The 144,179-nt window shown below is 43.1% G+C and overlaps 6 protein-coding genes across 11 annotated transcripts; 2 read left to right on the forward strand and 4 right to left on the reverse strand.

Annotated features, from left to right (window-relative positions):
- Window positions 1-23,741: 23,741 nt before the first annotated feature.
- Window positions 23,742-52,126, reverse strand: LOC121586874 (mitogen-activated protein kinase kinase kinase 5-like). Of its 2 annotated transcripts, none has more exons than XM_045226461.1 (28): window positions 51,690-52,126; window positions 51,365-51,504; window positions 49,572-49,759; window positions 49,095-49,263; window positions 47,004-47,110; window positions 46,510-46,680; window positions 45,954-46,066; window positions 45,370-45,529; window positions 43,308-43,458; window positions 42,789-42,893; window positions 42,353-42,405; window positions 41,496-41,591; window positions 40,802-40,886; window positions 40,002-40,135; window positions 39,216-39,343; window positions 31,202-31,338; window positions 30,768-30,873; window positions 30,437-30,594; window positions 30,013-30,205; window positions 29,324-29,495; window positions 28,838-29,009; window positions 28,069-28,251; window positions 27,485-27,590; window positions 26,514-26,757; window positions 26,085-26,197; window positions 25,218-25,315; window positions 24,853-24,929; window positions 23,742-24,564 (listed from the first exon to the last, which is right to left on the reverse strand). In XM_045226461.1, the coding sequence occupies exons 1-28, from the start codon at window positions 52,024-52,026 to the stop codon at window positions 24,456-24,458; spliced, it is 4,005 nt and encodes a 1,334-aa protein (XP_045082396.1). In that variant the 5' UTR covers window positions 52,027-52,126; the 3' UTR covers window positions 23,742-24,455. The 2 variants fall into 2 exon arrangements, with proteins under 2 accessions (XP_045082396.1, XP_041759824.2); XM_041903890.2 differs by having other exon boundaries at window positions 28,069-28,254.
- A 10,130-nt stretch (window positions 52,127-62,256) lies between these two features.
- Window positions 62,257-63,547, forward strand: LOC121586876. Of its 3 annotated transcripts, XM_045226669.1 has the most exons (4): window positions 62,257-62,422; window positions 62,534-62,620; window positions 62,725-62,863; window positions 62,977-63,547. In XM_045226669.1, the coding sequence occupies exons 1-4, from the start codon at window positions 62,275-62,277 to the stop codon at window positions 63,218-63,220; spliced, it is 618 nt and encodes a 205-aa protein (XP_045082604.1). In that variant the 5' UTR covers window positions 62,257-62,274; the 3' UTR covers window positions 63,221-63,547. The 3 variants fall into 3 exon arrangements, with proteins under 3 accessions (XP_045082604.1, XP_045082602.1, XP_045082603.1); XM_045226667.1 differs by having other exon boundaries at window positions 62,257-62,620; XM_045226668.1 differs by having other exon boundaries at window positions 62,257-62,620; window positions 62,995-63,547.
- Window positions 63,260-64,712, reverse strand: LOC121586875 (putative nuclease HARBI1). Its single transcript, XM_045226591.1, has 3 exons — window positions 63,760-64,712; window positions 63,549-63,649; window positions 63,260-63,288 (listed from the first exon to the last, which is right to left on the reverse strand). The coding sequence occupies exons 1-3, from the start codon at window positions 64,470-64,472 to the stop codon at window positions 63,260-63,262; spliced, it is 843 nt and encodes a 280-aa protein (XP_045082526.1). The 5' UTR covers window positions 64,473-64,712.
- A 2,108-nt stretch (window positions 64,713-66,820) lies between these two features.
- On the reverse strand, window positions 66,821-74,121 carry LOC121586877 (smad nuclear-interacting protein 1-like). The gene is made up of 4 exons (XM_041903893.2): window positions 73,828-74,121; window positions 69,317-69,440; window positions 68,545-69,161; window positions 66,821-68,089 (listed from the first exon to the last, which is right to left on the reverse strand). Exons 1-4 carry the CDS (start codon window positions 73,986-73,988, stop codon window positions 67,837-67,839), a joined length of 1,155 nt encoding a protein of 384 aa, XP_041759827.2. The 5' UTR covers window positions 73,989-74,121; the 3' UTR covers window positions 66,821-67,836.
- Window positions 74,122-74,144: 23 nt separating this feature from the next.
- On the forward strand, window positions 74,145-89,957 carry LOC121586879 (axonemal dynein light intermediate polypeptide 1). 3 transcript variants are annotated; one of them, XM_041903898.2, is made up of 8 exons: window positions 74,145-74,185; window positions 74,294-74,344; window positions 74,507-74,574; window positions 74,840-74,976; window positions 75,121-75,290; window positions 75,533-75,711; window positions 76,242-76,406; window positions 89,834-89,957. In XM_041903898.2, the coding sequence occupies exons 4-8, from the start codon at window positions 74,876-74,878 to the stop codon at window positions 89,867-89,869; spliced, it is 651 nt and encodes a 216-aa protein (XP_041759832.1). In that variant the 5' UTR covers window positions 74,145-74,185; window positions 74,294-74,344; window positions 74,507-74,574; window positions 74,840-74,875; the 3' UTR covers window positions 89,870-89,957. The 3 variants fall into 3 exon arrangements, with proteins under 3 accessions (XP_041759832.1, XP_041759830.1, XP_041759831.1); XM_041903896.2 differs by lacking the exons at window positions 74,145-74,185; window positions 74,294-74,344 and adding an exon at window positions 74,353-74,391; XM_041903897.2 differs by lacking the exons at window positions 74,145-74,185; window positions 74,294-74,344 and having other exon boundaries at window positions 74,398-74,574.
- Window positions 89,958-90,021: 64 nt separating this feature from the next.
- On the reverse strand, window positions 90,022-120,370 carry LOC121586878 (nucleolar GTP-binding protein 2). Its single transcript, XM_041903895.2, has 16 exons — window positions 120,172-120,370; window positions 119,431-119,521; window positions 119,069-119,163; window positions 118,616-118,755; window positions 111,825-112,009; window positions 110,131-110,197; window positions 108,529-108,687; window positions 103,075-103,188; window positions 102,179-102,307; window positions 97,879-97,983; window positions 96,961-97,119; window positions 93,048-93,155; window positions 92,109-92,611; window positions 91,485-91,561; window positions 90,828-90,910; window positions 90,022-90,648 (listed from the first exon to the last, which is right to left on the reverse strand). Exons 1-16 carry the CDS (start codon window positions 120,233-120,235, stop codon window positions 90,505-90,507), a joined length of 2,223 nt encoding a protein of 740 aa, XP_041759829.1. The 5' UTR covers window positions 120,236-120,370; the 3' UTR covers window positions 90,022-90,504.
- Between the last annotated feature and the right edge of the window lie 23,809 nt (window positions 120,371-144,179).

Here is a 144,179-nt window from a genome sequence, read left to right on the forward strand (position 1 = left end):
AGGCATATAATTACAACATCTATAATGGTATAATTTTCACATCATACTGTATGTATAGTCACATGTATTTAGCGTATCTTACCTGGATATGGTCGCATTAGGTTTACCATCAGAGGGAACGCTTCGTCTCCCACGAAGACATATGGGCTCAGTGTTCGGGTTCCCCGGCAAGCACTCTGGCCTTGGTAGTGGCAGCTGGCCGAACTTGCTCCCGACTATGCGCCCACGTCGATCATGGTGAAGCCCATTTTGCCATGGAGGAATAAGCAACAAAATCCTCCTTTAGGACATGCCATATGGCGTATCACGGCACACTTCTGTGACGATGGCACAAACTGTTGAGATTCCTAGCTTATAACTTACAGCAATACTTTGCTGTGTGCTGACAATCGGCAAAAGTCGAAGGGTCAGAGACGGCCTTCCTGCAGCAATTACGGGCAAGCTGTGAGTTCTCTCGCATACGCGATGTGAGGGGCAAGGCCCTGAAGCAAGTTGTCAAATCTGGCAACAGACATCCGAAAGTATTGAAAATGTCTTTCCTCGTCAATGCTTTGTATAGGTTGGACAAGAGACGTGTATTCTCCATCGTTCCCTCTTGTAGGGTTCAGGTTTTTTTATTCTCCTCCTGAGTAGTAAGAGCAGTTCAAGCTCTTGCTGTTCAAACTTTAGCAGTTGCAATTCATAGAGAGACATGTTTGCTTCTGTGGCAAAAAAGTTGTGTCGTAAAGAATAGAACACCAGAGTAGCCTAGCTAGCTAGTATTTGTAAACAGGCATATAACACCAGGTCCGGAAGTTCAAATGTCGTTGCTAGCTAGAGTCAAAAAGAGTGCTTTGGCCCCTCTTGCTTGGTAAGCTAGTCTGGCTCCCCAAGCCCCCTAGTGGATATACACTACACAAGGCCGACTTCTTCTCTGGGTGTAATGCAATGAAAAGAGTCCGCTGCCCCCAAAAAACAACATAAACCATGTAGCCGCCTTTAGACTTCATTGCATTGCACACACTTCACTGCACACAGGAAGAGGGGTCCCACCCTCCCCACTTCACTGCACACAGGAAGAGGGGTCCCACCCTCCCGTCCCACCCTCCCCTCTCTCATCCCTCGCTTATTCACTCACTGCTCAAGAAAGGGCTTGATTTGAGAGGTGCAGCTGCACTCTCTTCACCCAAACACACACGAGAGAGGGAGAGGCCCTCAAACTCAGACACATTCATAATCACTAATAGCAACAAGTACACAAGCAAGCAGGCCAGTAAGCAAGCAGAAACACACATTTGCTCATTAAATTGCTACTGATTGCTTTGAGTGGTGCAGGCCTGAGACCCAGCAGTTCATTAAGGAAATTGGGGAATAAGGGGGTAAATAAATGGCATTGTGATTTTGAAACTATCACTAAGGAAACAAATGAACAACAAACAAACAATAACCTCCCGAGTGGCACAGTGGTCTAAGGCACTGCATCGGATAAGAGTGTCTGCTAAATGACAAAAATAAATAAATAGAATGGACAATAGAAAAGCAGAGGAAATACAGATGATAGCAGACAGATCACAGGTCTTGCCATGAAATTATGAGAGCCTTTGCAGGGAGACTGAAAAACGACTTACACCACATAGAATGAAAGAAAGCCACACAAGATAACTTATCTACAGACAGATAACACTCGAAACTCGCCTGATTATTTCTTTGTACAGTTCCCTTTTGAGCATTATACTCTTTGAACATATTGGCTATGGTTGTCCTTGATGGGTAAAGATATAGGCCACAAGCACGATTGGGTAGGTTACTTTCTAAATGTAATCTGTTACAGTTACTAGTTACCTGTCCAAAATTGTAATCAGTATCGGAACTTTTGGATTACGCAAACTCAATAACTTAATCTTTCTTTCAGTTACATTTGGATTACCTAGAAGAAGACAAAAAGGTTCCAACAAACGCATTTGGTGTGCCATCATAGTCGTCTCTGACTTGTGGTCAGACTCGCTCAGGTGGAACAAACTTCAACTTGCCCCTTTTTTCAATGCTGAATTGAATGTCATTGAGAAAAGAGAAAGGTGTCATAATGTATTTTTTCACAAACATCCTTTCTGAATTTAAAAGTAATCCAAAAAGTAATTCTAATTTTTCAAAAGTATCTATAGTCCGATTACAATATTTTTTACTGGTGGTAAAAAATAGTCAGATTAAATGTAACTGATTACATGTAATCAATTACTTCCCAACCCTGGCCGGAAGATTGTTAAAAAAATGCTGCCATTTTGTAAAAAAAAAAAAATCTGAGAGCTGTGTGTGTGTGTGTGTGTGTGTGTGTGTGTGTGTGTGTGTGTGTGTGTGTGTGTGACTGAGGTCATCTGTGGCCCCTTAATGAAATAACAATAGCAGGAATGTCCAGAATGTCCCAGGAGAGAGTACGTCCAGCTAGCTCGTATAGTCTACTGAACTTGCTATCTCTGCCTGTTGCCAATGCTTTCTGAGCTGCGTGGGTAGAGTAGCATCAGGGACGCTTGGTCAAGATGGTAGTTAGCTGTCGGCCTATATGCTGGATTTCATGGTGTCAGAATTTATTTTCATGCTAACCTGAAAAGCATCAATTGCACAATTGCTGCTATACAAAACTATTGGTCAGAAATAAGTGTTTTGTTTAATAATTGTTTATTATGTGTTATAACCTGTAATACAACCCTGAAATTACTTACTAGCAACAGACACTGGTGTTTGAACAATGCCTTTGAAAATGATAAGTATAATTCCACAATAGCAGCACATTGAGCATGTTTAGACCTGACAGTTACATGCGAGCTGAGTCATCCGAACACATGAGTTTGCTTTTAAATGACAGGTCTGGACGTGCAAAAGACCCATTTTGTCCTGATATTGTTCAGATCTGGCTGCCCACCTCTGGAAGTGTTCCGGAACAATTAAGTGCAACGTGTCTCCAGTAATGTTTACTTTTATATGTTGTGAGAGGATAGCCAAAAAATCCTAGAATTCACATTCTATACTATGTGTAAGAGCATATAGTCACAGGGCTCCATACTAACATTTTCAGTTGGTGACAGGGCTAGCTTTCAGTAGCACAGGAAGTTGGCAAGCTGGCCCAGTGGAATGCGGAAGTACTGCGTGTATAGATGGCCCAGTGGAATCTGTCTGAAATACTTTAAGAAAATAGGAGATGCTAATCTGGTTAGCATCAGCCTTGACACCATTTAGAATGCTAACCATTTAATTTCAATTGGAGTCAATACCTTTTTCATAGGTCCACATGGGGAAGTAATGCTTTCAACGAAAATCACAGAATCGGGGTACGGGCCAATTTTTCCAATTGAAAGCAGTTCAGCCAAGCCTGAATTGAAGCAATATTGACACACCATAGTTACATTTTGGGGGGTATTATAACTGGATTATAACTCCCGTCAATGATATATATTCATGTCATAGTCACCAATATCATAGTCACCAGTCAACTCCAATACACTCAAAAGTTACTTCAACAAGTGGTCCTCTGTAGCTCAATTGGTAGAGCACGGCGCTTGTAACGCCAGGGTGGTGGGTTCGATCCCCGGGACCACCCATACGTAAAAATGTATGCACACATGACTGTAAGTTGCTTTGGATAAAAGCGTCTGCTAAATGGCATATTATTATTAACTTCAACCAGTGAATGCTAGCGAAGCTAATAGCACACCCTGCACAGGAAATTTATATTTTTATGGAGTATGCAGTCGCTTGATAACGATATCGACCAAATTATGTTGTATCGGACATATCAAATAACATTCCCAGCTAATGAGAAAACAGTCATGAATGAGTAGGTGTGTCCAAACTTTTGACTGTTACTGTATGTAAGTCCTTCAAACGTGTTAACCCTTGCCGGCCTAGACGGCAACCTAGCTGCAGACCAGCTAGCTGTTGTGTTTTCAGACATAACTCAGGCCATTATCCCCACTTGTTTAACACACGGTAACCTGATCTAATTTGCATATTCATACTGAGTTCGCAGCAAACAGAATGTTCGGCACAAGTTTCCTAGAATTGTTTGCCAGAATTTTACAAGTTGCTGCAAATTTACTGCAACAGTTAGCCCAAAAACTAATTTGCATGTGAAAAAATTAGCTTGCCGTAAATTTGCTGCAAATTGGCTAAAGGTTTGCCACAACTGTTTGCCAGAAGCCAGTTTTTTTTTGGTAAGGGTCTACCATACTAAGCAAATCATGTAAGTGGACAAAATTACTCCAGACCGCTTCACTACACATGGGCCTGCATGGCTCCACAGACTCAGTCCACCTTGCCTGCCCTCAGGGTCCTGTACCATACACCCTTTCTACCCCCTTCTTCCCTCCATCCTCCTTCTGCTTCAGCGCACTCTGTGTTTATATGACTGCATCGCTCCATTTCACCGGACTCCCCCCCCTTCACATGCACACAACCCCCCTCAGCAGCAGCTTAAAGAGCTTCCCTAGGTGCCTTCATTACCATGACAAACCCGAGAGAAAGGGAGAGAAAGAGGCAGAGAGAGGGAAAAGTAAATGAGAGAATGGCACCTCCTTCCCTTGACCTCTGGTTGCAGCTGAAAGTTTGGATTCTCCCTCCTCTTCTACTGGCCCTGACAGAGTATTCCTGAACCTCCATTGGTCAGCACATTTATGAATTGTTGTGTGCCAAGAAATGTAATTGCATGTACAAATCATTTTATTGGAGCGGGAGTAGATCTGTGCTTTTCATCAACAAGGATGACCAAGAGAGGGACAGATTCATGCTGTTAGGAAATACATTTTTTTTAAAAAAGGAATTAATTAATGTACATATTTTTCATCAAAAAAGAAAGAGACAAGGAAACGTGGTTTATAGACTGAGCTATTAGGTAGGAATGCTCACATTTGCTTTGCTGTCTGCAGCCAACTGTTGGGCTAAGGTCACTGCTCTGTGAAAAAATGTATTAATTAGATGTCACATGGGCGGACAACTGTCAAAGTGTCACGCAGGCACAGCAGGTTGAGATAACTAAGGGGAAAGGTCAAAAGGTCAAGCCCTGGTGACTGTGACGCTCCATTTTCCATTACCATCACACACACACACACACACACACTCTATGGGTATATTTGGACAGCTGGCAGATGAACAGCTTTTCTTATGACAATGTCCGTTAAAGTAATGAATACTCTCTCATCACTGTCCATATATCATACTATTGCCACCAACATGGTCATTCAAAAGTCCCATTCCCTGTTAACTGGCCACCGCAAGACTCAGTCAACCAACTGAAATATAGGCCAAGGTCCATCACCCACAGGAGTAGTCAAAGTCTTATAATCAAAAGGGAATGATGACACTGTGAGGAGTGAGCTCACACACTGCCTGCCATGTGCTCTCGCTACACAGTTACAGCATACACACTGGGCTGTGTGTAGAACATGGTGTGCATATTAGGACAGCTTCCACCTTGGGATACATTTACATTTTAGTCATTTAGCAGACGCTCTTATCCAGAGCGACTTACAGGAGCAATTAGGGTTAAGTGCCTTGCTCAAGGGCACATCGACAGATTTTTCACTTAGTCGGCTCGGGGATTAGAACCAGCGACCTTTCGGTTTCTGGCACAACGCTCTTAACCACTAAGCTACCTGCCGCCCCTGCCGATACAATCTCATTAGGAGTGAAAATAATGAGGATGATGTCCCTGACCTTGTGTGCACCAGAAAAACACAAGATCTCAGTAGAAGCAACACAGCATGTTAGTGAAAAACAGTGGCGGCTCCTGAAAAAATTCTCAGGGGGGGCAATTTTTCTGATGATTTAGGTGACCTACACACATTTTAAAAAAGATATGTCCAGCAACAACATGAAGACAGGGGCAGCATATAAGTCAATACCAGAAGCATTTATTGACTGATCTCAAAAGTGTTGGCTTACCAGGGTTGGTGGAGCCCTCAGTTTCATCTTTGCCTCGCAAAGCTAACTCAAACACTCCGCAAAACTTCACACACTGGATTAGCCGGCTGAGGATGTGGCGGTTCTTGCTAATGTCGTAGTAAATATATTTGTTATAGTGAATATGGAATATGATATGTTGAGTAAAATGTTGTGCTAAGATCTATTTAGGTCAGGAGCTGGTTATAAGTTCTGTTCCTATCCAATAACAATGGACAAAAGGGTCCTATCTTGTCAGCCTTGTCAGTTTCAGTTCTCCAGTAAACTTGTGATTATCAACACTAACCTCATCGTTGTGGCGGCGGACAGCTAGCCTGTATCCCTCATCCAGTTGAGTGGGAATGTTCACTCTCCCCAAAGCAGACAATCTCAAATAGCTATCCATGTGGGTCTTTGACAGCTCATGTTTCTTAATCTTTCCTGAAAGATGGTGCATGTCCGTTACACACCAGTCGCTGTCCAAGCGGTGCTGTCTGCCGTGCCGCCTTCAGGGTGAAAGAGTAAGCAGGGGGTAGCAGAAGACTGCATTAGCTACATCGCAGCCTGCTAGCCAGGTTTTTCGTTCGTACCAATTTTTGGAAAATCCTCGGGTGTAGGACTTCCCCCTTTAGTAGAAACCTGTTGAATTATTAAATTTGGTCTGGGAGGTCCTAATTGTTTCGTTGCCAATTTCTCTTCATTTGTTCGCCGACAAAAAGGAACTTCTTTCAAAGACACAATCGAGTTGCACTGAAGCCTAGCCATTTTGATAGTAGTAGTGAATTGATTGACGAGGCTACCCGCTCTTTTCTTAGTTACGTTCATGGTTATGTTACGTATGACGAAAGCGCGTAAGTGCAAGCCCTCAGAAACCCATAGAGATTGTATTGAAAGCTCTGATATTTGAAAAAAATTGATTTTACATGGGAGTCTATGACAGACTTCTGGGCGATTTTCAACCTGACTGAAATCGCCCCCAAAAAAGGGGGCCATTTGAAGCACGACTTTAGCCTGATTGGACATTTAGTGGCACTGTGGCAGATCAGACGTCTAGATTACAACACTGATAACTACTGTTGCCGTGATATAATTGATTAGAAAAAAAATCCCTTCCTTTTCCCGTTTGGCAGTGCGTCGCCCATATCGCCCTATTGAACACACCGCCCCTGGTGAAAAATTTCTGTAGTTTGCAGTATGATTAGGCAGATGAGTTGGTTATTTACCAGCTGTGCCACTCAATATGACCCATTAGGGGTATCTACTCAAGAGGATGCAGTCATTCAAGTACAGAGTACAGAATACACTCTACTTTTATACTATCAGTCCAAACATGTTTACAAACAGTACACCATAATCATCGATTTTAGCTTAATCCCCCTGTGTCAGTCCCCAGTGGTTAGACCGGACCAGTGGGGTGTCTCAATGGCGATAGATAGGAGGAGGGTGAGCTCTAGAGAAGCAGTAATCCCCGGAGGAGGGGGAGGGACCCCAAGCACCATTACAATCCCCCTGACAGACAGAGATTCTCATTATTCACCTATCAATGGATTAGCCCCACCCTCCAGCCAGCACTGCAGAGGAGGCGGAGGGAAGAGGAGTGTTATAGCAATAGGTTATAAGCAATGAAAACAGAGCTAACCGTTGTCCTTAGTTCACCTTAGAAATGCAAACAGTACTGTCCTTGAACATCTTAATGGAATACATACTGTATCAAATATGTGAGCAAGAAGAACTCTGCAGGCCTAGTATTTAGTTTTCAGTAGATACAGACTGTCAATTGGGCCTGTCAAACAACCACTGGTGCGGTGTTGGCGGCTAAAATTAGTTTATAGAATGTTCTGTGACTCAGAGTAAATTAAAACCTTTGAAAAGGCCCCACTATCAACCAACCATCTTAAATTAAATTTCCTATCCGCTTTACTGTAAATTCATTTTCTGTCCCACATCAGATTGGACGCAATCATGTTACACAGAGAAACTCAACATATTACCAATACAATCCTACAGGAATTACTTCTGACGATAACAAACAGTTTTTATCACATTAGATGGACATGCTTAATACCACTGAGGTACAAAGCCTGTTACAGCAGCGACTCAAGGGGTTATTTTAACTTTGCATTCAATTATCCTATGAGGAATGACTTTGAGATGAGACAGTGCTGACTGTCATGGCATTATGCGATGGAACCATGGTAACACATCAGCCAAGACATAGAATGTGGAAGTGATCGCAAATCACAGGATCTACCTATCAATCTGTACCAAATGTACGTTTGGATGCCATGCTGACTTATACAGAGTTAAGTCCTATGATGCAAAATGACAGAGAGGCTGCTATTTAATCAAGATCATTCTAAGATGATAAGACACCTGCTCGTCGAACATCTCATTCCAAAATCATGGGCATTAATATGGAGTTGGTCCCCCCTTTGCTGCTATAACAGCCTCCACTCTTCTGGGAAGGCTTTCCACTAGATGTTGGAACATTGCTGGGGGGACTTTCTTCCATTCAACCACAAGAGCATTAGTGAGGTCGGGCACTGCTGTTAGGCCTGGCTCGCAGTCAGCGTTCCAATTCATCCCAAAGGTGTTCGATGGGGTTGAGAACAGGGCTCTGTGCAGGCCAGTCAAGTTCTTCCACACCGATCTCGACAAAACATTTCTGTATGGACCTCGCTTTGTGCACGGGGCATTGTCATTTTGAAACAGGAAAGGGCCATCCCCAAACTGTTGCCACAAAGTTGGAAGCACAGAATCGTCTAGATGTCATTGTATGCTGTAGCGTTAAGATTTCCCTTCACTGGAACTAAGGGCCCTAGCCCGAACCATGAAAAACAGCCCCAGACCATTATTCCTCCTCCACTATACTTTACAGTTGTCACTATGCATTCGGGCAGATAGCGTTCTCCTGGCATTCATCCGTCAGACTGCCAAATGGTGAAGCGAGATTAATCACTCCAGAGAACGTGTTTCCACTGCTCCAGAGTCCAATGGAAGCGAGCGTTACACCACTTCAGCGGCTGAGCCAATGTTTGTCTATGGAGATTGCATGGCTGTGTGCTCGATTTTATACACCTGTCAGCAACGGGTGTGGCTGAAATAGCTGAATCCACTAATTTGAAGCGTTGTATGTTAGGAATCCATCTAGTGTATGTTAGGAATCCAATGTGCTCACCATTTACACTCAAACACCTTTGCCTGGATATATAAAAAGAAAGCAGACTGCTTGGTATGGCAACAACAAATATTCCAAGTCACAAGCCTCTTTGAGGATCAATGAGGCAACTGGTAGGCTCCAACGAAAGGAAAGAGATTCCAACCCTGGACTCTGACAACCTCTTCCGCTCTACAACTTGCCCCCACTGTGGCATAACTTGCCCCTCCAGGATTGGGCTCTTAATTCACCTCCTTATCATTTAGAAATGAGTTTTGATTTATTGCTAGTCCAATACGTCTGCCTGAATCCAACATGACCTTCAGCTGGCTCACTGCATTTGTGATGCACATTTGGATGTTTCGGTGCACTCATCCTGTTTGGGTTGAGCTGGCACATTGCTTCTGCCAGACAATCACGTTCACCATCCTGGCTGTTTTATGCTGGGGTGACACAATTAGTCTGGGAAACTGTGCAGTAATCCCAACATCCCTATAAGGACATGTACCATTTATGGAAAACAAGAGGTAAAACTTGCTGTATGTGATCGTTTATGGTGGCTAGAGATTGACTGTGAGATAGTGGTCTTTGTGCACAATGCTTGATCAGCTCCACCTCCTCTGCAACCCTTTTACTGTCCATCAAAGCCCAGGGATCATCTTCAAATGTATATGTGTGTGGAGTTGTGCTATGTCCCTCACAGCCAATGCTTCTTAGTCATAGTCTATGACCTAGCTACACTCTAACTAACCTCTAAGTAACCTGAGGTCACCCTCATAGGTTCTGTCACTCTCCACATCTCCTGCAGTCCGTAATCAATAGCAACCACTCACAGTTAATATCGGCAAAAGTATCATCCTACCTGACTTCCAAAGTAATATAAAGAAATATGTAGGATGTGACCTGCAGGACATTTTGCCACATCCAACATAAACAACTCCACCCGCAGGCCAATTAGGCGTTGGAAAGTATGTTTGTGACAGCCCTTTCACAGACTTTCCTTCACAATCAGATAATCCAACCATTCCACTACAGGAGTATCCCCAGCATCATTCAGGCTGGGATAACATTCCAGTTAGTCAATGGGTCTCTTTGGTATGCAAGATTCATCTGCTGACTGTGTATAGCGAACTGTAGAAATGAAAACGAATCACCCCACAGCCCCAATACCCTGCCTGTCATACAGAAAGGATATTACCCTTGTCGCTGCAGCATGCCCAGAATGACAAGTTAGCTGTGCAAGCTGGTCAGGCCCCAGAACTACAACCACCACTGGCTACTTTGTCTCCTCACCCTTTGAGGACGCACTCATGTCCTGGTCACTTCAAAGACTTTGAATCAACTTGCACACTTAATTTTAGTGGGGAAAAGAGTGCTGTACACTACTAGAGTAGCTGACTGTTGCATTACAGTTGCTTTCCTGTAACTTGGTTAAGCTGCTGTGTGCTTGTGTCATGAAAGGCTTATAATTATATTTTGTGGAATTGTCCATTGTTGATATGCTGTAAGTGTGTGAATGAGATTGAAACATGCACACATTGAAAAACGAGGCATGGCAGTGCCACCCATAGTCCTAGATATACCAAGAGATGCATGAAATATTTTTTAAGACAGATTAACACAATACAAAATGAACAAGGGCTACTTACATGCAGGCGAAGGTGTTGGAGTGTAATCACGATGGCAATATTGGATTCAGAATAAAATGTATTCACACCAACAGTCTTCATAGGCATGAGTGTTGTACACAATTCTGAAAAAATACAAAATTCATATTTACAGGTGATTTACCTGGCAGCCATATTGGACTTAATTGCAAGACTTGGGGCTAAAGATACAAAATCCTTTAAGGAACCTTTGACCCAAAACATTTAATTTCGATGTCTGAGGCCACTTGTTTTCCTTAGAGCCGATTACAAAGCCACGACAACATAAGAAAAAGTGTAACTGTATGCATTTTTGTCAGGCAGGACCATACAGCAATGAATGAGAGAGAGCACATTTGACTTGGAAAGTTGTCTATTGAACAGCTACCAAAAAGTGGAGTTCATCATAAATATTCATAGTTGATATTTCCACTATTGTATCTGTGTGTTTACAGATCTATATTTCCAAGATGCATGAAAATATCCTAATGCAGTTTGTTTGTGTATGTAGGGCATACAGCTGACTACCTGTATTCCAAATTTGAGCAATATCAGAGCTTGCAAAATTGGGTTGCATTATTCTGCTCTTTTGAGTTAAGGGGGTGTGTCACAATATTTATCAATTTAACCACTTTTGCAATAAAACATTTGTATACAACCATCCATTTCATATATGGGAGACCTTAGAGATACAGATGTTTTGTTGCGTGTTTTGTTATACCTCAGGTAGGGGTATCTCAACATTTTGGGGGCCTAAATGTGAACTAATTCCAGATAATCAAAGGAAATGTATGCCATTTCCTAAAGACACTACATTCTTCTTGATGCTGATCTTCCAAAGCTTTAGAAGAAAGGAGATTTTCTTGCCCTTCGTTTTTGTACCTGGTTTGGCTGCGGGTAGGCTGGGATCGGCAACGGCCTCAACCCTGGAACCACTGGGCTAGTCATAACCCTGGAACCGCTGTTCTAGTCATTTGGTTTGGGATCAGATTTCTTCTCCTGGTGAATATTTTTGAACTCAAGAACAAGGTTAGTGTAATTAACAGTTTCTTTAAAGCTCTCATTGATGGAAGAGAGGTATGATTCGACAGTCGGCCTGGCATCAGGAATCAGAAGCCCAGACATCTGAGACAGAGTGTCTATCACATTTTTCGCTATCACTTGCGTGAAGAGATTGACTACTCCTTGGCAGATTTTGGAGAGTGGCTTAGAACACCCTGAGCTGGCCTGTATGTGAACATGAAGCGGGTGTCAGACTCACAATGGGTCTGACAAAGGGAGAGCAGAAGGCCACGTCAGTATCTCCTGGTGGAAGCAGGAGGACTTGGAGCAATTGCTCTAGAAGGGACTTGAGAGACTGCTCTGTCAAGGCATAGACTACCTCCCAGTATCCCTCTGTTGAGAGCTCCCTCTGGATCTCACCTGTCTGCCTTCTGCTAGGCAGAGCATATTCAGACTTGGACCTGCAGGCCACTGAAGACAATGGGGTGCTGTTCTGCAGAAGGAAGCTGCAGATCTGCTCCACCAGGTGGTCTATGAATGGCCGGAGGATGGTCTGAAGACTTCTCTCAGCTGAAGCTGCATCCTTCCCTGTAGCCAACATATTTGCCATGAGTTTGAATACTGCCGTGGTGGCCTTATCTAACGCCTCTGACTGGGAGACTGAGCTGGTTGTGCCACTTCCTTCCCTTTCCTCCAGTGCTTCAATGACCCTAAGGGTTCTATCCGTGAGTGAGGGGATTCCCTGAGTCTTACAGATGAGGAGGTGCTTTAGATAGCCTGGAGAAAGAGCTGAAAGCTGTCTCTACTCATTGTGTTGTCACAAAGTCTAACACTAGCTTTCTCTGGCTTAACGGTGAGGCTGCTACCTTCACTTTGAGAAGTGGCAATGGCCTTCATGGTACCATCAGAAGAGAAGATAGTAATGGTGTATGTTGGCTGGTCGTGTGGAATTATGGGCGTGGTGAAAGAGGTTGTACAAAAGAGGTTCTTCAACACTCTCCGAGCCCACTGTGTGATCAGACACACTTCTTGTCTCATCCAGACGTAATACAGGGGAGTTGTTCAGTGGTGCTCTGAAGTATTTCTCAACAGAGGCATCATTGTTGAACGCCTTTCCAACGCTGTAGAGCATGGAACCCAGACCACTGTTTGTGAGCAGGGAATGATCTGAATCCCTGCCTTTGTCTGAGGTCAACAGTGTTTTGATCACTTGCCTTTGTTGGAGGTGTTACTGTAGTTGCATCTCTATTGCATCTCTGCAGACTAGCAGCAGGTGCAACTACCTCCATTGAGTCAAAAGCTGAGGATTTAGGGGGACGGATGAACTTGTCCACCTTCACATTGCTATAAAATCTAGCAGCAGAGTGCAACCAGTCCTTGGGGAACTCAGGCCCAGTCTAGGGGTCAAAACATATTGAGCTCTTGGAAGGAATGAAAGTGGTCTCTGAGATCACAGCCTCACTCTGGTCTGCACTGACAGGTGAACGGACAGACTTCTTGAGCCTGCGCAGGCTGACTCCTCCCCATGCTGTATGGCCAGTGACGATGGTGCAGCTGACAGAGTATCACTCTCGTCACTAATAAAGAAATCAGAGTCTGTAGAAGAACTAAAGAGAATCTCGCTTACTGCTCTTACAGCTTTAGCCTGGAAGTTACAGTGATGCAAAAGCATAGGGAGACTACAAGAGGACCCAATTATATCACTAATAGGGATATCGCCAGAGTCCGTCTCCAATCTTACAGAGTATCAAGAAGGTGTACCAGAGGAGAAATGAATCCTCCATGTGGGACAACAAACTGTTCAGAAATATACTGACCTCAATGGAGGTTTCAGATTTTGTCGCTCCCAAAGATTCCTGTGTTGTATTCTCTGATAAGTAAGAGAGGACCATAGTACTAATAACCTTTTTGGTTCTCATGTCTATATGGGCTTGGTATGCCTCCTGGGCATTGGCAGACAGGGAATGAGAACTCTTGCTGAGTTTCTCACAAGGGGCCCAATGCCTTTACCTGGGTCTCTGAAAGTTTCTCATTCTCCCTGGATGGAAGTATATAATTGATAGGAACAATGGCAATGGCAGCATGGTTCAAGTCATCTTGAAGCTCCTCAGGTGTGGCTGTGGCTGTGTCTTCTTGAATTGGAAAAGGCATCTCTAAGTCCAAGTCTTTATCTACACTCAACATTTCCAACGCTTCTGCCGTCAGTCCTGGGAAACTAATGACAACGTTTGTAGGCTGTCATGGGGCACTGATCTTTTATTTATTTAATTTTTATTTAACCTTATTTAACTAGGCAAGTCAGTTAAGAACAAATTCTTATTTACAATGACAGCCTACTTAGATCTTGGTGGTGAGTAAGGCTTGTTGAGGATCAGACAAGGACCTCACTGACAGCACTAATGGCCCTGGTCAAGTCCTCCATTGATGCCTGTTGTGCAGCATGTTGGTCAACTTGTTTTCCTGTCTTACTTACCACATTCGCCTTACTGTGCCTTAAGGTGAAAATTATCACCATGAGACGGAGAAACTTGTTAAGCCGTGAAACTTGAATTGGCTTGCTTTCAGGCTGTCTCCTGTCCTGCTTTGACCATGGGACTATGTCCAGGGAGCTGGACAGTGCCTACTGCCACTAGCTGAGCAGCTATCTGGGCATTAGCCGTTGGGAGTTCTAGCCATGTTGCGCTAAGCCCACTAAGGTTGGCCAGGGTCTGCTGTCCGACATAAAAGCATTGATCTGCTTCACCACAAGTTTGACCACAGCTATGAGCTGTCTGATCTCCCGAAGCAGATCTGCTTCAGCTTGGAGAAGTGTTGTACTCACTATCCTGTCGTCTATATACTCACCGCCCTGTCCTCCACTCCTGCTCCGTGGCTTGACGACTCATTGCGAGCTCACAGAACAGGGCTCCGGAGGAAAACTAGACTCCCTGCCGACCTGTCATCATTTCACTCTCTCCTCTCTACATTTTCTTCCTCTGATTCTGCTGCTAAAGCCACTTTCTACCACTCTAAATTTCAAGCCTCTGCCTCTAACCCTAGGAAGCTCTTTGCCACCTTCTCCTCCCTGCTGAATCCTCCTCCTCCTCCCCCTCCCTCCTCCCTCTCTGTGGATAACTTTGTCAACCATTTTGAAAAGAAGGTTGACGACATCCGATCCTCATTTATTAAGTCAAATGACACCGCTGGTCCTGCTCACACTGCCCTACCCTATGCTTTGACTTCTTTCTCCCCTCTCTCTCCAGATGAAATCTTGCGACTTGTGACGGCCGGCCACCCAACAACCTGCCCGCTTGACCCTATCCCCTCCTCTCTTCTCCAGACCATTTCCGGAGACCTTCTCCCTTACCTCACCTCGCTCATCAACTCATCCTTGACCACTGGCTATGTCCCTTCCATCTTCAAGAGAGCGAGAGTTGCACCCCTTCTCAAAAAACCTACACTCGATCCCTCCGATGTCAACAACTACAGACCAGTATCCCTTCTTTCTTTTCTCTCCAAAATTCTTGAGCGTGCCGTCTTTAGCCAACTCTCTTGCTATCTCTCTCAGAATGACCTTCTTGATCCAAACCAGTCAGGTTTCAAGACTGGTCATTCAACTGAGACTGCTCTTCTCTGTGTCACAGAGGATCTCCGCACTGCTAAAGATAACTCTCTCTCCTCTGCTCTCATCCTTCTAGACCTATCTGCTGCCTTTGATACTGTGAACCATCAGATCCTCCTCTCCACCCTCTCCGAGTTGGGCATCTCCGGCGCGGCTCACTCTTGGATTGCGTCCTACCTCACAGGACGCTCCTACCAGGTGGCGTGTCTCCGCACCACGTGCTCTCACCACTGGTGTCCCCCAGGGCTCAGTTCTAGGCCCTCTCCTATTCTCTCTATACACCAAGTCACTTGGCTCTGTCATATCCTCACATGGTCTCTCCTATCATTTCTACACAGACGACACACAATTAATCTTCTCCTTTTCCCATTCTGATAACCAGGTGGCGAATCGCATCTCTGTATGTTTGGCAGACATATCAGTGTGGATGATGGATCACCACTTCAAGCTGAACCTCGGCAAGACAGAGCTGCTCTTCCTCCCAGGGAAGGACTGCCCGCTCCATGATCTTGCCATCACGGTTGACAACTCTGTTGTGTCCTCCTCCCAGAGTGCAAAGAACCTTGGCGTGACCCTGGACAACACCCTGTCGTTCTCCGCTAACATCAAAGCGGTGACCCGATCCTGTAGGTTCATGCTCTACAACATTCGCAGAGTACGACCCTACCTTACACAGGAAGCGGCACAGGTCCTAATCCAGGCACTTGTCATCTCCCGTCTGTAAAATGTAAATGTAGTCCTCAGTGACTTCGAAAACCTTGTTCAATGGGTCGGTCAAAGCTGTGACGCAAATTGCTTTGCTCTCTGAGTTTCCAAAATCCTAATTGTGAGCCTGGTCTTCTTCTGTAAGTGGTCTGCAACAGACATTCAAAATCAATATCTTATTGTTATTGAATAGGTAGTTTAGACAGCACAAAGCTCACTACCACTTCCACACTCAATTCCCCCAGGGGGCAGCAGGAACTTTGTCTAGATGCTGAGCCTGGTTGATAAGCACAGCAGGTGCTGCCAATTAGGATGATTGTCAGTCAGTGTCCCAGCTTGCAAGCATTGAGGCTGCTGGTTCGTTTGGTGGCCATGAGGCCTTTCGTTTTGATTTTGAATCTTTAGTTTAAGCATACCTGTTTGTAGTTTTCTATGTTGGATATACTTGTTTCCATCACCATCTGAACATAATAGTCCACTTGGACTGGCCAACCAAGAGGTCAAGAGAGACAGAGCTGGCCCTGGACCAAGGTAAGGTTGCTGTCTCCCTGGGCACATGTACATTCAACATCTATTCACATACGCAGATATTTCACATAGATGCACATCTTACAGACCAGTTAACTAGTCCTAAGACCCTAGACATAACGAGTGCAGCAAAATCAGTAGGCTAGTTAATGTTTTTTGTAACAATATGCATACTTGTCAATAGAGTCCTCTGTTCAACCCAACCTGATGTTGGACCAGTTTATAAATTCAAAACAATTTACTTCTATCTATATATTTTAGTTAGGAAAAGAGAACAGTTGAACTAACCCAGAATTGAGGTTATTGAGTGCTGAACGGAGGAATGCTCTATCCTCTGTTAGGTATGGTGATGGGAAAGAGGATGAGGATGGAAGATCCTTCACATGGGAAGCCGTACAACAATCCATAATCAGGACATCTTTGGACTTTGGCTCCTCAAGCCTCTACTTAGAATTTGTATTCTGAGCTCCCATTGAGATACAATAGGACACTGCAAATGCAAGGGACACTATCTGTATAGAGAGCATGATTTATAGCTCTTACAGTGGTCATTGTCAGTCATTGACTGAGAACACTTTGTTTACTCAAAAAATGATATGTTGGTTTGTATTAGTAATATGGTTTTTCACCTGACTCAAAACTTGATGTGAACCCTAGCAATGAGTAACAAGTAGTGGGCGGATCCATAGTTCTCTTCAGAGACACTATTGACCTGGACCTATCAGAGAACAGAGGCACACATTTTACTTGTGCAATAACAACTTCTCAAATATACTCCTATACTCCTTATCTACAGAACACTATTGGGTGACATTGTACAAAAACTCAGTGCTTATTGGGTTTGAGAATAGCCTCATTAGATGTGTTTGCTGAAAGCAAGAACTATTGGAATCCAACATACTTAGTATTAGTTTTCCTCAGTCACCTGTAGCACCAAAACAGTAAAAGCTATCAATACCAAAACAACTTTAAAACATGAATAATGACACTCGAACTGTTGTTTGAAAAAAACGCACACCCCAAGCACACATCAAAATCCACAAAGAAATGAATTGACCATAAAATCAACATTTTGCAATGGCCATTTCAGTCTCCAGGCTTGAAACCCATTGAAAAACTGTGGCTTGAATTGATGAGGGCATTCCATAAGTGCAGGCAAAGCATAACAGGGAGCTGGACATATTCTGTATGGAGGAATGGTCTAAGATCCCTTCCAATGTGTTCTCCAATCTCATAAAACATTTTTGAAAAAGTCTCAGTGCAGTTATCCTCACAAGGTGAGGTATTGAAAGCTATTGAAAACAGGGGTGCTAATAATTTTGACGCCTATCTTTTTGAGACAAATAATGTTACTTGTTAGAAAAATCTCTGATTAATTGTATTAGTATAAAATAATAAAAATGTCCAATTTGTAGAGCATACAATATAGCTCATTATTTTTATTATTAATTTCAAGTGTTTTTTGCTCATTTTATCAAGGGTGCCAAATATTCTGGACCTGATTGTACATATTTAGACATTGGGTCATATAATTGTTGTCCCACAAGCACTCTGTGCAACAATCCCTGCGCCTTGTTTTCCAGTAATGATGAGTAATTCTATGTTCTTACTTAATTTCATGAGTAAGACTTAGGCTATCATGGGGTTTGCCACCTAATTGGGAGGGAAGCCTAGGGTTAGATGTTGACATCTGAATAACCTGGGGAACCCCAAGTTGTGCGCGGCGCACAATCCTAAACAATTCAGCACTGTGGACTGTGACGTGACCATTTATCACTGATTCAGCGCCGTGGACAGTTCGGCCAAGAAGGCCCGCCTGTTTATTGACACTGCTTCCAGTTCCCATTCCCCTTCCTCCTAAACTTAGGTTGTAAAATGGTGACACGCATCTCTGCGTGGCTGGCAGATATCTCAGATTGGATTTTGGCCCATCACCTCACGCTCAACCTCGTCAAGGCGGAGCTGCTCTTCCTCCCGGGGGAAGGCCTGCCCGCTCAAAGACCTCTCCATCACGGTTGCCAACTCCACAGTGTCGCCCTCCCAGAGTGCAAAGAACCGTGGTGTGACCCTGGACAACCTTCCCAAGTTCTCCCATGTCACCCCGCTCCTGCGCACACTCCACCAGCTGCCATTCGAAGCTCGCATCCACTACAAGACCATGGTGCTTGCCTACGGAGCAGCAAGAAGAACTGCCCCTCCCTACCTTCAGGCTATGCTCAAACCCTACACCCCAACACGAGCACTCTGTTCTGCCACCTCAGGTCTCTTGGCCCTCCCTCCCCTACGGGAGGGCAGCTCCCGCTCAGCCCAGTCCAAGCTCTTCTCGGTCCTGGCACCCCGATGGTGGAACCAGCTTCCCCCTGAAGCTAGGACAGCAGAGTCCCTGCCCATCTTCCAAAAGCACCTATAACCCTACCTCTTCAAAGAGAATCTTAAATAATCACCCTCCTCACCTCAACCCCCCCAATGCTTGCATAATTACTCAATTGAGGGAAAATGTACCTACTATGCCTGTGATATGTGGTTGTCCCACTTAGCTATCTTAAGATGAACTGTAAGTCGCTCTGGATAAGAGCATCTGCTAAATGACTAAAATGTAAATGTACTCTTTTTTTATTGTGAACTAATTTCTCTGGATGTTTTTAATCATGTACCCATGTGCTACATGCAATAGCAATAGGGTAAAACACTCATAGAGAAGACTAGAAAGAAGAGGAAATAAACATTTATCTAAATCAAAAACAGACAATGTGGGTATTATTCAGACATTAAAGTGAACCAAGCCCAATCCCTGAATGATTTAATATCCCTTATGACGCAGTACTTGCGTAGACTTATACTTCACTAGCCCTCTAATATTTCCATCACTTATTGTAGTTATGAAAATAATTGACTTCATTGTCCCATCTCACCAATTGCATATAGGACCATAGAGAATACTGGGGAATAATGACACAACTAAATGGATGAAACACATACGCCTGTGCGCTCTCTCTCTCTCTCCGTGCACGCACGCACACACACACGCATACACGCACACACACACACACATACACACACACACACACACACACACACACACACACACACACACAGTGTGTAGCCGTACGGCCTGGGATAGCAGGAAGGCCCAAACACTTGTCTCCAAGGTGATGTCAACAGTATGAAAACAGATGAGGAAGCATGTGTGGAATTTTACAGTATGGGCACCACTGCATCACTTCTTCCACCAGACTGTGTGTGTGTGTGTCTGTGTGTGTGGACGTGTTTAATTATACTTGTGGGGACCAGAAGTAACCAACTGGGGACATTTTGTTAGTCCCCACAAGGTCAAATGCTATTTCTAGGGGGTGTAGGGTTAAGGTTAGAATTAGGATTAGAATTAGGATCAGGAGCTAGGGTTAGGTTTAGGTTAGGGTTAGGGTTAGGGTTATGGTTAGGGTACCGGTTAGGTTAAGGGTTAAGGAAAATAGGATTTTGAGGCAGCCTGCCACAGTGCTGACTGTCATGGCATTGTGTGATGGAACCATGGTAACACATCAGCCAAGACATAGGATGTGGAAGTGATCACACATCACAGGAGCTACCTATCAATCTACACTGAACAAATATATAAACGCAACATGTAAAGTGTTGGTCCCATGTTTCCTGAGCTGAAATAAAAGATCACAGAAATTGTCCATATGCACAAAAAACGTATTTCGCTCAAATTTTGCACACAAATTTTGCGCACAAATTTGTTTACATCCTTGTTAATGAACATTTCTCCTTTGCCAAGATAATCCATCCACCTGAATGTGCAGTTTTGTCACACAACACAATGCCACAGATGTCTCAAGTTGAGGGAGCGTGCAATTGGCATGCTGACTGCAGGAATGTCCACCAGAGCTGTTGCCAGCTAATTTAATGTTCATTTCTCTACCATAAGCTGCCTCAAACATAATTTTAGAGAATTTGGAAGTCCAACCGGCCTCACAACCGCAGACCACGTGTAACCACACCAGCCCAGGACCTCCACATCCGGCTTCTTCACCTGCAGGATCGTCTGAGACCAGCCACCCGGACAGCTGATGAAACTGTGGGTTTGCACAACCGAAGAATTTCTGCACAAACTGTCAGAAACCGTCTCAGGGAAGCTCATCTGCATGCTCGTCGTCCTCACCAGGGTCTTACCTGACTGCCGATTGGTGTCGTAACTGACTTCAGTGGGCAAATGCTCACCTTCGATGGCCACTGGCATGCTGGAGAATTGTGCTCTTCACAGATGAATCCCGGTTTGATGGCAGACAGCGTGTATGGCATCATGTGGGCGAGCGGTTTGCTGATGTCAACGTTGTGAACAGAGTGCCACATGGTGGCGGTGGGGTTATGGTATGGGCAGACATAAGCTACAGATAGGACAACGAACACAATGGCATTTTATTGATAGCAATTTGAGTGCCCAGAGATACCGTGATGAGATCCTGAGGCCCATTGTTGTGCCATTCATCTGCCCCAATCACCTTATGTTTCAGCATGATAATGCACGGCCCCATGTTGCTAGGGTCTGTACACAATTTCTGGAAGCTGAAAATGTCCCAGTTCTTCTATGACCTGCATACTCACCAGACATGTCACCCATTGAGCATGTTTGGGATGCTCTGGATCGATTTGTATGACAGTGTGTTCCAGTTCCCACCAATATCCAGCAACTTCGCACAGCCATTGAAGAGGAGTCGGACAACATTCCACAGGCCACAATCAACAGCCTACGCAAACTCATCAACTCTATGCAAAAGAGATGTGTCGCGCTGCATGAGTGAAATGGTGGTCACACCAGATACTAACAGTTTTTCTGATCCACACCCCTACCTTTTTTTAAAGTATCTGTGACCAACAGATGCATATTTGTATTCCCAGTCATGTGAAATCTATAGATTAGGGCCAAATGAATTTATTTCAATTGACTGATTTCCTTATATGAACTGCAACTCAGTAAAATCTTTGAAATTGTTGAGTAGAATCAAAAACTGTTTAAACTCTTTCTCATATTTGGAATCTTCATAGATTTGGCAAAAATTGTGACACAACACTACCTTTCTTTACTTACATTTATAATACTGTTGTTTGTTGTTATATCATATACTAAGCATTTAACAATTTAATTACACTTTGAACTTGATCCTGTAAAATATTGCTGTCAGACAATTTTTTGTATGATCTCGGAAGTGCACTATAACCTTGTAACATTTCATATCTCTCTATGTTTTGATGGGCACACATATCGAAATAATGCATGCGATTGCAAAATCAAATGCTTCGAACAGAAATAATTACTTTAACATGATTAATAAAAAATAAAAATAAATGTGATACTGTCATTAACGGGGTTCTTCAATGATTATGCGTAACAGTTGTTTGATGCGAATTTTATGTCTAGCTGTTTAGTTACGAGGGGACATTATCGCGTTACATCATCTGATTCAGGAAAGGATTTTCTGAATGACAGTCAAGTGATAAAGAGCTCCTGTTATACCGCCTGCGATTGAACAATAGCCGAAATGCCAGGAATTAATGTTCTTGAGGAAGGACACAACATTTGTGTCCATGTTAAGGCGGTCAAGATAATTAGCCTACTTCGTGGACAACATTAAGTCAAGATTCCTAAAATAAGATTACGGTCAGTGTACGTTTTGATCGTTTGTTTTCCGAGTTAAAATGGAGCAATAAGGAATGTGAAAACGGCTAATTGTTTTGTTTTTTTAAATAAAAAAATTATAATAATAATGACTTGACATTTCGAATTTCACATGCGAGTGGTGTTAAATGTGGAATGCCTGTCATTGGTCAAGTGCACAGCTAACACTTCATGTCTTTTCAGAGTAGGCGTTCCCCCTTCCAACTCCATTCTATGAATCTATGATCTATTAATTAATCTCTTCAACTACACAGAACTGCCTGATTAGCCTGATATGGTGCCGTGGGTGTGTCCAGATTACACCTGTGCAAATCTGTTTGTCCAGCAATGGAATTAAACATCCAACCATGCCTCAAGTGTTGTGCTGAAGGTCCACCACAAACCGGAAGGGTTGTGTGGTCCGGTCCAGAAACAACCCCTACCCCCTAGAGACTTGTGGAGATCTGGGCAGCAGGTAGTCAAGTGGTAAAGAGTGTTGGGCCAGTAACCAAAAGGTTGCTGGTTTGAATCCCTGAGCCGATTAGGTGAAAAATCTGTAGATGTGGCTTTGAACAAGGAATTTAACCCTAATTGTGCCTGTAAATCGCTCTGGATAGGTGTGTTTGCTAAATGACAAAAATGTACAAATGTAAATTTGAGAGGATTGGACAGGTGCAAGCAATATGGCCAAAATTCCACCAAGCCAATCAGAGGGTAAAGGTGGAGCTTTCACCATGCCACCACCCATCAATCCCTCTCAGATCTCCACAAGTGTCTAGACTCTGGAGGGAAGGGGCTAGGGGTTGTTTCTGGACAGGCCAAGGGTATTATGGTAGCTCCGTCATTGTCAATTTTTTTTTTATATATCTGTCAAATACTTGCTTCCTCTGTCCTCGGGAGAATCTCAATTGCATTTCCTTGATTCGTCACATCCTCTGTCCTCGTCTCCTTCCCTCATCTTTCCCCCAATGGGTTTTGAGGAGGCGAGAGGATGTGAGGATGCAATTGAGATTTTCCCTTGTTTCCTCCATTCCTCACCTCCCTTTCAAAGCACATTAGGGGAGAGGAGTGAAGGTTCCTCCCCTCGGGCTCCAATGCACTTTCAAAGAGAGGCAAGGAGTGGAGGAAACAAGGACAGAGGAAGCAAGCGTTTGACGGCTAGTTTTTCAGACTCACGCACACACACACAATGCTTGAAGAGTTTACTGATTATATAGATTTCATTATTATTATTAACGATTTTCTTGACAGAACCCATTGTATTATTTTATTATATCGTATTTAAAAAATATAGAAGCTGTTTATCTTTTCCATTCTTCAGGAATGTTTAGCATGGCTATAAATTATAGAGAAGTTGACTAAAGCACAAACAGACCTGGCTACTAGGCATGACAAAGGAACATGCAGTGTCCATGTTTCTTGTGACATGTAGATGTTTTGTTGTTGCTAGGTGGCGTGGTGGTCTCATTATGCCTACCTAGACATTTATTCCTGTAAATACACATGTGAAACTGCAAGAAAATCATATTTAAACCTATATCACATTTTGTACAAGACACACATTGGCCCCTTTATTTGTAGAAAGACCCATATACACATATTACAGACACCACCAGTATGTACACCACTATTCCCACTTATTTGAATGACCAGTCACCAGTGCACATTCTCGCAATTTTTTTTGATATTTATCATCAATAACATGTCTTGCTAAGATCTCAGATAGAGTGAACAGTAAAGAGGTACAATAGAAAGTAGTTATTTTGTTTTATTCTACACACCAAACTAACAATGGAATATAAAGTATCATGGAGTGTCTGTTGAGGTAAAAACATCACAGCTGTTGGCCCTAAATACACCCCCCCTCCCCTCCCACTTCCATATGCAGTGCGGATATCAGGGAATTGTCAATGGTTTGGAACCCCATTTCAGCCAATCAGATGGCAGATTCCTCCGAACCGGTTTTATAAATACAGTTATTCACAATAAGAAATTACAGAAAAACACATCCTTTCCATCTATCTTTCTGTAACCATTTCAGTTTCAATATAAACACTTTGGGGAAATACTAAGGTAGGTTCACTTTTCATGCCATGATTATCTTGTTCTCAGAAAACGACACACACGCACACTGACACACACACCTGCATCTTAACTATTAGATACATTCACAGACTCAGTAAATCTGTAGCATGTTGTGCTTATAGGACCAGCCTATTAGTGAAACATGTGACATGATGGGGCCACGACCCATCAGAGAATGGTGTCCTCGCTCTCTTCAGAGTGTATACTGAGCTGAGATTTGAACTGTGACTTCCTCTGTGTTGTGATGGCCGCCCAGACACGACACAGCATCCCTCCTCTGTGGAGGAGAAACAGGAACAGTTACAGTAAAAAACCAACCATTACAGTACAGACCGTTTGTGTGTGTGTGTCCATGTGTGTGTGTCACATCCATACACCCTCAGACTGCACAGAACAGTGGTCACATTCACATGTATACACATTGACACATATCATCTCAGCGATTTACAGTACAATAACATAACCATCCAAACAGAAAACAGTGGGTTTTCCTCACTAGTGCAGATCAGTTGTTTCCTGTTTCTGCTTTAAGGATGTGTGAACATGATTGGAGGAGGCAGTTCACCTTATGGCACAGTACATCAAGTCATCCCTGCAGGCCATGGTGAGGAGACAGTCCAAGGTGAACTCGTGAGAGAGTAACTAGAAATAAAAGCACACAGCGTGAATTCTACTTACACAACATCAGTGAGAACAAGCCTCTAGCAAACACTGACTGAAACTGAGCTACCTTATAAAGAGAATTTAGTCATAATGGATTACTTTTTTATATATTTTTCGTGGTATAGACTTTTGTGACTAAGGCTTACTCTTTTCACCAGTTAGATGGTTCATTCCAATCACGTAGTTACCTATCAATCAATAGTCACCCCATATTTTGGTAACCAATCCCACATCATTAAATCACAAAGTATTTTTGAAGTTCCTTACCTTGTCTATGGTGTCCTGATCTACTGGGATAGCCTTCAGCCAGAAAACCAAGGATTTGACTTCTGGGTTAGAACTTATCTGCAGGGACAACTCTGTATCTACAGGAGGATGAGAAGACAAGTTGGTATGGTCTGGTCACCAGTTTGCGCAATCATGCTCTGAGTATTTCAAATGCAGATTTTCAGTAATGGTTAAGGTGTTAGACTGACAGTCACAGGGACTGAGGTTGAGTCCCAGTCGGGGCTATTCGCAACAGTATACTTTAACATGGTTAAAGGAAGTAAACCTGACAGATGCAAAGCAAAAGCGTTAATTAGGGTCTTATAAACAAAAACAGTCCACCATTTTCCTATGCCAGTTTCGAATCATTATTATGACTGACACATCTGGTTCGAAGTCTCGAATCTCACCAGCAATGAGCTACACGCCTTAAACTCAAACCAGTAGAGCAGAAATCCACTGCCTGAGGGTGAGGTGTGGAGAGATTTAGAAACACAGGGTGTGAATCACAAGGCCTATAGAGCTACTGATTAATACCAAGTGTCTCAATGGCATTACATCTCTCCATTTTAGGAATATTACAGTAGGCAGGCTGTAACCTGTGGGGCCACTGTCATACCACAAGCTTCAACCTCAAGTGTCTACATGCATACACAAACACTCAACTCTTTTGTTGATATTCATAATTGTTTTGGCACTGAGTGTTCGGTCTTGCTACATGCTAAGGTGTGGCAGAGTGACACAGATTTTAGCTCACTAAGGTACTTCACCAGAACGTATAATGGTAACCAACACACCTGCCCTAAATGTGCAGACATTAGCAACAGTCAGACTGCTTTGGGAGGGAGTAGGAGGTGAAAACATTACCTGTGGGTTCTGATGTTTTCCTGGTAGTGTCGATCTGATCCTGTCTCCTCTGGACAGAGTTCCTCAGTAGCTCCTGGTATTCCCTCTCTTTCTCACTCAGCTGGGTCAGCAGTCTGAAACACACACTTAGTCATTATGGACCAGGTCTGAAGTAACAGTACATTTCACTATTTACACATATCATTTCACTGCCCATATTGTAACTGGTTGCAATGTAATCCTTGGTGGTGTGCTGGCATCGTTCACTGAATCTGTAGGAATTGCCTTCTTTTCTTTCCATTTTAAAGCCCATTATACTAGAGGTGAAATAAAAGGAAACCCCACATCAAATGTGGAATAAAGAATAAAATGGCTATACAAATGCATTTTTGTCATACCAATAAAGCATTTGGAAATGTAATATAAACAGCTAAGTAAATGGTACTGAACCTGCGAGTCTCTAGCCGTAGATCTCTCAGTTCGTGACTGAGGGGACAGTTAGTGTTGTACTGGAGGCCATTGGGCAAGCAAGGGCTTTCTGGAACCTCCTCTATGGTCTCTGTGTCAGCTGGCGCCACCACCTGGTCATCTGACAAAACTGCAGGCAGAGTCTCTGCTAGCTCACTGGGCTGCTGCTCTCTCTCTGGGCTACTCTCCTCCTTCTCAAAGGAAGACTGCAGCTGGAGCTTGAGCTCTGAAAGTCATCGAGGTGTGTGTGAGCAGGAGTGTGTGTGTGGTGTGTGGGGATTTGGGAGGTGGTGAGATTCTTATATACAGTATTATTTGTAATTATTATTATTTTTTGTACTTTTACCCCTTTTTCTCCCCAATTTTCGTGATATCCAATTGGTAGTTACAGTCTTGTCCCATCGCTGCAACTCCCCTACGGACTTTGGTGAGGCGAAGGTTGAGAGCCATGCGTTCTCCGAAACACGACCCTGCCAAGCCGCACTGCTTCTTGACACACTGCTCGCTTAACCCGGAAGCCAGCCGCACCAATGTGTCGGAGGAAACACCGTCCAACTGGCGACCGAAGTCAGCTTACAGGTGCCCGGCCCGCCACAAGGAGTCGCTAGATCGCGATGGGACAAGGAAATCCCGGCCGGCCAAACCCTCCCCTAACCCGGACGACGCTGGGCCAATTGTGCGCCACCTCATGGGTCTCCCGGTCATGGCTGGCTGTGACACAGCCTGGGATCGAACCCAGGGCTGTAGTGACTCCTCAAGCACTGCAATGCAGTGCCTTAGACTGCTGTGCCACTCGGGAGGCAGAGGTAGTGAGGTTTTTGAATGGCGAGGATGAACTCAATTCCAAATTCCAGTCATATCATGAAATTGAACTGTTGTTCTATAAGGAATTTCCATGTCCAATTTAACTGATAGAAGTTGATAGAATTGGGCCCGACTCTGCTGGTTCTTACCTGGTAACAGTACAGTGATGGCGTCCTGCACGGCCTGCCTTAGCAGATTATCCAGAGCAAACATCCAGTGAGGTTTCACCTGCTGCTGCCTCAACACTTTTTTCACCTGCACACACGAGGGAGTGAGAAGAACGGGTTAGCACAACAGTATTGGGTGTGATGCAGAGCCTGTGGTCGAGTGGTAAAACTCCTGGCATACATTATTTTTTTATTTTCCATACGACTCCCAATGTTCAATCCCACGTCCACCCTTCCCACTGTTTCTCCATCCTTGCCTTGTGATCACTAACTATCTCATACCTGGGGAACCATGTGTGTGAAATATATGGCCAATCAATGACAGTACGTCATCTTTCACGTGCCAGGGAGAAATGGAAACTGGCAGGGCTACTGCCCTCAAGGACTGGCGTTGCAACTCCTGGGTAATGTTCATTATGTACCAAATGAAAAAGAACAGGGAGGGACTTCCTGGACTAGTCCAATAAGATGCACAATTTTTTAATTGCAAGATGTTTTATAATGTTTTCCGTTGCGTGCCCGAATGAACACAAACAACCCTGATCTCCAGTGACCTAGGGACCTACCGCGTCCTGGAAGCTGAAGAGCACTGCTTGCAGGTTGTTGAGGGGTACTGCAGTAGCAAGCAGTGTGGAGCGCAACTTCACCAGGCCCTTGGTCAGGTGCCTTCTGTCTGGAGAGCGGATGTTCTCCCGCAGGCAGCCAATCAGCTCAGAGATATGCTCTGAGGTCACGGACGCAACGTCTGTCTGCTTAGAGGCAAGGAGAGAGGAAACATTATAAAAGGATTATAGGCAAAGAAACCTACAAATGTCAAATGTAGACAAACACTCATTCTTTCACACCTAATGTACAGCAGACACCTGATAAGGGTATACTCAGTCTATGTGCCTTGTGGTCCTTTGTAGCTCAGTTGGTAGAGCATTGGCGCTTGTAACGCCAGGGTAGTGGGTTTGCTTTCCCGGGACCACCCATATGTAAAATGTATGCGCGCATGACTAAGTCTGCTTAATGGCATATATTATTATTATTATTATTATTTTACCATACATTGTCTTTAATTGCTCTGGATATATGCATGCTCCGATCGGTTGAGTGCATGCCCTCATAACAATCCTAAGCCATTGCATTTATCAGGAGTTGACTGTATCTCAATAAGGGATAGATACTTCTCTGGGCCATATTCAAAAAGTGTCAAAGAGTAGAAGTACTGATCTAAGATCAGGTCCATCCTGTCTTATTTATTATGACCTAAAAGGCAAAACTGAGCCTCGAACAGCACTCCTACTCTGACACTCTTGAGACATAAAGCCCGAGATCTCTCGCTCTCTCTACCTGAGGTAATGTATTCTGGATGTTGTGCACCACGTCGGTGATGTACTCAGTGAGGATCCTGTGCAGTGTGGCCCTCCTCTCGCTGTCCTTCCTCAGTAGGAACAGGCCCAGGTTCTCTCCTGACGTGGCTGGACTAGCCGTCATGTCCACAGTACTGGGCTCCTCTGACACCCTGGCCACCACAAGGGGGAGACAGAGAGACACCAATGTCACCGAGATAAAACATTCTGCCATACAAATATGGTCTTGGCAATATATAGCATGGGCTCTATCTCAATTGCTTGAAAATCTGACCTCTCCTCTACTCCTCCCTTCTATCTGCAGTGATTGGAAAATAAGACAATATGGTGGAAGCTGGATTTCTCTGACAATTTAGGTTATCTATTGCATTACATTTACAGTAAGGCAATGATCTACAATGAAGTTGTTTCACAAATCTGATGTAATTACATTGGGAACCAGAGGGTATAGGATGTTTTGACTCACGGCAGGACGCGTCTGGTGCTGGGTGGGCTCTCTGTAATGTAATTTCCTCTGAGGGGGGAGATAGTCCTCCGGAGGTCCCAGGAGCACGACAGGTCCATCCTGTCAGTGTCTCTGTCTGTATCTGTCACACGTATAGACACTGGGACAGACATACTCCGCTGGTAGATGTCACCTACAGGACACAAAGCAGGGCAGAGTCATTAGCACAGTAATGGTGACGGAAATGGCGATGATCATAGCGTTTCTGAATTAGGAAGACAATACACAGACAAGGGCAATAACCATTAATATTTCTGACAATTATGAAAATAATGAATAATAAGTCTGGCGATTGAAACTATAATGATGATTCTTTTTTTCCCTTTTTAAAAGGAGATCGAAATTCAGATCCCGTTTTGTATTTTATTTGTATTTTTAAAAGAAGCAGAGACGGATAGACAGATAGACAAATAGACAGATAGACATAGTAGACGGCACAGATAGGAGTGGCCAAGAAAGGGCGTGCGTTACCATCGTCGGGGGGTATGTGGTCCGGAGTAGGCAGTGCTACCACAAGACCAGACTCTGGCACTGATGATGATTGATGATGATAATGATGACTATAAAAATGATGATGACGATAACTATGATGATAATGGTGATTTAAATTAACATTATCTATAACTATAACAATGATGATGATGATTCACCAGCATCCGTAGGCAGTGTGTCAGGCTGGGGCTTGGCCTTCCTCCGGGAGGTGGACTTGAGGAAGGAGTCCTTGAGCAGCTCAGAGGCCGTGGCTCTGTTGTCTGGGTCCGGGGTGAAGCAGCTCATGATGCAGCCTTTGGCCTCACCTGACATACACTCCGGCACCTCCGGGTGGATCTTGAACATACCAACCTAGAGGGAGACGGGAACAGAGTACATACACTTCAGGGTTGTGTTCAGTAGGGCATGCAACGTAAAAAACATTTTGCAACGGAAACTGAGTTTCTTATTGGACAAGTTCAGGTAGACCCTATCTGTTTCAGTCGGTCTTCAGTTTGATATTCAGAGGTACTTACAAGGTATAGGCTACAATGTAATAACATACTAATTACCAAACCTTTTGGTTTCTAAGAGAAAGATTACCTTGAACATGGCTGCCTGTGGGCTGCCCAGCTCGTGGAAGGGTGGTTTCCCCGTGGCCATCTCTATGATGGTACAGCCCAAGGACCAGATGTCTGCAGGCTTCCCATAACCCCGCGGGCCCTGGTCGATGATCTCTGGAGCCATGTACTGCAGGGTCCCTACAACACCACAGAGACATTTAGACACCTGCCTACACAAACATGTAGGCAACACATGTAAATAATATTCATACCAACAAAGTCAAATACAATGTTCATATGCAAAAAGAATGGCCACATACCCAACCACACTCATACAAAAGCTTCAAACAAACACACGCACACCCACAAACCTGTAAAGGTCTCTGTGCAGGGGTTGATTCCAGCCAGTCGTTTCGAGGTGCCAAAGTCAGAGATCTTCAGAACACCACTGTAGGTGTTAATCAGCACGTTGTCACCCTGTGAGGAAATGACTAGTTTCTTACACTGGATACACTTTCTACACAAAAAAACATGGTAACACATTAGTAGTTGAGTAAGCAACATACACCAGGGTCATGCTCAGTAGGGCACAACGTAGCAAAACAATTTGAAATGGAAAACAAAAAGGAGTGTTTCTTAAGTCCAGGAAGTCCCTCCCTGTTTCACTCCGTTTTCTGCCATTTGGTCCCTAATGAACACGACCCAGCTCTGACAGTGTGAATAAAAATCTGCTGTAGTATTGGTACTTTTTTGAACATTTATTTAGCAACAACAACAATAAATGGTATCCTTGCGGACACTTCACCTTGATGTCTCTGTGGACTATCTGGTTGTCATGGAGATACTTAAGCCCTTCCAGGATCTGCTTGGTGTAGAAAATGATGGTGGCCTCATTGTCTTTCAGGGGTCCCCATTTGGAACGCAGGAGAGAGGACAAGCTTCCTACATGGGAGAGATGACATTGGAATGGGTTACGGTTAGATATGCAAGGGATTCAATTTAGGATTTGCAACACCTCTGGGCCTCATTTCCCAGTTGCAATGTAACTTAAGCATTACGATGACGTACCAGATGCATCGTTATACAGTGGGGAGAACAAGTATTTGATACACTGCCGATTTTGCAGGTTTTCCTACTTACAAAGCATGTAGAGGTCTGGAATTTTTATCATAGGTACACTTCAACTGTGAGAGACAGAATCTAAAACAAAAATCCAGAAATTCACATTGTATGATTTTTAAATAATTAATTAGCATTTTATTGCATGACATAAGTATTTGATACATCAGAAAAGCAGAACTTAATATTTTCAGCTCCCTCCAAAGATTTTCTATTGGGTTCAGGTCTGGAGACTGGCTAGGCCACTCCAGGACCTTGAGATGCTTCTTACGGAGCCACTCCTTAGTTGCCCTGGCTGTGTGTTTCGGGTCATTGTCATGCTGGAAGACCCAGCCACGACCCATCTTCAATGCTCTTACTGAGGGAAGGAGGTTGTTGGCCAAGAACTCGCGATACATGGCCCCATCCATCCTCCCCTCAATACGGTGCAGTCGTCCTGTCCCCTTTGCAGAAAAGCATCCCCAAAGAATGATGTTTCCACCTCCATGCTTCACGGTTGGGATGGTGTTCTTGGGGTTGTACTCATCCTTCTTCTTCCTCCTCCAAACACTGCGAGTGAAGTTTAGACCAAAAAGCTATATTTTTGTCTCATCAGACCACATGACCTTCTCCCATTCCTCCTCTGGTTTATCCAGATGGTCATTGGCAAACTTCAGACGAGCCTGGACATGTGCTGTCTTGAGCAGGGGGACCTTGCGTGCGCTGCAGGATTTTAATTCATGACGGCGTAGTGTGTTACTAATGGTTTTCTTTGAGACTGTGGTCCCAGCTCTCTTCAGGTCATTGACCAGGTCCTGCCGTGTAGTTCTGGGCTGATCCCTCACCTTCCTCATGATCATTGATAGCCCACGAGGTGAGATCTTGCATGGAGCCCCAGACCGAGGGTGATTGACTGTCATCTTGAACTTCTTCCATTTTCTAATAATTGCGCCAACAGTTGTTGCCTTCTCACCAAGCTGCTTGCCTATTGTCCTGTAGCCCATCCCAGCCTTGTGCAGGTCTACAATTTTATCCCTGATGTCCTTACACAGCTCTCTGGTCTTGGCCATTGTGGAGAGGTTGGAGTCTGTTTGATTGAGTGTGTGGACAGATGTCTTTTATACAGGTAACGAGTTCAAACAGGTGCAGTTAATACAGGTAATGAGTGGAGAACAGGAGGGCTTCTTAAAGAAAAACTAACAGGTCTGTGAGAGTCGGAATTCTTACTGGTTGGTAGGTGATCAAATACTTATGTCATGCAATAAAATGCAAATTAATTACTTAAAAATCATACAATGTGATTTTCTGGATTTTTGTTTTAGATTCCGTCTCTCACAGTTGAAGTGTACCTATGATAAAAATTACAGACCTCTACATGCTTTGTAAGTAGGAAAACCTGCAAAATCGGCAGTGTATCAAATACTTGTTCTCCCCACTGTACATCATGAAACACTTTGAAGCAAAAATGACAGACAATATCCTAGTCGCAAAATAGAACTCAATTGATTTAATATAATAATAATAATAATAATATGCCATTTAGCAGACGCTTTTATCCAAAGCGACTTACAGTCATGCATGCATACATTTTTGTGTATGGGTGGTCCCGGGGCTCGAACCCACTACCTTGGCGTTTCAAGCGCCGTGCTCTACCAGTTGAGCTACAGAGGACCACATTTAACATGACATTGATTTCAATATGATTGAAATAGCCTATGTAGGCTATGTATATTTTAATGCAGTCATCTCGGTTTTCATTCGATGCATAATTTTATTCTTCACTTGTTTGTAACAATTGCAAATACTTTGGCAACTTTGTATTTGTAGTCAACTTGGTTCTGAAGATATCGGCAGTCCCAGTCAGACAGATAGCATAACCATCTTGATTCTATGTTTAGCAAAGATCTTCTGTGAATCTTCGGACGATGCACTTTGGCTGCTCTACGAGTGGTCTGGATCACTAGATGTGCCACATTACTAACGAAGGCTCTGGGAAACACCTCGGCTACTAAAGATACAAGGTAAGAAGGTTCTAACGATGATCTTAGCGCTACGAAGGCTCTGGGAAACAAGGCCCAGGATATTCACAATGATAAAATGTCTGAAGTATTTTCACTTTTTTTAACACTGGTATATCAGTGACTTCATTGCATTGTGAAATCCCTTTTTCTCAATTGCTGAGATAGTGGAAACACCCACACTTCCTGTGTGATATCCTGCCTGTAGCTATTGCACTGAATTAGACACACACACACACACACTGTCACGCCCTGACCTGGAGAGACTTATTATTTGGGTAATTTGGTCAGGGTGTGAAAATCTGTTTTGTAGTTCTATGTTTGACCAGGTGTGATTCCCAATCAGAGGCAGCTGTTGCTCATTGTCTCTGATTGGGGATCATACTTAGGCAGCCAGTTTGCCTGCCTGGGTTGTGGGATCTTGTTTGTGTTTCGGTGTGTTTGGCTTGTTAGTGTATAGCCTTCCGACGTCACGTTTTGTTGCCGTTTGTTGTTTTGTCAGTGTTTATCCAGTTTAATAAACATGTTCGCATACCACGCTGCACCTTGGTCTGACCCGTCTCTCAACGTTCTTGACACACAAACACCAAAAGACCTCCAGACACAGACTTACTAGAAACTAAAATACGATCATTTCGTAACGTTCCGGTGGTTTTCACTAACCCTTCACAAGAGCATGTAGCTGAAATTGTAGGGTGTGATTTGTGCCATCCTTTTTATAATGATAACATGTGAATGCTATCCCCTCCTTTTTATTATCACTTACAGTGGGGAAAAAAAGTATTTAGTCAGCCACCAATTGTGCAAGTTCTCCCACTTAAAAAGATGAGAGAGGCCTGTAATTTTCATCATAGGTACACGTCAACTATGACAGGCAAAATGAGAAAAAATAATCCAGAAAATCACATTGTAGGATTTTTAATGAATTTATTTGCAAATGATGGTGGAAAATAAGTATTTGGTCAATAACAAAAGTTTCTCAATACTTTGTTATATACCCTTTGTTGGCAATGACACAGGTCAAACGTTTTCTGTAAGTCTTCACAAGGTTTTCACACACTGTTTCTGGTATTTTGGCCCATTCCTCCATGCAGATCTCCTCTAGAGCAGTGATGTTTTGAGGCTGTCGCTGGGCAACACAGACTTTCAACTCCCTCCAAAGATTTTCTATGGGGGTTGAGTTCTGGAGACTGGCTAGGCCACTCCAGGACCTTGAAATGCTTCTTACGAAGCCACTCCTTCGTTGCCCGGGCGGTGTGTTTGGGATCATTGTCATGCTGAAAGACTCAGCCACATTTCATCTTCAATGCCCTTGCTGATGGAAGGAGGTTTTCACTCAAAATCTCACGATACATGGCCCCATTCATTCTTTCCTTTACACGGATCAGTCGTCCTGGTCCCTTTGCAGAAAAACAGCCCCAAAGCATGATGTTTCCACCCCCATGCTTCACAGTAGGTATGGTGTTCTTTGGATGCAACTCAGCATTCTTTGTCCTCCAAACATGACGAGTTGAGTTTTTACCAAAAAGTTCTATTTTGGTTTCATCTGACCATATGACATTCTCCCAATCCTCTTCTGGATCATCCAAATGCACTTCAGACGGGCCTGGACATGTACTGGCTTAAGCAGGGGGACACGTCTTGCACTGCAGGATTTGAGTCCCTGGCGGCGTAGTGTGTTACTGATGGTAGGCTTTGTTACTTTGGTCCCAGCTCTCTGCAGGTCATTCACTAGGTCCCCCCGTGTGGTTCTGGGATTTTTGCTCACCGTTCTTGTGATCATTTTGACCCCAAGGGGTGAGATCTTGCGTGGAGCCCCAGATCGAGGGGAGATTATCAGTGGTCTTGTATGTCTTCCATTTCCTAATAATTGCTCCCACAGTTGATTTCTTCAAACCAAGCTGCTTACCTATTGCAGATTCAGTCTTCCCAGCCTGGTGCAGGTCTACAATTTTGTTTCTGGTGTCCTTTGACAGCTCTTTGGTCTTGGCCATAGTGGAGTTTGGAGTGTGACTGTTTGAGGTTGTGGACAGGTGTCTTTTATACTGATAACAAGTTCAAACAGGTGCCATTAATACAGGTAACGAGTGGAGGACAGAGGAGCCTCTTAAAGAAGAAGTTACAGGTCTGTGAGAGCCAGAAATCTTGCTTGTTTGTACGTGACCAAATACTTATTTTCCACCATAATTTGCAAATAAATTCATAAAAAATCCTACGATGTGATTTTCTGGATTTTTTTCCCTCAATTTGTCTGTCATAGTTGACGTGTACCTATGATGAAAATTACAGGCATCTCTCATCTTTTTAAGTGGGAGAACTTGCACAATTGGTGGCTGACTAAATACTTTTTTTCCCCACTGTATGTGATTGCTCCATACTGAGTCAGTGATGCTTCCCAACATGGGTGTAATGACAACGCCTCTTCCCCCTCAGGAGGCTGAAAATATTTGTCTTCTCTCTGCTACTGCACTGCAAGCGGTAACGGAGCACCAAGTCTGGGACCAAAAGGCTCCTGAACAGCTTCTACACCCAAGCCATAAGACTGCTGAACAGTTACTCAAATGGCTACCCGGACTATTTATAGTGCATTCGGAAAGTATTCAGACCCCTTGATGTTTTCCACATTTTGTTATGTTACAGCCTTATTCTAAAATTGATTAAATAGATTTTGTCATAAATCTACACACAATACCCCATAATGACAAAGCAAAAACAGGTTTTAGAAATGTTAGCAAATGTATTACAAATAAAAACGGAAATATTATATTTACATAAGTATTCAGACCCTTTACTCAGTACTTTGTTGAAGCACCTTTGGCAGCAATTACAGCCTCGAGTCTTCTTGGATACGTATGACGCTACAAGCTTGGCACACCTATATTTGGGGAGTTTCTCCCATTCTTCTCTGCAGATCCTCTCAAGCTCTGGCAGGTTGGATGGGGAGCGTCGCTGCACAGCTATTTTCAGGTCTCTCCAGAGATGTTCAATCGGGTTCAAGTCCGGGCTCTTGCTGGGCCACTCAAGGATATTCAGAGACTTGTCCCGAAGCCACTCCTGCATTGTCTTGGCTGTGAGCTTAGGGTCGTTGTCCTGTTGGAAGGTGAAGCTTCACCCCAGTCTAAGGTCCTGAGTGCTCTGGAGCAGGTTTTCATCAAGGATCTCTCTGTACTTTGCTCCGTTCATCTTTCCCTCGATCCTGACTATTCTCCCAGTCCCTGCCGCTGAAAAACAGACGTGACGCTTGGCATTCAGGGCAAAGAGATCAATCTTGGTTTCATCAGACCAGAGAATCTTGTTTCTCATGGTCAGAGTCCTTTAGGTGCCTTTTGGCAAACTCCAAGCGGGCTGTCATGTGCATTTTACTGAGGAGTGGCTTCCGTCTGGCCACTCTACCATAAAGGCCTGATTGGTGGAGTGCTGCAGAGATGGTTGTCCTCCTGGAAGGTTCTCCCATCTCCACAGAGGAACTCTGGAGCTCTGCCAGAGTGACCATCGGGTTCTTGGTCGCCTTCCTGACCAAGGTCCTTCTCCCCCAATTGCTCAGTTTGCCCGGGCGGCCAGCTCTAGGAAGAGTCTTGGTGGTTCCAAACTTCTTCCATTTAAGAATTATGGAGGCCACGGTGTTCTTGGGGACCTTCAATGCTGCAGACATTTTTTGGTACCCTTCCCCAGATCTGTGCCTCAACACAATCCTGTCTCGGAGCTCTACGGACAATTCCTTCGACTTCATGGCTTGGTTTTTGCTCTGACATGCACTGTCAACTGTGGGACCTTATCTAGACAGGTGTGTGCCTTTCCAAATCATGTCCAATCAACTGACTTTACCACAGGTGGACTCCAATCCAGTTGTAGAAACATCTCAAGGATGATCAATGGAAACAGGATGCACCTGAGATCAATTTCGAGTGTCATAGCAAAGGGTCTGAATACCTATGTAAATAAGGTATTTCCGTTTTTATTTGTAATACATGTGCACAAAACAAAACATGTTTTCGCCTTTTCATTATGGGGTAGTGTGTGTAGATTGAGAATTATTTATTTTTTAAATCAATTTTAGAATAAGGCTGTAGCGTAACAAAATGTGGAAAAGTCAAGGGGTCTGAATACTTTCCGAATGCATTTTTTTGTACTGACATTCTTGCACTGGCTCTATGCACACTCACTGGACTCTACCCACAAACTCACGCATACTACACTGACACTCACACACACACACACACACACACATATTGACGCCACACACACACACACACGCTGCTGCTACTCTGTTTATTATCTATCCTGATTGCCTAGTCACTTTTATCCCTACCTACATGTACATATTACCTCAACTACCTCGTACCCCTGCACATTGGCTCAGTACTGGTACTTCTTGTATATAGCCTCGTTATTGTTATTTGTGTTACAATTTCCTTTTTTTGGCCATTTCCTTTAATTTTTTACTCTGCATTGTTAGGAAAAGGCTTGTACATTTCACATTTACATTTTAGTCATTTAGCAGACGCTCTTATCCTGAGCGACTTACAGTTAGTGAGTGCATACATTATTTTTTTATTTTTCATACTGGCCCCCCGTGGGAATTGAACCCACAACCCTGGCGTTGCAAACGCCATGCTCTACCAACTGAGCTACATCCCTGCCGGCCATTCCCTCCCCTACCCTGGACGACGCTGGGCTAATTGTGTGCCGCCCCATGGGTCTCCCGGTCTCGGCCGGCTACGACAGAGCCTGGATTCCAACCAGGATCTCTAGAGGCACAGCTAGCACTGCAATGCAGTGCCTTAGACCACTGCGCCACTCGGGAGGTTGTAAGTAAGCATTTCACAGTAAAGTCTACACCTATTGTATTTGGCACGTGACAAATAACATTTGATTTGAATGACAGTTTCATATTTAGGGGAGCAGAGAAAGATGAGCAATACTGAAAGTATTAATGAGAGAATGAGTGAATACAGTACCAGAGTGTGTGAGTGGTGGAGAGAGAATGAGTGAATACAGTACCAGAGTGTGTGAGTGGTGGAGAGAGAATGAGTGAATACAGTACCAGAGTGTGTGAGTGGTGGAGAGAGAATGAGTGAATACAGTACCAGAGTGTGTGAGTGGTGGAGAGAGAATGAGTGAATACAGTACCAGAGTGTGTGAGTGGTGGAGAGAGAATGAGTGAATACAGTACCAGAGTGTGTGAGTGGTGGAGAGAGAATGAGTGAATACAGTACCAGAGTGTGTGAGTGGTGGAGAGAGAATGAGTGAATACAGTACCAGAGTGTGTGAGTGGTGGAGAGAGAATGAGTGAATACAGTACCAGAGTGTGTGAGTGGTGGAGAGAGAATGAGTGAATACAGTACCAGAGTGTGTGAGTGGTGGAGAGAGAATGAAAGAAGGCGAATGAGTAGTAGAGAGACACACAAACTGAGAACTGAATACTGAAACCCTTAGTTATATGGCAGTTTAAAAGTTAATACAGGGCAGTATAAGATTTGCAAAACTTCCGTTCGTGAGAGAATGAATGAATACTGTACATACTGAGTGAAGGAGTGATAGAGAGAAAGACTGAAAGACAGACAAATCATTTGTAGTAGAGAAAGTTGAAATTTGAACACTGAATAAACTGGTTCTGTGTGACCTGGTTTATGGGACAATAGAAACGGAATGAGATTTAATCTAGAATATATTTGAAATAGATTATATTTCTATGCTCTGTACCTCCAGGAACCTCCTCCATAAAGATCTTGATGAAGCCGTCCTGACTCAGAGAGCCCAGGTACTGAACGATGTTCCTGTGCTTCAGCCTCTTGTGCAGAGCCATCTCCTCATGCAGAGGCTGGGAGTAACTGAGATTCACAGAGATGGTGAGAAAACCAACCAGATTAGCATAGCATTACCAAATGGGACAGTGTACATCTGCCGTTATAACAACATTGCTACAAAACATAAATGATGTTAGCGCTAGCTGTGCTGTCATTGAAAAACAACATAAAAGTCACACACTCTAATCTTGCAGTTGTGCTGACATTGACATGGTGTAGCTGTGACCATACTGTATGAATTTGATGAGAGCTTTACAAGCACCCGTCATATGCTGCTTTGGTCTATGTGGCCATTAGTTCCATAGAGGAACTAAGTACTAACATTTCCTCGTAAACAAGGAATGGAAAAATCAAAATAGACATCCATCTCTTCAGGGAGTAGATTCCAGTGTAGAGCTATGGGGACACTGGACACATTTTTTTCCTCCACAGAGAACCATTACACATTTGGCATGCTGAGGAAAACATCTGTGCATTCATCACTTATCGTTTCACTCACAATTGTATAATATATTATACGTATTAGGCTAAAATAATAATTCGGATTTACGGTATAATGTGCGAAGAAATGTAGCCTGGTCACAGATCTGTTTGTGCTGTCGTGTCAACAACTATGGTCATTGTTTGACAATACAGCAAAAACAGATCTGGGACCAGTCAAAAACAAATGTGTTTTCCATACGTGCTGTCTTTCTCTGGGATCTCCTTAATGGCGATGCGGACTTGGTTGCTCAGGTCCCTCCCAGCATACACCACGCCATAGGTTCCTTTACCCAGAACCACCTTCTCTCCATTTTCGCTGGTCTCATAGATAAACTGCAGGAGATAAGGGAGAAGGTTTCATTCAACAGGAAGGTAGGTGTGAAACTAAATGTGTGTGTGTGTGTCATTGAAAATGTGTTTTAGAGAGTGTGTGGGTTAGAAATATTGCAAGGAATGTCACAAGCAACCACAACAGAAAAGGTTGAGTGAGAGCGCAAAGCGATGGAACAATGTTCATTTAGAGACCTTCTGCTGCTCTGAACTAAAGTGAACTGAAATACTATTTGAAGTTATTTCAAATAGTATTTGAACCCAGGTCTGCTGGAATGAGTCCAATGTTCTGTGAATACCAGGAACTTAACACACACAAAAATAAGGGGTCGGGAATACGGTAAACATAGCACTACTTGGCAACGGTTAAGGGAAACATTTCACCTTTTGACCCCATCATGACAGGGCTTGTTTGTGTACTGGTAGGGTAGAAGGGGGGTCAAAAATAGAAAAGCAGCCTCGAGAGGGAGGATTCTAGGATTCTACGGCCCTCTCTCAATTTGTCTCTCCGCAATTCCTTGAATCCTTTCTCCTCACCTCCTTTTCAACCATATTGGAGGAGAAGGTCCAATGTCTCTCCCCTCGAACCCTGCTTTCCAATGCGTTTTCAGAAGGAGGCAAGAAGAGAGGAAATCGAAGAAAGATGAATTGAGAAAGAGCCTAGCTGACCTCCAGTAATCCTCCAGTGAGCTCGCTGGGGTACTCCACTGGGGCTTCTGCCTGGCTTAGGAGAGAGTTGACCAGCTCACAGAACCTGATGGAGCAATAGCACACACAAGAAACTAAATCATATAGAAAAACTGTTCAAATACATGTGAGTCATATATTCATGGACGTCACAGGAAAATCAGAGATAAATCTGCTGAAACACACACAATCAAATTCAGTACACAGCACTGTTATCAATCTTATAGGTCATGACGTATTAAAGGTGACCTTTTGATTGCCAGTTATTTGCCTTTCACTGATTCCGCAAATACTACTATGAAAACCACTTCCTATTTCCTTCCTTCTCAGAAAGTCTTGGAATTGACTGTATCCCAATACACAACACCTACCTAATAATGTACTGTATTAGCACACAATTTAAAATACACACACCTATTAATCCTCACAGAAAGGGGAGAGTGAAGCAGGCTCTATTTTCACTACGCCAGAGTAAAATAAACATTAACAGAGTTGTCATGTCAACACAATCCAATAATGTGATAATGGTTGAATGAACAGGCCCAATCTGTATGTTTTATGTGAAGAATGTGGGGAATGAATCAATGGTTGATATGGTTGGTTGTTACACCCCTTCCTGCTAGACAGCTGGGCTAAAGGGTGTGTGTGTGTGTATGTGCAAGTGTGTGTGACTCACCCTTTACAGTGCAACTCGCTGGGAAAGCAGAGTTGGAAGTCATCTGAGTTCTCCAGGACATACAGGAAGCAGCTACGCTCGTCAAACTTTGAAACACTGAACAGGTCAAAAGGTTAAAGAGGGGGATTAGGAACTACACAACACTTCAAAGCTGACAGCGGCATCACAATGAAATAACAACAAGTATACTCAAAATACCAATGCAGGCAAACAAAGTTAAGGGAATATGAATAAAGACAAGAAAAGCCCATAATAACACATTCAATATGGGGCTCTCCAATTCAGAGAAGAACGTTTTCTTTCTATCTCGTGTAGTATACGTTTGAAGCCACCAGGTGATAGTGTTGCAAATATAAACTGAAAGGAAAGAAATCTACCTATTGCCCTGGAGGCAGTTCGGTAGGCAAAACAAGGGTAAAGTACACAGTGATATTGATCCACAGCCAAATAGACACTGACACACACATCCAGTCACAGTCTTTGAAAACAGCACAGACAAAAACGCCCTGATGGCCAGTGGCCAAGTCCACCAGACAGTTAAAGTGTATAGACTCAGTAGACCTCAAGCTGCATTCAAATACTATTTGAAATCCTTTCAAATCCTTTAGCTGGGCTTGATTGAGCTTGCCTGGCACAATGGAACCAATAGAGTAGTCGCAAACCTGCAAACTCCGCCCATCTGGAAGTCCAGGGAGGCTAAAGCAAACGCTGAAAGATTTCAAATAGTATTTGAACTTAGGTCTGTTAGACTAGCCCTGGTGATGTGTATGGGCTGCAGGCCTGAACACGACACGCACCACAGGGCCTGGAACTTAGCCTAGGAATGTTAGCACACTCTGTACTGTCTGTTACCGTACCTCACTCCCCGGATTTGCGAGGCTGGGAAAGTCCACTGGGCTTTCTGGCCTTTCTATGGAAGGGAAGACATGGCAGACTGTTCAAAATGCTCACTCAACAGTCTAAACACACACACACACACACAAAGTATGCACGCGCCTGCACACACACGCGGGCGCACACGTACCCTCATCAGGCGATGAGGCATATCTTCTTTCCCCTCACCGACGTGGTGCTGTTATGAAAACACTCCACGCCTATTCTGGTTAAATACACCATTCTGTCTCACACCATTCCTGTATAACCACTTTCAATGTCTTGATAGGTTGAAAACTGTAGACCTGTACAGTTAACTCAGCAGTTAAATATCTAGGGGGTCTGTTTAGCTGTTCCCAGATCTGCTTGTGCTGTATAGCCAATTCTTATGGTCATTGTCATGCCAAACATGGTCTGTACCTTTAGGGGTGTGATGTGGTTGAGCTGAACCGTGCAGCTGTCATCCTCCTCACTCACACACACTATGGTGGGCTGGAACACTTTGGTCGGCTCCAGGATCAGAACCTGAGGAACGGCAATGGTTAATGGTGATAACAGTTCTTGGCATTAAAAGGTTACTTTTCCAAATACTTTTGCTGCAGAAAGGTACTGTACATTGTTAATGTGACAAACTCTCCCGGAAGGGTGACGCCAAGTGCCAACTTCATTAGCAATTATCTAACCATGTAATGTAAAATAGGCCCCTGACGGTGCAGTTAAATCCATGTTAAAGCAAATGTTTTTTACTGCACTGCATTTGAATGCCCAGAACTGTTATATACTAGACAGAGAGAATCTATTGAGGTCTCACAAAGCAATGTGGGTTTGAGGAACTGGGAGTACTGGGAGTGGTGGAGTCTGACAGAGTGTCTTAGCAACATGCTGCTATGCTCTAACTAAATAAAGCTGAATGTACTGGGAGCTGTGGTGAGGTCTTACTGGGCAGCGGTCAGTGGAAACAGTGGGCTTGCAGGCTTGCAGCATCAGCTCCATCCAGAAGTCCACAGTCTCCTGTTTAGCAGGTTTCACCTCTGGGGGCTTGGTGAACTGACGGTACAAGATGAACGTCTCCATGATCGAGCCCACATACCTCAAAAGAAAGATACAAATAAGTATTTGAATATCAAAATAAAAGTTCAAAACATTGACCTTAAAGAGGCCATACCAAATTTTGCTTAGGGGAAAGGGGTCCTCTAAATGGACAGTATATTTAACATTAAAGGTCCCGCATAGTCAAAATCAAGTTTTTCATCAAATGGATGAAACCAGATCAAAGTAGGATGACCAAAGTATGAAAAATGGCTGTTGCTGGTACATTGATCAAGTCTGATCATAAAGTTACTGGTCCCCTCCCCGTGTCAAAAACTTGAATTCAGATGGCGGGATTATTTAGGAACGTGTGACATCACATAAAGCCCTCATTTTAATACACCAATGGTAACGTCTTATTCTCTTACCTAATTTAAATAAGTACCGCCTCGTAACCATCAGCACAGAAGGTGTGTTCGCAGAGGGGTGTGGTTTACATAGCTAGCTAGTCTACTGTTGCCAAAATTCGACTGCAGGGTGACATCAAATAACAGGTTTCTCCTATCAATCAATCAATCAAATGTATTTATAAAGCCCTTTTTACATCAGCAGATGTCACAAAGTGCTATACAGAAACCCAGCCTAAAACCCCAAACAGCAAGCAATGCAGATGTAGAAGCACGGTGGCTAGGAAAAACTCCCTAGAAATGCAGAAACCTAGGAAGAAACCTAGAGAGGAACCAGGCTCTGAGGGGTGGCCAGTCCCCTTCTGGCTGTGCCGGGTGGAGATTATAACAGTACATGGCCATTAAGGCCAGATTTTTCTCCAAGATGTTCCAACCGTTCATAGATGGCCAGCAGGGTCAAATAATAATCACAGTGGTTGTAGAGGTTGCAACAGGTCAGTACATCAGGAGTAAATGTCACTTGGCTTTTCATAGCCGGGCAATTAGAGGTTGAAATAGCAGGTGCGGTAGAGAGAGAGAGTTGAAAACTGCAGGTCTGGGACAAGGTAGCACGACCGGTGAACAGGTCAGGGTTCCATAGCCGCAGGCAGAAGAGTTGAAACTGGAACAGCAGCACAACCAGGTGTACTGGGGACAGCAAGGAGTCATCAGGCCAGGTAGTCCTGAGGCAAGGTCCTAGGACTCAGGTCCTCCGGGAGGGGAGGGAGAGAGGAAGACATTCATCTATGGCAAAGATACTTATAGGTTTCCCCTTTCATCTGTGTCTGGTGTTCGCTAGTTACTGGCTAGCTAGTTCTTCAGCCAGCATGGAACAAAAGGGGGGGAAGGGTCGTTCAAAACTCAGACACAGTTGTCACATCAACATATCTGTCAGTGCTGCTGCAAACTGCAACAGAAGAGACATGCCAAATGGGAGATCTTGACATCATTGATAGTCATGGTTTATGAACATGGTCTGGCAGTCAACTTAAATATTTTATGAGGCGTACCCAGACCTCACCCTGTCCAGTTTCAACTGAAATTGTCCAAGATGAACTAGCTAGCTAACTTCATGATCTCACTGCACAATGGCTCATTATGTCCAAGTTGTTTGACAAAAGTATTTCAAAGAACTGTCAGTCAAGGTGAGCTCCCCGCCCACTCAGCCTGTCTTTTCAGCCTTACTGATAGTTAGACATGAGAGAAAATTCTCAAATTCTGACCATTTCTAAATCGGTAAAAATATAAAAGTATATTTTACATGGTAATCTAGATGCCTGTGCAGGCCCTTTAACAGGATATTTTGAAATGTGCTCTCTCATCCTGGTTTCTAATCAGATCAATCTCAAAAACAAGGTTCATATAAACATCAGTGTTAATGAAGAATCTGTTAGAATAAGCTCATATATTTCACATCAAGAATGCCTGCTACTGTTAGCCTAGTCCCAGATCTGTTTGTGCCGTCTTGAATGTTTGTAGTGACAATGACCATAGGATTTGACAAGATGAACTGTGACTCCTCTCACCACATGGGTGCATTGAGCCGGTAGAGTTTTTCTGAAGCCTCGATGACCTTCCTGTGTTCGTTGGCCAGGATGCTGGCTCCCAGGTAGAAGCCTACGTCCCAGTAGGTCTGCATCTTCTCCAAGCTGCCCTTCCTCCCCAGCAGGCTGCTCAGGGTCACGCCTGGATACACACAACAAACACACACACAGATGGGCGCAGACAGACAGACAGACACAGGTTAGATAGCGAGAATATTATTATTATATTTATATTTTCAGGCTAACAGTATGGCATCGAAATGTAACAAAAGAAAAAGAGACATGGCATGGCACAGAAGCCCAAATAGAATAACAGTGGCTTGTATTGATAAATAATGTAGGGGTGTAATTATTTAGTGTCCTTATGCAGGCTGTTAGTAATGATAATAGTGGTTGGCAGGGAGTACAACTACACCAACGATTAGCCCACACTCACTGCGGTTGATCACAGGCATAGATAAAAACATAAGGCAATTGTAGTTTATTTAAGCAATTAAACAAACACAGCAGTTCCCTTTGACAGGCCACTGATTCAGGGCAGTGGAGTGTCGGTGAGAACAAGGTACCTATTTTGCGCAGCTCGATGGAGGTGTCAAATTTGTGGCCGGCAGCCATCAAGAGGACAACGTTGTTGATGCCGGAGTGAAGGGTTGGCTCTGTCTCGAAGGCTTTGCCGTACCTGGGGGAGAATCCATGAATGGAGATTAAAATTGATTAATTAATGAATACGTATTGCTGCCTAGTCAATGAGCTGACCTAAGCAATGATTTGTTTAATAACAGTGTATCATATAGTATCAGGTGTGTCAGTTGTCATAAGCCTGACACCAGGTGTCATGACTGTTTATGCAATCTGCTATGTCTTTATTCTAACAGTATTATGTAGCCTTTATGACAGAGGATTCAAGTAAAGTGTAACTGAAAGGATGGAGGGAACTCAAAGGGATAACATAACATAGACTGGTGTAGAGCCCTAGTAAGGAGGACTTGACTGGAGTGAGTGAAGGGATGCTGTGCGTACGGTGTGCATATTAGGACGACTGACATGTCCGAGTGCCTTTTACACCAACTCCTTGTGACTCTAAGGCTGTACTAATATGGACACCGGATTGGTGTGTCTCACCAGTAGCAGGCCTGGTCTCGACTGCGATGGTCTTTAAAGCCAGAGCTCATGAACATGTCTTTGTAGATACGGCCACAGAGGCAGTGCACGTCCGACGCCACCCTGCCACCTGACTCCACAATGGGCAGAATCACTTCCAGGGCCTTGGCACGGTCACCTGGACGATTCCTCCTGGAGGTCAAAGATTAGGAAACATTATGACAGATGGAATCCTGAGAATGAACAGCCTGTGTTGTGCTGCAAGTTAAAGTGTTGTGTGACAACTAGTACAATTCTTGAAGAAAATCTGTGTGCTTGCTTCAGCCGTCTAAAATAATAAAGATAGGGAAAAACAGTAGTGTGCTTTCAGCAAGCCCACTAATTAAGTGTTAAAATGGGGGTTGCTTTAACCCATTTAGTGTTGTATACACATTATTTCCTTCTATGATATAATGTGAAAGACTATTGGTCAAACAGAATATGTGCGCAATACACAAGTGGAGCAACAATGGTACCTGTTTAAAGCAAAAATGTAGTGAAATTTGATATTCTGCTGGGCTGCCACCAAGCACATGGGCAAGTTGTTCAGGGTCTCTACCAGTTTGATAATGGCATCGTAGTCCTGAAGTCAGAAAGAGGACTGGATTACAGACAACCCTTTATCAACATTATAATAACATCTCTGATTTCAATGCATTATAAATTAGGGATGGCTGCACACACCTTTAACATTTTTTAATAGACATTCCCTCAAATTGATTTAATTTAACCCCTGCAGTACTTGTAATACATGCATGTAGGGTTGGGCGATGTCAACCTTTGTTCTATCGTGATTAAGTAGCCATTAAAAATTGTGATATAAAATTAATAACTCCCCTATTGGCCAACCCAAATATATATATATATTTTTAAAGTTTTTTTTATTTTTATTAAGAATAATAAATTACATTCTAAAAAGGGTTATGGGTTATAAAAAGGGTTATGGGTTGTACGCAACTCTGCTGTCCCCAGAACTGGATAATTATTCAATGATTTGCATTTTTGCCTAATCTTCCTCTCTTATTAGGCCTAGGCTTCTATACATTGTAAGTAGGTTCTATACATTGCTAATAATAGGCTATTGAAATAGGCCTACTCTACACATTATTTATTTCATAAGCTTTGCTCAGCTGTAAGTTTCCTTTTGACTTCTCATTAGATTTTTCCATCAGAATATTGTTTGCTCAATTTCACTTCTTCTTGCCTGTAATATTTGCCATTCAAAATAAATCTGTTATAGAAAATCACCTATACACTGACTTTCACAATTGTTCCCATTTGAAAGCTGTTACTTTAGGACATTAAAACACTTTATTAGAATGGCCTACTTGGGAAATATTCTTTATAACTTTAACTTGTCTTAATGCTTTTGATAGGCTATTTTAATTAGTAGGATTTGGCCTTTGGCCATTTGGTTCGCAACGGCAAGTAGGAGGGATGAATCATTTACTTTAGACTAAGCTTTGCTCAACTGTAAGGTTTTTCAAACTACTCATTCTATTTCTCTATCTTGCTATTGTTTGTTCTACCTCTCATTATTACCGTAGGCCTATCTTGTTTTAAGGTTCTTCAAAAACAACTGTCTGAGAACTCCGTTAAATATATGTATTGTTTGATCATGAAGTAGTGCGGCGAGAGGAGGTGGGAGAAAGCCAGCATGCATAAAACTGAACTCATATTCTTATCAAATAGAGAGAAAATATTAAATTAGGCTTTTAAAATAATTAGACAATGGATTGTCCGCTATTTAAAAAATGTATAGGCTTCGGCTATATGTCCAGATCATCCGACATTGAGAGAGAAAAATATATATGTTTTCTGACAGGACATTTTGCGCTGCTTTGGTGAAAATCTTAGCTCTGTCTACATTGTTCTTTTGCATTCTGTAAATTGTTTATAACATATTTATTGAAATAGGCCACTTGGCATGGCCCTGCTGTGGGCTGCCCGGTCAGCTCTTACTGCGTAGTGCCAATCAAGTTGAAATAGGCTATACATTGTCCATCACATCACGATGTCATCACCATCGACGATGGCTGTCAATCACCTTCGATATCCGATACTATAGTAATATCTAAGTAAACTGCAGAGTTGGGCCAATTTTCACAACAACTAAAAGTATGAGGCACGAGGCTAAACTTCTCAGCTGTTTTGGTCCCGCAGCTATTACATTGCAGCAGTTACTCTGTATGAGTTAACTGTCTTGCATCACGCTTATCTGCAATATGTGTGATTCATTCTGCTGCTTGTGGAAACGTCATATCGCCAATTCTCCGTTTAAAACAGGCACCACAGAAGCATTCCAGTCATAAAAGTGAGCCCATGCTAAAAAGTCTACTGCCCAAACACAACAGCCAGCATAACATAAACAAGGGCAGTCTTGACCCTGGCAAACACAGTACCACTGAGCCCTGGGTCGTGTTCATTAGGCACCAAATGGTAGGGACTACCTGGACTTGTCCGATAAGAAGCACTCGTTTTCATTTTCCATTACACAACACTTTGCTACAGTGTAACCTAATGAACATGACCCATGTCCCTTGTCTCCCTCCCATAGCTAAGCCCACCTGGACGTCCCGGTACGACAGCAGTAGGTTCATGATGATGTCTGGGCTGAGCAGCTCCACCGTGTCCAGGCGCTTCTGGATGCGGCCCAGCTCCTGACTCAACTCCTGGCCACTGAAGCGCTCCCGGGCTGTGCGGATCTCATGCCGGATGGACTCCCGGAAGTACTCACTAATTAAAAAGAGTCAGTTGTACCCTTAAGCAAGGCACTTAACCCCTGAAACTGCTCTTGATCCAGGGGCATATATTGTATATTGCACAAATCACTGATAATAGCTCATGTCTAACTGAAAGACATTTGCAGTTGGGCAGTCTAGGCATTTCCAAGCTTAACCTTGTAGTTTATTTGCTGCTATTTCTCCCACCCAACCAAGCTACCGAACCAAGCAATTTGGTAGAGTAAAACTAAGTGAAAGACACAATGAGGGAGTCATAATGGAATAATTAGACATGCAGCGTGGGTAGCATGACATGCTGACCTGGCGTGAACGTGCACATTGTCCAGCAGTTGGATGAGCCTCTCTACCAGTGGGGTGAGGAGGGGTTCCAGTTGGAAGCTTGGTTGCATCAGTTCTTTGATGCCGCTTAAGAGCGTTGCGTCGCAGGCAAACACCTTGCCCTGTGGCAACACTACATATGGGATGAACGTGTAGCTCCCACACTGCTCCTGAGGGAAGAGACACACATATGGGTATTAACATACAAGCTCTCACAAACAAGTGTTACTTACACTACCGTTCAAAAGTTTGGGGTCACTTAGAAATGTCCTTGTTTTCAAAAGAAATGCTATTTTTTTGTCCATTAAAATAACATCAAATTGATCAGAAATACTGTGGACATTGTTAATGTTGTAAATGGCTATTGTAGCTGGAAACGGCAGATGTTTTATGGAATATCTACATAGGCGTACAGAGGCCCATTATCAGCAACCAACAGTCCTGTGTTCTAATGGCACGTTGTGTTTGCTAATCCAAGTTTATCATTTTAAAAGGCTAACTGATCATTAGAAAACCCTTTTTCAATTATGTTAGCACAGCTGAAAAATGTTGTGCTGATTAAAGCAGCAATAAAACTGGCCTTCTTGAGACTAGTATCTGGAGCATCAGCAATTGTGGGTTCGATTACAGGCTCAAAATGGCCAGAAACAAATAACTTTCTTCTGAAACTCGTCGGTCTATTCTTGTTCTGAGAAATGAAGGCTATTCCATGCGAGAAATTGCCAAGAAACTAAAGATCTCGTACAACGCTGTGTACTACTCCCTTCACAGAACAGCCCATCTTAATCTTTTATTTTTATTGGGCAGTCTGAGATATGGCTTTTTCTTTGCAACTCTGTCTAGAAGGTCAGCATCCCGGAGTCGCCTTTTCACTGTTGACGTTGAGACTGGTGTTTTGCGGGTACTATTTAATGAAGCTGCCAGTTGAGGACATGTGAGGCGTCTGTTTCTTGAACTAGACACTAATGTATTTGTCTTCTTGCTCAGTTGTGCACCGGTGCCTCCCACTCCTCTTTCTATTCTGGTTAGAGACAGTTTGCACTGTTCTGTGAAGGGAGTAGTACACAGCGTTGTACGAGATCTTCAGTTTCTTGGCAATTCTCGATTGGAATAGCCTTCATTTCTCAGAACAAGAATAGACTGACGAGTTTCAGAAGAAAGTTATTTGTTTCTGGCCATTTTGAGCCTGTAATCGAATGGTAGTGTATACGCAGCATACATAAACATATTATGACCAAACCCAAGCACAGTATTAGCAAACAGAAACATACAATATTAACTTTGGTACCACTGTATTAACATTTGTTAAAATATTGTGAAATGTTTTTGCTTAATCACATCTCTGCAAAAGCTTTATAAATACAAATGAGGTTATGAGCACTGCTTAATAACGGCTCTGCTCTAAACACACATACCTACTAAACACACAGATCCACATGATAGGCCTAAAGAAATCCATTGACCTATAAACCCATAAAAGACTGCAATTCAACCTTTGTTCAACAATACAGAGAAAACAGCCCTAGGATCAACTCATATCAGAGAAATCAGGTCTAAAAATATAACACAAATATTTATTTAAAAAAGTACAGCAGTAGTTATTGGCAATATTATGCAACTGGTGGTGGGATTGTTGTGGCAATGGAGGGGACATCTTTATACCCTAAAATGAGTTTACAACCCAATTTTCCCCAAAAGTGAGCTGGCAAAAGGTCCACTTGGTCCCTTCATCAATAATATAATAATTGTAAGCTCTCATGATGCCCTGGGTGTACCTTGAGTGCTTGCAGGTCACTGTCCTGCTTGTAACAATATAGGATGATGTTATTGGTCATGCTGAAGCTCTCTCTCATGCCCAGGTGATAGAAGAGGGACTGCTGGCAGCAAGTGTCACTCATTTCCACCACTGCCACATCTGTCAAAAGAAAAGGCTCAAATTGGGTGTCGAAATTCGAAAACACCCATGCAGCGCAGGTACGCACTTAAAATAACTGTGTGTGCAGAACACACACACTAACTTTTTGGCCAACAACAATTTAGAAGAATAAGGTAGTGTGGTGTGGCCAATGCCTTGCTGACAGTCGACATGACTATACTTGCCTGCATTGTAGAAGATATCAAGAATGTCAGTAGTACCAAGCAATATCCTCTCGAAAGGAATGGTTTTGAACACCGCGTGTGTGTCCGCGCAGGCTTCTTTCAGACACTTCAGTGACAAGTTCTCTTCTGTCTGTGGCAGGGATGCATCTTCAATAACAATGTATGCAACAGCCACAGCCCTAGTCCGGCTCCGGGGTGAAATAATGTGCTTATTTGAGGTGCTGAGTTCAATAGCCAAAGGGTCCTGCCATAAACTTCCAGCTGATACCCAAACAGGATCCTTTCTCTTGACCTCGTGCAGGCGTAGGCTCATACGCCTGCGTTCGGTGGTATACATTTCCCCAAATATTCAAGAACGCATATTCCAGTGTTAAATACTTTTCATCGTCAGTGCAGCTCTGGAACTGTAAATTCCCCAAGTGCGTCTCGTCTCGCCCCAGTCTCCAGTTACATTCCGCGAACTGTTGCCTACACGCCTTTAACCCCTCCCATATTACCGGCTGCAATTCGCGATTTCGTTTTGCAAGGCCCGGTACCCCGGGTCAGCGTAGTATGTACATTTTAGACCATTCCATTGGCCCTTAACTGAAACCTCTACTCACCAAGGGCACCGGGCCATGCAAAACGAACTCGCCCAATGTCTAACCCAGATGAACTGTTGGATTTACAGAGGCTCTTCTACGACCTCTGCAGTCTACGCAGTGGCATTATAGCTAATGTTACGAACCCGCTTGTAGTCCATAACAAAGAGGGAGACAACGCGGAGATAAAGAAATACCACACATATTTATTATATAAAGTAAACTATATCCAAGTAACTATGGTGTGTAGTCAGTAGTGTCAGTGAGTGGATGCGTGCATAGATGGTGATAATGAAGGGTGTTGAGAGGTGCGAACACAAATAAGCCCCAAAACGCCACAACCAAAAACAACAGTGTGTCTGAGTGGAGAGAGTCTCCTAGATATATGGGGGAAAGGTGTATTTATACCGGGACACACCCGAGCACAGGTGTGTCCAATTCACTGACGACCCTCCCAGCTCCTCCCACTGAGATCATATTAAGGAAAACAAGAGCAGAGAGAAAGAAAAGGACAGACAGAGTGGGAGGGTCTTCGCACTTTATTTAATCTCATGCTATTCTACACATTTTGCTAAGAGGCTGATAGAAAATGTTGCTGTTTTAAAGCTAATTTCCTGTAATTCTACACATTTTGCCATGGGGCAGAGGAAGATGTGTAGTTTTATAAATAAAATAAAATACAATTGTATTTGTTACATGCGCCGAATACAACAGGTGTAGACCTTAGAGTGAAATGCTTACTTACAAGCCCTTAACCAACAATGCAGTTTTAAGAAAAATAAGTGTTAAGTAAAAAAAATTGATAAGTAAAAAAATAAAAAATAAAAAATAATTAAAGAGCAGCAGTAAAATAACAGTAGGGAGGCTATATACAGGGGGTACCGGTACAGAGTCAATGTGCGGGGGCACAGGTTAGTTTAGGTAATTGAGGTAATATGTAAATGTAGGTAGAGTTAAAGTGACTATGCATAGATAATAAACAGAGAGTGGGGGGGGCAATGCAAGTAGTCCTGGTAGCCATTTGATTAGCTGTTCAGTAGTCTTATGGCTTGGGGGTAGAAGCTGTTAAGAAGCCTTTTGGACCTAGACTTGGCGCTCCGGTACCTCTTGCCGGTGGTAGCAGAGAGAACAGTCTATGACTAGGGTGGCTGGAGTCTTTGACAATTTTTAGGGCCTTCCTCTGACACCGCCTGGTATAGAGGTCCTGGATGGCAGGAAGCTTGGCCCCAGTGATGTACTGGGCCATACGCACTACCCTCTGTAGTGCCTTGCGGTCAGAGGCCGAGCAGTTGCCATACCAGGCAGTGATGCAACCAGTCAGGATGCTCTCGATGGTGCAGCTGTAGAACTTTTTGAGGACCTGAGGACCCATGCCAAATCTTTTCAGTCTCCTGAGGGGGAATAGGCTTTGTAGTGCCCTCTTCACGACTGTCTTGGTGTGTTTGGACCATGATAGTTTGTTGGTGATGTGGACACCAAGGAACTTAAAGCTCTCAACCTGCTCCACTACAGCCCTGTTGATGAGAATGGGGGTGTGCTCGGTCCTCTTCTTTTTCCTGTAGTCCACAATCATCTCCTTTGTCTTGATGACGTTGAGGGAGAGGTTGTTATCCTTGCACCACATGGCCAGGTCTCTGACCTCCTCCCTATAGGCTGTCTCATCGTTGTCGGTGATCAAGCTGACCACTGCTGTGTCATCGGCAAACTTAATGATGGTGTTGGAGTCGTGCCTGGCCATCCAGTTATGGGTGAACAGGGAGTACAGGAGGGGACTGAGCACGCACCCCTGAGGGGCCCCCGTGTTGAGGATCAGCGTGGCAGATGTGTTGTTACCTACCCTTACCACCTGGGGGCGGCCCTTCAGGAAGTCCAGGATCCAATTGCAGAGGGAGGTGTTTAGTCCCAGGGTCCTTAGCTTAGTGATGAGCTTTGAGGGCACTATGGTGTTGAACACTGAGCTGTAGTCAATGAATAGAATTCTCACGTAGGTGTTCCTTTTGTCCAGGTGGGAAAGGGCAGTGTGGTTGCAACATCATCTGTGGATCTGTTGGGGCGGTATGCAAATTGGACTGGGTCTAGGGTTTCTGGGATAATGGTGTTGATGTGAGCCATGACCAGCCTTTCAAAGCACTTCATGGCTACAGATGATAGTGCTACGGGTCGGTAGTCATTTAGGCAGGTTACCTTAGTGTTCTTGGGCACAGGGACTATGGTGGTCTGCTTGAAACATGTTGCTATTACAGACTCAGTCAGGGAGAGGTTGAAAATGTCAGTGAAGACACTTGCCAGTTGGTCAGCGCATGCTCGGAGTAAACGTCCTGGTAATCCGTCTGGCCCTGCGGCCTTGTGAATGTTGACCTGTTTAAAGGTCTTACTCACATCGGCTACGGAGAGCGTGATCACACAGTCATCCGTAACAGCAAATGCTCTCATGCATGCTTCAGTGTTGTTTGCCTCGAAGCGAGCATAGAAGTAATTTAGCTCGTCTGGTAGGCTCATGTCACTTGGCAGCTCGCGGCTGTGCTTCCCTTTGTAGTCTGTAATAGTTTGCAAGCCCTGCCACATCCAACGAGCGTCGGAGCCGGTGTAGTACGATTCAATCTTAGTACTATATTGACGCTTTGCCTGTTTGATGGTTCGTCGGAGGGCATAGTGGGATTTCTTATAAGAGTCTGGGTTAGTCCCGCTCCTTGAAAGCGGCAGCTCTACCCTTTAGCTCAGTGCGGATGTTGCCTATAGCTATTCTACACATGTTAATCTACACATTTTTCCCATGAGGCTGAGAGAACAAAATTCAGTTTATGTTCCAAAAACATAAAATCTGACTAACCCAGTGCACTGCTTGCTATGAATTCTATCTGATGATGTTTGCATGTTTAGTTAAAATGACAAATAATGTCCCGTTTGGAACACTGACAAGTAAAGAGCAGTAAAAATAAGTTTTGCTCATTCTGATTGGGTGGGCCTGGCTCCCCAGTGGGTGGGGACAAACCAAGTCTTGAACCAAGTCTCTGGCCTTGGGAAGGAACATTTTAAAGGTCCGCTTCTTGGCATCTGTGAGGAAGCTGACTCAGTAGCTCTCGTCATGAACTTGCATGATTTAATTCCCCTTATAAATTGTTTAGCGCGTTTATGTTCCCCATATATGTTGTAATTAATTTATCCTAAATGTACTCTACCGGTCAAAAGTACACCTACTCATTCAAGAGTTTTTCTTTATTTTTACTATTTTCTACATTGTAGAATAATAGTGAAGACATCAAAACTAAGAAATAACCCCAAAAAGTGTTAAACAAATCAAAATATATTTTAGATTTTAGATTCTTCAAATAGCTACCCTTTGCCTTGATGACAGCTTTGCACACTCTTGGAATTATCTCAACCAGCTTCACCTGGAATGCTTTTCCAACAGTCTTGAAGGAGTTCCCACATATGCTGAGCACTTGTTGGCTGCTTTTCCTTAACTCTGCGGTCTGACTCATCCCAAACCATCTCAAATTGGTTGAGGTCGGGGGATTGTGGAGGCCAAGTCCTCTGATGCAGCACTCCATCACTCTCCTTCTTGGTAAAATAACCCTTACACAGCCTGGAGGTGTGTTGGATCATTGTCCTGTTGAAAAACAAATGATAGTCCCACTAAGCCCAAACCAGATGGGATGGCGTATTGCTGCAGAATGCTGTGGTAGCCATGCTGGTTAAGTGTGCTTTGAATTCTAAATAAATCACAGACAGTGTCACCAGCAAAGCACCCCCACACCATAACACCTCCTCCTCCATGCTTTACAGTGGGAAATACACATGCAGAGATCATCCGTTCACCCACACCACGTCACACAAAGACACGGCGGTTGGAACCAAAAATCTCCAATTTGGACTCCAGGCCAAAGGACAAATTTCCACCGGTTTAACGTCCATTGCTTGTGTTGCTTGGCCCAAGCAAGTCTCTTCTTCTTATTGGTGTCCTTTAGTAGTGGTTTCTTTGCAGCAATTCGACCATGAAGGCCTGATTCACACAGTCTCCTCTGAACAGTTGATGTTGAGATGTGTCTGTTACTTGAACTCTGTGAAGCATTTATTTGGGCTGCAATTTCTGAGGCTGTTAACTCTAATGGACTTATCCTCTGCAGTAGAGGTAACTCTGGGTCTTCCATTCCTGTGGCGGTCCTCATGAGAGTCAGTTTCATCATAGCGCTTGATGGATTTTGCGACTGCACTTGAAGAAACGTTCAAAGTTCTTGACATTTTCCGTATTGACTGACCTTCATGTCTTAAAGTAATGATGGACTGTCATTTCTCTTTGCTTATTTGAGCTGTTCTTGCCATAATATGGACTTGGTCTTTTACCAAATAGGGCTATCTTCTGTATACACCCCTACCTTGTCACAACACAACTGATTGGCTCAAACGCATTAAGAAGGAAAGAAATTACACAAATGAACTTTTAAGAAGGCACACCTGTTAATTGAAATGCATTCCAGGTGATTACCTCATGAAGCAGGTTGAGAGAATGCCAAGAGTGTGCAAAGCTGTCATCAAGGCAAAGGGTGGCTATTTGAAGAATCTCAAATATAAAATATATTTTGATTTGTTTAACACTTTTTTGGTTACTACATGATTCCATACTGTATGTGTTATTTCATAGTTCTGATGTCTTCACTATTATTCTACAATGTAGAAAATAGTAAAAATAAAGAAAAACCCTTGAATGAGTAGGTGTTCTAAAACTTTTGACTGGTAGTGTACAGTGAGGGAAAAAAGTATTTGATCCCCTGCTGATTTTGTACGTTTGCCCACTGACAAAGAAATGATCAGTCTATAATTTTAATGGTAGGTTTATTTGAACAGTGAGAGACAGAATAACAAAAAAAAAATCCAGAAAAACGCATGTCAAAAATGTTATAAATTGATTTGCATTTTTATGAGGGAAATAAGTATTTGACCCCTCTGCAAAACATGACTTAGTACTTGGTGGCAAAACCCTTGTTGGCAATCACAGAGGTCAGACGTTTCTTGTAGTTGGCCACAAGGTTTGCACACATCTCAGGAGGGATTTTGTCCCACTCCTCTTTGCAGATCTTCTCCAAGTCATTAAGGTTTCGAGGCTGACGTTTGGCAACTCGAACCTTCAGCTCCCTCCACAGATGTTCTATGGGATTAAGGTTTGGAGACGGGCTAGGCCACTCCAGGACCTTAATGTGCTTCTTCTTGAGCCACTCCTTTGTTGCCTTGGCCGTGTGTTTTGGGTCATTGTCATGCTGGAATACCCATCCACGACCCATTTTCAATGCCCTGGCTGAGGGAAGGAGGTTCTCACCCAAGATTTGACGGTACATGGCCCCGTCCATCATCCCTTTGATGCGGTGAAGTTGTCCTGTCCCCTTAGCAGAAAAACACTCCCAAAGCATAATGTTTCCACCTCCAAGTTTGACGGTGGGGATGGTGTTCTTAGGGTCATAGGCAGCATTCCTCCTCCTCCAAACACGGCGAGTTGAGTTGATGCCAAAGAGCTCCATTTTGGTCTCATCTGACCACAACACTTTCACCCAGTTCTCCTCTGAATCATTCAGATGTTCATTGGCAAACTTCAGACGGGTATGTATATGTGCTTTCTTGAGCAGGGGGACCTTGCGGGCGCTGCAGGATTTCAGTCCTTTATTTATTTTATTTATTTATTTCACCTTTATTTAACCAGGTAAGCCAGTTGAGAACAAGTTCTCATTTACAACTGCGACCTGGCCAAGATAAAGCAAAGCAGTGCGATAAAAACAACACAGAGTTACATATGGGGGACCTTGCGGGCGCTGCAGGATTTCAGTCCTTCACGGCGTAGTGTGTTACCAATTGTTTTCTTGGTGACTATGGTCCCAGCTGCTTTGAGATCATTGACAAGATCCTTCCCGTGTAGTTCTGGGCTGATTCCTCACCGTTCTCATGATCATTGCAACTCAATGAGGTGAGATCTTGCATGGAGCCCCAGGCCGAGGGAGATTGACAGTTATTTTGTGTTTCTTCCATTTGCGAATAATCGCACCAACTTTTGTCACCTTCTCACCAAGCTACTTGGCGATGGTCTTGTAGCCCATTCCAGCCTTGTGTAGGTCTACAATCTTGTCCCTGACATCCTTGGAGAGCTCTTTGGTCTTGGCCATGGTGGAGAGTTTGGAATCTGATTGATTGATTGCTTCTGTGGACAGGTGTCTTTTATACAGGTAACAAGCTGAGATTAGGAGCACTCCTTTAAGAGTGTGCTCCTAATCTCAGCTCGTTACCTGTATAAAAGACACCTGGGAGCCAGAAATCTTTCTGATTGAGAGGGGGTCAAATACTTATTTCCCTCATTAAAATGCAAATCAATTTATAACATTTTTGACATGCGTTTTTCTGGATTTTTGTTGTTGTTATTCTGTCTCTCACTGATCAAATAAACCAACCATTAAAATTAAAGAATGATAATTTCTTTGTCAGTGGGCAAACGTACAAAATCAGCAGGGGAACAAATACTTTTTTCCCTCACTGTATATACTGTTGTTCTTTTCCTCTTTTGCCAGTATCATGGGTGTTTACTGTGCTCTAGGCTAATTATGTTTCAAGGAAATGTTTGGTCGAGTTGCATTGTGACGCATTTCAGTTTCATATTTAAATGCAGTAATTTACCATCTTGCAATCCTCCAAGAGGATGCGATGTTCAGGTGCACATGAACACTTGCTACACTGATGAGAAAGAAGTTTGTTTATTTCCATATTGTAATGTGTCCTGTGTTTGTAGTTTGCGTGTCTCAGAGCTCCATGTCTTGTCTGTAATGTCTGTGCGTAATGGGAGCGCGCGTGAGTGCGCAGCTCCATAAGTAATACTTTTGCCACCTATTGGCCTGCAGAACTATTGTTATGAAACATGTATTCATTAAACTGGTAGCGGGGAACTTCAGACAAGTCTTGAGGCTTGTGGGCCTCTTGAGCAAAACAACCGACATGTACTTGAGAGACTCAGTGTGTAGCCCAAACTTTTCGGATGCTACAGACAGAGGAGTCCTGTGAAGCTTGTGGGGGTCATAAAGCAAAACGGAGAACACCATCATGTTTGTGAGAGTCACATTTTCCATAATAGTTTGTAGGCCAAACCATTCGGACACTTCCTCTTCTTCACCGCTCTAGCGCTGCCACTTTTCACCACAGATGCGGAAGGGCGATATCGGCGGAGGCGGTGGATTGAGACGCAGCCCATGCAGAAATATATCTGTTTAAGCTAGATATCTAGTTTTAACAGAAGGATTTTGATGGGGATTTGTTTATTATGTTAATTCGATTTAAGTCATACCACAGATTCTCAATTGGATTGAGGTCTGGGCTTTGACTAGGCCATTCCAAGACATTTAAATGTTTCCCCTTAAACCACTCAAGTGTGGCTTTAGCAGTATGCTTAGGGCCATTGTCCTGCTGGAAGGTGAACCTCCGTCCCAGTCTCAAATCTCTGGAAGACTGAAACAGGTTTCCCTCAAGAATTTCCCTGTATTTAGCACCATCCATCATTCCTTCAATTCTGACCAGTTTCCCAGTCCCTGCCGATGAAAAACATCCCCACAGCATGATACTGCCACCACCATTCTTCACTGTGGGGATGGTGTTCTCAGGGTGATTAGAGGTGTTGGGTTTGCGCCAGACATAGCGTTTTCCTTGATGGCCACAAAGCTTAATTTTAGTCTCATCTGACCAGAGTACCTTCTTCCATGTTTGGGGAGTCTCCCACATGCCTTTTGGCGAACACCAAACGTGTTTGCTTATTTTTTTCTTTAAGCAATGGCATTTTTCTGGCCACTCTTCCGTAAAGCTCAGCTCAGCACCAATTTTGACTATTTTGTGTATGTCCATTACATGAAATCCAAATAAAAATCCATTTAACTTACAGGTTGTAATGCAACAAAATAGGAAAAAATGCCAAGAGGGATGAATACTTTTGCAAGGCACTGTACCTTCATGAATGTAGGTCCCTTATAGTCTTCTTCCCAAGAGATAAATAATAAATGTTTTGCTTATGTCTCGTATTTACAGAAAAAACTACAGCTGAGGATTACTGTGAAGCTAGCTAGCTATCTGCCCAGTCATCTGTGCAGAAATCCACATGACCCCATGTTATCATATCTGGAGTGCACACAAACTGTAGCTCAGTTGCCATGCTCACTTTGAATTACACAGATGCAGTGCTAATCTGGCAGGTTTAGACACTGCCATGCTTCACTGTGGGGATGGTGTTCTCGGGGTGATGAGAGGTGTTGCTTATATTTTTCTTTAAGCAATGGCTTTTTTCTGGTCATTCTTCCTTAAAGCCCAGCTCTGTGGCGTGTACAGCTTAAAGTGGTCCTATGGACAGATACTCCAATCTCCGCTGTGGAGCTTTGCAGCTCCTTCAGGGTTATCTTTGGTCTCTTTGTTGCCTCTCTGATTAATGCCCTCCTTGCCTGGTCCGTGAGTTTTGGTGGGCGGCCCTCTCTTGGCAGGTTTGTTGTGGTGCCATATTCTTTCAATTTTTTAATAATGGATTTAATGGTGCACCTTGGGATGTTCAAAGTTTCTGATATGTTTTTATAACCCAACCCTGATGTGTACTTCTCCACATCTTTGTCCCTGACCTGTTTGGAGAGCTCCTTGGTCTTCATGGTGCCGCTTGCTTGGTGGTGCCCCTTGCTTAGTGGTGTTGCAGACTCTGGGGCCTTTCAGAACAGGTGTATATATACTGAGATCATGTGACACTTAGATTGCACACAGGTGGACTTTATTTAACTAATTATGGGACTTCTGAAGGTAATTGGTTGCACCAGATCTTATTTAGGGGCTTCATAGCAAAGGGGGTGAATACATATGCACACACCACTTTTCCATTATTTATTTTTTAGCATTTTTTTAAAACAAGTTATTTTTTTCATTTCACTTCACCAATTTGGACTATTTTGTGTATGTCCATTACATGAAATCCAAATAAAAATCCATTTAAATTACAGGTTGTAATGAAACAAAATAGGAAAACCGCTAAGGGGGATGAATACTTTTGCAAGGCACTGTACCTGTTTCACCTGTGAGCTGGAGTTATGTTCTAGCTCTGGTATGTGAGCTGTGTGGGGAGGCTGTCCATATCCTGGTATACCCCAACCTGCTATAGTTGGTTTGGCAGGGTAGGCCTGATTAAGGCTTAAGTTTTCGATTTAGGTTCAAATCTGTATTTTGAGTCTGTTTATTTTGTAAATACCTTTGTAGATTATGTAAATATTCATTCATTGGATATCGTCATTCACCGGGAACCACTTTTCACTGTTAATAAACTGGACACTGTTTTGCACCTGAACATGCTGCCTCCTGCTACTTACTGCCCATAAGGCTGCTTCAACATCTGGGCCCGTATCCTTAAAGATTCTGAGAATCCTCTCAGAGAGCTCCTAACTTAACCTAAAAATTCCTTGCCAGGAGTTTTAGCTTAGAAGTGATTCCAGAACATTTTCAGTGAACTCTGAGCCAGGAATGGATGAAAAATCCTATCTTAGTGAGGAGGTGTGGTTGACCCCGTTGCTAGGTATGAGTCATCATTTCAAAAGCCGTGATTGGTTGATCCTACAAGTTTGATGAAAATGAACTTTTGGTGATAATGAGCAAAGGATGTACCCTCAAATCAATAAACATAATTATACACTCTAATCTTATGCAGACTATAATTGTAAATAATATTTCATATTCAAGAAAATATCTGGAAAATGAATAGTAAGCTGTAGGGGTTATAGCCTAACATTAGAATCTAAAATATGTGAAAACTTAAGCTCATTACACCCTGTTCAAATAATGATTTGTGTCTCATTTGCTCATATTAATATCCTAGCTGGCATATTTTGTACTTTCACTTCCATATGGACCCCATTGAAAACAAGATGGCCTATCTCAAGGGGCTGTCCTTAATGAAGTAGAAATTGCAACGTTACAACTCAGTGTGAACTTAACGAGGTAACACAGCTCAGCTTTTAACAATGTCTGTGATTGCTGGCTGGTCTATTTATGAAGGCTTGTTAACAAATATCCTACAAACACAGAAAATGGAGAAAAAAAGGAATCGTAAGCCGAACTGGACTGAGGAGCAAGGTTTGTTGCTGGCCCAGTTGGTGAACGAACATAAAGGTATGTTACGAGGAAAATTTGGCCCAACTGTCACTAGCCAAGGCAAGAGGCGCGCCTGGGACACAATATCCCAAACAATCAATGCCTCTTTTCCACTGGTGGTGCGGACAGGCGACGATTGTGAGAAAAGGTGGTATGTGCTGCAGTCCAAGGCAAAAGATGAGATTGCAGCACACAAGCGGGAATCCTCACTCACAGGTGAGCAAAATACTATGGCCTACCACATAATCTGGCAATTTGCTCCTGCTGGCAAAGTTAATTTACATGCCTAAGTACTGTGTTCATTGACTGTTTCTTTCTAGGGGGTGGACCACCTGCAAAGCGGCTGTCCCAGGTGGCCGACACTGTCTTTCAAGTCCTGGGACACTCTGAGGTCAGTGTCACCGGGCTGCCAACAGGCATTGACACGTCAATGATGCAGGCCCTTGAAATGCAGCAAAGGTAGGACACAGGGTTATTCATATCAACAGTGTTTATTCATTGCAGAAGCCATTTCATGTGTTATCCATGCTCATTGTATTAAATTAATTTAATCAAAACAATAATTAAACTAGGCCTATGTATTTCTGTAGCATGGAGCCATCACAAGAACCGGGCCCATCAAGTTTGCCGCCTGAACCATCTGCAGCTGCTACTCAGGATAGCCCGGCGGATCAAACACCATTCCCATCCGCAGCACCTGCTCCGTCAGCATCCCTGCAGGAGAGAAGATTGCAACTCACAATTGATGTGTTTGAACAACAAAAAAAGTCCTTTCCCTTCAGGAGGAGTACTACCGCCTTAAAATTGAACACCTAAAAAATAAACCATTTAGAGATTGTGTTCTGTGTCTTGCATTTAACAGTTGCAGGTGATGTGCAGTAAAACTGTGGTAGTTCTTAATACCATCACAAGTTCTCAAATGACATGGGGCTACAGCTTGCCTGAAATGTAAATTTGTGAAGTTTGCCCTGTAAGGCAGTCCACTCTGGGCTAGGTTCCCCTGTGGAATGTGAATATCTTCTTCACCACCATCCTCATCGTTGTCTCCATCCTCATCCTCATCGCCATCCTCCAGAGGTTCTGCAATCTGTCTAACCTTGCAAATATTGTGTAATATTGCACAGGCTATGATGAGTTTGCTGACTTTTTTCAGGCCTCAGCCGCACCTCTCCGTGGAGAACATGAAAGCGCCTCTTAAGCTGGCCTATGCCACGCTCCACCACCGCTCTTGTTGTCTTGTGGGCCCTACAATAGAATACAGACCTTTAATTATTTGATGGAAATATTGCACTACTTGGATGCTCTAACATATTGCTTGCATTTCATTTCCATGATTTTTGTATTGTTTGGCTTACCTGTTATAGTTTAGTTGGGGCCCTTGGCGTGGCTGGAGGTAAGGTGTAAGGAGCCATGGTTTGCATGGGTAGCCACTGTCCCCTAACAAGTGGCAATTAGCTGGCACATAGCGTCTCTCAAAAAGCTGTCTGATGCCACTCTCGGAGAGCATTCTCGCATCATGTGTGGAGCCTGGCCATTTAGCCACAATGTCCAAAATCTTCCAGGCCACATTGAACACTATTTGCACATTGATGCTGTGGAAATTCTTCCTGTTAACAAAGACAGCCTCGTCCTCTGATGGCGCAATTATTCTCACATGTGTTCCATCAATTACACCCACAACGCCAGGGAATCCTGCAATGTCCATAAATGCCCTTTTATGTGTGTGTAAAGTGCAGGCATCCAGCGGGAATGAAACAAATTGTGTCACAATATTAGGTTGTGACAAAGCTGTCAGTGTTTGGGTGATGACTCTGCTGACGGAGGATTGGGACAGACCCAAGTCATCACTGCTGCATTGTTGCATTTTCCCTGTTGCCAAATACCTCAGGGTTGTGATTACTTTCTTCTCCGGTGTAATAGCGTTGTGGCGTCGAGTTGGTGAAGTAATTGCATCTCTAAGGAGATCCACCACAAACATGATTCCTGCACGATCCAATCTGTAGCGTCTCAATAATTCCCTGTCATCCAGTGTTTGCAGGACATCTCTCCTGCCTCCTCTGTTGGCCATTTTGTGCAGCTGCTTAGGGTAACTCCTAAGCCACTAAAAGTCCTCTTCCCTGCTCTTAGCAGATCTCGCCTTAGGAGCCCTTTTAAGCGCTAGGACTCTTGAGGAATAGCTTTTATATTAACTGGGATTTTCGTGTCACTTTTAGGGGAAATTCTAAGAAAACGTCATGCCTCTGAGAATTTTCTTAGAATTTGGCCGCTAGGAGCCACTTTTTGCACAAAAATTCTTTAGAGATACGGGCCCTGGTCTCTACGATCAGAGAGAAAATTGAGCATTCTTCAAGCTAATTTCCTGCAATTCTACACATTTTGTCATGGGGCAGAGAGACTTTTTGTTGTTGCAGCTTTTAAGCGAATATCCTGCAATTCTACACATTTTCCTATGAGGCAGAGAGAACAAAATTCAGTTTATGTTCCAAAAACATTTTAAGGGGAATACAAGAAGTATTGAGTTGAACATTTTTTAATTGATGGAGTACTATGGATACCAATATCGCTGTGAGCCTCCAAGCAATTCTGTGTGGACCTAATACATTTTTTTGGGGAAAGAATATTGTGAAACACTATCATTCCACTATTACTGTAGATCTTAATAACATACATTATAGATTAAAGGCGCTAGGCCATATGTAATATTTTTTCATTGTTATTTCTGAAAATGTTCTTAAGATCTACAGTAACAGTGGAATGATAGTGTTTCACAATATTCTTTCCCCCAAAAAATGTATTAGGTCCACACAGAATTGCATTTAATGGTAGAGCCTTCTTATTGGTCAACAAAAGACGACCATCTCGTTGTCAAATTGACTGAGTTTCCTTTAGCTTCAATAGACAGGTTAGCTGACGTCACTTAAACGATGCGCACGCTTAGAAGGGGCAGAAGGCTGTGTGTTATTATGGTTCTGGATGGCCAGATAGCTAGCAACAATGACAAGAAACTGCCATGTGGTGAATCCTAAGTGGCTCGTCTGACCTTGTTCTTAATACCATGTCTTATTTGTAGGTGTTTTGACTGATATCACAACTATGCTAATATGGCAAATAATGTGCTAGCTAGCTAACCAACAACTAACGATGTATTTGAGAAACAAGTGCTCATTGTGCAACTTTGTGTTTTCAATAAACATTGGAGATGGAATATGTTGACAAATGCTGTCAAATCTACGCCAATCCCATGTTTTGCCCCATAGTTGCACACTTATCGGGTTTGTTGCTAAACAACCAACCCCTTCTATAGCCCCCCCAAAAAAAGGTTAGGGTTTAATTTAAGGTTAGGCATAAGGTTAGCATTGCGGTTGTTAGGGTTAGGTTTAAAATCAAATGTTAATTAGAGAAATTGTAGAAATGGGCGGGGTTTATGACTTTGTAGTTATAGAAACGAGTGACGACCAATTGACTGGGGCCAGCAAATCTAGTTGTCAAATTGACTGGGGCTGAGCGATTTCTACGTTTGAGGTTTGCTGGCCCCAGTCAATTTGACAAGAGATTTGCTGGCCCCAGTCAATTTGACAAGAGACGGTTAGTCTATTGTTGACCAATAAGGCTGCACCATTAGAATGCAATTGTGTGCACCCCCAATAACATTTTTTTGGGGAAAATATTGTGAAACACTATCACAGGACATTTAAGAAATTACAATGCAAAAATATTACATCTAGCTCCTTTAATATTATTACATTATATTGCATTACACCCTCTAAACTTATTTGACATATACCTTGGCTAAAATGTGTTTAATTTGTTGTGGTTAGTAATATTCATGTGATTTTCTTTTAAATGCAATTTTTTATTTTTTTGATCTGGCAGTACCTGCAGTAACTCCGTGGACCCCACTTTGAGAACCGCCAGGGGAACTCAACTCTTACCCTGCGAGGTCCACAGCCTGCTGGTTTTCTGTTCTACCTGATAATTAATTGCACACACCTGGTGTCCCAGGTCTAAATCAGTCCCTGATTAGAGGGGAACAATGAAAAAATGCAGCGTAACTGTCTTCGAGGTCCAGAGTTGAGTTTGAGGGGACTACGCAATACTATTTCTGATGATATGACAGAAATGTATGAGAAAACATAACTCCCACAAAGCAGCACGCCATAGGACTGCAGGCGAAGCTAATAAAACTGAAATAACTGTGGTTATCGGAGTTTTGGGTACATTAGTTTGTAGTGCTTGCACACTTACATCTGGTTTATCACTGTATGGTTAAGATGGTTTACTGTATGGATAAGATGGTTTACTGTATGGTTAAGATGGTTTACTGTATGGTTAAGATGGTTTACTTGAACATACAGTAAACCATCAAAGGAATGGCAGATTTAAACCTGAACTATGAACAAATATCAACAAAACTAATAGTCTTTCACAACTTTTATGTACAATACAAAACATCTAAAAAGGAACTACAATGTAGATGGTGTTCGAAAAAGTAAAAAACAAAATTGTCTTTATAGAGGGAATAGTCATGCTTTGCTGTACAGTGTGGTATGATCTTACTCCAAAAACCTCCATAGCCTACAGTCAATTCGGTGGTAAAGACTGGGTAAACGTGAATACACTGCGATACACTTTTTTCCTACATCACAAGCACACATTTAAAGCAGATACATATACACATATGCTTTGTTTACTCCTTGTTGCAACTTGCAACGCTCAAACCCAAATACAGTACGCTATATGATGAATCCAGCATTCACATTCAATACATCCAGTGTATTTACAGTGAAGGTCTGGACATAGGCTAGCCTTCAGCAATATACTTACTTTGTATTCAACATTCTATTCCAAAAATATAATAACAAAATCATTTTTTGTAAAGTAACTTATTTCTGGCATTGAGCACTTGTGTTGAACGTAAGCAGTCAGATATAGGGGGAAATATCAACCACACTACTGATCTTACGCTAATGTCCTGAGAATAGAGAGTATTGAGACTGGTTACTGCAGGTTAAAGCAGGTTTTTATGATCGCCAAATAGAGACCACACAGACTTCTCCTATCACTTTTTTTATTTGTTCTGTTAACCCCGAAAGCTGCTTAACCCAACACGCCATCTGTTCAGTTCATTGTTCCATTCGTGTTTTTAAGGAGATGATGGCCAACAGGTGGTAGGCATTAGTGAGAACATTATTTTCCCACAATACACTTGATGGGATAATCCATGGCCTTGTTAGAATACTTTAAAAAATGCAAATGTCCTTCCTTGTTTCCCTGAGGTAAGCACATATTTATAAGTGACTGAATAGGTTCAACTAAATAACATCATATTACTTTCAACAATCCAACCAATTAAGATCTGTGATTACTTCAAAGGAAAGTAGGACGGAAGGATGCATAAATCAACTATTCGAAAAGGCTCCGAGGTCCTGTATTCACTCGTCCATGCCCTCGTCGTCTTCCTCCGCCCTGGCGTCCACCTCGGCTGTGTCGGAGAACTCGTGCAGCAGGACGTACTCGCGGCTGCTGAAGCCAAACTTGAGCACGTCCTTCTCCTTGAGCTCGTAGTAGCGCTGCGCCTCGATGCGCTGGTTGTTCAGGTAGGTGCCATTGCCCGAGCCTAGGTCAATGATGTAGGGCTTCACCCGCCGCCCACCAGTTCCGTCCGAACGTGTGAACTCCACCAGCCTGGAAATCAGCAGACAGAAAGAACTACATTACCCAGAGGTTGAAAGTGTCCCAACTCAGAACTACATAACCAAGAGCAGGGCTGTCCAACCCTGTTCCTGGAGAGCTACCGTCCTGGAGGTTATCGCTCCAACCCTAATCATCTGATTCTAGTAATTAGCTGGTTGATAAGCTGAATAAGGTTAGTTACAACTGGGGTTGAAACAAAAACCTACAGGTGGGTAGCTCTCCAGGAACAGGGTTGGAGAGCCCTGACCTAGAGATTGAAATCACAAACACAACTACATTAACCAGACGTTAAAAGTGTCAGACATCAACAAAATGTTGTGAAATTATGTTAGTGGGAAAAAGGCATAATTTCAAAACATACAGAGCTGATTTGCAAAGGCTTAGCAGCTAAACTAATGGCATCCCGAGGGCCTGATTTGAGCATCCAAGTGATTGTCAGATCTCACCTGTACTGGAACACTGCGTGCTGTTTGGAGCAGGAGGGGTGGTCGATTGGGATGTCAGCAATCTTCCTCTGCCGCCCCATCAGGTAGGCACTCTGCCTGTGGACGTACATGACCGGGAGCTGCTCATCGTTCTTGAAGGGGTACAGTCGCCACCTGCGCTTGGGGATGCGAGCCTCTGGGGGCTCGTTGTACTTGATCACTTCCCCCCTGAACGTGTTGGTATCTTCCGTGAGCGCTCCAGACAGTTCAAAGTTGGGCTTCTCTTTATCGACTGGGGGGCTGACTTCGCCCTCGCCCCCCTCTTGGGTACCTTGTCCAAAAGCTTGTCGCTCGTCGTCGTTCTCCTCAAACCGGTGCCGGTTGTCCCGTCGTCGATTGTCGTGCTGCTGTCTCTCGGCCTGCTGCTCCTGGAAAGAGCGGGAGTCCCTGTCTCTGGGCCTGCCCCCACCTCCACCCCTCTCCCTCTCTCCTCGTTCTCGCTCCCTGGGTCTGTCAGACTCTCTGGGTCCGTCAGCCTGCTCCCACCTGCTTCGCCGCACTGGTGGCTCCGAGGGCTCTGGCTTATCGTTGCAGTCACGCCTTCTCCGGTCATCGGCACCTCTGTGGTCATCCTGCTCCTGTAGGGGAGACAGTGGGACAGGAGAGTCAAGCACAGGGTCAAAATTAGTTGGTAAAGTGTTATCATTTACGGAATACATTTGCTGCATTAAAAGTTGTACATGTATGCATTTCCCCAATTGTTACATTTACTCATAAGTAATGACAGAATCACCCGCTTTATTTTGACTTCGGCACCATGGGTAGGGCTTCGGCTCCTGCCGGTGTTTTTGGGCGATCTGTCTCGTCTTCCCAACGCCCTTCTACCTGGCGAATGACCTTTTGTCCTTGGTGGCGATCTAGTCAATCAAATCAACAAGGAAAGGCTTTAAAACCAATAGTTTAGTAATTTAACACCAAGGCTAACTAGCTACTACGGACAGCTCCTACTGGATTCTTCTCTGAGCGACATCTGACAAATCATTTGTAATACAGGGCTCGACATACAGGATGGCCGCTGGCCTAGGGAGATTTTGGAAACCCTTTGGGCCAGTCAATCATCCACGTCAGTGCCCTGCTTAGGCCAGTGAAAATAATATTGTAATAATGCTATTTTCAATCTAGGATATATAATTATTGAAAAACAGACAAATTCCCAAAGCTGTTACTTCGTTATGAACATTATTTATTACACGCACCGCACACATAGCTTTTGAGAGGAATATAATCTGTCGGGCAGCAAAAGCATGCAGCTCTCAACTGGTTGTCGCGTAGAGCAGCTCACAGAAGAAAGACAGCGGTAGGGAAGACGTTTCAACTTATGATAACTACCAGTAAAAGCTAAGGCAACAATGGGTATGCAAACCAGGTATTTAAAACGTTTGGTCCGAAGTCTTGGTTAAATCTTTGCGATGCGCAATTCAGTCATCATGCTCTGTTTGAATTAACATTTCTAAAGGCTTTCCTAAAAAACCTTCCCAATTAAATTAGGACTGCTAAGTAGACCTACCTGGCAGAATGATATGCATCAATTGGGTCAGCATTTGTTTTGCAAACTCTGGCATCACATTTAGGCTACACTGTACAGTACAGAAACACCGCTAGCCAAACAACTGTCTCTTGCTAGGTGTGCATTTGAATTGAAGGGCAACTACACCCTCCCCCAACATGTATTTTTTTTCCAGACCTCAAAAGTAGTCTCCTGATTTGGTTTAACCTCTTAAGGATCGGACCCTTTTTTTCAATTTTCGCCTAAAATGACATACCCAAATCTAACTGCCTGTAGCTCAGGACCTGAAGCAAGGATATGCATATTCTTGATACCATTTGAAAGGAAACACTTTGAAGTTTGTTGTAATGTGAAATTAATGTAGGAGAATATAACACATTAGATCTGATAAAAGATAATACAAACAAAAAAACATGCGTTTTCTATTATTTTTTTTGTTCCATCATTGAAATGCAAGAGAAAGGCCAGAATATAATATTGCAATTTAGGCAACATTTAGATTTTGGCCACTAGATGGCAGCAGCGTGTGCGCAAAGTTTCAGATTGATCCAATGAAGCATTGCAATACTGGACTATTTAGTATCAAGTCTGCGCAAATGTGCCGAATTGGTCAATTGATACATTTTCAAGTACATAACTATAGAGAACATACAAAAATGATATGGTAATACAAAATGTCAGTTTACACACTCCCAGGAATGTCATACATGATGGATCATTAGCTTATACACTAACTTTCACACATCTAGATGGCCGGGCAGGGTGGGTGTGGAGCCAGAGACAGCAGGGGTTCAAACTGTAGAACCCAGTTCCTACATTTGAATATAAAAACAGATTTTATCAAACAAAACCGGATGACTGTGTGATATCGCTCTTCGTGGCCGATGTGAGCAAAATGTTTAAAACAGATTAACAAGCACAAGGCCTGAATACCAGGGCGCATTCCCAAAGCATGCACAGACCAGCTGGCAGTGTCTTCACAGACATTTTCAATATCTCCTTGTCCCAGTCTGTAACCCCAACATGTTTCAAGCGGACTACCATTGTCCCTGCTCCCAAGAGCTCCAAGGTAGCCTGCCTAAATGACTATCACCCTGTAGCAATCACATTTGTAATTATGAAGTGCTTTGAAATGCTGGTCATGACACACATTATCCCACACACCCTAGACCCACTCCAATTCGCATACCGCCGCAACATATCCACAGGTGACGCAATCTCAATTGCACTTCACACTGCCCTCTCCCACCTGGACAAGAGGGGAAATAACTATGCGAGAATGCTTTTCATAGACTACAGCTCAGCGTTCAACACCATAGTCCCTTCCAAGCTCATCAAGCTAGGGGACCCAGGGACTGAACCCCTACCTTTACAACTGGATCCCCAGGTGGTGAGGGTAGGCAACAACACCTCCGCCATGCTGACCCTCAACACGGAGGACCCCTAAGGGGTGTGTGCTTAGTCCCCTCCTGTACTGCCTGTTTACCCATGCAGCTGCGTGGCCGCGCACATCTGCAACACCATCATCAAGTTTGCTTGAGGAAAACAACCTCAACGTCAGTAAGACCAAGGAGCAGATTGTGGACTATCGGAGAAAAAGGGGAGAGCATGCTCCCATCTACATTGACGGGGCTGTAGTTCCTTGGTGTTCGCATCACTAAGGACTTAACATGGTCCACACACACCCCCCAGTCGTGAAGAGGGCACGGCAGCACCTCTTCCCCCTCAGGAGGCTGAAAGGATTTGGCATGGGCCCTCGGATCCTCAAAAAGTTATACAGCTGCACAATCAAGAGCATCTTGATAGGCTGAATCACCGCTTGGTATGGCAAATGCACCGCCCTTGACCGCAAAGCACTTCAGAGGGTGGTGCGGACAGCCCAGTACATCACTGTCAGAGGAAAGCCCGAAAAATTGCCAAAGACTCCAGCCACCCAAGCCATAGACTATTCACTCTGCTACCGTCCGGAGCATCGGCTCTCAGACCAACAGGCTCTGAGACAGCTTCTACCCCCAAGCCATAAGACTGCTAAATAGGGAGTTAATGGTACCAGAACTATCTGCATTGACTATCTTGCACTGACCCTACACACACTCACTCGACTACATATACACACTCACTCATATACACTACACTGACACACCCACATATGCACAGACACACCGACAACACAAACACACATACACATTACACACACACGGACACACTTTTACACTCATCATTTGCTGCTGCTACTCTGTTCTTTATTTTACTCTTATAATTATCTATCCTGATAGCCTAGTGACTTTACCCTGCCTTCATGTGCATATCTACCTCATTTAGCTCGTACCTATGCACATTGACCTGGTACTCTCTGTATATACTGTCAAATCAAATCACGTCACATGCGCCGAATACAACAGGTGTAGACCTTACCGTGAAATGTTTCCTTACAAGCCCTTAACCAACAATGTAGTTAAGAAAATAGTTAAGAAATTATTGACCAAATAAACTAAAGTAATTTTTTAAAAATAAAAATACAATAAAATCAAATAACAATAATGAGGCTATATACAGGGGTCAATGTGCGGGGTACAGGTTACTGTAGCTCCATTCTTGTGGGCGGCAGGTAGCTTAGTGGTTAAGAGTGTTGTGCCAGTAACCGAAAGGTCGCTGGTTCTAATCCCCGAGGCGACTAGGTGAAAAATCTTGAGCAAGGCACTTAACCCTAATTGCTCCTGTAAATCGCTCTGGATAAGAGCGTCTGCTAAATGACTAAAATGTATTCCTTGTTACTATTTTGCATCATTTGGAAGGGCTCATAAGCAAGCATTTGACGGTAAAGTCTCCAGTTGTATTCTGCGCATGTGACAAATAAAATGTTATTTGAATTCTAGCTAGCTATCACTTTCCAGTCAACTAACAAATGAGACTTAGCTAGCTAATTGAGGTAAAACTAAGCGGCATTCTGCCTTCTCCCTACAGTTTTCAGTCATTTACTTTGCCCACGACTACCTCATGTGAACTACAATCCTGACACCATTTTAATGTTTAGAAACGTCAACAATCATCGCTTGCCATATGTCATTCGAAACATATGCCACTTATCTATCATCATCGAGAAATAAAAGAATACACTTACTCTAACAGTTTTGCAGATCCATTCAGCTATAGGTGCCTCCATCAGCTGAAACTACACTTCAGCTACACTTCCCGAGTTACGCTTACACACAGGTGTTGGAATGGAGCATGTTAGCTAGATAGCTAATTAGTACAGGTGGTCGGTCGCCTCTTGTCTTCCGTCAACAAGCGCTGTAACAGAGATATTTCCGTGTGGGAACACTAACCTTCTCTATCAAGGCGTGTATCAATTTAACCTTTTGTTTTTTTGAAAATTATATATAATGCTACGAAATATAAGGTCCTTATGCTTCCAAAGCGTAATCTAAACATTAACGCGTGTTAATGTTCAGATTGCGCGTCGGTACTCTTAACAAAACTCCCAAGTACAGAAGACGCCTTCTTCCAATGACTTATGTGTAATGTAATGGAACAGTCATGATCAATGGCTAATTGAGGACTGACGTTAACGTTACACGACTAAAGCATAACAAGAAAGCCTACTAGCTAGCTAAATCGTTAGCTTAGTGGCTAGCTAGTTGCTATTATTGATTTTGTGTAACATCATGGCCTTGCAACCCTACTGTGTAATTTGTGCTCGCTAGCTACAATACCATACACCCATGAAATCAGGCTACCTGCTCGTTCGTCTCCTCTGCGGCGGTGGGCTGCCGTTGGACCCCGAACTCGAGCGGCGTGATCTCTGTGGCCTAGCAGGGCTGAGTTTCTCATGTTTGATTTTCGGTTTTGACTCCCGCACCGGGGAATCCACTCTTTTATGCCGTCTCTCTTTATCCATTATGAAACTTAACCAATATTTGTAAATCGACTAAATCAAGTTCATAGCGAATAAATATGTATAAAAAGTGAACAACAAACTCCACTGAAAACGCTGAGAAAGTTTTCTATTGTGCTCAAGGAAACGTGTTTCCGCTTCCGGCAGAACGCTGGAAATATTTTTTACCGTGACCATGGACTACTTCACTTAGTTCCGCTGTAATATTGCATACCTATTCTATCATCTTTTTTACTAAGGTCATGCACCTACAAAATGTTATAATTAAATTAAATGTATGTACTTAATTTTTGTTCCCCATTTCATAGCATCAAAGGTTTGAAACAACTCTGAATCATGCCTTCGAGCAGCTCGGAGAGGTTAGTGAGTAGTGCATGGAATTAAGTTGCCATGGTAAAAATAAACAGTTAAGTCTTCAATTCACATTTCAACAACACATACATTCCTTGAGACATTACTTGCTACAACAAACCACGTTTTTTATGTGTAGTGTAATTAAAGTATCACAATGATTCCTCCAGCTGATTCTCTGCTGAAATATGACAACCCAGTCTTGGTGAGCAGAAACACAGAAAAGAAGTCACCAAAGGTACGATAATGTTAACAAAATACGTTTTGAATGCTGGCTGCTAACGTTAGTTACAGTAGCTATAGGTAGCTAAATGTATCCATCTAGTGGTATCTAACATACATTACGTGCACTGTCATTACTTTGAAATCAATGTCATGCCAATGTTCCTGCAATGTTCCTAGTGAGCTGTGAGAGGTCAAACAATTGTCTTTGCTTTTTTCAACATCAAATTGGCTGAAGATGGATGTTCTTCTAATCTAAATGATGTGTACTGCAAATTCAGGCACGGCCTCTGAAAGTGGCCCCACCACAGCCTGCCATGACTGGCCCTGTGCCACCTCCACCCAAACCCAAGATCCCCTCAGCCGATGCCAACAAACAGCAAACCGAGGAGATCCTCAATGCCATACTACCACCCAGGTATGACATGACACGCTCACATCTTCACTAATAAACACCCTTCTCCCTATTTCTTCCCCTTAGGGAAATTAACCAATATTCCCGGTTTTGGAAAACCTGAAATCTGGCAACCCTGGGTTAATCTGAGTTCTACCACTGTTACAGGGAATGGATGGAGACCAACCAGCTGTGGGTGCAGCAGGTGTCCAGCACACCGTGTACCCGCATGGATGTGGTACACCTACAGGAGCAGCTGGATCTGAAGCTGCAGCAGAGACAGGCCAGGGAGACAGGCATCTGCCCAGTCCGCAGGGAGCTCTACTCCCAGTGCTTCGGTAAGGAGAGAGGGGAAGGAAATATGAGATGCAAGGATGGTAGTAATAGTAGAAAAGTGTGTTGGATGCAAATCCTAAAGCCGGGCCAGTTTCCAGGAGGAACTAGATTAGGCTAGCCTAAACCTGGTCTGGAACTAAAAAGCTATTTCACTGGGTTTAATCTGTGTCCGGGAAACTGGCCCTAAAGAATGTTGCATTGTGAGTTTCTGTGTTTAAAACTCTATCCCATTGATTGTCTGTAGATGAGTTGATCAGACAGGTAACCATCAACTGTGCTGAGAGAGGACTGCTGTTGTTGCGTGTGCGAGACGAAATCCGTATGACCATTGCTGCTTACCAGACACTGTACGAGAGCAGTGTGGCCTTTGGCATGAGAAAAGCCCTGCAGGCCGAGCAGGGCAAATCTGACATGGAGAAGAGGGTAAGGAAATGGGACACAAACAAACATGACACTTTTCTAAAAAAAAGAAAAGAAAAAAAAGAGCATTTTCCGACCTTTGCATCATTGTAGATTAACCTCTACATTCAGAATGCTTGACCTGTCTGCAGTGTCACTGGGAAACTTTTCAAGCGACCAAGCTAGTGTAGACCAGCAGAGGGCACCATCTTTCTAACCCTCTTGGCTGCATTTACACAGGCAGCCCAATTCTGTTATTTTTTTTCCACTAATTGGTCTTTTGACCAATCACATAATCTTTTCACAGATATTTTTCAGAGTTGATCTGATTGGTCAAAAGACCAATTAGTGAAAAGAAAGATCAGAATTAGGCTGCCTGTCTAAACCCAGCCCATGACGTCAGAGAACACTCAGCTTTTACCACTTCATCTCACAGATAAAGCTAAAGATAGTGAATGAGGAGAAACAATCCAAGTGAATGGACTGCTGCACCATTGAATGATTAAAAACCTTTATTACCCGAAAGTGAATTTGATTTGCATCTACTTGTGTAGATCTCCGATTTGGAGAACGAGAAGCGGGACCTGGAGAGACAGGTTAACGAGCAGAAGGCCAAGTGTGAGGCCATCGAGAAGAGGGAGACTGAGAGACGGCAGGTGGAGGAGAAAAAACACACAGAGGAGATTCAGTTCCTGAAGAGGACCAACCAGCAGCTCAAGGTAAATGCGCTCAGTCATCATCACTGTGCGAACTTGCCAACTCCTATGGGCATTGTCGCGCCAAATAACTTATAGAAATTCTTTCAAATTAAATCAATCAATTAATGTCATTTGAAATATACTTAACAAAACTATAAACGCAACATCAAAAGTGTTGATCCCATGTTTCATGAGCTGAAATAAATTATCCCAGACATTTTCCACACGCACAAAAAGCGTATTTCTCTCAAATGTTGTGCACAAATTTGTTTACATCCCTGTTAGTGAGCATTTCTCCTTTGCCAAGATAATCCATCCACCTGACAGGTGTGGCATATCAAGAAGTTGAATAAGTAGCATGATCATTGCACAGGTGCAACTTGTACTGGGGACAATAAAAGACCACTCTAAAATGTGCAGTTTTGTCACAACACAATGCCACATATGTCAAAATGTTTGAGGGAGCGTGCAATTGGCATGCTGACTACAAGAATGTCCACCAGAACTGTTGCCAGATAATTGAATATTCATTTCTCTACCATAAGCCACCTCCGTCATTTTAGAGAATTTGGCAGTAAGTCCAACCGGCTCAACAACAGACCACGTGTAACCACGCCAGCCCAGGACCTCCACATCTGGCTGGGCTTCTTCACCTGCGGGATCTTCTGAAACCAGCCCAACCGGACAGCTGATGACACTGTGGGTTTGCACAAGCAAAGAATTTCTGCACAAACTGTCAGCTTATCTGCGTGCTCGTTGTCCTCACAAGGGTCTTGACCTGACTGCAGTTCGGCGTCGTAATGGACTTCAGTGGACAAATGCTCACCTTTGATGGCCACTGGCACGCTGGAGAAGGGTGCGCTTCAGATTAATCCCCGTTTCAACTGTACCAGGCCGATGGCAAACAGCGTGTATGGCATTGTGTGGGCGAGCGGTTTGCTGATGTCAACGTTGTGAATAGAGTGCCTCATGGTGGCGGTGGGATTATGGTATGGGCAGGCATAAGATACGGACAACAAACACAATTGCATTTTATTGATGGCAATTTGAATGCACAGAGATAACGTGACGAGATCCTGAGGCCCATTGTCGTGGCATTCATCCGCCGCTATCACCTCACATTTCAGCATGATAATGCACGGCCCCATGTCACAAGGATCTGTACACTATTCCTGGAAGCTGAAAATGTCCCATTTCTTCCATGGCCTGCATACTCACCAGACATGTCACCCATTGAGCATGTTTGGGATGCTCTGGATCGTCATGTACGACAGCGTGTTCCAGTTCATGTCAATATCCAGCAACTTCACCCAGCCATTGAAGAGAAGTGGGACAACATTCCACAGGCCACAATCAACAGCCTGATCAACTCTATGCGAAGGAGATGTGTCGTGCTGCATAAGGCAAATGGTGGTCACACCAGATACTGACTGGTTTTCTGATCCACGCCCCTACCTTTAAAAAAAAAAAGGTAACTGTGACCAACAGATGCATATCTGTTTTCCCAGTCATGTGAAATCCATAGCGTAGGGCCAAATTAATGTCAATTGACTGATTTCCTTATATGAACTGTAACTCAGTAAAATCTTTGAAATTGTTGCATGTTGCATTTATACTTTGTTCAGTATACAGTACCAGTCAAAAGTTTGGACACAAACTCATTCAAGGTTTTTATTTTTTAAAACTATTTTCTACATTGTAGAATAATAGTGATGACATCAAAACTATGAAATAACACATGGAATCATGTAGTAACCAAAGAAGTGTTAAACAAATCAAAATATTTTATATTTGAGATTCTTCAAATAGCCACACTTTGCCTTGATGACAGCTTTGCACACTCTTGGCATTCTCTCAACCAGCTTCACCTGGAATGCTTTTCCAAAGGTCTTGAAGGAGTTCCCACATATGCTTAGCACTTGTAGGCTGCCTTTCCTTCACTCCGCCATCCGACTCATCCCAAACCATCTCAATTGGGTTGAGGTCGGGGGATTGTGGAGGCCAGGTCATCTGATGCAGCACTCCATCACGCTCCTTCTTGGTAAAATAGGCCTTACACAGCCTGGAGGTGTGTTGGGTCATTGTCCTGTTGAAAAATAAATGATAGTTCCACTAAGCCCAAACCAGATGGGATGCCGTATCGCTGCAGAATGCAGAACACATGCAGAGATCATCTGTTCACCCACACCCGTCTCACAAAGACAAGGCGGTTGGAACCAAAAATCTCAAATTTGGACTCCAGACCAAAAGACACATTTCCACCGGTCTAATGTCCATTGCTTGTGATTCTTGGCCCAAGCAGGTCTCTTCTTCGTATTGGTGTCCTTTAGTAGTGGTTTCTTTGCAGCAATTCGACCATGAATCCTTCCTAAGTTTGAGTTATTCACTGCACTAGCACACTCCGCCAACCCTGATGTTCTAGCAGTGTCTGAATCCTGGCTTAGGAAGGCCACCAAAAATGCAGAGATTTCCATCCCCAACTACAACATTTTCCGTCTCGATAGAACTGCCAAAGGGGGTGGGGTTGCAATCTACTGTAGAGATAGCCTGCAGAGCTCTATCGTACTATCCAGGTCTGTGCCCAAACAGTTTGAGCTTCTACTGCTAAAAATCCACCTTTCCAGAAATAAGTCTCTCACTGTTGCCGCTTGCTACAGACCCCCCTCAGCCCCGAGCTGTGCCCTGGACACCATATGTGAACTGATTGCCCCCCCATCTATCCTCAGAGTTCGTACTGCTTGGTGACCTAAACTGGGATATGATTAACACCCCAGCCAACCTACAATCTAAACTAGATGCCCTCAATCTCACACAAATGATCAACGAACCTACCAGGTACAACCCTAAATCTGTAAACATGGGCACCCTCATAGATATCATCCTGACAAATTTACCCTCTAAATACACCTCCGCTGTCTTCAACCAGGATCTCAGCGATCACTGCCTTATTGCCTGCGTCCGTAATGGGTCCGCAATCAAACAACCACCCCTCATCACTGTCAAACGCTCCCTAAAACACTTTAGCGAGCAGGCCTTTCTAATTGACCTGGCCCGGGTATCCTGGATGGATATTGACCTCATTCCGTCAGTAGAGGATGCCTGGTTGTTCTTTAAAAGTAATTTCCTCTCAATCTTAAATAAACATGCCCCATTCAAAAAATACAGAACTAAGAACAGATGTAGCCCCTGGTTCTCCTCAGACTTGACTGCCCTTGACCAGCACAAAAACATCCTGTGGCGTACTGCATTAGCATCGAACAGCCCCCGCGATATGCAACTTTTCAGGGAAGTCAGGAACCAATATACACAATCAGTTAGGAAACCAAAGGCTAGCTTTTTCAAACAGAAATTTGCATCCTGTAGCACTAACTCCAAAAAGTTTTGGGACACTGTAAAGTCCATGGAAAATAAGAGCACCTCCTCCCAACTGCCCACTGCACTGAGGCTAGGAAACACTGTCACCACCGATAAATCTACAATAATCGAGAATTTCAACAAGCATTTTGCTACGGCTGGCCATGCTTTCCACCTGGATACCACTACCCCGGACACCAGCTCTGCACCCTCCGCTGCAACTTGCCCATGCCCCCCCGCTTCTCCTTCACACATATTCAGACAGCTGATGTTCTGAAAGAGCTAAAAAATCTGGACCCCTACAAATCAGCTGGGCTAGACAATTTGGACCTTTTCTTTCTAAAATTAGCCGCCGAAATTGTCGCAACCCCTATTACTAGCCTGTTGAACCTCTTTCGTAACGTCTGAGATCCCCAGAGATTGGAAAGCTGCCGCGGTCATCCCCCTCTTCAAAGGGGGTGACACTCTAGATCCTAACTGTTATAGACCTATATCCATCCTGACCTGCCTTTCGAAAGTATTTGAAAGCCAAGTTAACAAACAGATCACCGACCATTTCGAATCCCACCGTACCTTCTCCGCTATGCAATCCGGTTTCCGAGCTGGTCATGGGTGCACATCAGCCAAGGTCCTAAACGAAATTATAAACGCGATTGATAAAAGACAGTACTGCGCAGCCGTCTTCATCGACCTGGCCCAGGCTTTCGACTCTGTCAACCACCGCATTCTTATTGGCAGACTAAATAGCCTTGGTTTCTCAAATGACTGCCTCGCCTGATTCACCAACTACTTCTCAGATAGAGTTCAATGTGTCAAATCGGAGGGCCTGTTGTCTGGACCGCTGTCCGTCTCTATGGGCGTGCCACAGGGTTCAATTCTCGGGCCGACTCTATTCTCTGTGTATATCAATGATGTCGCTCTTGCTGCTGGTGACGCTCGGATCCACCTCTATGTGGACGACACCATTTTGTATACATCTGGCCCTTCATTGGACACTGTGTTAACAAACCTCCAAATGAGCTTCAATGCCATACAACACTCCTTCCGTAGCCTCCAACTGCTCTTAAACACTAGTAAAACTAAATGCATGCTCTTCAACCGAACGCTGCTTGCACCCGCACACCCAACTAGAATCACTACTCTCGGCGGGTCTGACCTAGAGTATGTGGACAACTACAAATACCTAGGTGTCTGGTTAGACTGTAAACTCTCCTTCCACACTCACATTAAGCATCTCCAATCCAAAGTTAAATCTAGAATCGGCTTCCTATTTCGCAACAAAGCCTCCTTCACTCATGCTGCCAAACATGTCCTCGTAAAACTGACTATCCTACCGATCCTTGACTTCGGCGATGTCATTTACAAAATAGCCTCCAACACCCTACTCAGCAAATTGGATGTAGTCTATCACAGTGCCATCCGTTTTGTCACCAAAGCCCCATATACTACCCACCATTGTGACCTGTACGCTCTTGTTGGCTGGCCCTCACTACATATTCGTCGCCAAACCCACTGGCTCCAGGTCATCTATAAATCACTGCTAGGCAAATCCCCGCCTTATCTTAGCTCATTGGTCACCATAGCAACACCCACCCGTAGTCTGCGCTCCAGCAGGTATATCTCACTGGTCATCCCCAAAGCCAAGACCTCCTTTGGCCGCCATTCCTTCCAGTTCTCTGCTGTCAATGACTGGAACGAACTGCAAAAATCTCTGAAGCTGGAGACTTATCTCCCTCACTAACTTTAAGCGTCAGTTGTCAGAGCAGCTTACCGATCACTGCACCTGTACACAGCCTTTCTGAAATTAGCCCACCCAACTACCTCATCCCCATATTGTTATTTATTTTGCTAATTTGCACCCCAGTATCTCTATTTGCACATCATCTTTTGCACATCTATCATTCCAGTATTATACGAAATTGTAACTATTTTGCACTATGGCCTATTTATTGCCTTACCTCCATAATTTACTACATTCGCACACACTGTATATATATTTTCTGTTGTATTTTTGACATTGTTTCATTTTACCCCATATGTAACTCTGTTGTTGTTTTTAATCGCACTGCTTTGCTTTATCTTGGCCAGGTCGCAGTTGTAAATGAGAACTTGTTCTCAACTGGCTTACCTGGTTAAATAAAGGTGAAAAAATAAAATTAAAATGAAGGCCTGATTCACACAGTACCCTCTGAACAGATGATGTTGAGATGTGCCCCCCCACCTTGTCACAACACAACTGATTGCCTCAAACGCATTAAGACGGAAAGAAATTCCACAAATGAACTTTTAAGAAGGCACACCTGTTAATTGAAATGAACTCCAGGTGACTACCTCATGAAGCTCATTGAGAGAATGCCAAGAGTGTGCAAAGCTGTCAAGGCAAAGGGTGGCTGTTGGTGCTATCATCTTCAGGACAGGAATACCGGCTTACTTAACGGAGGAATAAACACACATGTTCATCGTTGGTGTTTCAACCAGAACGCGGGAAAATGCCCTTTCTTTATTTTCGCACATGCGCAGTTGTACATCTCTCATAGGGCATAACTGTACCAGTGTAAGAACACAATTTATAACATATTAGTCTATATGTTAACACCCCCACTTGCTCTTATACTGTACAAGTCGTATTCAACCTAACTATCAACACATTTAGCTTACAGTTATACATCTCACAAATGTCAGTTTACATTCCAAACATATAACCCAAGAATTTTTCATTTTTGAACTTCGTTACAGGTTTAGTCAAAACATCTGCAACCATGTCTGCTGTTGGACAATATTCAATACTTATTTTGCCATCACTGAGCGCAGATCGAATGAAATCTGATGTCAACATGTTTACATCTCTGACGACATACTGGGTTCTTTGACAGAGCAATTGCACCTTGGTTATCTTCAAAGATTGTTACTGGTGCATATTGGCACTCACTATCCATCTGGCCCAATAACTGTACAAGGTACAAACTTTCTTGTGTAGTAGCAGCCAGTGCCATGTACTCCGCTTCACATGTAGATAAAGCTACTGTTGGCTGCTTCTTAGACCTCCATGAAATAACAGGTCCACATTTAGTTAAACTAAAACAATACCCTGTTATGCTTCGTCTGTCACTTTGATCTGCTGCCCAATCAGCATCACTATATGCTACGAGGTTGATTTTTTCCACCCCCTTTTTGTAACACAACTCCTGATTCATTGTCCCCTTCAAGTACCTCAACACATGTTTAGCTGTTATCCAGTGTTGCTCTTTTGGTTCTGATAGGTATTGTGACAGCTTGCTGACAATCCAACTGATATCCGGTCTTGTACATGTCATAACATATATCAAGCTGCCTATCACTTCACGATACCTTTTTGAATCAATAGGTTCACCATCACCATCAAAGTTTGTTTTTTTGTTCACATGGTGTTGACCTTGTTTTACAGTCTGACATACCAAACCTTTCCAGTATCTTGGTTATGTACCTTGTTTGGCTCATCTTTATTTTCCCTTCACTTTGTGTAAAATCAATGCCTAGGAAATGTCTAAGCCTCCCAAGATCTTTCATCTTAAATTTTTCACTTAACATTTCTTTTACACTTGTGAGTGAGTCACTATCACTAGCAGCGATAATTAGATCATCGACCCAAATTATCAAAATGATCCTTTCTGTTGCAGTTTGTTTGTTGTAAACACAGTGATCAGCTGGGTTCTGTGTAAAACCATTTTCACTAAGGTGATCATGCAACATTTTGTTCCAGTTCCTTCCTGACTGTTTCAGGCCGTACAGTGACTTGTTCAGTTTGCAGACTAGTTGCTCACCTGTATCTGACCTGACTTCAAAACCCTCTGGTTGCTCCATGTACACTTCACAGTCAATAGGAGCATGTAGATATGCTGTTTTGACATCCATCTGATGTAACTCTAAGTCATACTGAGCTGCTAGCTGCATCAAACAACGTACTGATGTCATATTTGCAGTTGGAGAAAAAGTCTCCTTGTAGTCTATTCCTGCCACTTGACTATATCCCTTTGCAACATATCTTGCCTTGTATGTCTCAGTCTCATCTGAATTGTTTTTGACCGCATAGACCCACCTGCCCCCCACTGCATTTTTACCCTCTGGCAGTGTGGTCAATGTGAATGTATCATTTTCCCTAAGGGAATCCATCTCCTCCTTCATAGCAGTAGCCCAAATCTCTGATTTTGGTGAAATCATTGCTTCTTTGAAGGTTTGTGGTGCATTGCACATTACTCTGTAGCAGTAGTCAACACTAGGTGGTATCTGGTCATCACACTTCACTTTACACTCATAGTCTTTTAAGTACTGGGGCTTCTTCCTCTCTCTGTCTGGATAGCGTGGACTCTGACTATCTGAAGTCTCGATTTGCACATCTTGTGTCTCTTCGGAATTTTGAGCTGCCATCTTGGCTTTTGGCATGGGGGATTGAAATCTCTCCCCATGAAGATCATCACTCATTTCCAAATCTGTCTGAGTTTGGCGTTCGACTACACCTTTTGTAAACGAACTTGACTAATCTCTTTTAAGAACTTTTCCAGTGTCTGGGTAGTAGACTAGGTATGCTGGACTATTTTTATCATACCCACAAAAATACCCTTTTCACATCTTGAGTCCAACTTTTTCTTGTTCTGTCTGTATGCATAGCAAACAGATCCAAATTCTTTCATCTTTGAAAGATCAGGCTTTCTCCCAGTAAACATGTAGTGTGGAGTCTGTCCTACACGCTTATTGTAACACCTATTGCGAATTACTGCAGCAGTCATTACAGCATATGTCCACAATTTCTTTGGTAGGTTGCTCTCAAGTAGCATGCATCTTGCCATTTCAAACAGTGTTCTCCAATTTCTCTCAGCGGTCCCATTTTGATGGGGTGAGTAAGGGGCTGAAGTTTCATGTCTTATGGCATTCTTACTGAGCAGTGACTGGAACTCTTTGGCTGTGTACTCTGTGCCATTATCTGACCTGACACACTTTATTTTGAATGCAAATGTGTGGCCTTCAGCATCTGTTGCTTGTTTCACATTGTCTCTTCTTTTTCGTCTGCAATTTGCGTCAGTATGAGTGGAGCGCTTGCAAAAACTACACCACTGTCTCCGTTCTCTGTGCTCTCCAGTAACAGTACATTCCCGGGCCTTGTGCCCTTTCTGGCCACAGTTGAAGCAGGTTATCTCGGTCCCTTTATCTCTTCCTCTTGGCCAGCTAACTTTAATGTTACTTGCCTTCATCACGTTGTCGTCAGTGGAAATGGCGCTAAACTTCTCGGTGCTTTCATAGCTCCTCAACTTGGTTTTGAACTTGCCATAAGTTGTCGGCTCGTCACTCTGCGTTATGTGGATGGCAAACGGCTTAAATGATTCGGGCAAACCTTTTCAGAATCATTGCAATCAACAGCCCGTCACTTAACGTCTCTTCAGCATTCCTCAGTGCTGTAATAGCCGTCTCAGCACGAATGATATAATCCGTAACACTTTCGTCACTGGCTTTCTGAAGAGAAGTTAGCTCAGTGTAGAGGCTAATCACACGTGGCTTCCCTTTACCTGCATAATGTTCCTCAATATCTTCAACGCTTTTCTCCCATCATCTGCTGCTTCTCTCATTATCAGGGAAAGACTTATCATCCAAAACCTGTATCAATTCGGCGTAGGCTTCTTCATTTTTCTCTCCGTCTTCTTCATCTTCATCCACGCTCAATATGGTGGCCTTTAGCCCTAGCAAACGCAAGTGTCCCAAAAACTTCGTCTCCCATAACTCGTAGTTTTTTTCATCTCCGTCGAAACATAATCTATTCCATCGGCTTCCATGTTCCTTCCTGGGCCCATAACCTGTTGGTGCTATCATCTTCAGGACAGGAATACCGGCTTACTTAACGGAGGAATAAACACACATGTTCATCGTTGGTGTTTCAACCAGAACGCGGGAAAATGCCCTTTCTTTATTTTCGCACATGCGCAGTTGTACATCTCTCATAGGGCATAACTGTACCAGTGTAAGAACACAATTTATAACATATTAGTCTATATGTTAAGTGGCTATTTGAAGAATCTCAAATATAACATTGATTTGTTTAACACTTTTGGTTACTACATGAATCCATATTTGTTATTTCATAGTTATGTCTTCACTATTATTCTACAATGTAAAAATAAAGAAAACCCCTTGAATGAGTAGGTGTCCAAACTTTTGACTGGTAGTGTACATGTATATTATTCAAAATATGCAGCCAACAGCTGTACAGATATTGCTGGAAAACTTCTCTGCAGATTCCATTTTGTCATCATAAATTACACTTATCCCACATTTCCGCTTTATAAATACACTGTATGACCAAAAGTATGTAGACACCTGCTCATTCCAAAAATCATGGGCATTAATATGGAGTAGGTCCCCCCTTTGCTGCTATAACAGCCTCCACTCTTCTTTTCCACTAGCTGTTGGAACATCGCTGCAGGGACTTGCTTCCATTCAGCCACGAGCATTAGTGAGGTCAGATACTGATGTTGGGCGATTAGGCCTGGCTCGCAGTCAGCGTTCCAATTAATCCCAAAGGTGTTTGATGGGGTTGAGGTCAGGGCTCTGTGCGGGCCAGTCAAGTTCTTCCCCACTGATCTCGACAAACCATTTCTGTATGGACCTCACTTTGTGCACGGGGGCATTGTCATGCTGAAACAGGAAAGGGCCTTCCCCAAACTGTTGCCACAAAATTGGAAGCACAGAATCGTCTAGAACAGGGGTGTCAAACGTACGGCCCGCGGGCCGGATCAGGCCCGCAAACGGGTTTAATCCGGCCCGCGAGATGATTAAAAAAAAACAAAAAAAAAACAAATTTTGTAAAGTATACAAATGCGCTGCAATTTTTCAATAAAATAAACTGCTGTTCCAATTGCGTCCACTGGATGGCGCAATAGCAATTGTGTTAAGCAAGCAAACTTTATACCGGGGCAGAGCAAGTAGGTCAAGCACGTGCAGCCAATGAGCTACTTTGTTTTGCCCGCGATATTTATTACGGCTTCTACTTTTAACATTATGTGCTTTGGCACCCTCATTGCCCCAATATGTCTCTGTCAAAAAAGAGAAAAGTGGACGCAGAGTGCAGAGTGTTCCAAGAAAAATGGTCATCCTATTTATTCACGGAATTGAATGGGAAAGCTGTATGTTTGGTGTGTTCAGAGCATTTTGCAGTGCTGAAAGAATATAACCTTCGGCCGCCACTATGTGAGTCTTCATGCCGACAAATATGACAACTTTCAAGGACAGCGGAGATGAGAGAAGGTGAATGAACTGTTGGCGGGTCTGAAGAAACAGCAGTCTGTGTTTACTCACAGCCGAGACATCAGTGACGCTGCAGTGAAAGCTAGCTACCTCATTGCTAATGAAATCGCAGTGGCTTCAAAACCATTTAGTGAGGGGTGAATTTGTAAAAACATGCATGATGAAGGCAGCGGAGATTGTGTGCCCTGAAAAGCGGCAGGCTTTTGCAAATATCAGCCTGACAAGAAACACAGTTGCAGACAGGATTTCCGATCTTTCAGTGGATTTGGACAGCCAGTTGAAGCAAAAAGTAAAGTCATTTATTGCGTTTTGGTTGCAATTGATGAAAGCACGGACATTACAGATGTTGCACAACTGGCCATTTTCATCCGCGGAGTTGATGACACATTGACCGTCACCGAGGAGTTCGTGGAGTTGGTGCCGATGACAGATACAACGACAGCAGCTGATATTTTTACCGCACTCGTCGGGCGCGCTGGACAGGGTTGGAGTGGACTGGTCCCGCGCTGTCAGCCTGGCTACAGATGGTGCGCCCTCAATGATCGGGAAAAAAGCAGGCGTTGTGACAAAGTTCAGAGAGAAAGTGCAATCTGCAAATGGAGGACGTGATTTTTTGACTTTTCACTGTATTTTGCACCAGGAGGCTTTGTGTTGCAAGTCATTAAAGATGGATAACGTCATGAAGGTGGTCATCCAAACTGTTAATTTCATCCGATCCAGAAGCCTGAATCACCGTCAGTTTGACAGCCTTCTCAGAGAGAAAGACCACATCTATGGCCTGCCATACCACACTGAGGTAAGATGGTTAAGCCGAGGTGCTGTGCTGAGGCGTTTTCTTTGATTTACGAGAAGAAATTGAACAGTTCATGGAAGAAAAGGGCAAACCAGTGTTAGAATTTCATTCCGCAGAATGGATGCAGGACCTTGCATTTATGGTGGATGTTACAGAGCACCTGAATAACTTGAACAAACAGCTGCAAGGGCGCAACAAAGTTGTCACGCAGTATTATGACAGCATACGTTCTTTCAAGTTGAAGCTGTCATTGTGGGAGACGCAACTTGCCGGTGGTGATGCAGCTCACTTCCCCTGTCTGAAAAATGTGTGCGCGACCCAACATTTTTTTATTTTTTTATTTTTTTAGTCATTTAGCAGACGCTCTTATCCAGAGCGACTTACATGAGCGATTAGGGTTAAGTGCCTTGCTCAAGGGCACATCGACAGATTTTTCACCTAGTCGGCTTGGGGATTAGAACCAGCGACCTTTCGGTTACTGGCACAACGCTCTTAACCACTAAGCTACCTGCCGCCCGTGTGGCAGACATGAAGCGGTTCAAAGATAAAATAACGGGACTGTTACGGGAGTTTGAGCAACGTTTTCAGATTTATGTTTATGTTTTTATGTTGATGTGCTATTGTTTTTAATTGATTTTATTTGTATATTTAACCTATTCTTGACTCTGTGGTTCTTGCACTTGTTTGGGGAACAGGATTTCATTATTTGTATCTACATTTCTGCCTGAGAAATGACACCCTGATATAGTTCTGTGATCTGTGAAACAGTTCTGTTAATCACTGAGGCATTGTGTGTTTGTGTTCTTTGTCCTCAGAACTTTCAAATAACTTGAGGTGTTTTATGATTAATAGTGATGTTGTGCTTTTGGACACTGTCCTCAGGCTCCAGCTTTATGTTTATATGTTTTTATGTTGATGTGCTATTGTTTTTAATTGATTTTATTTTATTTGTATATTTAACCTATTCTTGACTCTGTGGTTCTTGCACTTGTTTGGGGAACAGGATTTCATTATTTTTATCTACATTTCTGCCTGAGAAATGACACCCTGATATAGTTCTGTGATCTGTGAAACAGTTCTGTTAATCACTGAGGCATTGTGTGTTTGTGTGTTCTTTTTCTTTAGAATTTTCAAATAAACTTGACGTGTTTTATGATTAATAGTGATGTTGTGCTTGTACTATTTTGGACACACTGTCCTCAGGCTCCAGCTTTATGTTGTATGTTGATCGTATTAAAACAAAGAAAACAATCTGAAGTTGTTGTTTTTAAGTTATATATACCATGATTTTTCCGGTCCGGCCCACTTGGGAATAGATTTTCCTCCATGTGGCCCCTGAGCTAAAATGAGTTTGACACCCCTGGTCTAGAATGTCATTGTATGCTGTAGTGTTAAGGTTTCCCTTCACTGGAACGGGCCGAGCCCGAACCATGAAAAACAGCCCCAGACCATTATTCCTCCTCCACCAATCTACAGTTGGCACTATGCAGTCGGGCAGGTAGCGTTCTCCTGGCATTCGCCAAACCCAGATTAATCTGTTGGTGAAGTGTGATTCATCACTCCAGAGAACACGTTTCCACTGCTCGAGAGTCCAATGGTGGTAAGCTTTACACCACCCCAGCCGACGCTTGGCTGCTCGGCCATGGAAAACCCATTTCATGAAGCTCCCAACGAACAGTTCTTGTGCTGAAGTTGCTTCCAGAAGCAGTTTGGAACTACATGCGTCAGCACTCGGCGGTCTCGTTCTGTGAGCTTGTGTGGCCTACCACTTTGCGGCTGAGCCGTTGTTGCTCCTAGAAGTTTCTACTTAACAATAACAGCACTTAGTTGACCGGGGCAGCTCTAGCAGGGCAGGAATTTGATGAACTGACTTCTTGGAAAGGTGGCATCCTATGACGGTGCCACATTGAAAGTCACTGAGCTCTTCAGTAAGGGCATTCTACTGCCAATGTGTTGTGTTTGGAGATTGCATGGCATATATAGTGTATATTTGATAGATATTTTTAACATTTAAATTTCTTATCCTTTACAGGCCCAGCTGGAGGGGATCATTGCCCCAAAAAAGTGACCACTTCATTCCACAAGTGATCTGTAAGCGGCAGATTTCAGATGGTCCGACACAGCATTATATAATAAAAGTCTACTTCAAAGATAAAGCCTTGCGTTTCTATAGCAGAACAAAACAACTCAAATCATTTCTGTTCATATTATTTTTTATGGTATGACATTGTAGATTTGAAGATGTTTTTTTCAAAAGTGCAGTACATAACCTGGGTGCCAATGAGTTTCTGCTCTCTTGCCAACTCATGGAATTGTCATGCCAAATTTGACAGTTCCATAAGGAGTTAGCAAAAGAACGAAAACAGACTGGCACCCAGGCTTTGCACTGCAAAGTGAAAGGATGACACTCAGCCTTTCACTTCGCAGTGAAGCTCCATATAAGTTTAAGTAATAGTTTGACGCAACAGTGATTGTGTCACTTCGTTGAAGGTCACTCAGGATCAGGTTAATGCATCAAGTGATTCACTTGATTAAGAGATTAATAAGAACCTAATGCACTCAATGCCCCCTCACCCAAATCACTTTCCATCAAGATACCAAGGGTAGGTACCAAGACACCTTCAAACAATTAATTACAATGACAGGGTCATTAAAATAAGGACTTATTAGAAAATGTCCCAGTTTGGTCTCTTGGACCTCAGACTAGCGCTTCAATCTCTTGGCTTTCTTGCCCTCACTGGGCGCCGTAGGAATCTTTCTGTTCTTGTTCTTGTTCTTGACATTGTGTGTTTCGTAATAGCGTGTTCCAACTTTCTTCACCTTCTGAGCACGATCCGCTGCTCTCCTCTGCAGAGAGAGAGGGAGATAAAGAAGACAAATGAGTGAGATTGAAGCCTGAGGAAGAACAGTGCCTTCCTTCATTCCATTAACATTAGCGGTAGGTGAGCAGCCATCCATCGGAGGCATCCAGTCTAGATAGATGGGTCTGTTTGACGTCAAACAGCGGGTAAGGGAACACGCAGTACCTGCTTGGATGTTAGACTTCTGTGTGGACGCGTTGGCTCCTCCGCCTCCTCGATTTTCCTCTTCTTGCCGACCTGTGTTACGGCTGAGGAACAAATGGTTGGCCAGTAAGTGGATGACCCATAGGCATGGAATTACTAAAACAGTTAATAGGACATTCCCATTCTATTTTTATGGTATGATTGCTTGTTTGGTTTCAGTTTGACAGTGGTCTTTGGCCAAATATCTACTCCAATGATATATTTTATCTGCTGCTACCCATGAAGACTTGTAAAGTCTGTGTATTTTGTGTAAAGGAAGGTGCCCTTTCATTTTTGATGGAATACATTTACCGGGGTTAAAGCAACAACAAAAAAAACATGACTGAAACTTAAGTCGATCTCAGATTGATTGTCTGCAGAGCCAAGTTAACCTCCCCTTTCATGTAAAAAAAAAAAAAAAGTAATGACCATCATGCTTTTAGGAAAAGAAGATCATTTTGTACATGTATTAAACTGCAAGTTTGACCAATTCCAGTCCTTTTCAATTGGAAATATAACAAAAAAGAATCCATACGACAGAAATCCATCACAGTGACAGAACTTTAACCCCTGCATTTGAGATGTCAGGTTGGCCATAAGCACACCAAGGAAAATCACAAGTTGAAATGAAGTTGTTACCTTTAGGTTGTGGTTTATTCGCCGCCTGCTTCACTTTCATGTCTGTGAGCACTTTGTCAGAGAGTGCCTTCGGAATCCTGTAAAAAAAAAAAAAAGTAGAAAGAGACGTCACATATCATCTCATTACTTCCTACACATCCAGACAGTCCCGTTGGAATTCACTGAGCCGACAATGGAAAGCAAATTGGCCGCAGACGACTCTTATTTGACATTGTTGAGCGAGGGATTGAGCTAAAGTTCACCAGCGAGAGAGACGGTGGGTGAGTGTGCGAAACAACGTGACATAAATGGTGATGAAAACCCCATCGATCAGACAGAACGGTATGAGCAGCTGCCAATCCCCAGTTGCCTGGACAGTGGAAAACGTGGCATGTTTCACCTCAAAGGACCCAGGCACCCTTCATCTCTCTCTCTAGGACTTCATCTCAAATGGCACCCTATTTCCTACATAGAGCACTACTTTTGGTGCACTATATAGGGAATAGGGTGCCATTTGGGCCAGATCTATGCCCGTCTTTTGGACAAGCTCTGGGGTTGATGTGCTTTATCATTTTATAAGCCAACATCTTCAAAACAAGACTGAAATGATAAGTGGTGGGGAGAACTGAGAAGAATAAGACAAACCGGATGGCGGAGAAGCGCTTGAGTCTGGCCCGGTCCAGGAACTGCTTGTACTTTGCAATCTTCCCATCCAGCTCGCGGATCGTCTCACGTGAACTCTTTTTTTCCTCCACCTTGGCAGGCTGACCGGCTGGGGTGGTGGCGGAGGCCTCAGCGTCTCCAGCTGCTGTCTCCCCATCCCCCTGCTCTTCATTTTCCTCTTCCTCATCTTCGCTATCCTTCTCCACGTCCGAGCCGAACAGGTCCGAGAAAACTAGGTTGTCGTTCTCCACGGGCGCCAGGTCATCGTCGTTGAACTCGGGCGCCACATTGATCTTACCGAAGTTCTGCCGGACGTTGGAGAGGATCTTCTGCACCTGCTCATGTTTGTGTTTCTGCTGCTGCTGGGCCTCCTGCTCGGCCGACACTGCAGCCACCACCTCCTCGCTCTGCTCCTCTGTTGCTGCTCCTTCCTGTACACGCTCTGTACCTTCTGGTGCCCCCTCCACTGGGAGTTTCTCCTTGCCCTGAAAACACACCAGTCAGTACAGCTTTCATAATCATGGCTAGGTTCCGATTCTTCTGAAGTGCGCACTAGCACATTCATTTGCATGGATTTAAAAACAATGCCATCTTGTTGCTCACCTGAGAGGACCATAACGGAAATAAGACTTTGGGTTTTAGCCTCAATCATTTTAATGTATGCATTGTTGTCCCCGGCTTGAGCAGCTTTATATCTATTTTTACTTATCAAATAAAAACAACTTGAGCAAAGTCAGTCAATGTGACCATACAAGCATGCACTCTTGCCCAATCTTGGCAATGCATGTGATGATATTTTACATTTAGCCAGAGGGTGGCAGACTATAACCAGAGCATGTGCTAACATTACTGTTGGGAATGTCTTTTTGTTTTGGTATGCGAGACAGAGGGTTTTATTGCAGCCGTTTGTCCACCTCTCACCTCATGCTCTCCCTCACAACCAGGGGGTTTTACGAAGAAGGGGATGCGTCCTCTCTGCCAGTCGTTCAGCACCATCTTGGAGACACAGGGAAGGTCTGGCTCACCCCCCTGCCACAGATAATGCATTAGGGAAACATGAGAATAAAATAAAGTAGGAATAAATGGAGGGTCCTTATATACAGTTGAAGTCGGAAGTTTACACACACTTAGGTTGGAGTCATTAAAACTTGTTTTTCAACCACTCCACACATTTCTTGTTAACTAACTATAGTTTTGGCAAGTTGGTTAGGACATCTACTTTGTGCATGCAACAATTGTTTACAGACAGATTATTTCACTTATCATTCACTGTATCACAATTCCAGTGGGTCTGAAGTTTACATACACTAAGTTGACTGTGCCTTTAAACAGCTTGGAAAATTCCAGAAAATGATGTCATGGCTTTAGAAGCTTCTGATAGGCTAATTGACATCATTTGTCAATTGGAGATGTACCTGTGGATGTACACTGCTCAAAAAAATTAAGGAACACTTAAACAACACATCCTAGATCTGAATGAATGAAATAATCTTATTAAAAACTTTTTTCTTTACATAGTTGAATGTGCTGACAACAAAATCACACAAAAATTATCAATGGAAATCAAATTTATCAACCCATGGAGGTCTGGATTTGGAGTCACCCTCAAAATTTAAGTGGAAAACCACACTACAGGCTGATCCAACTTTGATGTAATTTCCTTAAAACAAGTCAAAATGAGGCTCAGTAGTGTGTGTGGCCTCCACGTGCCTGTATGACCTCCCTACAATGCCTGGGCATGCTCCTGATGAGGTGGCGGATGGTCTCCTGAGGGATCTCCTCCTAGACCTGGACTAAAGCATCTGCCAACTCCTGGACAGTCTGTGGTGCAACGTGGCATTGGTGGATGGAGCGAGACATGATGTCCCAGATGTGCTCAATTGGATTCAGGTCTGGGGAACGGGCGGGCCAGTCCATAGCATCAATGCCTTCCTCTTGCAGGAACTGCTGACACACTCCAGCCACATGAGGTCTAGCATTGTCTTGCATTAGGAGGAACCCAGAGCCAACCGCACCAGCAGATGGTCTCACAAGGGGTCTGAGGATCTCATCTCGGTACCTAATGGCAGTCAGGCTACCTCTGGCGAGCACATGGAGGGCTGTGCGGCCCCCCAAAGAAATGCCACCCCACACCATGACTGACCCACCGCCAAACCGGAAGATGTTGCAGGCAGCAGAACGTTCTCCACGGCGTCTCCAGACTCTGTCACGTCTGTCACATGTGCTCAGTGTGAACCTGCTTTCATCTGTGAAGAGCACAGGGTGCCGCGGGTTGTGGTGTTTCTGGCAAATAAGTTGCCGTGTGGGCTGTAGCAACCTGTGGATGTCGGGCCCTCATACCACCCTCATGGAGTCTGTTTCTGACCGTTTGAGCAGACACATGCACATTTGTGGCCTGCTGGAGGTCATTTTGCAGGGCTCTGGCAGTGCTCCTCCTGCTCCTCCTTGCACAAAGGCGGAGGAAGCGGTCCTGCTGCTGGGTTGTTGCCCTCCTATGGCCTCCTCCACATCTCCTGATGTACTGGCCTGTCTCCTGGTAGCGCCTCCATGCTCTGAACACTACGCTGACAGACACAGCAAACCTTCTTGCCACAGCTCGCATTGATGTGCCATCCTGGATGAGCTGCACTACCTGAGCCACTTGTGTGGGTTGTAGACTCCGTCTCATGCTACCACTAGAGTGAAAGCACCGCCAGCATTCAAAAGTGACCAAAACATCAGCCAGGAAGCATCGGAACTGAGAAGTGGTCTGTGGTCACCACCTGCAAAACCACTTCTTTATTGGGGGTGTCTTGCTAATTGCCTATAATTTCCACCTGTTGTCTATTCCATTTGCACAACAGCATGTGAAATGTATTGTCAATCAGTGTTGCTTCCTAAGTGGACAGTTTGATTTCACAGAAGTGTGATTGACTTGGAGTTACATTGTGTTGTTTAAGTGTTCCCTTAATTTTTTTGAGCAGTGTATTTCAAGGCCTACCTTCAAACTCAGTGCCTCTTTGCTTGACATCATGGGAAAATCTAAAGAAAAATGTATGCACTCACTAACTGTAAGTCGCTCTGGATAAGAGCGTCTCCTAAATGACAATAAAAAAATTTAATAATAATCAGCCAAGACCTCAGAAAAAATATTGTAGACCTCCACAAGTCTGGTTCATCCTTGGGAGCAATTTCCAAATGCCTGAAGGTACCACGTTCATCTGTACAAACAATAGTACGCAAGTATAAACACCATGGGACCACGCAGCAATCATACCGCTCAGGAAGGAGATGTGTTCTGTCTCCTAGAGATGAACATACTTTGGTGCGAAAAGTGCAAATCAATCCCAGAACAGCAGCAAAGGACCTTGTGAAGATGCTGGAGGAAACAGGTACAAAAGTATCTATATCCACAGTAAAACGAGTCCTATATCGGCATAACCTGAAAGGCCGCTCAGCAAGGAAGAAGCCACTGTTCCATAATGACCATCGTTATGTTTGGAGGAAAAAGGGGGTACCTTGCAAGCCGAACAACACCATCCCAACCATGAAGCACGGGGGTGGCAGCATCATGCTGTGGGGGTGCTTTGCTGCAGGAGGGACTGGTGCACTTCACAAAATAGATGACATCATGAGGAAGGAAAATTATGTGGATATATTGAAGCAACATCTCAAGACATCAGTCCGGAAGTTAAAGCTTGGTCACAAATGGGTCTTCCAAATGGACAATGACCCCAAGCATACTTCCAAAGTTGTGGCAAAATGGCTTAAGGACAACAAAGTCAAGGTATTGGAGTGGCCATCACAAAGCCCTGACCTCAATCCTATAGAACATTTGTGGGCAGGACTGAAAAAGCGTGTGCGAGCAAGGAGGCTGACTTAGTTACACCAGCTCTGTCAGGAGGAATGGGCCAAAATTCACTCTTATTAAATTCAACTTATTGTGGGAAGCTTGTGGAAGGCTACCTGAAACGTTTGACCTAAGTTAAACAATTTAAAGGCAATGCTACCAAATACTAATTGTGTGTATGTAAACTTCTGATCCACTTGGAATGTGATTAAATAAATAAAAGCTGAAAGAAATCATTCTCTCCACTACTATTCTGACATTTCACATTCTTAAAAAAAGTGGTGATCCTAACAGACCTAAGACAGGGAATTTTTACTAGGATTAAATGCCAGGAATTGTGAAAAACTGAGTTTAAATGTATTTGGCTAAGGTGTATGTAAACTTCCGATTTCAACTGTAGAACTTATGTGCTACTTGGCATGATGGGTTCCAAATAAGCATTAGGGTCAAGTGTAGAATTTCAAACTGATCAAGAAATGTCACATACAAAAACATAGACTATGTTTACGGAAGATCATTTTTTACCACTGACCTACAGCTTGTCAAATACACAGATAAAGCCTGAAGATAACATACACCTTTCAGGACTAAAGTATATTGTGACATTCAAATTCCATTGACCACAAACAGTTATAAAGCTAATTCAGACAGATGAAAGATGAGGTCAGAAATGAAGACAAGCAGCCCAGACAATGTAGCCTGGTGGTCTCAGATCTGTGCCGTCTTGCCAATCCCTAAGGCCATTAGAATGCCTAACAACAACCATAGGAGTTGGCTATGAAGCACAAACAGATCTGGGGCGACCAACAGGCTACAGACAATGACCCTGGACTGTGACTTCAGCCCCCATTGATACACTCCAGGGTTATGTTAATTAAGTACCAAACGAGAGAAAACTGACTGAAAACAGTGAGGGACTATCTGAGCTTGTCCAATATCAAACACTTTGTTTTCCGTAAAGAAATTGCTACAGTGTGCACTAATTAATATGACCCAGGCCCTGACCTTGAGGAGTTTGCCCATGCGCATTGCCAGTTTCTCCAGGAAGTCCTCTGGGGAGCTCCAGGTGGGGATGCGGTACGTCTTCTGGATGTACTCTGGTTTGGCCCGCTCTAGCACCGCCGGAATGTGCTCCTCCGGGTTACGGATCTTCTCCACTTGCACCTGAGAAACAGGACAGGACACGTCAGGGAAACAGCAGTGAGGCATACAATTGTTAGGTTAGAAATGGTACAGGTTTAGACATGGAAGTATAAAAATAATGAGTGAGAAAGTTAGACACATATACCACCAAGACATGCTAACCTCTCATCATTACAATGACATGGGAGGGGGGTATGATATTTTTGCATCTAACTTTCTCACTTATCATTATTCACTATTCATTCAGGACTATCTGTAATCATGGTAGCATCCACATTAATGTACAAGTGTTTAGAAACATTCTATTCACCATGAAAGTGACTCCAAAATGCTACAATACATTATTTACCATTCATTTCTATTGGGCACAAAATAATCTGAAACGCACCTAAAACAAACAGCAAATGCATCCAACAGGTTTGTAGTCACAAGCTTGATGAAATCATTGCATGCTATGAATATGGGACCAAATACTACACTTTTGACTACTTTAATACACAAGTGTATTTGTCCCAATATTTTTGGTCACCTAAAATGGGGGGACCATGTACAAAAAGTAATTTCCAAACAGTTCACCCAACATGGATGAAAATACCCTCAAATTAAAGCTGACCGTCTGCACTTTAACCATTTCAAGTGCTGGAGTACAGAGCCAAAACAATTTTCCACTGTCCCAATACTTTGAGCTCACTGTATAACTCTGACTGCTCAAATGTTTTTATAATGGTTTACTACAAACAAAAAAATATATATTATTGATGGGAAAGAATAATAACATACCACTCCTTTCAACACGATGTCGCTCTCGCTGTCTTCAGAGGGGTAAACAACGCCGGGGCAGTCGATGAGGAAGATGCGTCGCATCAGGGTGATGTACTGCCACACCTGGAAGAAGAGACCGGGCCCAAGATCAACTAAGTCACAGGGTCTAAAGATTTTATACTCAGAGCTTATTCACAAGAATTCACCGGTTTGGGACAATAACATTTAATTTGATAATGTAGCAGAAATGAAGACCCTACTGCATCAACATAAACAAAACAGATGATCTTAAAGAGGACAGGCCATTCAGAGCGCACCCCAGTAACACTAAAACGATGTACAACATGTCGTTATAAAGGGATACTGCTAGTTTGAGCTTTGTCTACTTACCCAGAGTCAGACGAACTCAAATCTAATTGTATGTCACATACAAGCCCTTAACCAAAACTAAAAAAGTTAGAAACTTGCTAAATAAACTAAAGGAAAAATATAAAAACACAACATGCAACAATTTCAAAGATTTTACTGAGTTGCAATTCATAAGGAAATCAGTCAATTGAAATAAATAAATTAGGCCCTAATTTATGGATTTCACATGACTGGGAAAGGGTGCAGCCTTGGGTGGGCATAGGCCCAACCACTTGGGAGCCAGGCCCTGCCAATCAGAATGACTTTTTCCCCACAAAAGGGCTTTATTACAGACAGAAATACTCCTCAGCACACCCGCAGACGATCCCGCAGGTGAACAAGCCGGATGTGGAGGTCCTGGGATGGCGTGGTTACGCGTGGTCTGCGGTTGTGAAGCCAGTAGGACGTACTGCCAACTATAAAACAATGGAGGTGGCTTATGGTAGAGAAATGAACATTCCATTTTCTGGCAACAGCTCTCTTGGACATTCCTGCAGTCAGCATGTCAATTGCACACTCCCTCAAAACTTGACAGCTGTGGTGTTGTGTGACAAAACTGCACATTTTAGAGTGGCCTTTTATTGTCCCCAGCACAAGCTGCACCTGTGTAATGATCATGATGTTTAATCAGCTTATTGATATGCCACACCTGTCAGGTGGATGGATTATCTTGGCAAAGGAGAAATGCTCACTAACAGGGATGTAAACAAATTTCTGCTCAAAATGAGAGAAATAAGCTTTGTGTGTATGGAACATTTCTGGGATCTTTTATTTCAGCTCATGAAACATGGGACCAACATTTTACATGTTGCATTTAAATTTTTGTTCAGTATAGTAACATAATAAAATCCCAATAATGAGGCTATATGCAAGGGGTACCAGTACCACGTCAATGTGCAGGGGTACGGGTTAGTCGAGGTAATATGTACATGTAGTAAAGGGTAAAGTGACTATGCATAGATAAAGAGGATAGCAGCAGCATATGTGAAGGAATGTGAAGGAGTGTCAGTGTAGTGTGTGTGAGTGTGTGGTTAGAGTCAAGTGAGTGTACATCAAGCCTGTGCAAGAGACTCAGTGCATATACATAAAATAAGGGGTCAATGCAAAATAGTATGGGTAGGCTTTTGATTAACTGTTCAGCAGTCTTATGGCTTGGGGGTAGAAGCTGTTAAGGAGCCTTTTGATCCCAGACTTGGCGCTCCGGTACCACTTGCCGTGCGGTAGCAGAGAGAACAGTCTATGACCTGGGTGGCTGGAGTCCGATAATGTTTATGGCCGCCTGGTATAGAGGTCCTGGATGGCAGGGAACTCGGCCCAGTGGTGTACTTGGCCGTACCCACTACCCTTTGTAGCGCCTTGCATTCGGATGCCGAGCAGTTGCCATACCAAGCGGTGATGCAACCAGTCAGGATGCTCTCGACGGTGCAGCTGTATAACTTTTTGAGGATCTGAGGTCCCATGCCAAATCTTTTCAGGCTCCTGAGGGGAAATAGGCGCTGTCATGCCCTCTTCACGACTGTGTTAGTGTGTTTGGACCATGATAGGTCCTTAGTGATGTGGACACCAAGGAACTTTAAGCTCTCGATCCGCTCCACTACAGCCCCGTCGATGTGAATGGGGGTGTGCTCAGCCCTTCTTTTCCTGTAGTCCACAATCAGCTCCTTTGTCATGCGCACGTTGGAGGGAAAGGTTCTTGTCCTGGCACCACACTCCTTCCTAGGCTGTCTCATCGTCGTCTGTGATCAGGACTAGGGCTGTGGCAGTCACAAAATGTTGTCAGCCGGTGATTGTCAAGCAAATAACTGCCAGTCTCACGGTAATTGACTGTTAATTAACATTTAGCAGCTCTTGGCTTCCACACATAGCCTACAAGCCATTTTAAAAAGTATAATAAATCCATGTAATATAGCCTACACCTTCACAATACATCCATTATTTATTTTAGACAGGTCTAAAGAAACATGATTTGAAGAAAATGTAGTCTATTTCAGACTGAATAGCATACTCTGAGTTGTCCATATGTTAGGTCCTGATCTGGCTATGCCATATGGCTGTGGGCTACACTCATTTAGCAGACAAGATTTGCTTAGAATTCCATGGCATTATTTTATAGTATGAGGAATACAATTTAACATAGCTGAATAAAATAGAAAGGATATTTTCTCTAAACGATTTGAGGGAGTGCGCCCATGCGGCTATTCTGTGTTGTGCGGTTAACAAAGAAACAAGTACTCATATCTGGTTAATTTAGAGATATTTATGTAACTTTAGTTGTGATACAAACGTTGGGCTTTATGTTTTGATTTTCAATACATTCTAAGGCTGCATGATGCGACTAATGATGATTTGAAAAAAGTTGCATGAAAGGCATGAGCTCTGCTCAATTTTTTGTGCAGGCTGTACACACTTCATCAGTCTCTCATTCACAATTTGACAAGCACTTGATAATGCCTAGAATCATAAGAAACTAGATTATATCCACTTCCTCATTCTCTGACCCGGTGTCGTAGAGATTTAGAGATCGCAATGTTGTATCGGTCTCAATCAGTGAAATGAACTAGATATGTTTTATCAATGCTAGTTAAGGATACTAGTTATCACGTTTCACATTTAATTTATTACAAAAATGTAAGACGTGTTTTTATATTAATTATGGTGCCACTCTGCACACACAAGCTTGTTAGCTAGCTAGCTAGATCTGGTCCAATGTTAGTTAAGCCAAATCTCTGAAATTCAAAGACATTAAAAGTTCCTTCATATAAGCCACTCCTCAATAGGTATAATTCTGTAGGCCTAATTCAGATAATGCATGTCATAAGAACAAGATGCCCAGCACTCTCCTCACCCACAAAATTTCAGTGGCATCGCGCACCCTACACTACACTTCTCTGTCCAATGCATGTACATAGCTTGCCTGCTCCATAGCAAGTGGCTCTATCCATTGGTGAAGTAATTTAATCGAGGTTGAGGTAAATGAAAAAAATTGATTTCAGAGGTTTAAAAAGGAACAGAAAGGAATGATATAAAAACTGTTAGTTTTTTTTCTTCTCTCGAACCGGTTCAGAACTTTATTTTGCTGGTCGGAACGGAACGAAAAACATTATGGACAAAACTATTTGAAAATAATAATTTCAGTTCCAACTCCTGGTCATAAGGTCTATCAAGGTCAGAAGGTCTATTCCCCTTCTTTTGAGAGGAGCTGGCTACTGTATTGAGAATCACATAGCTTCTTTCCCCCTGCCTGAAAACCAATACTCATATCCCCAACCGGAAAGAGAGAGAGCGAGACAGGAAGGCCAGCCCAATGCTGAGCAACCTTGTGTTTGGCCACAGACACTAGCAGCCTCTGGAGAGAGCCACCTCGCATTGGGCGATAAACTCTTGCTGGTTAGGCGCCGATCTGATATATCCACCCCCCCCAAAAAAAACATCTCTTTTGCGCGCTCACAGCTCTGGCAACAGACGGCCAACTCCGATAGTATCTCCCTCAGTGGGATTTCCAGACCTCCAGATCCACCATTTGGTTCCAAACAGGATAAACCGATCCAGAGAGAGGAAATTAAGGAAGAGGGTTATTGTTTTTCTTGCTTTTTGGCCACGTCTCTGCCAGGTATTCAGACGTATATAGTCGAGACGGAGGGTTTAAATACATATACTTCAGCGCATCGTTGGGAAGTTACTTAGGGTATGAGTAGCACATTAATACACAAACAGTGCTGCCTGCAACATCCCATGTTGTGCTCTCTCTTAGCAATCAAGGGAATTGTGTGAGATTGTCCCCCCTGCATTGGCCATCATTGAGATAACATGGACGTATGTAAATTGCTCATCATGACACCCAGGTATCAATATGGGCTTATGTTCAAGTGTTTTTATTTTGAAGGTATTTTTGAGGGGAATGATAACATACCTTGGTCTCCCCGGCGAGGGGTGCCACGTTGCAGACCTTCTTGGAGCGTAGCGTGTTGATGACAGAGCTCTTTCCCACGTTGGGGTAGCCTATGAACCCGACGCTGATCTGCTTCTTGTCTGTGTGGAGCTGAAGAGGCAAAACAAGTTAAAATAGCAGTTTCCAGAACAATAGTCTATACTTAGCCTGTCTTCAATTCCGGACAGCAACAACTCTAGACCGTACTTTGACGGAGGCCAATACTAATAAAACATGTGACCATGTAATCTAAAAAAGCTTGTTTTCACCGGAGAAAAATAGCTACTGGAAGCAGATAAGTCTACACCATGGATCAAAAATATGTCAAAACCAAGAGGTAGGTATACATATTAGTCTCTCCACTTTGTCCCGAAAGGTAAATTCTAACAGCGATTTTTAAAAACCGTTTCTTCGCTTCATTATCTCTCCAACATGTCTGTGAGCCGAGGCCAACAACTTAAACCTATTTGGAGTGGGGCGAATGCCTAAAGAACCTCGGTTCACACACTTCATGCAAGGCTCTTTAATGTCCAGCTCGATCATGGCAACATTGGTATGTTTTCTACTCAACACGGTTATCTTAAACCCAACAGAGAAAGTGTCAGCGAGATTCCTTTCGTCTTTGTTAACTAAGCCTGTGCTCTCCTCTGAGCATCCAAGGCCCTGTTTTATGGCCAGTGCGTACCAAAAACAGCTCGGCAGCAGATGTGAGGATCCTGTGCGGAGCTGTAAGCTCATAAGGGTGGTTAGAGTAGGGTGCCAGGACAAAAGTGGGCCATTTGTACCTACCTCTGTCCCTTAGGGACCTACTTTTAACCAAATGGGGAAATTAGTTCGGGCTGTGTGGAGTGGGGGACTCGTGAGAATGCTGTGCCTACCTTGCCAAACTGCCTGAGGAGTTGGATGAGGGAGCCCTTGCCGAACGAGTTGGTGAGGCTGGCATGGAAGGCCAGGGTGGGGTACTCCGCGGAGAGCACGGCTACCCAGCGTCTCTGATTCGAAAACAACAAAACAGACAGACTTAAGTCAGACAGACATGGACTCTATGTGAAATGTTAGTTAGTTTGCACAGCACGTGTGTCAGTAGAAAGGAAAGTGTGTAGATCGTAGACTGCAAACTAGGCGAATGTCAAACCATCAAATATCGTGCAAGTATGCACAATTCAGTTGGCCATTGAAAAATACATGTCAAGAAATGTATCATTACTCTAGGGTAGGGCAGCATCTTCTCTGATGCTGATGGAGTAAATAATATACTTCTGAGCGGGAAAAAAGGGGTGGTTACCCAAAATTAGCACTGAAGAATAAGCCCATTTAACAACACAGGCACAAACAATGTGTCATTTCAATTTAAGTCTGACATTCATTCATAATGTGTGCTGAACAGTGCATCTGTAGTGTATTCTACTGGCACTAGAGCAAAATCCTGCAGCACATCATAAAAACAGTTGGCGCACACACCATCCTTCCTGTTTTGGTGACCCCTGAATCCACACACACGTTATTTGAGGCCACAGGCTATCCTTTGTCAAAGTAGAGCAATTTGTGGAGAACTACTCACATAAAAAAAACTCCTGAGAACATCAACTCACTCCAGAAAACAATTGACATAGAAGGCAATGCCAGTCTTTTGATCGTGTATTAGTCTTTCGAGCACATATTCACAGTTTTGGGGCTTTTCACACTACTGAGCCAAACGAAACTGGACTGAGCTGGCTTGGTTTCGCATCCGCCATAGTTGCTGGAACCATGTTGAAATAGACAAATGTGAAAAGAAAGCCAGCTCAGTACAGTTTGGGCCGGCACAATAGCGTGAACAGGGTACATGTGTAGGCTTGGCCAGAGGTGTGGACTCGAGTCACATGACTTGGACTCGAGTCTGACTCAAACCACAAATTTGATGATGACTTGAGACACGACTTGATAGAAAATCAAACTTGAAACTTGACTTCGACTTGGAGCCTTAAGACTCGACTTAAGACTTGAAATGATCTGGGCAGGTTTTGTAACGTTTTGTCACTACTCTCCACGCAGCCAGAGACAGCATCGCATTTGCAAAATAAACTGGTTGGCTAGTGAAACGCACACCCGGCCCTCTGATTGGACCAGCAAATTGTCAATCAACACAGGTCGGGTGAGCTACAGTAGGGCAGTGGTTTTGGGGATATAGCCTACCGATTGTATTTTATATTTATATATTTACCTTCTTCGATCTGGTCACTAACATAGGCCTACGGAATTACACCAAATTATTGTAATTACTGTATTCGTTTTGAAAATGCATTGCATGTGCGCGCGTGCGTGTGTGGGGGGCATCAAGCAACAATTAGTAGCATAGCTGGTCTTTTGGTACAGTGGGGGAAAAAAGTATTTAGTCAGCCACCAATTGTGCAATTTCTCCAACTTAAAAAGATGAGGCCTGTAATTTTCATCATAGGTACACATCAACTATGACAGACAAAATGAGAAAAAAATCCAGAAAATCACATTGTAGGATTTTTAATGAATTTATTTGCAAATTATGGTGGAAAATAAGTATTTGGTCACCTACATACAAGCAAGATTTCTGGCTCTCACAGACCTGTAACTTCTTCTTTAAGAGGCTCCTCTGTCCTCCACTCGTTACCTGTATTAATGGCACCTGTTTGAACTTGTTATCAGTATAAAAGACACCTGTCCACAACCTCAAACAGTCCCACTCCAAACTCTACTATGGCCAAGACCAAAGAGCTGTCAAAGGACACCAGAAACAAAATGGTAGACCTGCAGAAGGCTGGGAAGACTGAATCTGCAATAGGTAAGCAGCTTGGTTTGAAGAAATCAACTGTGGGAGCAATTATTAGGAAATGGAAGACATACAAGACCACTGATAATCTCCCTCGATCTGGGGCTCCACGCAAGATCTCACCCCGTGGGGACAAAATGATCACAAGAACGGTGAGCAAAAATCCCAGAACCACACAGGGGGGACCTAGTGAATGACCTGCAGAGAGCTGGGACCAAAGTAACAAAGCCTACCATCAGTAACACACTACGCCGCCAGGGACTCAAATCCTGCAGTGCCAGACGTGTCCCCCTGCTTAAGCCAGTACATGTCCAGGCCCGTCTGAAGTTTGCTAGAGTGCATTTGGATGATCCAGAAGAGGATTGGGAGAATGTCATATGGTCAGATGAAACCAAAATATAACTTTTTGGTAAAAACTCAACTCGTCGTGTTTGGAGGACAAAGAATGCTGAGTTGCATCCAAAGAACACCATACCTACTGTGAAGCATGGGGGTGGAAACATCATGCTTTGGGGCTGTTTTTCTGCAAAGGGACCAGGACGACTGATCCGTATAAAGGAAAGAATGAATGAATGGGGCCATGTATCGTGAGATTTTGAGTGAAAACCTCCTTCCATCAGCAAGGGCATTGAAGATGAAACGTGGCTGGGTCTTTCAGCATGACAATGATCTCAAACACACCGCCCGGGCAACGAAGGTGTGGCTTCGTAAGAAGCATTTCAAGGTCCTGGAGTGGCCTAGCCAGTCTCCAGATCTTAACCCCATAGAAAATCTTTGGAGGGAGTTGAAAGTCTGTGTTGCCCAGCGACAGCCCCAAAACATCACTGCTCTAGAGGAGATCTGCATGCAGCAACAGTGTGTGAAAACCTTGTGAAAACTTACAGAAAACATTTGACCTGTGTCATTGCCAACAAAGGGTATATAACAAAGTATTGAGAAACTTTTGTTATTGACCAAATACTTATTTTCCACCATAATTCGCAAATAAATTCATTAAAAATCCTACAATGTGATTTTCTGGATTTCTTTTTCTCATTTTGTCTGTCATAGTTGACGTGTACCTATGATGGAAATTACAGGCTTCTCTCATCTTTTTAAGTGAGAGAACTTGCACAATTGGTGGCTGACTAAATACTTTTTTCCCCCCACTGTAGATCTTTTTTTACTTGACTTGCTCAGAATGCACGACTTGGACTCGACCCGTTCTACTTGGGACTCTACTTGAGACTCGAACCTTGTGACTTGAGACTTGCTTGTGACTCGAATAATAGTGACTTGGTCTCACCTCTGGGCTCGGCCATAATTTATGTGCTCTGTCACCTGGAGCTGTATGGCGAGGAAAACTGATGCTATCTATATGGATGTATGATCTGTGGTAACTTGTATCTGTACAGGGTGAACTCTGAATTACTATATGCAAAGGGATTTTGTCTTCTCAGGAATTATGTCTTCCTTACAATGGTCTCATACCCCACACAAGCCTTTAAATGCTGTGACACCCTGTAGAGATTGGGCCTTGGTGATCAGGTTACTGTAAACCTGGTATCGTTTGATTGGTCAATGGTAGTTGTCTTTACGTTACAGATGGTATCAATGGAATCAAGGTATGTTGTTCTCTCTCTCATCCTGTATCCAGTCCATGGAGGAAGGTTGTATGATCAATTCTCATTTCCTAGGCTTCTAGGTCTCCAGCCTATTAAGGCATCTCTTTGTTCATTCTTTTTCTTAAAAGTTAACCTTAAGATCGATATGCTTGGAATAATGCCTTGTAATGCTCGTAACTTCATCGTTATGCCTTGTATGTGAATCCATTCATTTTACAAAGTAATTAAATACACTTCTATTTAGAATTCCATTCTCAGACATTTCTTGATTGCCTATTACTGTAACTCAACTGTAGTCTCTTGCATATTGCCATCTCTTTTGGAGTCAGATACATTTTAATAAGCTAATTGTTTTGTCTTATGAGACGCAAGAGACACTTTACAAAAATATAAAATGCAACAATTTCAAATATTTTACTGAGTTACAGTTCATATAAGGAAATCAGTCAATTGAAATACATTCATTAGGCCCTAATCTATGGATTTCACATGACTGGGAATACAGATATGCATCTGTCGGTCACAGATACCTTAAAAAAAGTAAGGGCGTGGATCAGAAAACCATTCAGTATTGGTGTGACCACCATTTACCTCATGCAGCGCAACATCTCCTTCGCATTGAGTTGTTCAGGCTGTTGATTGTGGCCTGTGGAATGTTGTCACACTCCTCTTCAATGGCTGTGCGAAGTTGCTGGATATTGGCGGGAACATGCTGTAATACACGTCGATCCAGAGCATCCCAAACATGCTAAATGGGTGACATGTCTGGTGAGTATGCAGGCCATGGAAGAAATGGGAAATTTTCAGCTTCCAGGAATTGTGTACAGATCCTTGCGACATTGGGCCGTGCATTATCATGTAGAAACATGAGGTGATGGCGGCGGATGAATGCCACGACAATGGGCCTCAGGATCTCATCACGGTATCTCTGTGCATTCAAATTGCCATCAATAAAATGCAATTGTGTTCGTTGTCCATAGCTTATGCATGCCCATACCATAACCCCACCGCTACCATGAGGCACTCTGTTCACAACGTTGACATCAGCAAACCGCTCGCCCACACGACGCCATACACGCCGTCTGCCTGGTACAGTTGAAACTGGGATTCATCCCTGAAGAGCACACTTCTCCAGCGTGCCAGTGGCCTTTGAAGGTGAGCACTTCCCACTGAAGTCAGTTACGACGCCGAACAGCAGTCAGGTCAAGACCCTGGTGAGGATGACGAGCACGCAGAGGAGCTTCCCGAGACGGTTTCTGACAGTTTGTGCAGAAAATCTTTGGTTGTGCAAACGAAGTTTCATCAGCTGTCTGGGTGTCTCAGACGATTACGCAGGTGAAAAAGACACATGTGGAGGTCCTGGGCTGGCGTGGTTACACGTGGTCTGCGGTTGTGAGGCCGGTTGGCCTTACAGCCAAAATCTCTAAAATAATGTTGAGGCGGCTTATGGTAGAGAAATGAACATTCAATGCTCTGGTGGACATTCCTGCAGTCAGCATGCCAATTGCTCAAAACTTGAGACATCTGTGGCATTGTGTTGTGTGACAAACCTGCACATTTAAGAGTGGCCTTTAACAGTGTGCAGGCCTTCTTGTTCTTTACTGGTCTTGTATTGTCCCCAGCACAAGGTGCACCTGTGTAATGATCATGCTGTTTAACCAGCTTCTTGATATGCCACACCTGTCAGGTGGATGGATTATCTTGGCAAAGGAGAAATGCTCATTAACAGGGATGTAAACAAATTTGTGCACAAAATGTGAGAGAAATAAGCTTTTTGTGAGTATGGAACATTTCTGGGATCTTTTATTTCAGCTCATGAAACATGGAACCAAAACTTTACATGTTGCATTTATATTTTTGTTCAGTGTAATACGCATATACGATAATTATTACCCCACTACACATGTGCGTTGGTCTCAGGATAACGTAAAGGGGTCTCTTACCGTGACCCAGGTGGGGATGAGGTCGCACTTATTGAGTACGAAGATCAGGTGCTTCCAGGGCTTCTCCTTCCTCATGTAGGTCTCGATGCTCTGCGAGCGCGTACCCATGGGGTCTCGGGCATCCAGCACCTGTATGATCACGTCGGACGAGTCTATCACCTGTGAGTTAAGGAGGGAGATTGAGAGAGGAAGGCAGAGTCAGGGTATGGGCTTAACCAGGAGTGAAAGAGTTCTTAGTTGATCTAAACTCATCTCAAATCACTATACTTCAGGGATGCAAACTGGCGAGGGCCCAAATAGGAGACACATTTTTCACACGGGAACATGCAGAAAGTCTGTAAACTGCATGAAAATGTGCCTATTAGTAGTTTAAAAACAGCCTGCGACATGGTTTATAAAATTATATAACATGAGTGCCAATTCGCGGTAGAAAGTGGTTTGGGTTAGAAACTTGCGGTTTTCAGTGATGTAAAGGCGCAAGCATGACTGTCACTGTGGTCCGCTTTTCCTCTATGGCAGTGACACTCGGAGGCTGCATGACAGCAAAGCCTAGTCAGACTGGCCTGCTTGTTCTTACAGGCGAAATGAAAAAGATGCGTATCCACTTCGCTCGCACTGCAAGTCGCACCAATAATTAAACAAATGTAACAGAAACCCCATCACTGCTTGCACACCCCTGCTCGCCATCATGGCTAAATAACATTTGAAAATGTATAGAGATGCACAGAAAGAACGGACAGAGAGAAACAGCTAAGTAGGCTAATGGCTGGCTGCTCACAGCTGTCACACATATTATTAGATGAAGCATTCTGTTATGACATATTGGACATCACGCTCTGAACGCTGATATTCTATTTGTAGGAAGCGTAGGGATGCATTCTGTCATTAATTTCGATATGAGAAACATACACCATTATTCATTGGTGGGTGATAATCTTAGCTTGCCAGTTTATATGCTAACGTAGCTGGCAAGCTAACGTTAAAAACTTTGTGTATAATCATTTGCACTATTGAAACATACATGCAACTATATAATGTGCATCTTATCAACTAGTACCGCAGCATTACTTCAAAACAGGTTGCTTAACTTGAGTTGCATTCCAAATTTCCCAGTCAGCAACAAAGTGAGTGATGAGAAGGTAATTATATAGAAGCCGCCAGAGAAGGTAACATTAGTGAACACACAGTGGGAGAATCTCAATTGCATACTCATCGCGTCCTCACCTCCTTCCCAAAACCCATTGGATGAGGTCCCTCCCCTCTGACCTTCTACTCTAAATGGGTTTTGAGATGGAGGCGAGGAGAGAGGACGCGAGGAGTATACAATTGAGATCCTTCCATGGAGAAGATCGGTTCACTCCCTTCTTTAATAGCTCAATGGGTGATACACTGCGTACTTTGTCAGGCCCCTCCAAAAAAAGTTATTTACGGATCTACAAGATTCCTGTGGATGACATAATTTGAGATCAAAATGGCGAATATCACAGAAAAGTGGCAAGTTTGCATCCCTGATACCGGCACCATATGCAGTATCTATTAGGAAATATCAAGGTGAACTAAAATAAAACATTCCTATATCAATCAAATGGAAAGATCCTGTACCTTGTAGAGTTCTCCCCAGATCCTCTTGGACTGGCCCTTCTTGAAGATCTCCTCACGAGCTTCCTCTCTGTGTGTAGATAAATAACATACAGTTCAACAGGTGCCACACCCTAACAATAACCACAGACTGGAACTGCTCATGTGGTCCAACATACAGTCAAAAGCTAGGCTATATTATCAAAACAAAGAAAATGAGTATCAATCATGGAATTGGGGTAGTAGTAAACTTAAAATGGCAATCTTGCGACTTGTGACGGCCGGCCGGCCAACAACCTGCCCGATTGACCCTATCCCCTCCTCTCTTCTCCAGACCTTCTCCCTTACCTCACCTCGCTCATCAACTCATCCTTGACTGCTGGCTATGTCCCTTCAGTCTTCAAGAGAGCGAGAGTTGCACCCCTTCTCAAAAAAACAACACTCGATCCCTCTGATGTCAACAACTACAGACCAGTATCCCTTCTTTCTTTTCTAGGCCCTCTCCTATTCTCTCTATACACCAAGTCACTTGGCTCTGTCATATCCTCACATGGCCTCTCCTATCATTGCTACGCAGGCGACACACAACTAATCTACTCCTTTCCCCCTTCTGATAACCAGGTGGCGAATCACATCTCTGCATGTCTGGCAGACATATCAGTGTGGATGACGGATCGCCACCTCAAGCTGAACCTCGGCAAGACGGAGCTGCTCTTCCTCCCGGGGAAGGACTGCCCGTTCCATGATCTCGCCATCACGGTTGACAACTCTGTTGTGTCCTCCTCCCAGAGTGCGAAGAGCCTTAGCGTGACCCTGGACAACACCCTGTCGTTCTCCGCTAACATCAAGGCGGTGACCCGATCCTGTAGGTTCATGCTCTACAACATTTGGAGAGTACGACCCTGCCTTACACAGGAAGCGGCACAGGTCCTAATCCAGGCACTTGTCATCTCCCATCTGGATTACTGCAACTCGCTGTTGGCTGGGCTCCGTGCCTGTGCCATTAAACCCCTACAACTCATCCAGAATGCCGCAGCCCGTCTGTGGTGTTCAACCTTCCCAAGTTCTCTCACGTCACCCCGCTCCTCCGCACACTCCACTGGCTTCCAGTTGAAGCTCGCATCTGCTACAAGACCATGGTGCTTGCCTACGGAGCTGTGAAGGGAACGGCACCTCCGTACCTTCAGGCTCTGATCAGTCCCTACACCCAAACGAGGGCATTGCGTTCATCCACCTCTGGCCTGCTGGCCCCCCTACCTCTGCGGAAGCACAGTTCCCGCTCAGCCCAGTCAAAACTGTTCGCTGCTCTGGCACCCCAATGGTGGAACAAGCTCCCTCACGACGCCAGGACAGCGGAGTCACTCACCACCTTCCGGAGAGACACTTGAAACCCCACCTCTTTAAGGAATACCTGGGATAGGATAAAGTAATCCTTCTACCCACCCTAAAAAAAAAAACATATTGTAAAGTGGTTATCCCACTGGCTATAAAGGTGAATGCACCAATTCGCAAGTCGCTCTGGATAAGAGCGTCTGCTAAATGACGTAAATGTAAATGTTAGTAGTTAATGGTAGACTTTGAATACCTGAAAAAGCACAGTGCGGTTTGAAGGCATTGTCACTGTCAGTCAAAGTGACATCAGTGACCGTAGTCAGTGACAGACTTCACAGTGCCAAAGTGACATTAGGGTGAGTGACCCCAGGAGCTACTGCACTCACCTGACCCCGTCGTCCTCTGTGACCAGGTCGCGGTCCTTCTCAGCGCTGTAGGTCTGTGCCGAGACCTCGGCCTGCTCCGCCAGGTCCTTCATGTCTCCCACCATCAAGTTGGGTCGTTTACGCTGCGCCTTGGGCCCGAACGTAGTCTCAAAGCCTTCTGTGTCCAGGATGTGCACCTTAGAGTTCTGCAGAAGACGGTGGCCAAGGGGAGGAGATGGGGAGATATAATGATTGTCAAAATTATTGTTTGACAGAGGCTGCACTGGTTAGATAACAGGAGGATAAATCTATTTGAGAGGCCATTCTATGACAGTTGCTTCCAAAGGAGAGAAGCAGCAGGAGGGAGACAGACGGGGAAGACTTTACAATAGATGTGATTCAGTCTGTGCTGTGCTCTCTTATTATGGTCTCCTCCAATGGGTGTCTGATCTCTATAACCATAAATGTCCTCAAAATTTAAAAATGTCTGCAAGTTGTTCTGCTGCCTTAGACAAACCACAACCCAGAGGGCTGGAGGAGAGCAGCGCTGTGCACGCCCATCAGATTTACCGCCGCCTGTGTTGTATAACAGAGTGAGGCTTTGTAACGCTGCGTGCAAAGCAAAATAAATGCTTCCGCTAAAGCAAAAGTTAATTTCTCTCTCATTGCGAAGAAACAAGCAGAATAAAAACCCAACGGCTTGGAGGGGTTACAGTTGGAACAGTAGTGGAGAGAATGAACAGTGATGTAGAATTCCATGTGTGTTCCGTGTGAGGTATATATTAGGTTATAATTAGTTGGTGCAAACTGCAAAGCTTTATGCAATGGAGCTGGTGGCCATGTTCCAGGGGTTCCACCAATAAACAATTCTGGAGAACAAACACAGCACACAGAACCCCAAGTATGCAGTGAAACTGTCAATAAACTGCATTGTCTGAGCCAGATCTGATTAGGAGTTAAATTACCCTCTAACGCAGCTGTAAAAGGCAGCCTTAGTCCTATAGCAACACGGAGAGATCGAGAAAACAAACAGTTTACGGATCTTGTCAAAAGCAATGATGTTTAAGATTTCAGCTTCACCTTGACCATCCGCCAGTATGTTTTGGAGGTTGTTCTTTCTAAAACCATGTGTCTATCACCTCCCGTTTCATTCTTCCACCCCGTCTGGTCTCGTTTTGCAGTTTTCTAAAGCTAAGCCTGGCATTTGAAATTCAAATCTAACAGTAAATGACCATTTTTTATCCTTGAGGGGGAAAAAGAAAAGCAAAATATGTGTTACCGACTGAAGACAGAACCTATGGTGAAAACATCACCATGAAATAGAATAAGACACCTGACAAAGACCTTGGCGAGAACATTCAGTGAAGATCAGGAACAGATCAGAAGAGAGAGAACCAAAATTGACATCCAATAAATAAATAAAAATGCAACATATCTGGACTTGCTCACATTGCCTTGGCATGGGGCTCAATTCCCTAAATGGCGTAAGACATGAAATGGCAAGAGGAGGAAGGAGGAGTGAGGAAAGGAGGGAGAGTAAAATAGGAAAAGACCATTCATCTCCAACAGCTTTGAGCGTCTTGAAAGTCTTGCACGCATATGGAGCTATTTAGAGGGAAAAGAACACAAACTCAGTCAACAACATGAAGAACCGGACAGAAGTGTTGTTTGGAGCTGGGCGATATGGTCATATTGTGATACATTTTACCATGTTGCTCGATAACAATAAATACAAGGACATACACTGCACATTGGTGGCAGGGCTCTAGACAACTATCCAGTGCCAAGTAAGACAACCGAGATGGTAGCCTATGATTAAAAAAGTAAGCTATTATTTCATCTAACATATCCAGGGAACGCATGATTGATATTTTTATGTGCAACCTGTCAAAATAGGATCCAGAATTATCCGATGTATTTTAGGCTCTTCAGAGAATTTGCCAAGATCTTTGTGCTATAGGCTATATATATATATATATATATATATATATATATATATATATAATTCACATCCTGTGGAAGTGGGAACTCAAAACATTTAGCTAGATTGCTAAATCTAAATATGATATTGCTATATAGCCATGTAGGATAATTGATTAATCCATCAGTAAAATGTGGGCTAATGTCCTACAAATACTTTCCAGCGCTAGGTGTAACTAAAACAACAGTAGATGCTTTGAAAGCTGTAATTTCCCTGCAACAGCATTTTGATCAATGGTCATATGCTTGTGCTTCTCAGAATGCATCTCTCGCGCCACCGTGCGCACAGTTAGCAGAGGGCGTGAGTGTGGCTCGCTCACACAGCAGCCGGCCGCGAAAAAGGGACAGGCAGATACTTTCATAGCATGAATCAACATAATGCATAGGCTATTACGGTTGAGAAAATAATGGTTTTAGAACAATCTACAGGAACGTCGTGTAGCAAAATCACCGGGGGCAGGTGCAAAGTTGGCCGCTGCATCGAACTCTCTCTTGCGAAACAACTCGATACAGGCAGGTTGGTTCATGGTGAAGCGGAGCAAAACGAGTGGGAATAGGCCGGTTGGAGAGGAAGATACCACCTGACCTGCCAACCCTTGCATATTTCACCTCACAAATATAGCCTGGTTAAACCGGACTGAACGCTCAGTCTGGTGTAACCAAGCTCTAAGAAATAGGTTACCTGAGATACACAGAGTAACGATTTTACAATAAGTTAACTACTGACTTTCAGCATGTTTAAAGAGAAGGGACCTCAACTTGTACTGCACTGACTCAGATGACCGATGATTGGTTAAAAATAAATGGATAATAAGATGGTTGGAGCTGTATTGTTAGATTTCAGTGAAGCCTTTCATTTTATTCATCACAAATTGCTATTGAAATAAACTAACTTGCTATGGCTTTACATCACCAGCCATCACATGGTTGCAGAGTTATTTATCCAATAGAACCTAGTGTTCTTCAATGGAAGCTTCTAACATCAGATACACTATATATACAAAAGTACCCCTTCAAATTAGTGGATTTGGCTATTTCAGCCACACCCGTTGCTGACAGGTGTATAAAATCGAGCACACAGCCATGCAATCTCCATAGAAAACATTGGCAGTAGAATGGCCTTACTGAAAAGCTCATTGACTTTCAACATGGCACCGTCATAGGATGCACCTTTCAAACAAGTCAATTAGTCACATTTCTGCACTGCTAGAGCTGCCCCGGTCAACTGTAAGTGCTGTTATTGTGAAGTAGAAACGTCTAGGAGCAACGGCAGCCGCGAAGTGGTAGGCCACACAAGATCACAGAACAGGACCGCCAAGTGCTGAAGCACGTAAAAATGGTCTGTCCTCGGTTGCAACACTTACTACCGAGTTCCAAACTGCCTCTGGAAGTAACGTCAGCACAAGAACTGTTCGTTGGGAGCTTCATGAAATGGGTTTCCATGGCCGAGCAGCCACACACAAGCCTAAGATCACCATCCGCAATGCCAAGCGTCAGCTGGAGTGGTGTAAAACTCGCCACCATTGGACTCAGGAGCAGTGGAAACGCGTTCTCTGGAGTGATGAATCACGCTTCACCATATGGCAGTCCAACGGACGAAAATGGGTATGGCGGATGCCAGGAGAATGCTACCTGCCCGAATTCATCTAGTGGAAAGCCTTCCCAGAAGAGTGGAGGCTGTTATAGCAGCAAAGGAGGGACCAACTCCATATTAATGTCCGTGATTTTGGAATGAGCTGTTCGACAAGCAGGTGTCCACATACTTTTGGTCACGTAGTGTATGTGCAGTGCGGTGTCCCTCAGGGCAGTTGCCTTGGGCCGTTACTCATCTATTTTTACAAATGATTTGCCACGAAGCTATAATGACTATGTATGCGGATGAGTCGACACGCTACATTTCAGCAACCAAAGCCAGAGAGCTCACTGAAATTCTAAGTAAGGAGTTAGTCAGCATCAGAATGGGTGATTCATAATAAAATGGTCTTAAAAACATAAAAACTAAAAGCATTGTATTTGGTTCAAAACATTCTCTAAGACCTAAACCTCAACTGGAGTTGTACATAAAGGTGTGACCATTAAGCAAGTTGAGGAAGCTAAACTCCTAGGTATAACATTGGAAGGTCAATTATCATGGTCAAGTCATATTGAGAAAGTTGTTGTGAAGATGGGGAGGGTTGTGTCTGTTATAAAAATATGTTCTGCGTTTTTGACACAAATCAACTGTACTAGTTGTTCCGGCTCTGGTCTTGTCCCATCTTGATTACTGTCCGGTAATATGGTCAAGTGCAGCAGAGAAAGACCTAGCAAAGCTGCAGCTGGCTCAAAACAGAGCAGCATGCCTTTAACTGCACATACAGAACTAACATCGACAATATGCATGCCAGTCTTTCTTGGTTAAGAGTTGACGAGCGATTAACTGCTTCTCATCTACAATAAATATTACTGTGATGAAAATCCCAGATTGTCTATATAATCAAGTAACATTCAGCTCAGACCCCCATACATACCCCACAAGACATGCCAACAGGGGTTTCTTCACAGTCAAAGACCAAAAACGAATTCACTGCAACGCACAGTTTTATACAGAGCCATCATCGCATGGAACGCCCATCTCCAATTACTCAAGCAAAACTACCTTTAAAAACAGATTAAAAAGCAACTCATGGAACGGCGGGGACTGTGAGAGCCACATTTTTTTGTAGATGTATTGTTTGTATAATTGTTTTGATATTGTTTGTATATCGGTGTATCTAAAAATTGTGTGACTTTCCTTTTCTATCAGTGTTTAGTTACTGTTTTGAGTTTTTTTGTGGACCCCAGGAAGAGTAGCTGTTTCTTCTGCAAAAGCTAATAGGGATCAACACTCCCTGTAGTCAGAAACATCACCACCACAAATATGAAAGCACACAGTGGGGAGAGTGCCGTCTGCTAAGCATCAAGTAGCCAACTCCACCCCAGTGTTGAGTCACTTGGTGTCCTAATTTGACCAGGGTCGTATTCATTAAGCACCAAACAGAAGAAAATACTAAAACTTCTGAACCATTTTTAGTTTTGTCGCAAAACATCTTGATACAGTAGGCTAATGTTGCACGGTCAACCGAAACGTTGGTACTTTTTCGATACCAAAACATGAAAAACAGTTTGATACTAGAATTTGTTACTTTCGGTAATTGTGTCAAATGTGTCTCAAGTCATATACGGATTGAGAGGATCGAGTCCGTCTAGTAATTTATCTGAATCTTTTCAAGGGGGGCAATAGTAAGCTAGCCAGGCTACATGAGCTTGTGCATGCAGCAGACACAGCGCAAGCCACTTTTGAGAAGCAAGCAAGAGAGAGAAAATGCCGACAGCATGGCTTCTTGAAACAAAAACATCATACCTCCACGCCCGCAGCATGTTGACGAAACTGTCTCAAGAAGCAAACTATGGGAATACTTTGCGTACAGAGCAGATGAGGGCCAGCCAACCGAAACAACTAAGCAAAAGGTGCTACAAAGCAGTGCAAGGGAGGTTTAGTTCCAAAACGACAAACTATTTTACACACATTTGCATTGTAACGTTATTCTACTAGCAACTAAATTTGAATGATTTTTGAGTGACAATGACAAACATATATTCAGCATGACATTCATGTGAGCATTATAATCTGATTACAACCGAAAAGTAATTTGAAATGCACTCATAACTTAGCTATGAAAGCAATATATTTAGACTACTTCGTGTTTGTCTGGGCTTGCTAGCATCAGCCAGCAGCCCTGGGCGGAGCATTTCACCCAGGGAGTTAAAATGCACTCTGGGAATCGTAGTATGCTATGTAAAATCCATTGTATTTCTATGTTGTGTACTGCGTAGACCAGGGGTATTCAACTCTTACCATTCGAGGTCCGGAGCATGCTGGTTTTCTGTTCTACCTGAAAATGTATTATACCCACCTGGTGTCCCAGGTTTAAATCAGTGCCTGATTAGAGGGGAACAATTTTAAAAAGCAGTGGAACTGGCTTTGAAGTCCAGGGTTGAGTTTGAGGGGTGTAGACTATTGCAGTATAGAAGCTTCAGACATGTTGTTTTGGAACTAAACTATTAAATTATTTAGCTGTAATGAAAAATGAATCATAGGTCTAATGAATGTCATTTTACCCAAAATTATGGCCATAGATGATCAAATTAACCCTGATACTATATGTATCAAATTACATTTTAGAAGAGATATTCTTCTGTTATTTAATTCTTAAGTCAATAAAAATGTGATAACATATTGAATTTGGCCTTTACTACTATAGTCCATTGAAATGCATTGAATAACACATTCATAAAATGGTGAAAAAGACAGTCAAATGTTTTATAATAAAGAATAAGGTTTTGAAGTGTGTCATATCTAGGATAATAATAATAAGCCATTTAGCAGACGCTTTTATCCAAAGCGACTTAGTCATGCGTGCATACATATATATATTTTTTTGTGTATCCCGGGTATCGAACCCACTACCTTGGCGTTACAAGCGCCGTGCTCTACCAGCTGAGCTACAGAGGACCATAAGAAATCTCACATACATACATACATACACACACATTTAACCCCCCAACTCTAGGGGGTTATTAATATGGTGTTTTATTTTTTGAAAGAAATTGAATATATTATTTTAGATGTTGTACAAGTTATCAACATATTGTTCAATGTTTAAAAAAATAAAGGCCAGTGGTTATTCTGTCACTTTTTTTGCAACGGTATTGTTTCAGTATCGTGATACTAAACCTGGTATCGATGTCAAAATGCTGGTATCGTGACAACACTACAGTGCGCCCAAATTAATGCGACCCTGTTTGTTACTCACATGTGCCTTGACTCTGTCATGCAGGAGGGACATGGGCAGCCTGCTCTGTTTCATCACCACGCGGTATGGGTCCTTCTTCACTGCACCCATCTCATCCTGGAACTTCTGTAGGGACGACTGCTTGATGACCCGAGTGTTTGCTGAGACGGAGGAGACCAGAGGGGAAGAATTAACCAGTGTGTGTGTGTGAGTTGAGGCTGCCATCTTATCTCTCCGTACACATATATTTAAAAAGGCATAAAAACAGATGTATTCTTACAAATCAAGGGTTTGCCAGTCATTATTGACAAGAACTTCACTATTCTGTACACATTTTCAACTTGCTCAGAGCCAATCAATTGTTAGACAAATTGCCATTATACCCGTCTAATCAATAATAAACAACACAGACCCAAAACCATTTGTGGGTTAACCTGTGACAGTGTGGCAATTGCAGTTAACAGCACTACTCACCAAACCATTTGATGTTGGGCTCCACTCTGGCCTGTGTCCCATCAGCCACAGTGGACTGGTATGACAAACGCTTGATCACCTGGCCTCTGTTGTTGCTAATGGCAGAGGAAATAGTCAGTGGTCACGAAAGCAGGTGCATGGCAATGATATTACAGTCAAATATATTACAACACAATCATTTACATTTTTAAAAAGGAATGAAGAGGAGCTAAATGTAGAATACCAGGAACTGGTGTGTTTTATCTGGGTAAAGTGTCAACTGAACAACCCCTGACCTGAGAGTTACACTAGCATTAAAGGAAATAGTTAATATGCAAGTCACAGGGGAAGTGTCACAAATGTTTTTTCTCTCCATCATTTACCATCTCTGCTTCTGTCTGTACATATTCAGACGCCTGACAGTTGCTCGGTCCCTCATGCTGTTGCCTGAACCTGCAGGAGTCTTGGGTCGGTCTGGAAAAGGTAGAGTCGTAAGGTTATGGTGATATAGCAATTTCATGTCACACAGTGTTAGAGATTATAGGTGTGTGGTGGTACTTTGGGTTAATTAATTGTCAGTGTAAGAACAATATTGGAAATCCATATAAAGTGTAGTTATTACCCTATTTAAATAACCACTGTTACAGATGCAAGCAAAAATAGGTTGGACGTTTTACGATCTGAATTCTTTAACTTATGTTTTAGTCATAAATATGGCTAGGACATCTGATGATTTTTTTCTGTTTGCTATCATACATACAAATAGACAAGACATATAGTGATGACATTCTGCCTATTTCAGGAAGAGGAAAATATGTTCTCAATGTTGTTATTGAAGTTACGTTGTGTTTTAGGCATAACGTTAGACAGAATGTGTAGCTAAATTAGCTAGTTACTGTAGCGAACTAATGATGTCAGTGCCAAACATATTGTATACTTTTCCATTTGTAGCTAACACGAATGTCACATATGGACCAAATGTTTTTGTATAGTTAGCTACCTAGGTAGGTCTGTCTGTTTCATCTTTTCAGAGAGAAAGTCTATCGGGCTAGCCAGCGAACTAACGTTAGCTAACTAACATTTGCTGTAAACAAACAGTACATGGCGCATGGACTGTAATTTACCAGGATTACTGCTGGCCGTCGAGGTGTTTATCGTGCTTTTCCCCTTGAACCGTGGCTTCACCATCTTGGCAGGTTATCTGACACACACGTAGACGATGAACAGTAAACGAAAACACTCAAAATGTCAAGTTATATCTTCAACTTCTTCTATGTACCCGATCCACGTGTTCTAACCCAGAGTAACACGTTCCGGAAGGACGTCATCAGAGAGCGACTATACATGTACCAAAATGCTGATCTGTATATAATGACGAAACGCAATAGGTTTATGCCACGTTCAAAACAACTGGGAACTCGGAAATCTCCGACTTCTGACTTCAACATATTCAAAACAACTGGAAACTCGAAAAAAAACGAGCTCCGACTGGGGAAACGGTCATCCAACTCAGAATTTGAAATCAGTAACTCAGCCTCTTTCTAGAGTTCCGAATTTACGACCTGAAGATCACTGACATCATGATTTGACCTCGTATTTTCCGAGTTCCCATGACCATGTGATGCTCAAGTAAGGGTCAGTGCTTTCCGGGATCATTGGGACTTCCCTACCCTTACCTTAACCATAACCCATAACCATATTGTTCCACTAATAAAGGACTATTAAAAGTGCAGTGCACTACTTTTGTGAAAAATTATATTCAATTCAAGCACCCCTACTTACAGCGGCCCTAGCCCATTGAAACATTTAGCTTTACACATAAGAGTCATTGGACTAAGGCGTATTCTGAAGGTGGAGGTTTTGTTAAGATCCCCGACGCTCGGTCTGAACTTTAACATGCATTGATTGCAGTATGTTTCTTTCATATCAGCAATAAATACATTGATACACACCTTTATAGTGTTAGGGTTACTGTTCCCACACAGCCATATATCCATGTTACAGCATGTGCTTACAGAAGACAGAGGGACCACCTGTGCTAATTAGTTATCTAGCATGCTCCACCTGTGTGTAATGGAGGAAGGCCGCCAGAAAGGTGTTGTCAGTGACCACGTTAACATGCACACCAATATCCCGTTATTATTCGGGATACTCAAGTATTCTGTTTTTGAGTTGACACATACTGTATAAACCTCATATCTCGTTTACAATAACCCGAAAAAGCTTGTATCCCGGTTATGAAAAACCCAGATAAGATGCCTGGGATATGCTGATCTAAAACGTGATACTGTGGCATGTAAACATCTTATCTCATTTACTGTTGTTTTTGCGGTCTGTGCAGGCTCTGTTTCACATATCATGGATGTTGTGTGATGATGTTTTCATCTGATTGTCAAACAAATCACCTCAAAAAGCAGGCTACCTGCGCAGTTCGATCCACCATAATAATTTAGCCTACTATAATTAATTTACTATAATCTTCTACTGGCTACTTTCCCCCCTAATTTAGACAAGTTTCTGCTTATAATGTCCAACGTTTGATAGGCTATTATAATTTCCGACATTTGGTAGGCCATTTGTTTGTCAACTATAGTTTGATACATGCAGCTTCTCTTCTGTCATATAAACGCAACATTCAAAATTTGAGAGAAATAAGCTTTTTGTGTGCATGGAACATTTCTGGGATTTTTTATTTCAGCTCATGAAACATGGGACCAACACTTTAAATGTTTCATTGAGTTAAGCGGGATATGAGCTACTATCCGGAATACTGTGCGCATGTAAAGTTGATCATTGAAAAATATTGTCTGCTGCAACTGTGATAAAGCCGGTTAAAACAGTGCATAGTAGGCCTAAGTGTATATTTAGCATCTGTGAAATTATTTGATGTGACATGAAAGTAAAGCGCTTTATGTTTCTAGAACCTTATAGCCATTAAGAATCGATTCACGTTTAGATGGAGTATTTGGCTGTTTTGGCTGCCAGAGCCAGTTACCTCTGAAAATAATATATAATTTAACAACCTTGGATCTTAAGGAGTAACGGTAGGCTCCTTAAGAGTAGACTGACATCTTGGGCTAGGTCCTATGCAGTTTTGTCAGAAAATCGTTTAGCTGGTGGTCTCAGGTCTGCTGCTTATTTTGCATTTCCTAACGGGCGCTGTTCAGCCAAGCAAAATACTAACAATGTAAACCACGTACCAAAACGAACAATAAAATACATTTTCTGAGAAAGCAGTTTATATGTAGATCCTATTTATCTAGTAGCTTGTACTGGTGATACTTGCTACTAAATGCTATAATTCTGCACATTGCTGCTTTTTCCAGAAGAGGGTGCAACACAGTTGTATTGGTTTGCTTGCCTGGGTCATAGAGGATTATGCACAGAAGTGTGCATTAAGCCTTTTACTGTCGATCCTATACATCTATTCCTATTGCAACTGTTCTGTCAGGTTATAAATTAGGATTATAATTAGCCTTCCTATTTTAGTTTTACAGTTGCACTTTATTTAACTACATAACATTTATTTTACACCCAACCCATGTGTGCAGTTTATAGGCCTACACAACTATTTATATAGGCCTAACTACCAACTTTGGACTCTTTGTCATACAGCCTACCTGTGTTTTTGCAGTTTTTTCCATTCTGCATTCCTAACTGAAAACACTGTCATTTTGATTACTTGTCCACTAATGTATTAAAAAGTTTGCCTAAATGCATCTGTTTCAGCTCAAATGCAAATGTTGGTTAGATTACATTGTTATTCTGCAACAATCTGTGCTCATAGTAGACAAGTTGATGAAAATGTGGTCTTAAAGGTATTTTTGTGTGTGACGGTACAGCCCTGGCAAATATAATAAACGTGTTTAGCCTACAGTATATAGGCTAATACACTTGAAACCTGTGCAGAGAGCTTGTGGAATGCGTAGATAATGGATTCAAAGGCCTTGCACGTTGCCAATAAGAAACAGGCATACCCAGCTTAATAATGGTCCTCTATATCCATTTTATATGAGGTTTAAAGGAATTTAAAAGTGTTTTACCTTGGCCGTGAATTTAGAGGTATTTTACCCTGTCGGAAGAGACTTGTAAGGTACCATTTTAACAGCCTACTTAGTATTTTTACTTTCATCATCAAGGTATATGACGCAAGAACATAAATTGCACTCAATTCAACACTTTACAGAAGTTAAAGATAAGATTGTGTAGAGTTGGCTACAGTGGTAGTACTACACTATATGGCACAGTGCCATGCCGTAGCACTAATTTGCACAGCCTCTGAAGGTGGGTCTGCCAGTGTTCAACTCCAGTAAGCTCGCAATAGCAGCAGGAGAAAAGTTCTGACCAGACCAAGGAATGTTCTCTGTTCATTTTCATACAGATGAAATTGGAGCTGACGGCATCAGCAATGCACTGCAGATAAATATGTAAAACGCCCTCAGATCATAAAGCTGCATTTTCCCCTCAAAATTGATTGAAATGTCAAGCAAAGGCTGGGGTCTTGTTAGGACAAACAAAGAGACAACAGACAAATGCTCCTAAATTATTTTCAGGTTTTATACCTTTTGCCCTTTTGAGCTCATCTGTCTTTTTAACATTAGAGCTGTTGTCAGAGAAAAAGAAGCATATCAAACAATGTCATACCTTTTTGCTTCAATACCACTTCAGGTTTTCCTAACCATTTAGATTAGTGGGAGTGCAATTTCAGATCATTTCTGAGTATTACTCAGGTCATGTCATACGTCACAGCTAATACCCAATTCCTGTTTCTCTTTGTTAACTTCTTAAGGATCGGACCCTTTTTTTCAATTTTCGCTTAAAATGACATACCCAAGTCTAACTGCCTGTAGCTCAGGACCTGAAGCAAGGATATGCATATTCTTGATGCCATTTAATATAATATAATATGACATTTAGCAGACGCTTTTATCCAAAGCTACTTACAGTCATGCGTGCATACATTTTTGTGTATGGGTGGTCCCGGGGATCGAACCCACTACCTTGGCGTTACAAGCGCCATGCTCTACCAGCTGAGCTACAGAGGACCACCATTTGAAAGGAAACACTTTGAAGGTTGTGGAAATGTGAAATGCATGTAGGAGAATATAACACATTAGATCTGGTAAAAGATAATACAAACAAAAAAACATGTGTTTTCTATGTATTTTTCTGTTCCATCATCTTTGAAAGGCCACAACATAATATTGCAGTTTAGGCGCAATGTCGGCCACTAGATGGCAGCAGTATGTGTGCAAAGTTTCAAATTGATCCAGTGAAGCATTGCAATACTGGACTATTATGCATCAACTCTGCCCAAATGTGCCGAATTGGTCAATTGATACATTTTCAAGTACGTAACTATAGAGAACATACAAAAATGATATGGTAATACATAAAAAATGTAAGTTTACATACTCCCAGGAATGTCATACATGATGGATAATTAGCTTATACACTAACTTTCACACATCTAGATGACCGGACGGGGTGGGTGAGGAGCCAGAGACAGCAGGGGTTCAAACTGTAGAACCCAGTTCCTACATTTGAATATAAAAATTGATTTTATCAAACAAAACTATGCTACATTTTATCTCTGGGACCCTCAGGATGACAAATCAGAGCAAGATTACTGAATGTCAGTACATTATTTACCTTCAGAGGTGAATGTATCAAACCAGTTGCCATGATAAGATTTTTGTTGTTGTGCACTCTCCTCAAACAACAGCATGGTATTTTTTCACTGTAATAGCTACTGTAAATTGGACAGTGCAGTTAGATTAATAAGAATGTAAGCTTTCTGCCCATATAAGACATGTCTATGTTCTGGAAAGTTTGCTGTTACTTACAACAGTCATGCTAATCACATTAGCTCACATTAGCTTAACCGTCACGTATACGGGACATCGATCCCGTAGAGGTTAACATTTTGTTCTTTGAGCAATAAAGTGTTGTAAATTAATGTTGCAAAGTGTAACCAGTCACCACCACCACCACCACCATATGGAACCAGCCATCTACAACATACGGAAAACGTTTTATGACTCAGACATTTGTTTTGGTTATAAGTGGAAGACACACTATACTGTCTAACAGAAGCAGAACTTCTGTTCAATCGAGTACAGGTTTAACCAAATGAACAACAAAGACAGAATGCAATATGGAATTTTATTGAATAGAGGGGTATGGCCTCGTCTTACGACAGGTGCTGTAAAGCTGGCATCGAACCCCCCCCCCGGGAAAAGGTGTTCCAATGACAGGCCTTAAGGTTATCATGCTGCTGGTGGTGGGGAGGTGGATGGTGACAGAACATGGGTAAGTTGACATATACAGTGCATTCGGAAAGTATTCAGACCCCTTGACTTTTTACGTTACAGCCTTATTCTAAAATTGATTAAATGTATTTTTTTTTCTCATCAATCTACACACAATACCCCATAATGACAAAGCAAAAACAGGTTTTTAGACATTTTTGCAAATGTATTAAAAATAAAAGTATTCAGACCCTTTGCTATGAGACTAGAAATTGAGCTCAGGTCCATCCTGTTTCCATTGATCATCTTTGAGATGTTTCGACAACTTGATTGGAGTCCACCTGTGGTAAATTCAATTGATTGGACATGATTTGGAAAGGCACACACCTGTCTATATAAGGTCCCACAGTTGACACTGCATTTCAGAACAAAAACCAAGCCATGAGGTCGAAGGAATTGTCCGTAGAGCTCCGAGACAGGATTGTGTCGAGGCACAAATCTGGGGAAGGGTACCAAAACATTTCTGCAGCATTGACTGTCCCCAAGAACACAGTAGCCTCCATCATTCTTAAATGGAAGAAGTTTGGAACCACCAAGACTCTTCCTAGAGCTGGCCGCCCGGCCAAACTGAGCAATCGGGGGAGAAGGGCCTTGGTCAGGGAGGTGACCAAGAACCCGATGGTCACTCTGACAGAGCTCCAGAGTTCCTTTGTGGAGATGGGAGAACCTTCCAGAAGGACAACCATCTCTGCAGCACTCCACCAATCAGGCCTTTATGGTAGAGTGGCCAGACGGAAGCCACTGCCTATAGGCTATAAGGTAAATAGGTGAATTACATTCCGCACATGGCTAATAGGAAGAGGAGAAGAAGCAAGACGCTATGCTGATGATGATACGTTTGAATAGGAAACAAAGTGAATTATGTTACACTTACTTGATTAATTTAAACGAGCATTCAGACCAGCCTTCCTGATTGAACTTTCGTAAACTACATACTATGTCACTTTGTATCATAGGGGATCACACAGTAGATGCAATATTTTACCTTTTCAGTAGGTTGATGTAAAGCAAACAGAGTATATCCGAAATGGCACCCTATTGCCTATTTAGTGCTCTACTTTTAACCAGGCCCCATAGGGCTCTGGTCAAAAGTAGTGGACTATATAGGGAGTAATGTGCCATTTAGGACGTAGTCAAAGTGATCCTGTTGATGTTTGCCGTGTGAGATGGGTCTATATTCTCCTCCACTTGTGTGGTAAGGTTATTTATGCCCTACTCTTCAGGCAGGTTTACAAAAGCATGTATTAGTGCTCCCAGACTCTGGAGCTTCTAAGCCATGTCTTGGAGGGGGAGTGAGGTCACAGCGCTCTCGTGCAGACAGAGCAAGCAGCGGCAGACACAGCTAAATTACACCACTGCAATAAATTGCAGATTTAACGAGCAACCTTGTATTAAAATACAGGATTCTGCGTGTATTCGTTTTTATAGAACTATATAACAAAGTGGGCTAGTGTGAGAAATATTTGACAGATCACTTGCAGAGTGCTTCTCTTCCCTTTCTTCTTCTTGGGTCCTCTTCTGGAGCTTCATGGGAAGGAGAGCTTGTTTATTTCGTTTCTGCCTCTACCCAGGGGCCAACGAGCGAGGTCATGGCATCCCTCTTGCAGGTTGGTATTCACTCAATCAAGTTCTTGGATGCATGCGGACCTCCTCCGTGGAGTGTGTTCGTGACTGACATCACAGAAGTAGGACGTGAGATCCAGAAAACACAATTTCCCTGCAGAGCTATCAGAGCTGACCATATGTTTTATAATAAACACAACACTGGACCTCATATTGTTCTAAGAGTCAAGGCGTCTCATATAAGACTGTATTGTTAGGTAACACTTTACGTTAAGTTGCTCTTACACCTGTGGATACTGTAAGCGTTGTCGTTAGGCTACCATTGCTTTGCTTTGAGATTGCATAGTAATGGAGTTGAGTGATCATTCAGTTACAGTTGAAGTCGGAAGTTTACATACACCTTAGCCAAATACATTTAAACTCAGTTTTTCACAATTCCTGACATTTAATCCTAGTAAAAATTCCCTGTCTTAGGTCAGTTAGGATCACCACTTTATTTTAAGAATGTGAAATGTCAGAATAATAGTAGAGAAGGATTTATTTAAGCTTTTATTTCTTTCATCACATTCCCAGTGAGTCAGAAGTTTACATACACTCAATTAGTATTTGGTAGCATTGCCTTTAAATTGTTTAACTTGGGTCAAACGCTTTGGGTAGCCTTCCACAAGCTTCCCACAATAAGTTGAATGAATTTTGGCCCATTCTTCCTGACAGAGCTGGTGTAACGGAGTCAGGTTTGTAGGCCTCCTTGCTCGCACACGCTTTTTCAGTCCTGCCCAAAACATTTCTATAAGATTGAGGTCAGGGCTTTGTGATGGCCACTCCAATACCTTGACTTTGTTGTCCTTAAGCCATTTTGCCACAACTTTGGAAGTATGCTTGGGGTCATTGTCCATTTGGAAGACCCATTTGCGACCAAGCTTTAACTTCCTGACTGATGTCTTGAGATGTTGCTTCAATATATCCACATGATTTTCCTTCCTCATGATGCCATCTATTTTGTGAAGTGCACCACTCCCTCCTGCAGCAAAGCACCCCCACCGAATGACGCTGCCATCCCCGTGCTTCACGGTTGGGATGGTGTTCTTCGGCTTGCAAGCTATCCCCTTTTTCCTCCAAACATAACGATGGTCATTATGGCCAAACAGTTATATTTTTGTTTCATCAGACCAGAGGACATTTCTCCAAAAAGTACGATCTTTGTCCCCATGTGCAGTTGCAAACCGTAGTCTGGCTTTTTTATGGCGGTTTTGGAGCAGTGGCTTCTTCCTTGCTGAGCGGCCTTTCAGTTTATGTCGATATAGGACTCGTTTTACTGTGGATATAGATACTTTTGTACCTGTTTCCTCCAGCATCTTCACAAGGTACTTTGCTGCTGTTTTGGGATTGATTTGCACTTTTCGCACCAAAGTACGTTCATCTCTAGGAGACAGAACGCGTCTCCTTCCTGAGCAGTACGACGGCTGCGTGTTCCCATGGTGTTTATACTTGCGTACTATTGTTTGTACAGATTAACGTGGTACATTCAGGCGTTTGGAAATTGTTCCCAAGGATGAACCAGACTTGTGGAGGTCTATCTTTTTTTTTCTGAGGTCTTGGCTAATTTCTTTTGATTTTCCCATGATGTGAAGCAAAGAGGCACTAAGTTTGAAGGTAGGCCTTGAAATACATCCACAGGTACACCTCCAATTGACTCAAATGATGTCAACTAGCCTATCAGAAGCTTCTAAAGCCATGACATTTTCTGGAAGTTTCCAAAACTGTTTAAAGGCACAGTCAACTTATTGTATGTAAACTTCTGACCCACTGGAATTGTGATACAGTGAATTATAAGTGAAATAATCTTTATAATAATAAAGTTTTAATGGATAAACGAGTTTTAAATAACACTGCAGGGCCTCTGATGTTGCTACACTTAGGCTACCATATAGAACAAGGTTCAGAGACTGCAGAGGTGGTGTCTTCAAGCTAATTTTACATTGAAGTATATGAAGGTTCAGAAAGGCTGGTGCAGTTTAATGATTGAGAACCAATTCCCCTTGATGGCTTACCTGTACCTGGTAAGATAGATGATATAAGACAGAGAACCCTGAGATGTTCTATTGCTGTTCTATAGCTGTTGATGGAATGCAGGTCAAAATCAGGTTAGTGTTGTTACCATTCAGTGAGGGGATTAAGTATTCATCACAGGAACATGTAGAGTGTGGCCTCGGTCTTCATTTTGTCGAAGCAAAACAAATCACATAACTTCTTCAGAATCTGTAACTGGGGACAGATTTTGGCCTACAGGAAAATGTAATTCCAAAACACATACGCAGGCGTTAAAAGCCCCCCCTTCTGTACAGCGAAGCCCTGAAAAATCTCAAAAGGCCACAGCAGCATCAAATTAAAGCTGGTATAAAACAGCAGTGCTTGAAAAGCACAATGATTTGTCATAAACAATGCAATTAGGCGATTACTCCCTTGCTATTGTTTGGCTGGGCACTAATACGCTGTGGCAGGAATTATAAACATTTTCTTTTCGTTGAAAACATTTGTTCTCCCTATCCGCTAGCTAGACAAATGCCAGATGCAGAGGATGCAATGGGGCTAAAAGGTACAGATGCCTTTTTAAAATCGACGGCATGCAGCGAAAGGGGATAATCAAAACAGGCTAGGCCTGGTGAGTTATTCCACTTCGGCTCGCCGTGGCGTCGCATTGAAGTAAGCTCCTAATTGACTGTGTATGTACGTTTGTAGATAATATCTCAGTGTGGTTAATTAGAAGGGTCTCGAAGCAGCTCTGCTTTGAGTCAAAATGGGATAGGTGGCCCTGGTGAGGGAGTACAGCCTTCGACCGGCCTGACTAAACAAAAATAGATTAATTGCTGATGGTCTAAGCTCTCTCTCTCTCTCACTCTGATCGCTGTGCTGTGGAGACCCTGTTGTGGAAAACCTGCTCTCATGACAAGGGGGTTTCAGAGCTTTGAACCATTTCACTTCTGTTTTGAGCCATTTTATCAAAATAACCCAGAGGTTTGCCACTACATTCGAATGGGATCCCCCATCGATGGAGAGAAGGTGTGGATGCAGTTGTGGTTGGGAAACACAGTGAAACGAGATTCAATCTTCTTTGGGTGGGAGTATGTTCAGCAGAGCCAAACCCAATTGTTAAGGCGGTTCCAACATCCCCACTTTATGTGTCATTATATAGCATTTGAAGATGTTATCCTCTTGACGGCTTGTGGTTTTTGCTATGAGGCAGCGGCTATCGCAGCTCCTCGATCTCCATCTATCCACACTCTGCTAACAGGCCAAAGCAGCTACCCAGCAGCACTGTCTGCAGATCACTCATACCCGCCTACACCTCATTAAATATGTGGACAGACTATTGCCAGTTTAATGTGGGATTAGACCAGTTTGGAGTTCACGGTAGGAGATCGAACGAGAGAAAGATGGAAAGACAGGAACAAAACGGTGAATCACTAAAACTAATGAAAACAATGTTGGAAAAACCCAGCTGGGATGGAATTACGGCACGTCTTTTTTTTCTTCTTTAAGGGATATTTTATTAATGTGTTTTATCCTCTGTTTATTTTTGCCCCACTTCCCCAAAACCTTCCACTTGTTTAGTTCTCTAGCTTGCCGAGGCCACGATTTTCACACCACATAAATCATGGCATTATATGCTGGCAGGGGCTGTGGGATGAGTTCTGTGCGCCCACTCTTTTAATTAATGGTGTTTATCGGGCCTAATCTACGGCATGTAAACCACCGTTTGGGCTATATGTCTCCATCAATAGATTTAGGCTGAGTGTATGTAGTACACTAGCTGAACCTTTGCCTAGATTGTATGTAGGATCCAATCAGTTTCACCATTGTTTGACTTCATATCAGTTCATTCCAGGCTACCGATTTACAGTCATTCAGTGACTTTTCCTCTGCATTGGAATCTTATTGGGAGAAACCCACTGGGCAACAACTGGTTGAATCAACATTGTTCCACATCATACCAACCAAAACCTTTAATGTGACGACGTTGAATCAATGGGGAAAACTGATTGGATTTGCAAAAAGTAATCAACATAAGGGAATTTCATCTTTTTTTTCACCCAACTTTTAACCTAAATCCAATGAAAGGGTGACAGTTCATTGAACTGACGTCTGTGCCCAGTGGGAAATGATGTAGGCCTCACAGTAGAGAGGAAAACCCGGCATCGTACTGGCTCATCGAGAGCCACAATATAAAAATGAATGGGCGCTAGTTCGCCACCTACAGTGGGGAAAAAAAGTATTTAGTCAGCCACCAATTGTGCAAGTTCTCCCACTTAAAAAGATGAGAGAGGCCTGTAATTTTCATCATAGGTACACGTCAACTATGACAGTCAAAATGAGAAAAAATATCTAGAAAATCACATTGTAGGATTTTTTATGATTTTATTTGCAAATTATGGTAGAAAATAAGTATTTGGTCAATAACAAAAAAGTTTCTCAATACTTTGTTATATACCCTTTGTTGGCAATGACACAGGTCAAACGTTTTCTGTAAGTCTTCACAAGGTTTTCACACACTGTTGCTGGTATTTTGGCCCATTCCTCCATGCAGATCTCCTTTAGAGCAGTGATGTTTTGGGGCTGTCGCTGGGCAACACAGACTTTCAACTCCCTCCAAAGATTTTCTATGGGGTTGAGATCTGGAGACTGGCTAGGCCACTCCAGGACCTTGAAATGCTTCTTACGAAGCCACACCTTCGTTGCCCGGGCGGTGTGTGTGGGATCATTGTCATGCTGAAAGACCCAGCCACGTTTTATCTTCAATGCCCTTGCTGATGGAAGGAGGTTTTCACTCAAAATCTCACGATACATGGCCCCATTCATTCTTTCCTTTACACGGATCAGTCGTCCTGGTCCCTTTGCAGAAAAACAGCCCCAAAGCATGATGTTTCCACCCCCATGCTTCACAGTAGGTATGGTGTTCTTTTGGATGCAACTCAGCATTCTTTGTCCTCCAAACACGACGAGTTGAGTTTTTACCAAAAAGTTATATTTTGGTTTCATCTGACCATATGACATTCTCCCAATCCTCTTCTGGATCATCCAAATGCACTCTAGCAAACTTCAGATGGGCCTGGACATGTACTGGCTTAAGCAGGGGGACACGTCTGGCACTGCAGGATTTGAGTCCCTGGCGGCGTAGTGTGTTACTGATGGTAGGCTTTGTTACTTTGGTCCCAGCTCTCTGCAGGTCATTCACTAGGTCCCCCCGTGTGGTTCTGGGATTTTTGCTCACCGTTCTTGTGATCATTTTGACCCCACGGGGTGAGATCTTGTGTGGAGCCCCAGATCGAGGGAGATTATCAGTGGTCTTGTATGTCTTCCATTTCCTAATAATTGCTCCCACAGTTGATTTCTTCAAACCAAGCTGCTTACCTATTGCAGATTCAGTCTTCCCAGCCTGGTGCAGGTCTACAATTTTGTTTCTGGTGTCCTTTGACAGCTCTTTTGTCTTGGCCATAGTGGAGTTTGGAGTGTGACTGTTTGAGGTTGTGGACAGGTGTCTTTTATACTGATAACAAGTTCAAACATGTGCCATTAATACAGGTAACGAGTGGAGGACAGAGGGGCCTCTTAAAGAAGAAGTTTGCAAATAAATTCATAAAAAATCCTACAATGTGATTTTCTGGATTTTTTCCCCTCAATTTGTCTGTCATAGTTGACGTGTACCTATGATGAAAATTACAGGCCTCATCTTTTTAAGTGGGAGAACTTGCACAATTGGTGGCTGACAATACTTTTTCCCCCCACTGTACATACTCTCTCTTTGCCACAAATCACAAGTGAGCATCATAGTTAGTGGAAATTCGTGCAAGGCCACTGAGAATAAAACAGCCTCTGCCCTCAAAACGTTGGAATACAGGCAGCTTTGAGCGGAGACAATAAAACTGTCACCTCTGATGTAAGTGGAAATAAGAAATTCTCTTCGCAATCCCCAGTCGATTCTGATGGTGACAACATTGAGGCAGTGTTTGAATGTGTTATATAGCGAGTCAAGGGGTTTACAAGTCATTTTCTACATTGAAAGGCATTTATTAGTTAGCCTGAAATAGTTTTCCACTTTTGTTTAGTGTTTTATCTGATCAGATAGTGATCTCCAATGAAACATTTGGGAGCAATTACAGGCAAAGCACAACAAGTCTAAATAACTATACTTTCAAGGGTCTTTTGATGGAACAATTTCAAGGACTACAAAATCTGTAAAACTGGGTGCATGACTGAACTAACAGAGGGAGACTTGTGTCTTGGAGCGACCAAGGCAACAGGACATCAAGAAAACTGCTCTCCCACAGCCCTTTAGGTCCAAAAAGGTTCAAAGCTTGCTCTCCTTTTTTATTCTACACAGCTCGTTTCTTTATGTGACTGAAAACACACATTTGTTTCTTATGGGCCTAGTATTTCAAATAAAACACACCAAGGAAGGCAATTATGTGAGCTATCCCAGAGTGTTTAAAGTAACACTAAAATTATTACCTTCTGATAAGACAAATATGTGCAGCCGAGGGTTTCTCGGAAACCCAACGCTAATCTGAAGTGAAACGCGAAAACGATTCCCCGCCCGCAATCTCAGTTACCCGTGCCATTTGTTCTCTGCCAGAGCACTTGCTCAGAGAACCTGGCAGATGTAGGTCTGTCTATAGTCGGTCCAAAACAAACACACTCAGACGCTCCTCACTCTCCAAAGTCCAACGATGAGCTGTCATGGAGTTCAGGCCTCTCCTTCGCACCACGTCTGTGCATCTGGGGTGTTCGTGCAAACATACAGAGCTTGGAATGCGGGCTATAGTTTGAGTGTCAGTAACTGGTTTGCGGTCAGGCTGTGATGTAAAACTGGAGGGGAAGGCTAAAAATAAATTTTGCACGGTAAATTTAAAGAGGGCTTTATGCCATGCGTGCTCCTCTGCCAATAATTCTCTCCAGTTGAATCGAAACAGTGTTGTGTTCCCCAGTGGGCACCTCCACCCCTCTCTCCTTCTCCTCTTGTTTTTCAGTGGCGGGCGCTACCCGCTGTGCCACCTTGTCTCCACTGTTTATCTAGTGCCCTTTGCATTAGATAGAGACAACAGAGGAGACCATTGTGCCCGGGGTTCGTGGCACCCTAAAACTGTGAGGGGGGAACCACTGAGGTCATGCAGTGAGATGTATCTACAGTACAGGTGATTACAACGACTCTCTGCCCTCTCCAAAGAGCCATGGTCCAGTGTGGATCAAAGAGAACCCAGAAACCACTACCTCTCACTTCGCTTGCCAGGAGAGAGGGCCTGGGGAGGAAGGGAAAGGGTCTGGGACTCTGAGCAGATTTCCATCTTGAACTTTGTGAGAACAGTGATACGTCTGTGATCCTAAAAACCAAACTTTGTTTATCTTGTGCCTTTTACCCAGTAAAACAAATGGTTGGCTGGTAACCTCAATCTTTGAGGTAAAATATTAAGTGAGACCAATGGGTAAAGCAATACCTCTCCTGCTCAAGGACATTTGCAGAACTTTCTATGCGATAAGGATACCTTTCAGTAACTACCCACTGGGCACAAACTGCGTCAATCAACGTTGTTTCAACATAATTTGTCAATGTATTGTGACGTGGAATCTATGTGGAAAATACATCGGAGGGTAAACATTTTACCACAGGATTATGTCATCATGGTAACCAATTTTCTATGGGATAATGATGACAGAAGCCTGTGAGTTTGTATTTTTGTATTCTGTAGTCACACATTGAGTTTTGTGGTTACAAGTACGATTCGCAAATGTGTAATTTAATTTCGCAAGCTTGTATCATGTTGTGTGAAAACTGTAACAACGGTCGCAAACTTGTAACTTAACATTTAAATACATTCAATTAGATTTATTGTCCATTTACAACTATAAATATTCTGCTGTAAATCAAAAATACACCTGCAGATTTTGAATCTGTGCACGTTCAGAGTTCTATCACTTTACTAAAAGATTCGTAAGCTTGTTGAAAGTTTTGTAAGTTTGTAGAAAGAGTTTTGCAAGTAAAAACGTGGTTTGAGCAGCTCTAGGGGCAGGACCTTTTACTCCTGACCATTCAGCCAAAAACACAGCTGCCTATTGCTGCAACTATTGGCTAGATTTTTTCATCAATCAAATCTCAGGAAGCAGAGGAGAAGAGAAGTAATTCCTACAAAGTAATGCTATTAATGTTACTCCTCGGCCTGAAGTACTAGAATAAAACTATCATCTTTTTTATATGTGTACATACATTTTTGGTGAAAAGGCATGACAGTAGTTTGTTTATCGTGAAATATAAATGGTACATTTCAGATTAACTCCATTGACATCAGCTAACGTTAGCTAGCTAGCTGGCTGGCTTCTGACATTCATCCTAGCTTTACTATCAATTGGCTAGCTTCATCAGGGAGGTTTAGATGCGAGGCGAAAACAAATATAATATTTGCTTGTTAACCATCTGATTGATAAAGTTGATATGAATGCCATTACTTGTATTTGTTTATTTGGATCCCCATTAGCTTTTGCAGAAGCAGCAGCTACTCTTCCTGGGGTCCACAAAAAAACACAATACAAGTAACACAAAACAAGTAACAAACCACTGATAAAATACGATATACAAACAATACAAAAAAAATTATACAAACAATACAACAACAAAAATGATGTGTTAGTGTGTCTGTGTATGTCCCCTCACAGTCCCCAACGTTCAATGAGTTGTTGTGTAATCCATTTTTAAAGGTAATTTTGCAGGAGATGGAAGGGAGTTCCATGTGATCATGCCTCTGTATAATACTGTGCGTAGCCGTGTATTCTTTTTGGACTGTGAAGAGACCCCTGGTAGCATGTCTTGTGGTGTTTGTATGGGTGTCTGAGCTGAATGTTATTTTATTATGCAGACAATCTGGAATTTTCATCACAGTAATATTTCCCATAACTCGAGAATAAGCACTTAATCGCTCGTCAATCCTCAACCAAGCAAGACTGGCATGCACGTTGTTGATGTTAGTTCTGTATGTGCAGTTAAGGGCAAGGCATGCTGCTCTGTTTTGAGCCAGCTGCAGCTTTGCTAGGTCTTTCTTTGCTGCACTTGACCATATTACCAGACAGTAATCAAGATGGGACAAGACCAGAGCCTGAACAACTAGTACAGTTCATTTTTGTGTAGAAAATGCAGAACATATTTTTATAACATACATAACCCTCCCCATCTTCACAACAACTTTGTCAATATGACTTGACCATGATAATTGACCATCCAATGTTATACCTAGGAGTTTAGCTTCCTCAACTTGCTTAATGGTCACACCTTTATGCAGAACTCCAGTTGAGGTTTAGGTCTTAGAGAATGGTTTGAACCAAATACAATGCTTTTAGTTTTAGATGTAAACTGAACCAAAATATAAAGGCAACATGTAAAGTGTTGGTCCTATGTTTCATGAGCTGAAATAAAAGATCCCAGAAATTTTCCATACACACAAAAAGCGTATTTCTCTCAAATGTTGTGCACAAATGTGTTTACATCCCTGTTAGTGAACATTTCTCTGTTGCCAAGATAATCCATCCACCTGACAAGTGTGGCATATCAAGAAGCTGATTAAACAGTATGATCATTACACAGGTGCACCTTGTGCTGGGGACAATGAAAGGCCACTCGAAAATGTGCAGTTCTGTCACACAACACAATGCCACATATGTCTCAGGTTTTGAGGGAGCGTGCAATTGGCATGCTGACTGCAGGAATGTCCACCAGAGCTGTTGCCAGAGACTTTAATGTTCATTTCTCTACCATAAGCCGCCTCCAACTTTGTTTTGGAGAATTTAGCAGTACGTCCAACCTGCTTCACAACTGCAGACCATGTGTAACCATGTCAGCCCAGGACCTCCACATTCGGCTTCTTCACCTGTGGGATCGTCTGAGACCAGCCACCCGGACAGCTGATGAAACTGTGGGTTTGCACAACCAAAGAATTTCTGCACAAACTGTCAGAAATCGTCTCAGGGAAGCTCATGTGCGTGCTGATCGTCCTCACCAGGGTCTTGACCTGACTGCAGTTCTGCGTCGTAACTGACTTCAGTGAGCAACAGCTATTGTTTAAATTCAGCACAGGATTCATAAAAAAATAGACAATACATAAGCTTTGGTTGATTTCAAATGGAATATACAAGTTAATAATAAATCTCAACCAAAAATCAAAGTTAAAGAATATGATTAAATCAAATCAAACTGTATTTAAAGTGCATTTAAAGGTTTTGATTTGATTTAGTCCTATTCTTTAACTTAGATTTTTGGTTGAAATGGAGACATGAATCCAACATATCAATTATTAATTTGTAGACAAACTGGAATTAAAGCTAGACTCAGTGGCACAGGTGGAGCTATCCAAGCAGAAGAAACATCTCCTTCAAATGTTAATATTTGGTTGGGTTGACAACCAAACACCATTCAGTATCACTTTTGCAATAAGGTAAATAGCCTATTAACTTGTCGACAAATTAACAAATGATATGTTGGATTCACGTCTCCATCTCAACCAAAAATAAAAGTTAAAGAAATAAAAGAACAAGATTAAGCCAGTGGCTCAGATTGAACTATCCAAGCAGTAGATACATCTCCTTTTAAATGTTGATATTTGGTTCCATTGTCAAACAAAAGTAATATTGAATTGTGTTTGGAAGACAGTAAATAGCGTAATGTTAAGGCTATTTTATAAAGTAATGTAACAGTATTTATTCAAATTACTGTAGTAACATCCATGGCCACATTTTGAGGTTACTGTATACAATAAATGCATTATTTTGTAATCATAGAAAGCGTTCATGTTCGGGTTTGCAGGTTTGTGGAAATCTTCACAATTGCTATAATAATCTGCACTGAATCTCAAATAGCCTTGATCACTTGCACCATGTACTTTATTGTAAACTCAACTGCAATCCAGGTCATTTGGTTGTGCTATTAGATGAAGCACAGTGATAACACATTAAGTTGTTGTATAAATACACAAAATATCTGACATTGTATTCCCATTTGAAGTTTGTTGTGCTTTTAAAAGGTTGAAAGCATAGTGATAACACATTGGGAATCAAACAAACTTGTGACTGCCTTTTTGAGTGGGTGGAAATAGGTTGGAATCTCATTGATCAATGTATCTACCAAATATTTCCCAATTCTCCATGTTGAAATGAAGTGGGACTAGGACTGGCCTCGGTAAGCCACAGATTTGTTCTGTAACAATGTGGGAGAGGATGTCAGGTGAAGAGGTTCTACATGGAAACGAAAAGGGTTCTACCTGGAACCAAACTGGTTCTACCTGGAATCAAAAAGGGTTATCTTATGGGGACAGCCGAATAACCCTTTTAGGTTCTAGGTAGCACCTTTTTTTCTAAGAGAGAAGATAGCAATGCAGAAGTGAAGCCTTAAACAAAACAATTAAATATTGCAATTAGAGTTGACGTAGAGATAAATAATTATGATTTTAACAAACAATCACCCTGATTAAAAAAGTTACTAAAGAAAGTTGTGTGAATGTAATAACATTCTATTCTAACAGTATCATGGTTCCTCATACTTTGCATGGATAAAAGTGCCTGAGTGTATAAAAACGCAATGAAAAGGGGGGGGGGGGAAGAATTGACAAATTCTGAAAATCACAGAGGGACATAACAAGAGAGAGTGAAATGTTGAACCGTTTTGTTCCTGAATTCCTATCTGTGGGCCAGTAGTGTATGTGGCTTGGCGGATACACTACCCCTCTTTCTATCCACTGACAAACATACCCAAATATATGCTCAGAGCCCAAGAGAAGACAGGATACCTTTGGTATTCAATCACATGGTGGCTAGTGCAAATGGATGACCAAGTTCATAGTCTTTACATAGGGGGGGGGGGGGAAAAGAGAGTGAGAGTGAGTGAGTGAGTGAGTGAGTGAGTGAGTGAGTGAGTGAGTGAGAGAGAGAGAGAGAGAGAGAGAGAGAGACTGAGGTCTGAAAAGAATTCCCCACATATGGTGCGGCGGTCATACTCTATACATGACGGGGAAAATCTATTTTGTGTGTCATACAGGGGTCGTATCAAACTACATACTGCATGTGTATCATATTGGTGCTTTTAAAATGTAGGTTGCTGTTTCACTTCAATATAATGGAGAATGGCTTGAGTTTTGCATCCTTTTGACCTGAGCTCCATTTCAACCAGAATTGCTAGCAGAAGTACCCCATGAGAGGTCTTTAATCTCTGTGCCCGTATACACAAGTCTCACAGTAGAATTGCTGATATAGGATCAGTTTTGCCTTTTAGATCATAATCAATAACATCATATGGACAGCCGGGACCTGATCCTTGGTCAGCACTCCCACTCTGAAACGCTTTTTGAATTCGGCTTGAGGACAATGCCCGATAGAAACCTTTTAGAGATCACAGTGAATAGGGAAATTTGATTGGACAATTCTGCAACAGGCCTGTAATGACTCAAGCGAGATCAGCCTGGGAAGATTGCGGGCACACATCCAGGAAATGTTCATTAAACACAAATCTCATCAGACCGTTCTGACCTCCGGCGTTTCTTAGCTTCTGTTTTCATCAAGCTCATGAGACTATGTTGGTGTTCATCCAGACAACTTATGACGACCTCCTAGGTGGCCAGGTGAAGCTATTGTATCTGTCTCACTTTAAATATTTGCGGAAGTGAACGCTTACAGCGCCTTTAAGTGCTTGTCTGGAAGGGACAAATGGAAGGAATCAGTTTCTTTCTAGGTATCGTGATATAACCTTTTGGGTGCTTACAAGATGGGGACCATCGCAACTATGTGTCCCGGGGGAGCAACAACAGAGTATCACTATGGTGCAAGTGTTACCTTTAAAGGACAGAGATAGACAGTGACACCCCTGGCAGCCGTGTGTGTTTCTTTGTGTCTGTGTGTTTCCACCCAACCTCTTCCAGACACAGGTCTCCATATCTAACCTGCAACGACCAGAGAATATAAAAAACAGCTCTGGTTTAACGGCACCCTTCTACGTTGCTTCAAGACATGTTTACCTAAGGTCTGTCACGGTCCCCGCAAACCACAATGCTTCTGGCTTCTTTTAATGACCCCGGCAAAGGTGGTCATAAAATGGAAATCATCCCCCTTGTCCTGCTCTCCTTTGTGGAGTGCATTTCCTTGTTTCTTCTCTAACGCTACTGGAGTGCCTGTTCTCCCCTCTCCTTCCATATATCTCCCCTCTTCTTCCAGCTGATCAAATAACCAGATTTATAGTAGAGGTTGTTATTCCACCCCCCCCACCCCCACACAGACTTTGACCTCTCTATGTCTATTTTCTCCCTTTTCGTTTTGGCCAGATGTGTATAATGTGGAATGAGCACAGATTGCTTTGTCAGGGAAAGGCTGGGAACCAAATACAGCATGGAATTGTGGAATGGCAGTCTATCAATAATCAGTATTCAGTGTGCACATACTGGAGTGTGAAGACTAAGGACACACACAGACACCGGTTGTGGAATGTTAATCTCTGTTGAAACATCTTGCTGTCACATAGAGAGGAACAGAGCTTTTAAGGAGCTTTATGTACGTAAAATGCTGACTGAGGCAATGCTGACAAAGTAGTCTAGGGGGAAGCGCGAGAGTATAGAGATGTGGGCTGCTGCTGCTTTCCAGGCCTGATGGGGATCTCTCTCTCTGTCTCTCTCTCTCGGTATGTGCGATGAAACAGAAGCATCGCTGTAAATGAAGTTTCACTTTGCCAAGATGGAATTCACATCACCCCTGGCTAGCGCTAGCTGTGGAGCGGCTGCTAAAGCTTGATGCTATCCGGCCTAGTCAGGGACGCCACAGCTTCTCCCCAGCCTCCTCTCTTCTTTACAGACCACGGTGGGAGAGGGAGGGGTGACTTGTAATATAAAACATCATAAACAATCTCTTGGCATGCTTCAGCTAGAGCTCAAAGTGTGTCCACAAATATGCAAAGAACAATGATTTATATGATTTACATACCTTTGAATTGGAACCAGGATCCAAAAAGTATTTCTGGCAGAGTGACAGAGGTTGGGAGTGCTGTAACAAGACAGAGGAGTATGATTGACATGCCATGGCACATATTACTGTATATGCCTATGTGGCATTTTGCACTCCATAGAGAGAGATTATGGACTAAAATGAATCAATAGTCGAAGACAAATCAAATGCATTTTCTGTAACAATTATTTAAAGTTGTGTAACTATTACAGTGATGCCGAGTCTGACCTTGATGCTTAAAAAGCAATTACAAAGAGGCATGTAGAGTATGAGTCAGAAGTTGCTCCCTCCGGCCCCCTACCTTGTGCTATATGGACCCGGGTAAAGATCTGAGATATTGGCTTCTACGGGGGAGTGGGAAAAAGACCCAACGTGGGTGCCGTTTCCCAGAGGAACTAAACCTTAGTCGGGAAGAATGTGCAGGACCAGGGAGAGCCACCATGGTGCGGATCAGAACCTTCATTCCCGGGGCCATTGTGTAGGGATTATTAGTTTCTAGATGATTCTCCTCCTTCTCTCTTCTCTCTCTTTCTCTTTCTCTCTCCTCGTCTTTGTACCCCTTGTCTGCTGGCTCGGCTTCCCCGAGGTGGGAAATGATCCAGTGTTCAAGAAAACCACATCATATAGCCACATGACTCAGCACCTATAGGTTTAGTGACTGGGAGCTTGCTAATGTCAGAGACAGAGTTCTATACATTTGCCATTTCTTTGTGTTTTTCTTATTCAATCTTGTTCTGAGGGCAGCTCTGCCAGGAGGGCAGAAACAAATGTGATTGGTTAAGTTTAGGCAAGATTGGTTAAAGATGTCCTCCAGCAATATTTTTTACTTTTACTGTTGAAAAGCGATATCCCAAGTATAAATACAGTAAAGTAAACACACTAAATAGTGTTTTGCAAACATCAAGGAGTTCAGTAGGGCATTCATGGAGTTGGTCTGATGGAATCCTTGATGTCATCGGTCTCTCCCCTTGCTTGAGGAATATTAGAGGAGCAACAGAGAAAAATAGAGATCTTGTGCTATGTTATGACTAACCTGAACCACCTATTGAGATGTGCCTTTTGTTAAGTAAATCAGGTGTTAAATGAGGTGAAAAGGAGACTGGAGTGCCACTTAACATTTATGCAAGTAATCCTAATTGGTTAGGGATTGGGTTAAATTTAAGCAAGATGTGATTGGTTACGTTTAGGGTAAGGTGTTGGGGTGGGATTCGAATCAGCGACCTTGTGTATGGCAACCTGCTTGTTACCGTTATACACAATCCATAGCACATTCATATTCTGTAGTCATACATATGAAGTGCTACCAAATCATCTTGTCTAAACAACACAATCCTAATAATAATAATAATAATAAATAATAATATGCCATTTAGCAGATGCTTTTATCCAAAGCGACTTACAGTCGTGTGCATACATTTTTACGTATCCTCATCTTATTACTTTCATTACCACGTTTCTAGTCCGTGCAAAAAAACAGGTAACATTTTACTAAAAGCCTGTGAGTATAATGCTTTATAAACTTGTTATAAGCATTTACTGTATGAGCCTTTAAAACAACCCTTTGTCCTTCTCCTTTAATGGTTTCTCTCTGACCTGACTGACTCGAGGACTAGCTCTGGCGCTGTAGTACTGGTATCCTTGGCCAACCACAACACTCCCTTCGTGGTGGACCCGAGGTCCTGTAAATTAGAACCAAGGTTCCCCCAAGCTCCCTTTTGATAAATGGGTCGTGGCGGCTAATGGTGTTTTGCAACCGGGCAGGCATGTGCAGAGCGTTTGGCATCACCACGACTGTCTTGCTGTGCTGGACCCCATAAATGTAGTTTCGCAGGGTTTTTGGTGTTACGGAGGTCGTTCAGCCCTGGTTCTCTGCCTTTCTGTCTGGAGAAGAAGGAGAACAAGAGAGAGGGGGAAGAGAAGAGAGGCAGAGGGACGCCCTGCTTCACCCTCAGCTGTGTTTATCAGACCTGGGTTCAAGTACTATTTGAAATCTTTCAAATACTTTTGAGCGTTTGCTTTGGTCTGCTTGGAGTACCAGGTGGGTGTGGTCTGCACCTTTGGGACAGGCAAGCAGGCAAGCACAATCAAGCACAGCTGAAGTATTTAATATGATTTCAAATAGTATTTAAACCCAGGTCTGGTGCTTATTCTACAGAACTTTGTGACGGAACCATATTGCGTTGAACCTCACCCAAGCCCAGGGCCTGGTAGCCTATTCATGGGCTCTTTCATGCCTCACCTACTTTCTCAAACATTCCATAATTTTTGCACCATTAACTTTGGTGGTGGAGGTGGATGCAAGCTCCCTTAGATCACTCTTTCCAGTAGCTCAATCTTGGACACCATTTTGACACGTTTAAACGTTTCTGCTTCCCTGTCATGTGCTTGAGGGGCAAAAAGCAAGATCAGCAAGATATGGTAGATGATGTCAATTTGGAGGTAGATTTCGATATCAGGACATACAGTGCATTCGGAAAGTAGTCAGACCCCTTGACTTTTTCCACATATTGTTACGTTACAGCCTTATTCTTAAATGGATTCAAATAAGTTGTTTTCCTCATCAATCTACACACAATACCCCATAATGACAAAGCAAAAACAAGGTTTTTAGATATTTTAGCAAATGTATTAATAATAAAAAACAGATACCTTATTTACATAAGTATTCAGACCCTTTGCTATGAGTCTCGAAATTGAGCTCAGGTGCATCCTGTTTCCATTGATCATCCTTGAGATGTTTCTACAACTTGAATGGAGTCCACCCGTGGTAAATTCAATTGATTGGACATGATTTGGACACACCTGTCTATATAAAGGTCCCACAGTTGACAGTGCATGTCAGAGCAAAAACCAAGCCATGAGGTCGAAGGAATTGCCCGTAGAACTCCAAGACAGGATTGTGTCGAGGCACAGATCTGGGGAAGGGTACCAAAACAATTCTGGAGCATTGAAGGTCCCCAAGAACACAGTGGCCTCCATAATTCTTAAATGGAAGAAGTTCGGAACCACCAAGACTCTTCCTAGAGCTGGCCGCCCGGCCATACTGAGCAATTGGGGGAGAAGGGCCTTGGTCAGGGAGGTGACCAAGAACCCAATGGTCACTCTGACAGAGCTCCAGAGTTCCTTTGTGGAGATGGGAGAACCTTCCAGAAGGACAACCATCTCTGTAGCACCTCACCAATCAGGCCTTTATGGTAGAGTGGCCAAACTGAAGCCACTCCTCAGTAAAAGGCACATGGTAG

This window comes from Coregonus clupeaformis, chromosome 17 (genome assembly GCF_020615455.1).
Source record: "Coregonus clupeaformis isolate EN_2021a chromosome 17, ASM2061545v1, whole genome shotgun sequence".
In the NCBI taxonomy this organism is placed as follows: Eukaryota; Metazoa; Chordata; class Actinopteri; order Salmoniformes; family Salmonidae; genus Coregonus; species Coregonus clupeaformis.

Bases quoted from the DNA above. Each gene is read 5' to 3' on its own strand.
- LOC121586879 (XM_041903896.2), top strand. The intron at 74,575-74,839 runs GTACGATAATGT...CTGCAAATTCAG, and splicing joins CAGAAAAGAAGTCACCAAAG to GCACGGCCTCTGAAAGTGGC. The intron at 75,291-75,532 runs GTAAGGAGAGAG...GATTGTCTGTAG, and splicing joins GCTCTACTCCCAGTGCTTCG to ATGAGTTGATCAGACAGGTA.
- LOC121586878 (XM_041903895.2), bottom strand. From the start codon at position 120,235: ATGGTGAAGCCACGGTTCAAGGGGAAAAGCACGATAAACACCTCGACG. The intron at 103,189-108,528 runs GTAAGAGACCCC...TTTTCGAATCAG, and splicing joins TCATCCCCACCTGGGTCACG to AGACGCTGGGTAGCCGTGCT. The intron at 97,120-97,878 runs GTATGTTATTAT...CCTGTTTCTCAG, and splicing joins ACATCGTGTTGAAAGGAGTG to GTGCAAGTGGAGAAGATCCG.
- LOC121586877 (XM_041903893.2), bottom strand. From the start codon at position 73,988: ATGGATAAAGAGAGACGGCATAAAAGAGTGGATTCCCCGGTGCGGGAG. The intron at 69,162-69,316 runs GTGATTCTGTCA...TCTCCCCTACAG, and splicing joins CCGAAGTCAAAATAAAGCGG to GAGCAGGATGACCACAGAGG. The intron at 68,090-68,544 runs GTGAGATCTGAC...GCTGATTTCCAG, and splicing joins CACGCAGTGTTCCAGTACAG to GCTGGTGGAGTTCACACGTT.
- LOC121586875 (XM_045226591.1), bottom strand. From the start codon at position 64,472: ATGGCCAACAGAGGAGGCAGGAGAGATGTCCTGCAAACACTGGATGAC. The intron at 63,650-63,759 runs GTAAGCCAAACA...ATTCTATTGTAG, and splicing joins CCCCAACTAAACTATAACAG to GGCCCACAAGACAACAAGAG. The intron at 63,289-63,548 runs GTCAGCAAACTC...GAACTACCACAG, and splicing joins GCGGCTGAGGCCTGAAAAAA to TTTTACTGCACATCACCTGC.
- LOC121586876 (XM_045226667.1), top strand. From the start codon at position 62,275: ATGTCTGTGATTGCTGGCTGGTCTATTTATGAAGGCTTGTTAACAAAT. The intron at 62,621-62,724 runs GTGAGCAAAATA...GTTTCTTTCTAG, and splicing joins GCGGGAATCCTCACTCACAG to GGGGTGGACCACCTGCAAAG. The intron at 62,864-62,976 runs GTAGGACACAGG...TAATTAAACTAG, and splicing joins GCCCTTGAAATGCAGCAAAG to GCCTATGTATTTCTGTAGCA.
- LOC121586874 (XM_041903890.2), bottom strand. From the start codon at position 52,026: ATGTATACCACCGAACGCAGGCGTATGAGCCTACGCCTGCACGAGGTC. The intron at 42,894-43,307 runs GTAAGACCTCAC...GCCGTTCCTCAG, and splicing joins TTTCCACTGACCGCTGCCCA to GTTCTGATCCTGGAGCCGAC. The intron at 30,874-31,201 runs GTGAAGTGTCCG...ATTTCCTCACAG, and splicing joins TAGTCCACAGAGACATCAAG to GGTGACAACGTGCTGATTAA.